The sequence below is a fragment of the Tachypleus tridentatus genome, chromosome 10 (assembly GCF_004210375.1).
Source record: "Tachypleus tridentatus isolate NWPU-2018 chromosome 10, ASM421037v1, whole genome shotgun sequence".
Lineage (NCBI taxonomy): Eukaryota > Metazoa > Arthropoda > Merostomata > Xiphosura > Limulidae > Tachypleus > Tachypleus tridentatus.
Window position 1 is genome coordinate 172,876,184 of NC_134834.1, and position 144,179 is coordinate 173,020,362.

At 33.5% G+C, this 144,179-nt stretch overlaps 2 protein-coding genes and 1 long non-coding RNA gene across 6 annotated transcripts; 2 read left to right on the forward strand and 1 right to left on the reverse strand.

The window, feature by feature from the left end:
• Nucleotides 1-1,457: 1,457 nt before the first annotated feature.
• LOC143230926 (pyruvate dehydrogenase phosphatase regulatory subunit, mitochondrial-like) lies at nucleotides 1,458-104,341 on the reverse strand. 4 transcript variants are annotated; one of them, XM_076465251.1, is made up of 17 exons: nucleotides 103,907-104,327; nucleotides 94,559-94,686; nucleotides 92,930-93,011; nucleotides 89,716-89,797; nucleotides 88,248-88,329; nucleotides 86,938-87,059; nucleotides 84,305-84,419; nucleotides 74,591-74,743; nucleotides 74,041-74,165; nucleotides 70,383-70,575; nucleotides 64,997-65,155; nucleotides 53,331-53,455; nucleotides 35,340-35,488; nucleotides 23,029-23,215; nucleotides 19,140-19,229; nucleotides 8,151-8,324; nucleotides 1,460-1,961 (listed from the first exon to the last, which is right to left on the reverse strand). In XM_076465251.1, the coding sequence occupies exons 1-17, from the start codon at nucleotides 104,140-104,142 to the stop codon at nucleotides 1,656-1,658; spliced, it is 2,508 nt and encodes an 835-aa protein (XP_076321366.1). In that variant the 5' UTR covers nucleotides 104,143-104,327; the 3' UTR covers nucleotides 1,460-1,655. The 4 variants fall into 4 exon arrangements, with proteins under 4 accessions (XP_076321368.1, XP_076321366.1, XP_076321367.1 ...); XM_076465252.1 differs by lacking the exon at nucleotides 74,591-74,743; XM_076465253.1 differs by lacking the exons at nucleotides 8,151-8,324; nucleotides 19,140-19,229 and having other exon boundaries at nucleotides 1,458-1,961; nucleotides 103,907-104,339.
• Nucleotides 104,342-107,886: 3,545 nt separating this feature from the next.
• Nucleotides 107,887-110,961, forward strand: LOC143230928 (uncharacterized). The gene is made up of 2 exons (XR_013016696.1): nucleotides 107,887-108,312; nucleotides 109,472-110,961. It is a non-coding gene; the product is annotated as an uncharacterized LOC143230928 (long non-coding RNA).
• Nucleotides 110,962-113,583: 2,622 nt separating this feature from the next.
• Nucleotides 113,584-115,534, forward strand: LOC143230927 (uncharacterized). The gene has a single exon (XM_076465255.1). It carries the CDS (start codon nucleotides 113,962-113,964, stop codon nucleotides 114,970-114,972), a length of 1,011 nt encoding a protein of 336 aa, XP_076321370.1. The 5' UTR covers nucleotides 113,584-113,961; the 3' UTR covers nucleotides 114,973-115,534.
• The last annotated feature ends 28,645 nt before the right edge of the window (nucleotides 115,535-144,179 follow it).

Here is a 144,179-nt window from a genome sequence, read left to right on the forward strand (position 1 = left end):
TTTATAAATTATATGAGAAACAGGAAAATGAAACTATATTAACAGATACAGCATACTGTCATGCTATGGCTAAGTAGTAAGTATTAGAAAGTGTAATGTCTCTGAAAACATATTTTCAACATCATCAAGTATTTATGATTTCCCAGGTTTTATTATAAAGATAATTACTATGTCATGAAGATTACAGTGGGGGTACACTTGAATGGACATTTTAACTGAAACAGCTATAAAGTGGGATGAACATTCACTACTCTAGTGAATTTTCATCAACTCTGTGGATCTGTTAGATTTTTACTGGTGTTTCATGGCTGTGGAACCTGGGAAAATGGAGACTAGTGAAGTCTACTGACTGCTAATTTTTATATCTTTGTCTCTTTTAAGAGATGGCACGTTTATGATGAAGAGAGCTTTCTCATATGTTCTAATTTTCTAAACTGTTTTCCAAACAGTTATTCTACAACTGGTACATAAGTTCCCCTGAGTTTGATGTATGTATCTATATAAAAACAATCATTTATTAATTTTACCTATTTAATTCTTTATCCACTTCTGCAATCTTTCATACAATTATTTGCACATTATTCAGTTGAATGTATTGACTGTTTAGCTCGCATTTTACTACTTGTAACCACGATGTATAAGACTGTACAACACTATCATCTGAAATATTTTTTTCATTGTACAGAGAACAATGTTTTTACAATTGAAATCACTGAGTAAAACTATAACAGTTAGTTAACAAGATACATTTTATGCATTTATGGTTCTTTTGTGTGTGTGTTTTCTTATAACAAAGCCACATTAAGCTATCTGCTGAGCCCACCAAGAAGAATCAAACTCCTGATTTTAGTTTTATAAATCCATAGACTTACTACTGTACTAGCAGGGAGCAAGGTTTTTGTAAACTAAATATCACAGTATACAAACCTAAATGAATAGCACCTGATGACACACAGAGCCAAATTAGATGTGTTCAAATTCCAAAAGCAATATAATTGAAACTTGTATAAAAACAAATAGTAAGCATTTAAAGCTACTTATCCTTCAGACACATCTCACAGTTATGATAAATCTTGCTTGGTAAACAGTACACTGTTTCTTATCACTATTTAATTTCTTGATGAAGTTGTTACCAACTGGAGGCTGTATGTCATAGTGGTAGTAGTATGATTAAAATGTGATACTAGTTTTTAGAAAATTTAAATTGATTTTGTAAAAATATATATCAAAGATATCATTATCTGGTAACCCATATATTTAAACAATGTATTTAGATATATAATACAAAACTATGAAAAAAACAGTTTTGACTAGCTGTATTCTGCTACACATTTCAGAACAGTATGAAATCAATATTTTTACAAGTAATTTCTGAAAACAACATTAATAGTTATATAATATATTTCATATATTATATGAAATGAAATATAATATATTTCATTATATAACTATATATATATATCTTATGTTAGAAAATGTTAAAATGTGTAAAAACTTAGAGATTAAATAATTTTTCTGTAAAACAAATGTAAAACAGCATCATTCTTTCTTAATAATAAATCTATAACAACTTACATTGATAACAATTTTACTTTTAAAGTCATGATAGAAATATAACAAACAAAAACTAAAGTCAGGAATGACATTAATGATGATTAAAATATCTTTAGGTTGTTCACCTTTAATCTTTGCCCCACATTTAGAAGTTCTAGACTTTGTTCATGTTTGAATTTTAAGGTCGAGTTTACAATTCCTAGTCCAGTATGACAATTCTTTTGATAAGAATAACCAATAGATGTCGTTCTTCCAACTTGGAAACCATCCATACACAATGGCTCTCCTCCCCAAGGCCAGACGTTTCCTTCTGTATTTATATTTATTGTGAAGTGGACTAAAAATTCTCTGTTTTCTTTACTTTCCACAGCTGACATAATAGCATTCTTTCCTAAATAATCTTTTTCCTATACAAAGTGGAGAAGTGAAACAATAACGTATTAAAAGCTCATATTACAAGAACTCACAATTTTTACCTAAGTAGAATATTAAATAAGCCATAATATTAAAAAAAACAATTATCAAGTACAGGAGTTAAATACAGGTATGTGAGTAAAAGTAGTGTTAGAAAACACGTAAATACATGAAAATACCTTTTAATGTATTTATAATTACATATATACATATTTTTTACTTTTGAAACAGTATGTGAAAACAACTTGCACTTCAATAGTAGGTGGAAACAGTTCACAACTTAAAGGTGGTAGAACATTTTTATTAAGAGGACAGGGCAGTGCTTCAACTACATAAGTGCCCATATTCAGGTACAAATAGGATAAAACTTATCAAATATGCACAGGGCTTCAATAATTATTTTTACCTTAAAGCTGATTAATTTAACATTTTACTTGATTTATATGGTTAGATCCTGTTCATTATTATTATATATTCAGTATTGGTTTGTCTGGGCAAAATTCTGTATTCTGGACTTTTGGAGTAAAAACTTAGTTTCCACATGCAACTAAGTCCCTCTCTTTTAATCGATAACTTATTCTTTACAGAGAACAAAAATGTAAGTCTATACAGATAAAATTTTATTATACTTAAAAAATAATATCTGCTATTGATTTACTTCTTATTGGTTATGAGGTATGCTAAGCTACCATAAAATTCATTGAGAAAGGTAATTCTGACCAGTGTAGAGTTGACCATATTGTTATGATTCTACTAACTACAGATATTTATGATACTAGTTTAAAAAATAATATGTTCAAATTCAAGAAGTTTGTTATCTAAAAAAATGTTATATCTATAACAAATGTTCCTTTTTTTTTCTTCCACAAGCAGTCATAAAACTATAAAACCTACCAATTTCTTTCATTACACAGTCTGTAGTTTCAAGGTGAGATAAACATACAAAGTCCTAGGGCCTAGAAAGTCCAGATTTGAGAACATGATATTGTCATGGTGTATTATTTCATTAATTAAATTTCATTTAGCACTAAAGAAAAATCTAATAATTGAATCTGTGAATTTTATAGTACATATAAAGCATGTGAAATGGTGGAAAAGAGGAAGTGGAATGGTGTGTGAATTTTTGAAGCTGAGTACTATACTGCTTGTTTTTCATGTGTATCCCTTATCTATTATTATAGAAGTAAATAAAATATAAATATTAGAAACTTATTACATTAAAATTAGGTTAAACTATTAAAAAATAAATTCTTAACAAGGCATACTTTGCAGATGCTCTTGTTTTACATAATTCAATACAGTAAAGTGAGCTACACATTCACCCAGAAGCAGATTATGTCAGCTGATACTGGGGCTTTAGGCCCATATTAAAAAAGACCTGTTACATAAAAAAAGACATCTTCAGGTTTTTAGAAACAATGATTAATAAAAACCATTTGACTGAGTTTACTTATTACTTTTTTAAGAGACAGAGAAATAAAAAAGAAAGAAAGAGTTTTCATGTGATGGCAGCCTTATCATTAATGTAGAATACAGAGATTTGATTAGCTTGCCTCTGAATAGTGTAACTAGGTGTAACCTTGCTCTAACTTAGCATATTCATATAAAATTTACAAAGCAAATATACTAGGCCTAAGCAAAGTTAGATCTAGTCATATTAATCAAGTGATAAGTCTCAGCCAATTAAAATCTTTTTGCATCAACATACTTTCATGATGCTGTGAGCCATGATCCTCCCTTGCATCTTACTCCTGACACAGAATTTCTTATCATATGATCAAACAATAAATCCACGATATGACTATACCTATGTTACTAGGCTAAACTAGACATCTATATTTTTCATTTCTTCATTCTTAAAGATAGGTTACAATATTTTAAGCTTTACGGATTAATTGTATTAATTCCTTGTGTTTCTTGAACAGAACTTGCAAACTGTTATCCCATAAATAATCATAATTACTTATGAGCTTACACTGGCCCACTTATCAGTTGAAACTAATTTTTTGACAGTTTGACAAGCATAATTAATTGGGGGGTATGAAGTACAAGTCATCAAAGTATAAAATTTGAAACTTTTAAGTTACGTATAGAAAATATGAAATTGTTTGTTACAAAACTATTAGGTAGTTCATTCTGACATCTCTCTCTTGATCTTTTTCTCACACACACAAGGGCACTTTTACATGCACACATTTATTACTGTTCAAGTGTTTATCTTATCTGTTATACAGCTGTATAAGAAAAAATAAAAAATAGAGATAGTAGTTGCTAGTACCAAAACACTGATTAACCACAATAGTGGAAAAACAAAGTAAACACTATATCTCTGGATGCTGATGACTTTCAACTTCAACATATCAAACTGAGCCCTTATTCTCAGTCAGAAAGTGACAAAAACATAACCATCAATCAAGACTGTGAAAACAACCATGTAGAGACTGCACTCTCGATGCTGACAATTGTCGACCTCCTCATCCTGAATGGAGCTCCTACCAACATGAAGAAATCAATGAGTGCAATGGTGATAAAGATACTAACCAACCCTTTACATTTGACATTATAAACACAAGTTTCTGAGGAAATGAAAGATTTTGTTTATGCATAAAAAATTACTTTTCACCAGTACCTCAATGCACATGCTGCAAGGGACTTTATATAGTATGAAACAAGCTTGCTACATCAAAGTTGTGTTACCAACTCTGCTGTTCATAAAACCAAGAGCAAATGGATAAACAACACTTTAACAGAGTAAATGGAGTCAGAGAAAAAAAATATTGGCACCAGATTTTAGAGCATATTCTCTTTGTCATAAAGTTTCTATCATCCAGAGGAAACAATGGTTCAGTGCGTAATGACAATTACATAAAAATACTGGAGTTATTAGCTGAGTGTGATATATTTCTTGCTAAACATTCAAAACTGTACAAGTAAAGTAAGGTCATATTTTATAGAAATTTTAAATCAGGAAGTTGTCACCATCATTATCCAGGAAATTAAAACGTCCAGGTATTACTCAGTGTATGGTGATTCTACTTAAGACATATTCCACATGAATCAATTAACAATAATGTTTAGACACATGATATCCCTGTAGAGAGATTACCACATTCTTACTGATAAGCAATCACACAGGAACAGAGCTTACTATAATTCATATTAATTTCCTTGAAAAATGATATAAGAATTCAAGTTAGCCATGGGCAGTCTTATGATAATACATCCAGTGTTAGTGACAAATATGTTAGCACTAAATCCTCAATCAAGAAGAACCCTCTTGCAGACTATGTTCCCTGCTGTGCTCATTCACTCAATTTTGTTGGACAATGCACTGTGGATTTTTGACTGAAGCCTATTTATTTTTGGCTTTATGCAGAAACTTCATGTATTTTCTCAGCTTCAACCAACTTGTGGATGCACCTACATGATTTGCTTCAAAAACTACGGTTCCTTATTATAGGGATGACTATCAGACTAAATGAGGTTTGCCCATAGAGTGTAAGCTTTAAAAATTAGGTGAAAGCTATAACACAAGTCCTTGCTTCCATTACAGACATCAATTCTGAAAAAATTCAAGTATGCTTATAGTCAAGAAGTCTCATGTTACAACTGGAACAACTAGAAACAGATGCAGAATTATGGAACATTATCCTGGATGTCAGTACAGCTTCTCATCCACTTAAATTTCTCAAGATGTTTGTGCAGGAATTAGAATATTAATTTCCCAAACATAAAGAAAAAGGTAAGTAACTGTTAGGATGCAAAACATATTAGGTCAAACCATCAAAGAAAAGGAAGAGGTATTAGTAATGGGGCAAATGGAATGCTGTTTTTAATAACAACTTACAAATTGTTACTTGCACTACACAATGGAACAGTGTCATATGCCATCAGTCATAAGTTTGTATTTCCATAAAACTTAGAGTTTATGTCTACTACAAATGCCACTAAGAAACTGATTAATATGTGTTCTACAGACCTGGAGAGCTGCACAAAACGAAACATTGTTATCCACACCACCTTCTGCAAGGAAGGGTTCATTGACAAACTATGAAAATACAAGGAACAGAGTATGCTGAAAATGATATATAACCAATCTCAAATATTGACTTTCCAAAATGTTCTGATAATACAACTGTGTCTTAGGTCAATCAACTGCTCAGGTGAAAGATCATTCTCAATGTTACAAAGGATAAAGAACATACTTCAATCAACAGTGTGCCAAGACAGGCTAAATGCATTGATACTTGTGTATAAAAAAACGACTTGTTAGAATTGCTTGATACCAAATATATCATAAATGCCTTTGCTACAAAAACAAATAAATATCCCTGAAGATAGTAATATAACAACGATCAGATGACATGATCTGTTACTACTGCTGAGCATACTATGTAAGTATTGTTGTGATCAAAGTATGTGTGTGTGCATGTGTGATATAGTTTAGTTTATGTGCATGTGGTTTTTTTTCTGTCCATATACTTTGTTGTTCAAATACAAATCTTATCTGTGTTTGAGCAAAACTATTCTTGTTCAAGAAATACATAATGTTGTTTGTCAATTTGTGAATGAGTCTTGTAAGTCTGAGGGTATTATTTTCCTCATTGTCTTAAAAAATAAAACATATCTTGAGGTTTAATTTTCTTTTCACCTTAATCTTTAATTATGATCATAGTAGATCCAGTAAACAAATTTAGCCTTAGTCCCATCTGACCCTTAATCCACCCCTACGTTCACCCAATGATTTACAATTTGTATGGAAGGATGATTAGTTATACATGGTTCAAAAAGCAATAAAACAATAACTTTAAGTATGGAAAGGTGTATACTGTTATCAGTCATAGTACAAAAACTCTGGTGGTTACTTTGCAACTAAAAACTCAGTCACATCAACCAAGTTTGTAGTGAAAGAGTTCATTTGTCCCATCTAGGTACTACTTTCTTTCATTCCTGTCTTCATGTGACACTGGAAAAAGTCTTCTGCTGTGCTTGGGTTAATAGATTGATTTATTCTAGACAAATGTTACCAGTTTACATATTCTGAACCCATTTTAGTATAAAAGAATAACCTACATAATTTTGTTACTCCTTTATGCGATGTGGCCTGTTTATAAAGGTAGCCATATTGGTAACTTGTCCTCTGATTTTAAACTTAAATAATATAAAATAACCTCTTTAATTATTGAAACTTCTAAATTAGAAAACAATAAATTTTGTAGTTTATACATTTCATTTATATTTTCAACACATACACTCTTAACAATATTAGGTTATACTTTTATTGTGAAGTAACATGACATAAAAGCCATTGTTGGAATGCAATGTTATTAAAATTCACTGGCTTTTCTATATATTAAAAGTTGTTATGTAATTGTGCATCCACACACACGCACAGATAAGTAATAATACTCAGGTGCACAACCTCAGGATTCACTTAGTACAAGTGCAACATTTCACGTTTCTAGTTTCTTTGCTCATAGAGCTATGTCAGTTGCATTTTGTTTCTATATGGTTTTCTTCCTTGCTTTTCTCACAGAAAAGACGTCCACACACATGGATATGTAATAATACCAAGGTGCACACTCTCAAAGCCCACTTAGTATGTGTGTAAAATTTCATAAGCCAAGCTAGCAGAAAACCACATAGAAAAAAGTATGACTGTTATAGCTCCAAGAGGAAAGAGAACCTAGAAACCTAAAAATGTGCACCTATACTAAGTGGACCATGAGAGTGTGCACCTGGGTATTACTAATCCACATGTCTGCACACATGCATCTTTTTTAATGAGGTAATCTAGTAAAAGACCAAAGAGAAAAGAAGTGCCTCCTTATATAACAATTTCTAATATGTAGAAAAGCCAATTTTGGTAACAATGCATTCCAACAATGTTTTTTATGTCACGTTTATGTCTATGTAGGTAATAATTTAATGCAAAAAAATGGGTCCAGAATACATTTAGTGTGTGTATGTGTCTAAAATAAATTAAATGACACAAATTGAATCAAACAAGTATTTAGCATACTTACATGAACTTATACTAACTTACAAACATTTCTTCAGTGTTCAAAAAATACACAGCTTAAGTGATGAAATAACCACATCAAGTAGTGTATGAGCAAAATTTAAACAAAAGATTTCTTCCATGTCAGTTATAGTATGCATCACAAAACATAAACTCTTACACAAGACAGTGCAGAAATGTCCCCTAGAAATGGTATTTTCCCTGTGTCATATTCGTATCCCCAAGCAGGGATTCCTTCTTCAACTCTCAACCAATTAAGTACTTGAGTTCCAACCTCTGCCACTCTTATTTTACTCCCAACATCCAGTAACACCTGTCTCATACCTATAACAAACTAAAGGCATATCATTTTATAGAAAGAGTATCTTTTTTCATGAAAATATAAGAACAAAAAATATGATAGGATGCAAATATATTAAAACAGCTCACTACTGAATGAGCTTTATGTATAAAATCTCACTGACTGACTATATAAATTATCTTGCAATTATTGCAAATTAATATTACAAAAAACATTGCAAAATTAATACACAAATGACACCTTTAATTTACTCATAATTAGTATGGCCACATTCAGCAACGATAACAGCTTATCATTTTATGTTATTATGTCTAACTAATTTCTCCAATTCCGTGGTGTAATTTGATTCCATTTTTCTTGTACTGTGTCCAGAGACTATTTACAATAGTCAGTACTTTTACCAAACATGGAGTCCAGCAACTACCAGGTTTGTTCTGTGGGATTAAGGTCCAGATTTTATGGAAGCTATTCCATCACTGGAGATTTTCCAAGATTTCTCTCTTTGTCAAATAAGCTCACACTTTTTTGGAAGTGCCTTTGAGATCATTACCTTCTTGTAATATTAAATAGTTTCCAATCTGCTCCTTTGTAGAGAGTATAGCATGAGGGACTAATATATGCAGTATTTATATTGATCCATCATGATTCCACTAATTTTGTAAACATTGTCATTATGAGTCACAGATATTGCCCTCAAAATCATCACAAAGACTCCTGCATGAACATGAACAGCTGTGGTCTTTGCAACTTTATTTAAACTCTAAACAGCATTATGTAAATATTTGACACTGTTTCTGTCTAAGATTGTTAAATCTCTCTGCTTTAGCATCTAAATGGCAACAGCATAATATATTAACTGTATTGTAAATTGTTTTTTGGAAAAAAAAACACATAGAAGAATCTTACTGAAAATAGGAATAATCTCACATTTCACAGTTGATTTACAATTCAATTTGAACTGATACATTAGAACTTTCACTATGTGGAATCAGTAATTATATAGTGTTTATGAACAAATGCCACATATGCAACAAAAGCAAATACATATGCATAACGAAATACTGCAGTAATGAAAACAGATTGTAAAAGCAATAAAAAAGTATTTTCTTACTTTTTTATCTCAACTTAACATCAATATATTAGTTGTATTTCTTTACGTTTCTGAAGTCCAAGCTTATTCAACGGTTATCAAGCCTAGAAATAAGTGACTGGTAACAGCTGTCAATGGCAATTCACATGCATGTATATGAAACTAAACCAATAATTATCTCATTAAAAAATACCATATGGCATTTTTATGTAAGTTGAGACACTTCTGAATGAAAATATAAGTATTACTACTGAGATTAAAAATATCACAATAACTTATGAATAATTATGATTGATCTCAATCTTCTTAACTGGCTATTAGTCAATATTTTCTATTTTTTATATATTTATTGTGAAATCAGTACATACTTATCTACACCTCTACTAAAGGTATTTTCCTATATTGAAAATATATTTCTGATGGATACTTACCTCTCTCACATGTATAGCTGTTCTCATTCAGTGAGGCCCTCTATATGCAAAATATTTTTCACATGCCACAAACCTTGAACTTCCATGTACCCCACAGTCAACATGGTTCAATTGCTTCTCCCATGTAAATCATCATGTAACAATCCTCCACCAACAGAAATGGGACACCCACTCTCCTGATGCATACAACTCACTCTATTTGATTTTACTGGCTTAATCACTTCAAGATTAGGCAGTCAAGAAAAGTTTTCAGTTGGGTAAAAGGGTGGGAGTGTGCAATACACATTTAACAGTGTGAGTTACATGCATTTTTAAATATATATTTAACTAAAACAAACATTAATATTAAAATAAATATATAATAGTACATCTATCACATGAGAATACCATATTGAATAAATTTATGGACTAGTGCAAAGAATAGAAAATAAATATCAATGAAAAGTGTCTGAAGAATACTCATGAAGTGTGATCTCTGATGGGAAAGGAACATACGTAGAAGACTGTACCATTCCTGTACAAGGTATACTTTTTACCCAGTGTGGAAATAGATGTTACATACATGGGCAAAAAGTGGAAGGGCCACAACCACAAAAGTAGAGACAAGTGGTTTGGTCAGAATCCAAATCATAATATATCAGAAACTCAATCTCATAGAAGAAAAAAGACTGTAGAAGAACCATCTACAGACAAGAATGTAAGAAAAGCTAAAATGGAAGTGCTCCAAGGTATAAAGTGGCTAGGGTTTGATGGGCAACATGTGGCCAGTTAATAACAGTCTAAAACCAACTGATACTGGTACAGAACAATACAATTTGAACCCTTGATAGAAGAGTCCACTCCATCTTAAGTGAAATGGAATGATATCTGATCTACAAAATGAGTACACATATGGAAATCCACAATCAACCATACATCTGGAAACCCAACATAAGAATTATGACAGGAAGAGATGTACCCATGTGATATGTCAGGCCAAGTTTAAATTCAATCTGTTCAATATGGGCTTCAGGCAGCGAAAAAACTCTGAGGTGAAGCAAGAGGTGAAACACTGTTGCTCTGATCAACACCATCCTCCAGAAAGAACCTAACAGAAGCCAGAGTGTAATGCCACATTCTTGTTCCCACTGCACCTAAGTGGAATGCTTTTAGTAATATTTAGCAATCTCACTCTCCAGATAGAACTACACAGAAACTTGGTGCAACACTAATCTCTTGGTCTCACTGTATGGAAGTGGAGATCCAGAAGCAAATTCAGTGAGGAAGAGATAACACAGGAGTGAAGATTTATGTAGACTGGTCCAGCTTTAATTCAAAACCATTCACTGTGAATTGGCATTCAGATAATGGGAGGATGAGGTTTTCTAGTTAAAAGAAGAACTGCAAAGTGATGAATCTACTCCAAAGCAACAAAACCTTCCAGATAGTACTGCACAAAAGCAGACTGCAACCATAAAACATGAAGAATCTCACACTCCAGACAAATCTGCAAAGAAGCTATGTACAACATCACCTTCTGGAACCTAACACATGGAGATGGAGACATGTGCAACACCATTAGTTCTGACTGAGAAGATAAATTGCCACAATCTGAAGAAGATGAGCTAGAGGCCAAAAATAGGTAACTCGGTGTTGGAGTAAAGTATCGAGAAACATTCAGTTGAGTAGTATCCCATTGACTGCATAGCCACCTGAAAACCTGAGGGCCAAAAACACTGTTAGATAAACCTAGTTGGATCTTCTAAATGATCTGTCACAAGTTGGAAAGCATCTGAGACATGATACACAAGGAGATTTATCTGCAGTGTATAAGCCCAGTAAAACAGATCCAATGTTCAACCACAAAGGGAACAGCAATGGGTATTTCACAGTGATTAAAATAAGCCACAATGATGGAATTGTTGGAATGGGGCATAACATGTTTGTACTGTAGTGGAAAACAGTGAACCAAAGCACCTCAGACTGCCATAAGCTACAAGATGTTAAAATGTTAAAACAATACAAAGTAAAACCATTGCCCAGAAGCTTCTTGCTGATGGGCCAACTCTTTCCAATCTTGGAGAGAAACATCTGTGATTCAATGCAAATCTGAACGAGGTGGAGAAAGAGGTAGTCCCTTCATTGTGTTGTTCTCATTCACACATCAGTGTAGTTAGTCTGTAAGGGAAGGAGGTAGAATAATTGTAACTAGAGATCCAAAACATCCTGAGATCCCATGAGCCATGCAGAAACATCTGAAGATAATGCATTTGTTACTAAACTAAAGGAATAAGGATGTACATAGAAGCTCAAGTCTTTAAAAGTGAGATAATATTTTGTGCAGTCATCAAAGAAGCAGTAAATGCATGAGGAACTGAAAGCACTAGCAAATGGAAAAGGAAAGGCCTGAATGAGGGGGGTGATGAGAAATGCACCCAAATGGATAAGATATTGGATAGGTAAAAGGAAGCTTCATCAAATGTAGATTCCAATTAATGCAAGCTGCCACTATTAGCAGCAGATGTGTGTGGGGAATGTGTTTGTATGTTTTATTATATCAAAGCAACATTTAGCTATCTGCTATGTCTACTGAGGGAAGTTTAATTTGTAATTTTAGCATTGTAAATCCAAAAACCTACTGCTCTCCTACCAGGGGACATATGTTGTAAGAAGACTCCAGTTTGGAATAAGCTAGCAGGAGTCAGTCGTCCATGTAGTGGTGTAAACAAAACTCTAGAGCTTGCAGAAGTTGGGCAAAACCATGATCACCAAATAAATTACATACAATGCTAAATCAAGTCCAAACGACTAGGTGTGAAAGTGATAAATAACTCCATAGTGGACAAACTAAAAATGGTATCTGGATTGATAAGAAATTTGGAGATAGGAATTAAAGACATCTACCTTGGTCATTCAGAGTCCTAGAGAAAAAAAAACTCCTTAAACATGATAACAGACTGCATGGGAAATTTGGGAAGAACCAGAAATTGGGAAGACAACATAGATGGAAAACAGACATGAAGTAAAATCCTGAAAAATGTTGGCCAACAGCTTTGATGGCTTTCTGTGACAGAAGAGTCAGCATAACCTTAAATATATTGAGACAGGTAACTAGATCCTGAGTTAATATGAAGGAAATCAGTTGAGAAAAAACAGAGGGGAAAGAAAAAACATCCTTCTGAAAAACTTGGATAAACCAAGAATCAGAAGTAACTAATCACCACAGAGGAACAAAAATCAGTCAAACATACCCTTGTTGGACCAGAAACCACCTGATAGTCACTGAAGCCACTAGCAACAATGAATCAAACCTCGAGACACACAGCAAAATTTTAAGCCCCTAGTGGTAGAAACTAGTAAAGAATGGGAGGTTACAGGATGAGAAACAGTTTATTAGAGAGTTAATCATATTTGGATGACAAAAACGATTAACAAAATACTAAAAAGATCGAATGTGGACTACAAAACAATCTGGAAATCTCCAAATGAAAACTAATGGAGAAAGTGGCCATCCAGAAGTCATGAAGATTATAAGAAGTTAGATAAACCTACAAAAAGACAGCATTTTTTCACAATATGTTCCTTGCAGCAACAAAATCACTTTAAATGATAGGGTAAAAGGAGTCAAGAGCACCAAGAAAGAGGAAAGAGGGAAAGTTTATCCCCACTACAACCTTCAGGGATCATTGAAAAGAAGTTTATGTTGGATAAGTACAGCAAGAGAACTGTAATGGTGAGATGAAGGTGTGAAAACAGACATAGGAGAAATAGATAGAATTATAAAGGGACAGTCCCCCTCAGGGTTTTATATATATATGTGGGCTGAAGTTCTTTTTCAGTAGGTGTCTGCAACTGGTTGGCAATAAATTCAAACAATTAATGGACAACACACAATTTATTTCTTTTAAAACAATATATTCAAAACCACTCAAATGTTTATACAAAAATTATTCATATTATAGCATATAAGATATCAATTTGTATCCAACACTATAAATAATTCTCTTGTCTTGTCAAGAGTCTATACAGATTAGTCCAGTTACTTTAATGCTCAACTGACAAGTCAAATTCTTTTCTATCTTTCTTTCTCACAATAAAATTTGTGATAAAATCATTAACATTACCCTGTGGGTTACCATAGTTGTATCCAGAACTTTAAATAGTTGTCATTTTTTGTCAAAGAGGTTAGTTTGGTTACCTTAGAACCCAAATGATAAGTTATTTTTCCTATTTCTGTTATTACAATACAAATGTAAAATACATTAAAGCTAATCACTCGTATGCCAGCTAACTTCATGTTTTCTTTCACTCATTAACTTTTTCTAACTGAACTTTAATTGTGCTCATTTGGTCACTTATATTTATATTTTCCAACCAAGTCCTAAAACTTTCTACAAACTACAAGGTGCTATAATGTAACAATACTCATTGAAAGCAAAAAGAAAATAATAATAATATAATAATAAATTTATTAAGCAATAAATTAGACACAAAAAATCAAATAACAATATAAAACCATCAACAAAGAGTTAACTCGTCCTGTGATGGTTAAACACATAATAAAGTAAAATCAAAACTTACAAAATCAAAATAAAGTTCCCAGAATATTATCATCAGTATTTAAGATCCATTGTTTTAAGTATTTCTTTTGATTAACACAATTAATAGAAGATCTTATACTATAAGGAATAAAATTATGAATACAAGGTGCCAAATAAAGATATTGATGAAGTGTAACTGTTTTACGTGGTGTGGGTACATTAATTGGAAAAAAAGATTGAAGTCGTGTAAAATATGAAGTGACTTTAAAAGGCCTATTAAAAGAAACATGCATTGTAGATAAAGCTAAAAAATATAAATAAAGTTTATCATATGAAAGAGGGGAGTTAAATTTACTGAAATCGGTATCAAGCCTATGGGTAAAAAAAATAAGAGAGAAAACACTTTTTTGCAACTTAAGTACAGAAGATTCAAGTAAAGTGATATCAAATTACAACAGATGAACTAGACACACAACATATACAAATTACAAGGCACCATGATGTAACAATAATCACTTAAAGCAACAAAAAAAAAAAAAAAAGGTTTGAGTAAAGCAATGTCAACTTACAACAGTTGAACTAGACACACAATGTATAACTCTTACTGAATTAGGTAATGAAATCTGTCATAATGCTTTTAATATAATTAACTTTTTAACACTGTTGTTATGAAAACTAAATAATCATTAAATATTAGATTACTAAGTAATAACTCTTACACCAAACAGTCTTGTATATCCATCAATAAGCTCCTCTTCAAGCAAAATGTTGAGAATATTTATATTTTTTCACACCACAAACAAAGACTGTTCTCAGTTAGTACTAGCAACATGTGGTCTGCAGTAATACTCCTAGTACTTTTTCTCAGTATCTCTTCACATAAGGCCTCCAGTTGGGCTTCACTATGGCAGGATCCCTTATCTTTGTCTTGATCCTGTATCTGTATGCTGTCACAGTATATTTTTACCTCTTTCTTCTTTTTTCCAGTTACTTTTCCACTTATGCTTGTACATCTCCTCTCTGTCTTCTTGTTCTGCAGGTATGACAGCCACACCTGCCATGTCCATATGTATCTCAATAACAGACCCCCATAAGGTCTTCTTCCTTCTTGAGGTAGCTTTTCAACAGATTGGTGTGGTAGACTTTGGTCATTCTGTCCACTTTCACTGTACAATACATTCTGTTTATAAATTCCTGTGCTTCAAAATATCCTTTCCACTGTAGGATGTTTTTTTTTGTCTGTATGTTGTAGGATTAAGACTCTCTGTCTAACCTTGAAATGTTAAACCTTGACTTTTTATTATAAAAGTACTTCTTACTACTTTTGATGTGTTTAGATTTACTTGTAAAACAAGTTTTGTAGGTTTGATTCCATACTTAAAAAGCAGAAGGCCAGAAAGAAGTATCTTTTTCCCTTTTGTCTTATGCTCAATTTTCTCTCAGGCACAATCTCAATGTTTCTACAAAAAAGGGTCTTTCTTCTATGCTTCCTTCAGTTCCTGTGAACCTACATTTCAGGTATCACTTTGAGACTTTGAAGAGCTTGATATTTTACTTAATCTTCTTCTCTTGAAATGTTATAGTGGCTATACATGCCTCATCAGTCTTCTATCTGTCTCTTTATATGTCAAACTTCTACTACCTGGTATATTTCCAGCCATCAAGTTATAGACGGGTTCAAGGTCTCCAACACAGTATGAAGTATTCACCTTTATTTTTGCTATGGAAACCTTTCTGACTGTCACATCAATTAACACACACAGACATACTTTTTTTGTCATCTGGTCATTAGATACTAAACTAGTTTTTACTGCTACACCACTACACCCAGTGGGTGTCTCATGGTACTTCATTTTATTGACCCTGACAAAGCCTTCACCTATTAGTATGTTGTGATTTGTTGGCACTTCTTGGCGTTTCTCATTGCTCTATTCATTACTGATAGTGTTGAGCCATTCGCTAACGTGAGCCAACCAGCAGTCATGTGCTGATGCTATATTGTAATAATTCTCACTTAAGGCAAGGAGAAAAATACAGGTTTGAGCAAAGTGATGTCAAATTGCAACAATCAAAATAAACATACAACATACAACTCTTACCAAGTCGTGAAACAAAATTTGTCATAATTATCACTTTTAAAATAATTAACTTAACGTTCTTGTTATAAAAAATTAAACAATCATTACATATTAAATTACTAAATGAACTAAACATTAACTCTTATACTAAATAGTCTTGTATATCCAACAGCTTTCCACAATGGCAAAAGTGGCTTCAACTGTTGGAAGCCAAGAAAGGAATTTTCAGTTTGCTAATAAATTAGAGCATAACAATTAGAAGTCTATGGAGGATGAGACACACTATCGACCCTCCTCAACTGAGAAATTAAATATTCAGCATGAGCCCTGATGTAAGGGAAGAAGGAAAAACAAAAATCCTTAATGATGAGTTTCATGTAAAAAAAAAAAATAGGAGGGGGAGGAACAGTATCATATGAAAATATGGAAAGGGAGAACACATCTGAAAAAGCATACCCAAAAATGCAGAGTTAAGCCTAGTAGATGGTATAAGAGAAGCATGGGAATTCACAGCATAGGTAGGAAAAGGAGAAAAATGTCCAAATCCCCTCCATCATGAACAGAGTCAGATAACACAGGAGGAGCCTAAACATTGTTGGGACACCTCTTACCATGATCAATCTCCCAGCAAATGATAGCTGAAAAGTCCACAGTCAAGAGCCCCAATAAAAACTCAATAATGACATTTGAAGTAGCAGTAATAACATCAAAAGTTGATGCTGAGAAGAATAAATCAATAAACAAAAGTAAGTTATTGTGGTAAACTGCTACAACAACAAACAAACTATAGCAAATAAATATATCAATAAGTCACTACTTTACAAATGAACATATGAAAAGAGTACAATTTAAAAATGTCTGCATTTGATACAAAAGTGATAATTTGGAACAGTCGAATAGATGGAGTCACATGTATTAGGAAAGTGTGTCGTACTCCTACTAATAGAGGAGGAGGAACAAGAGACATATTTCAGCTTAAAATTATCTGACCCCAAGCCAGTGCTTAGGGCAGACATAACCTGTGGGCTCAGAAATTTTCTTTCTTTTTGCCCCACTCATGATTTATATTTAAGATGGGCTTTGTGAAAGAGATGGAGAGAAGAAGAATATATATATATATACACACACACACATACATGGGTATGGAATTTAAGAATTGTAGACCCAAGTTGAGGTTTTTTAAAATCTGACCAGGTGAAAAGGTCACAGAATTGAGGTTGAGGATATGAATTGAAGACAAAATTGAATGATCTGGTGCCATCAGTGGCAGGATCTGTCCAAAATACACTGGCTGAGCTCGATACTAGAGAGTTGAATTGTAGGTTGTCTTTAATGGACGAAAAGGAAGTAAGTTCTTGTAGGTAACTGGTTCATTGTGCAGCATCTGTGGTTGCAGGTTGGGATGGCAATGGAGTTTGTGTGCCTTTCTTTCTTCTTGCTGTGGTCGTTTGAGTAGACTGTTCCTGTTGATCTATTTCTGGTATGGAAGTTGTTTGTGTTTCTTACTCTTTTCTTTCTGTTTGATAGGCAATGGGTGTTAATTTAGGGCCATGGGAGGTGGTGAATGTAGAATGTGGGAGAGGTTTCCAATGAGGTTTCTTGGCTCTGAAGTGATGGTATTTGAGGGAGCATCCATTAGCAAGGATATAATTGGCAGCAGACTGTGAAGGCATAACAACCTTAACAAAGTGAGAAAGTGAACCTGTCTTCTTCAGTTATATTTGATGGACTGCATGTGTTGTTGCATTTGTGAAGCATACAAGGGCTTGATGAATTTTTTTCATAGTGAATGATGGGTGTATGTTACAGAGAAAGGCTGTAAATCAATAAGAGTTGCTTTCTGGGGTATGACAGGAGACAGGTAGGTTTGAGTTCCAGGGACGAGCAATTCAGACTGGAGGAGCAGGCCTTCCTTGTGGAGCCATTGAATTCATTCTGGGAAAACATGCTTGTGATTTGTGCATTCATATCGTTGAATGTGGCTGGCAGCATTCCATGGAGAGAAGTCGATGGACAATCCATCAATTATTACAGGCAATGTTGGGAAAACAGCTTGCTTGCTGGTGTAGAATGTGTGTTTTCATATAGCAAAGGCACATTGGGCTATCTACTGAGTCCACTAAGGAGAATCAAACCCCTGATTTTATGTAAATCCATAGACTTACCATTGTACTAGTGGGGAACTGTTAGTGTAGAACATGACAACCAATGAATGAATTAATAATGGAAGGTTGTCGCATGATAATTTAAATGTGAGACGCAATTAAACTTTGTTGAGTATGGGAACGTGAGAGTTCAAGGATTGAGGCATGTGAAATTAATTGCATATAGAGGGCATCACTTAACAAAAATAGTTATACATGAGAGAGGACATAATGTGTCCTATCAAAGCATTAATTTTAGAAAAAGACTCTCTTTTTCAGTACAGATTAGGCTCCTAAGAAAAATAAGAGTTTAACATTAACAGTGGTTAGGGTAATAATTCCTTAGTAGGACTTTTCCCTCAGCTATTAAAAAAATCAATGACTGATACATAACAATAAAGAAACACACCAAAGTTTGTGCAAAATATATTAACTTAGTTTAATTTCTTGATAAAAGAAATTTGAAGAACAAGAATAAAGCATTAATGTAACAATTATGTTAAGTTAGTAATACACAATTCATTTTTATGTAATAGTTAAGTTTCAAAAATAAATTTAATCCCCACTAGTAACAACAATACTTACTGGTGATTCAATACAAAGCAGAACACTTCCCAGAGGCATTGAAGGGCTCTGAAGAGTTAATATACCTGATGCATAGCCAATTTCTGATTTCTAAAAGTAATTTAAAGTGACTTATAAGTCATTTAAAATGATATTTGAAATAATAATAAATAATGAATAAAAGCAAGTTTCTAATAATTTCATGTATATATATGTTTATTTATTTATGAGTTTTAATATCTCATTACCTATTAACGAAATTTTAAAATAACTATTCAGACAATGAGGCCCAAAATAAGAAGCATTATATATGAAACTAGTGTACAAATTACACTAAGGAAAAGGTTAAAATGTACCTTATTAAAAGAAAATGGCATCTGTAGATAAAGGACTCACACAACACTAAAAGAACATGACATTAGCTTTTTAAGTGCCATCTAGTCACAGTCCTCAATTTTTTAGGTGTCAGAAGAGATTTCTATGGCAATAAACAAAACAAATCATCAGGAAAAGATTATAACTATATCGATTTATTTTTTCTCTTCAAATAAATTGCCGTTCACAATAAATGTCTAACATTATCACAGTCTACTTTATGTTTGTAGGCTTTCCTACATCAGGCAAGTATTACTAAAAGGCTGATTCTTAGAGTTTAGTAGTCTAAATGTAGAAAAATCTAGATTTCAGTCTTATCATTTGTGAGTATAAGTATAAACCTGAGGCCATATTTTAATGTTATTATTTATTTTAGATACAAGTCAAAACCTAGTATTTGGATTAGGTGAATTTATTGAACTATAAACTAGAGGAAAGTTGTGCTTCCACTGGAGAGTGGTATTAATTATAAATATTATATAGCTTTGACCTACAGCTTTCAAGTCTCAGTCAATATTGCTAAGACCTCTCTAGGCCTACTAATTAGCAACAGGACACCTGCAATGTTTTAATGCCACTAATATTAGTCTAGGTTTAAGCCTAGATAAGGCAAGTAATAATTATAACAATTACATATTTACACATGTAGACATTTAGCAAAATTATAAAATGATATCCGTTAATTGCCCATTGAATACACTAATAAACCAGATATAAATGCAATTTTGATCTAAGTAGGTTATAAGATAATGACTTTAATAATTAGCTAGCATTGGTTGAGGTAGGCTATTTAATATAAGAATGGTTTGTAAATTGCATTAACTTTCTATATATGATAGTGAAATTAAAATCCTTATTGAACAACTGTTTGTTTGGTACAATCAACCAAATGATCTACAAATTAACAGACTCTACAAGCAAAACAAATTTTGCATTTACAATGTTTTGGGGTCACAAAATCGTATATTTATGGTATAAAAATACAAGATCTTGATTTGCATTGACAGTATTCTCTTCTTTGGATTGGCCAAAAACGACAATGTTAAGTTATGAACTATCAGAGCTTTGCTGCTATATATATATTTTTTATTAAACATCAAGCTTTTACATACCCAAAATGATTTCTAAGGCCAAATGCATTAAGAAAGTGTTAATTTCATGACCAGAGTAAGAATGCACAATCTACCATATTTAATCAAACCTCTATTTGCAAGAAGCCTTGCATGTGGAAAGGAAAAAGAAATCAAAAAGTTTATGTAGCTGTGAGCACTTAAACCCCCAATGTGCTTTAATGTCTTATAAATTCCTTCAGTTATATTAAACCTCTTTGTTGATACAATTATTAATATGCTATTTGAATTACTTAATTTTGGAATGCTTTTAATAAAAAAATATCTAAATTGTTTATGTGTTTCTAATAATTTTATTGCTTTTAAAAATTATAAATTATGTTGAAACATTTTTGATGAACATTCAGAATTAATATTTTCAAATGACAAGATATTCTTAACCAAATAGCAACAGCTTTTCATCTTACAACAACTTAGATTTTGTATAATGTGCAACAAAGTAAAATATTTTGTTATAAATGCAGATCTTTTAGTTATACAGGATTGAACATGCTACATCAAAATGATTTTATATGCAAAACAGTAAGTTGCATGACAACACAACCAATATAAAGTTGTAGCATATTTTGATATTGTTCACCATTTTCTAGTCAGTGTATTGCCACCAAAAACTATTAGTTTTGAAAAAGGTAAATAAAAACCCTTCCCAACAAAACACTCATGTATTCATCTTTAAAGTGTATTCGTATTGAAGGTGAAAATATCTCTTGTGCTTATTGGCATTAGAAGACAAAGACAAAGACCAGAGAGAGACTTAAAACAAGTCATATCCCAGCAATAGTAAGCAAATATGACATCTTGTAATAAGCAAAACTCCATTAAAACAAAAGAAAGTGGGTAAAAAATGTTCACATGCCCCAGGAAACAGTACACAAAATAACCAAGAGATCTCAACTTGGAAATAAAACAAACATTGTATGAGTTTACCATGATAAGATTCTAGTTATACCTACCAATCATCCATAGCATTATGTAATTTGAAAATATTGGAAAAGCTCTATACAAAAGTGTCATATACTTTTACAGCAGGAAAAAAAAACTTACTTGAATTACACCATGCTTCATTTATTGTGAATCAATGTCCAAATGTTTTATGAATAACACATGGGAGTTGCTCTTTAATAATACAATACTTAAGATGGTTGGATGAGTTTATTATTAATATTTTGAAATGTAGAGAAAAAAATTAAGTTTTTTGTTCACTAAGTAGTAGTTATATTAATTTTAAACAATAAATATTTTACATTTTATTCTACTGTTGGTTCATGGACAATATAGTGCCTGAAACAGGTACTTTGGACGATAAGTTTTAGTTACCACCCACCTTTTGTTGTCCTGTTATATTTCATTGGAAACAATTACCTTCTCACAAATGACTATAAACTATGAATGGAAACTTTCAGCAAGGGACATTATTGATTTGAGCTTTTATATTTGCTTAATTTTTGAAGTTTTTTGTCAGAAATATGAAACTTGTAAAGAGAAGTTAAATCTGATAGATCACGTATCTCTATTACTATGTAAGCCTAAATCAACAGATACCTTTCTTCCTTAGGTATATTTTACTCTTCTTACAAGGTTGTTTTTACCCTTTTAGACCTCCTTTAGTGAGCAATCTTTTCAAATTGCTGTCTGAATAGTTGCATTGTATATATTTTGTTTGAATGGGTCTTCTAACTATTAAACCACAGTGCATTTTCTGTATAAGATTTGGTACAGTTGTAGAAAATTTTTATTACGATAGTTTCTTAAATAACTAAAAGGATATATAGAAACAATTTATTAATTTACAACCATAATCAGTTGACTGTGAGGATAAATACATTTTCAACAAGGGTGGTGGTGAAAAAACTTAAACATTTAAAAAATTTAACAAGCACATTGCTCAATTTGAAATTATCTGGCAATAGATTATACCATGGAAATCAGTGTAAAAATATGAAAAAAAAAATTTACATAAAACTGAAAACAACTCAATTACAAAATAAAAGAATCAGCTAGTAGAACTTGTTTTATTTTGTTGAAACTGAAAATATTTACCAATACAACCCGTGTTTTATTTAGTTTAAGATCCTGTCAAATTTATTTTCTTGTTTTCCTAAGTCAGTAAACATAAATAATGAGGAATATTAAGCAACATGCAATATCCAAAATATCATTCCCTCAAGAGCTTGATGTTTTCATCTAACACACTGATGGTGTTTTACGAGATTAGATAATACTTCAAGCAACTTTTCAAGCTTACTCAGCAAAACAGATCTGGCACCACATATGTTGCCTATTTACTTTCAAGGTTACCCTTTTGTGTATGAAACACATTATCATTAAGCTAATAGCATTGCTTTTATGTCAAACATAGTCTATGAAACAAATACATTAAAACATTATGCATGTTTATGACTTACTTTGTATTCATTCTTTTTTGGGAACTCTACGTCTAGTAAAGAGAAAATGTTTTTTGTATGAGAACCAACCAATCCCAGGAAAGTATAAGATGATGTCAGATTTGTTAGAGATACTCCTTTCACCTTCTGCTTCTTTAGCCAAAACCTTACGTATGTTTCAGCAGACAGAGGGCAGAGCATCAAGAAGCTACAGGATAAACAGAAAAAGAAATAAAAACCACCACATATGTAAAACTTAACTCTTAAATAGTTTCCTACATAGGTTCTGTATTTCTGTTATAGTAAAGATAGTATTACTAGCTGACGTACCTATCTGTTGGACAGGTGAAATAAAAACTCATTTGTAACAAAAAAATAGAAGATTGTGTTTTTTTTTTCTTTTTAACAATATAAACATTAAAAGCTCAACAGAAATACAGAAAGGCACCAATACTGAAAAGTAAGACTTATATTTTTCAAAAATTCTATCAGTATGAAATTAGATGAAGGAGAGGTCCATGTACAAAGAACAGATATGCACATATTGACATTTATTTATACAGAAGGGAAAACACATCTAAATGAGAAACTCTGGAATAAAACAGAACAATGAGACTCCTTAAACCAGCATCAATTTGTAAGAAAGATAATTATGTTAGAGAATGCACTAACCTATAAATAAACTATTTCAAAGGACTGAAAAAATTCCATCACAAATTCCAAGACTTTCATAAAATACATAAAATAAGAACTTTATAACTCATGGCATTAGCACATCTTGACAAAAATTATTATTCCATTTAGTATCAAGGGAACAAAAGTGACAGAGCACTTAAACAGTGATTTAACAGCAATTAAAAAAGTACTTTATCATGACTACTTTAAACCCATAAGCAAGAACGTATGTAGGATCAAACTCTGTAGAATGCACAGTGACAAAACTCGACAAATTTCATAGGACAACTCAGAAAGCTACGCATCAAATCCCAGGATATTATTGTCAGTTTTGATGTCACAGATCTGTTTACCAATGTTCCAACCTCAGAAAACCTTCACATTAAAAGACAGTGATTGCTGAATGACAACTCTCTACCACACAGAAGAGATATGAAAATAGACGCCATAATGGAACTAGCAACCATTTGTATACAATCAACCTATTTCCAATACAACAAGGAATTCTACAAACAAACAGATGGTCTAGCCATGGGATCACCACTCTCTCCAATCCTAGCAGACATTTTCATGGAAGACTTTGAAGAAAGAGCCCTTTCATCCACACTGATAAAACCAAGTTTCTACAGACGTTATGTCAATGACACCTTTATTATTTGGCCCCACAGTCATGAAAACTTGCTAGCCTTCTTAGAACATCTCAATTCCACAGACAAAAGAATCCACTTCACTATGGAAATAGAGGAACAAAACAGTCTATCGTTTCTTGACATACTCATCAGCAAACAAGCAAGACAAATAACCACAACAATATACAGAAAACCCACCCACACGAACAGATGCCTACATTTCCAGTCCTATCATCCAACCTCGATAAAATGTGGTATAATCCAATGCCCAAACGAAAGAGCAGAAAACATTTTTGATAAGATTTCCATTGAAGCAGAATGCAAAAAGGACATAGAGAGTTTCAAACAGAATGGTTACACCTCATCATTTATCAAAAACCCCTTGAAGAAAACCAGAACAGAAAAAAAAGATAAAAAGTTACCACCACTTACCTACCAAACCTACAAAATTTCAGTGAAAAACTCAAATGCATAGTCAAAATATTCAACATAGAAGTCCAGTAGAAATCCTACAATACTTTATGGTCCATTCTGGTAAAAAACAAACAGCGGCCTACCAAAGAGAAACTCAAAAATGTCATCTATGAAATTCCGTGTTCCTGCAATGATACATACATTGGAGAAATGGGAAGAAAGCTCACAACAAGAGTAAAAGAACATAAAGATAGTACAAGACTCATAAAAACACAAAATTCAGCCATTGCAGAGCATGCCACGTCAATTGGATACAAAATAAACTGGGAGAAAACTAAAATCATCAACACGGACAAATTCTGGAAAAGAAGAAAAATGAAAGAATCATTTCACATTAACACTATTAAACCTTCACTTAACAGAGATTGTGGATTAGAGATGAGTAACCTGTGGCTGCCATTGGTTGAATCTTCAGGAACTCTCTCCTCCAATCACAAACAGTGATAATCCAACCAATCACAACATGCTCTCCCCAATCCACCAGGACAATATAAAAGACCGTCAGCATCTACATACACACACAACCAAAACACAAGCAATCACCTTTTACAGAAAATTAAAAAGACAAATAAAAACTCTAGAAAAAGTAAAATTCTCACTCGGAAATATGCCCATTAACATGAACAAACACATCACATTCCTTGGCATCACGTTCAACACAACACTAACATGGAAAAAACATGTTAACAACATACACTCATCAATCAGAAAACACATTTCACATTTAATGACTCTAACTAGCAAGCACTCAAACTGCTCACCAAAGACCATTATTCAAATATACAATGCTTACACCCATCCGTTAATAGAGTATGGATGTCAAGTCACATATAATAAGTCAAATAACACAGTTCAGAAAATCCAAGTACAATAAAACAAACTACTAAGAGCAGCATACAGACTACCACCATACACTCCCGTAAACTATATACACCAAATCAGTAACTTACCAACTCTTAGAAAAAGACTAACAGAAATGTCATACAAATATTATTTAAAAGCAGAACACAAAAACAAACTGCATCACTATGTAAATTAACTAGTGCACCAACCAAATATATTTCACCATACAACATATTTCAGCAATTACAAATCACACAACAAAGTACATAAAGAATAAACCTTATGTATATAATATGTATTTCTTTTTTAGATCTCGAGCACAGGACAGGCAAATCTTTCAGTGCCTGTCCTGCGAAAGTGGGTTTTCTCTGGGCACTCCCGTTTCCCCTCACAGCCAAATCTCAGGCATTGGATCTTTAGATCCCAGCCAAGACAATATTATTGCCATACCCTGAATCGGGTCGTTTCGCATTTATGTTCATGTTTATATTTACTTTGACATCTGCTTTTTGGAATCTGGTCTCTCTGGTGCTATCTTCGTCTCGCTCATCAGTATTATGACCAACCTCACTCCTTCACCTAAAAAGAGTCAAAATAAAAGAAAGATAAAAACACCCTACTAATTAAGTTTCTTTCTTTCACCTTCTCCTTCTTCTCTTTTCTTTTCCCCCTCTCTCTCTCTCTCTCTCTCATCTATCGTTACTTACGCCAACAATTTCTGGAAAAATGCATGGCGTGCCTCAGTTTGGATCTCTCTGCTTCACCCAAGTAAATTCCCAGCTTACTAGGCTCTCAACATTACACTAAGTATAATTCATCCCCACCGAAACAGTCCAACTTCCATTTACTCAGCAACCCCAGTCTCTCAACTCTCTTCCTCCTCAACCTATTCCTTCAAGACAAATATCGTTGAACAAGTGTGGGGCTAAAGAGAAACAAAAGTTTCTGAGTGCCTTTGGTTTGCCTTTGAGGGTCTTTAAAACCAAAACGACTACCATGATGATGATGCACCTCACATCGCTACAAGTTGCTACATTTATTGCCCAAGCCAAGCCAGGGGCAATCATCAAACCTTCCAGGTCCTGAATCCTATGTCGGGGCGGAATTCTCATTCAGCCTGCCACTATCGCAGACCAAGTTTATCTATGCCAGCCATGGAACACTGAATTTAAAGTTAGTTGTTCCCCTACCAAACGTCCTGTCAGCCTTTACTCAGTATTCCTCAAAGAGTCGACCCATTCATACAACCTGAAGAAATCAAACTAGCCATAGAATCTCAAATTCAGTCCAAGGTATGTGCTATACATCGAATTTTCTCCAGAAACACCAATCTACTTACATACATCATGAAGATAGTGACAACATTGTGGTACAGTGCTGACTGTATTTTACGTCATGGATGTTACTACCATATATTTCACTTTAAAGCCGAACGCCCACGTCGCCGACCCTTCAACTCGTGGTGAAACAAGGTACCCAAACAATATAGACAACCAACGGACAACTTTCAATGGGAAACTACGGAAATACCGCCGAGTCCAGAATCAGCTAGAAAAAACACGAATGCAGATACAAGCAACTCGACCCTGAAAACGACAACTCCCACTGGTAACAGCATGCCAAGATTTAACAATCCAAAAAAGAATAGTGATAGATCATGCCAGACTTCAGTTCCAGTTTCACGAAGTTCAACTACCAGCCAGACTCAGACTATTCATAAGATAACTATCAACACGTCAGCTCAAACAGAAAAACAGACTACCATCACTCAGAAAACACAAACCAAAATTACAAGAAGATACAAAGCATCCCAGACCTTCGAAGAACATCCAGTTGATTCACCACCAAGACCATGTTTTTCTCTATCACCAATGGGCTTCAAGTGTAAACGCAAGTTCATCCTGTAGTTCCTACCCGATCTACAAGACGACAGCTGGCAGTTTTCCTAGTCATCTGATATCCAGCCTCAAATATACAACTGCCATAATCTATCAGTTTTTATTTTATTCCTGTGTTTTTTCCCAGCTACTTCTGGGCACAGTCTGGGTAAATTTTTCGGCTTCCAGGCCGTGAAAGTGGGTTTTCTCGGGGTACTCCCGTCTCCACCCACAGCTAAAACTCTGGAATTGGATCTGTAGATCCCAGCGAAGGCAGCATTCTTGCCTAGACCTGAAAAGAGCCGTTTTGTCAGTTCCAGTCAATTCTAAATCAAATTGCCAGCCGCCAGGTTATTCTGACCACGGGTCAAGGCCTGGCTCACTTCTTTTATGCTGTCCTTGTCCAGTTCTCCCTTCTTTCATGTCATTCTCACATACACCACTTTACTTTTTCACCTTAAAAAAGTCAACATAAAATAAAGGCAAAAACCCCATGTAAATTTCAATAATTTTTTACATGAGAGGACAAAGAGAAACCACAATGTTCCTGACTACTCCAGTTGGACAGAGAATTCTTCAGACTTCTCTCTCTCTAAACTAAACCCCTGCCACGTTCATTTACGTTTTACACACACACACACATGAGGATAATGTCAGATGATTTCCACAGCACCGATGAGATGATTAAAGACATCGTCAATCCGCTCCCCACTACTTTGGGTTCAAGCTGCATGACATTCAGGGACTTAGAGATCAGGTGTTTACAAGGATCATAGAAGACAACAAAAACATAATGTTGTTAAATAAATTAGCAGTTTACATTCAGGGCAATTTAAACCTAAAAAAGTATGAACTATTTAATTTATGTAAAAAAGAAAATATCCATGTAGTACTTATTAGTGAAACACTATTTAACAACAATAATAATTTTAGCCTGCCAAGCTACAATTGTATTTCTAAACCTAAAGGTCTCAATTGTAGAGGTATCACCGTGTTACACATCAAACAACTCAGTGTATCATTCCCAGAAACTAACCTCAACTCAATCAACGAACACATCTTAGCAATAATACAACAGCCAAATAGAACAATAATACAACAGCCAAATAGAATAAAAACGGCAATTCTCGCATTTTGTACTTCTCTTCCACCATACTAGATGTAAATTTATTTCTTCAAGTAATAAACTGGTACCCACGTACAATTATAACTGTAGAAATAACAACAGGAACGGCTATATCCTGAATAACTATTTCCCAGTATAATCTCATTTCAGGTAACAACAATACCCCAACCCATACACACCATGATGGGAGTCAGGACATCCTAGATCTTGGTCTATACACAACAATCATATTCCCCTCAATACAGAATTTCAGAGTGCATAATACCATAGGTGGTGATCACATCCCCATATCTTTATCCACCCACAGTACCTGCCCTAAACCATGATCAACCCGCCCAGAATTTTCGATTTTTCTGCCTCTAACTGGGACTCATTTCGGCAAACTATCAACGACAATTTATCAGAAATGGCAATGCAGGCTACCAACCCCAGGTCCACAGATGATTATTTATCCAGCATAGCCAACACAGTAACAAACAAAATAAACACAATAGTTCCCAAACGTTACCTCAACAATCATCCAAACTTGTGAAAACACACCAAAGCAGTCCACTCACTAATTATCAAAAGACGCAAACTCAGACGCCAATTCACTATTTCTCACGACCCCACCACTAAAACCAAAATCAAATGGATTAACAACCATATCCGGTGTCGCATTAACGAACAAAAAGAACACAACTGGTCTGAGCTATGTGCATCACCAGACAATTCACACAAAGATCCCGCAACATTCTGGAGAACATTAAAAAACATGTGCAATGACAACTCTAACAACAGTATTCGCAACCTAAAACTAGACAACAGTACAGCAATATCCTACCTCAAAAAAGCTAACTTACTAGCCGAATACTACAAACAGGTATTCACCGCTCCGAACTTGCCACTCTTCGATAACAACCATTTTTGCACAATTCAAAATTTTATCAAAGATAATGCAAAGTTATTTAACACCAACTTCCCATGCTCCCTACCATGCGAAAACAGTGAACATCTTACACACATCCAGCTGCTCACAAAACCAATTACACACGTCAAAATCAGGCTAGCAATCAAAACACTGAAAAATACTGCCCCAGGGAAAGATGGCACAAGAATATCATTCTTAAAAAAGCCTCTACTTTACTTATAAATCATCTAGCAGCCTTATTTAACCTTTCACTATACTCATGATATTACCCGTCCCAATGTAAAACTGCTATAATAAAAATCATACCTAAAACAACCCCAGCATCCAATAATCCAAAAGATTACAGGCCCATCAGCCTGATCAATAGTACAGGTAAATACTGCACGTATCACATGATATTTTGAAAGTAACACGTTACTTTCCAAAATACAAAACGCTTCCAGGAGAAATAGACAAACCGCTGATCACTTAGTAAGGTTAACTGAATCCATCATACAAGGCTTTAATAAAAACCACACCACGGTGGGCTTATTTCTGTATGTGTGACAAGCCTTCGACTCAGTATGGCATCAAGGCCTCAAGTACAAACTCCATCAGTTCAACCTCCTGTCCACCTTAACAAGATAGATATCAAGCTTTTTAGACAACAGAACAGCTAAAGTAAGAATTAACAATGCAACATCTCACACCATTCACCTATCAGCAGGCATTCCCCAAGGTTCTGTACTAAGCCCCTTTTAATATGTTAATGATATTCCGTTCCCGAAATTAACGTACACCAATGTATCTCAATATGCTGACGACAGAGCAGTATGGAGCATGTCACATGAACCCCCGTTAGCGACCTCGAAAGTTCAATCCACACTTAACAGTATAACCACCTGGTGTAACACCTGACGGGTAGCGCTCAATGCAATTAAAACTCAGGCCATAATCTTCAAATGCAAAATCTGCAGGAAAAACAAATCAATTTGAAAACTAACATGGACCGATCACTTCAAAAACATTCTCACAAAAGTCTACAAACGAATCTTCTATCTAAAGAGAATCAGTAGTTTTGTCAAGAGCTGCAGAACCAAAGCTGTTCTTATTAAATACAAGATATACATTCGCCTGAACACAGAAATACGGAAACATGATTACGGTAAATGCACCCCTTAATCATCTAAAAAACTGCAACAAGTCCAGAATCCCACCATTCGACTGGCCAATCATCTCCCTGCATACACACCGACTGCTTAACTCGAGAAAGCAAGCAACATCCCCCGCCCTCAAGACTAATCTCTCTAACATCACAATACTACAAAAAAGCATGTAATCGTACACAAATAACAAGTCAATTTCCAGAACTACCAGCCACCCCACGAACAAGGCAGTGATACCTCTCTGTACAACTTTATTCACGCCCTGAATGAAAACTCAAATATCTAATCATATATGCCATTTAACTTTCAGTGTTGGGAACTGGTAGGGTCGTTTATTCGGCGCCCTACCAGTGAAAGTGGGTTTTCTTGGGGTACTCTAGTTTCTCCCCACAGCAAAATTTCAGTTTAATTGGATCTATAGATCCCAACCCTGAAAAGAGGCCCATCTTTAAGTATCTAAATTTTCGTAAACCACAGCCACGCAAGATAACCATGTCGTCGTGCTAGCTTTTCATCTCCCTGCTAGTTCCACTTCTACCACATCCACGCCAAGATATCTTCTCGTCTGACTCTTTACATGCATTCTGGCTCGCAGACCCTTTTTTGCAGCTTCGACCGTGACTCCTCAAAGAGACAACAAATCTGTCAACATATCAAGGTAATTTGCTACCACCACTCTAGTTTAAAAAATAAGTGTTACTCTAGTTCAGTAAATAAGTTCCGAATTATGTGCTAATTTAACTCTATTGGCATGTAGGGTAAAGAGAAACAAATATTTCTGACTGCCCCAGTGGAACGAAATGATATTTTACCCAAATACCTACCAAGAAATACACACACACACACAAAGCAGAGTTCAGTTTGAGATTTTATCGAGTGCAGACGTGTCTAGTGCTAGTGAGATTTTGTGTTAATTATTTTTGTGCAGTCCTTCTCAGGACTACCTCGACTTTTTACATACTATTTATACTTGTTCACCCATGCTTGCATTCAGTAGTAATCCAGGTGATTTTAAAAAAAGACAGCAACAAGGAGGGTTTATACACCTAAAACCTCTCTACCGTAAGTCTGAAAGTAATTTCAGAACATGCCATGAAGACTCGAAATATGACTACACGATCTATAGGCAAACCTTTGTTGATCTCAAACCAGTTCAAGCTACTTCAGGAAGCCGAGGAATGTTGCTCATTCAGTGAATCTGAAACAGAAAATGCTCAGTTATCTACAGACGACAGTGACAATACCCCATGTAATTCTTCCAGGGATCGAACCACTGATGCCGAGACTACCAAACTTACCGACCAACGCAACAAATCGAAGCCAGACCAAGTCATGTCCCCTTCCAAGACTACAATGGACCCATTACCTTTCAGAACTTAACAGCTTCACCCCAAGATGCAACCAGCAGTTATTGTCAAGGGCATTCCAGTCACAACCAGAATTCCTGAATTTGCTAAAGAACTTAAAAAACTATTTCCACGAGTAACACTCAATCACCTCAGATGCCTCCCCAGAGGGGGTGTCGTTATCAAATGTGCTGATCCTCAAAGTTATGCATCCCTACTCAACCCTTGGCCAGATAATGCATTCAACAGTGCTGACATCACAGTTAGTGTCACTGGTCACCTGCTCTCCAGAAAAGAAGTAGTAATCAGGAGTGACCCCTTTGACATCACTCTGGATAAAGTCAAAGAAGAACTCGTAGCCCAAGACATTCAGAGACCAAATCAAGTCACCCAGGACTGGCCTACCAACACCACTGATAAAGATCAATATCGCTAATGTTAAAGAAGCTGAGAAAATAATGTCATCAGGTGGAATTCTTTTCTGCTCACATTACCAAGTTGAAGAAGTAAAAAAATTCAGGTCCAAAGATCGTTCAGTGTTACAAATGTCAACGTTTTTGGCACACTACAGTGGCCTGCAGATTCTCCATTCGTTGTGTTAGATATAGCAGTCCACACCAAATTATTTCATGCTCCAATGAAAGACAGGCAACTCGTTGTGATAATTCCAATGGGTCCCATGCCGCTTCTTACTGTGGCTGCCCCAAATTTAAGGCAGTTCCACAAGCACAGCAAATTACACCTCTGATCACACAACGAGCCAACACAGCCAAGAAATCTATTCGGGTTTCCTCTCAAGTGATTACAGAACCCACAATGAGTCAACCTCCCATAGAAGACACACATTCATCCAACCACACTACCAGATGCAGCAAACACCCAAAATGAATTAGAGAATCAGGCCTTACTTAAGATTGATGATCTCTTCTCCACAGTTGTTGTCATCATCGCCGATGTCCTAGCTTAACTCACAGATCATAAGTTCGGACACGACTACTTCGCACATATAGTCTGGAAAAGCACCAAGGACAACCTCCACACTGATGCAGTCTTGAATTCTGTACTCTTAAGCAGACTCCTGGAAAGAAAAACTATCACCCGGCAACAAGCAGACAAATCAATCCTGGATGACCCATAAGTTCTTTAGCTTTATTAATGACAATTATAACACACATAAACATTAGAGGTGGTCTTCACCATAAAAATATGAATTATTCCAACTACTCAAATCAATCAATACCAATATTCTATGCATAAATGAAACTTTACTAAAAGAAATAACTAATTTTGGTATCCCACGATTTAATATCAATCATATACCAGTCAGTGATGCCCGCGTGGTATTGCCACACTATACTGTAGCTCTTTGATAACCTCCTTCCCAAAACTCTTGTGCACTACTGATAACGAACTAATTATCTGCCCAATACATGCAACACAACACACTCTTGTTACTTTAATTGTTATTTGTCTCTCCCCAAGCTAAATCCAATATAAACATATTACAACATATTTACTGTACATTTCCTAGCACTATTATCATAGGCGACCTCAACAGCGAGCACATGGATTTCAATTGCCAAACCACGAATCGTAATGGAAACTTACTACATAAGTTCATAGAGAACAATAATCTTGTTACTATAAACGATAATAAAGCCACTCACATCACGTGAACCCCTACTTGAAACCTCGAAAGTTCAATCCACATTTAATAGTATAAACCGGCTGATGTAACACCTGGCAGGTAGCGCTCAATGTGACTAAAACTCAGGCCATAATCTTCAAAAGCAAAATCTCCAGGAAAAATAAATCCATATCAAAAGTCAAACTGAAAATGATAAATACTGAGCTTCAATTCTCCTCCACCATAAAATTTCTAGGCATTACATTCAACAGGAAACTAACATAGACCAACCACTTCAATTTTGCTTTTTCAAAGCATTTTTGGTCCTTTTGTCTTCAATTACATATAAGGAAAGCAACTTTAAATGTCCAAAGATAACATTTCGCTGATCATGAATATACATATCTTCCATCCAGGGGATGGATATTCCTGCTAGTATAGAATATAATCCAAATCTCACAATAATGTTTGTAGCTTGAACAAGGCACTGGATTATGTTACACATGTCTATGCTGTCTATTTTGGGTAACTCAAGAGAATGAAAACTCAAGCAAATATTGGTTCAACAGATGTATGTTTTATAACTCAAACATGACAGAACAAGTCAAGCAGAGAGAAAAAAACATAAGAAAGGAGAGGGGCATACAATGAATCTATTTATCCTACTGTGTGTCCCTTCTTTGACAACAGCATTCTAATTTAAATCTGGCAGATTCTCACTAAGTATTTCAATCACAGACAAAATAACTACAGCATAAGGACACTCTAAATAAAAAAAATATTTGAAATGTTATCTTTAATTAGAAATTACTGAAAAATCTATCTGCATAAAATGTTCAGAATGGTAATGAATACAAAAAAGTAGTGTCTATTTCAATAACTAAATACACATGTTTATTTCTTGTACTAAAACAGCTGAAACTAAACATTTATCAATAATAGAAATAAATAACAACAAAAAAGATTAACTGCAAATAAAAAATACTGCAATTATATAAAACACAAAATACATTCATATGATTAGTAATGCTAAAATCACTTTTAATTTTACTTTAGTTATTTTTCGTTTCACAGATAAAATTAATCTCAAGATTTATTAAAAGTATTATAAATTAATACTTTGTTTTAGTAAATACAGACATTCCGACAAAAAATGATACTCAAAAATTCTTCTGAATAAATGAGACCTTGGACCATTCAGTTAGCTGTCTGGTACACAGATCATTAAGTCATGGTCAGGATCAGAGAGAATAAAAAATACATATATATAAAAAAATTTAAAAGTATAGAAATACAACGAACAAACATCTACAGATGTTTATATTGTTCTTTAGTTAAAAGAGAATAATACATCTGGAAAGTTCTTACTGTAATGTTTTTCCTTGTGACTTACCATTTTTATGTAATTCTTGTATTTATGCTCTCAAGTACTCTGCCAATACTTATGATTATAGATAATGGTATCCAGCTATTTAGGACTTTAGTTACATACTTAACATCTATAAGTGTTTGATAGTAAATATGTTCATTTTTAAAGAAATCCATTACTTCACTCTCTACCATGTATTTCACAATGAACTGAAATGAGTTACTCATTTAATACGTTTTAATTATTAAATCATAATATTATGAACATGTAGTCTAGTCCATAATATGAATTACACATCCAAATTAACTAACCTGTTTGTGCTCTCTCGTAGAAGGTAACATTCAAGAACATAGCATCCAAATTTATCTAGCATTCCTGTTTGAACAAATGTGCCTACTGGAATATCAATGTTCGAAAAACACAAGTGCTGTAGTTCTCTAACAACTTCAGACTGCATAGACTGGTAAAGCATTAATAAAGAAAAGAAAGAAATAATTAGGAAATTTGAACTACTAAAATACATTCAATTGATAAGTAAGTAAACACAACATTACAGATAAAATTAACCAGTTAAATACCTGATACATTTATTTAACCCATTTATACTCATATTTCGTTTGGTCATGTTTTGTGCTTACAACCGCCAACAGTATTTATCTATAACTAAGAACACTTTATAACCTTACATGTAAAATATGTTTCTTTAAATTTCAAACTCAACTGTAAATACTTAACAAGAAATCCAGGTCAAAAGTCCTAATGAAAAAGATAACAATGCAATATGCTTTCAAAAATTCAAAGAGATGAATTTAATGTCAAATACAAATATGAATCCAATCATACAAAACTGTAAAACAGCATAAAGCTACATATCTATGCTGTGCCCATCAAGGGCACTGTAACCCAGTTTTTAGTGTTACAAGTCTTTAGATATACTGTTGAGGCACTGAGGATAGCTATGAAACAATTATACAAACAATGATTGAATTAAAAAATCTATATTTATGTGAAAACAGTGATTTACACTAAAAAATGTTAAAAACATTAAGTTTCTTTTCAAAACAGGCTTGCTCATGACTAATTATTTTTTTCTAATACTGATTAAAATTGGCTCAGGTTAAAACAATTGTTTGTTTGGTTTTTGAATTTCACAAAAAGCTACACAAGGGCTATCAGTGTTAGCTGTCCTTAATTTAGCAGTGCAAAACTAGAGGGAAGGCAGTTAGTCATCACCAACTCTTGGGTTACTCTTTTACCACTGAATAGTGGGATTGATCATTACATTATAGCACCAACAAGGCTGAAAGAGTGAGCATATTTGGTGTGATGGGGATTTGAGCCTGCAAATCTCAGATTATGAGTCAAGCACAATAACCACTTGGCCATGTCAAGCCCCAAGATGATGATTAAAACTGCCATACTATTCACTTACCACACTAAAATACTTTCTCTTCTCTTTTAAGTTTAATAACATATGCTTTTAAAAATGTAAAAATTAAAGTTTGCACACAAACACAAAGGACATATTACTAATAACTGAGTATATTTTACATATTTATGATCTTTATAAAAAAACAAAATCAAATTTATTAGTAGTGTTATTATTACTCTATCTTAATGAGATTTTCAGTTAATCAATATGTTATATACACACAGTGGCTACAGTATGTTTCAGATTATACTGTTCCTGCATACGATGTGAAAACTTTTACCAATCAGTTGATGAGCAAGTTGTAATATCTATCCAAAACAGATCAGACAGACACAGCACTCAATACTTACCAAATATCTGTTACAATCTCAACAGGAATGCAGTATATTTATATTTATTATACAATTTTCCACAATTTATTTAGGTTTTGAACTGCAAAGAAGCAAAAAATATTCCACATTATGTTAGAAATTCCTGCAGTTAACTAACTCATGAACTTCCTCAAGCTGCAAACTATCACTTCAAGGTCTAGTACAAAATGGAAGCACCAGTTTTTAATGAGGAAGAAGGGTGAGAAATATGAAAAGAGGTAAGTACCTATCAGAAATACATTTCCAGTATTGTAAAATTTTAACTTCCACTTATAGGTAGAATCATATATTGAAAAGGTGGAGGAACTGGTGCAAGGGAAAGAAAGAAGCATCCTTCAAAGACATCAAAAGAACACCCTACAAGGATGATTCTTGCAGTAGAGGATCATACCTGATAGATCAAACCACGTTTGTACCAGGTACACCCCATGGCTTGTGTGGAAAGATGTCATGCAAACATGGTCAGAGAAAAGGAGGAACACATCAAAAAGAAGAAACTACTGATTGAACAGAGATTTCAACCACTCAGTATCTGAATCTCAATTGCACAGATGACAGAAATGTGGATGAGAGTGAAAAGGATGTGCCTCAAGATGCAGAGATGCTAAAGCATGACTGACTATACACACCAAGTCAAATGCATCAGAAACCCAGCCACTAACCTGGGTTAGTGAACCAACATCCATGCAGGGATAGGATGAGGGTCATACCATTGATAAGATAACTACAATCCAAAATCTAGCTACCAAGAATCAACATTCATGTGGGAGTAGGGTAGAAACTCATAATACTAGCAAGTCCACCACAATATAAAACCAGCCACTGAGAGTGGCATCAACTTTGGGGTACAAAAAAGGATCATACTGTCTTCACCTCAAGTTCTGCAGAATGGAAAGAAATATCATACCCATTTATCTGTGAGAAGGATATTATGATAACAAAGTGATAAAATGTTTGACTTTCATCTAAATTATTGGAATAATAAAGATATTCCTGAACTGTGATACCTCCTGCTCATAACCAATTAAACAGGAACCACCCCCAGCACAGTATTATCTTCAGTATATAAAAATATTCAAGGGATAATGCAAGAGGAAGAACCATAGCAATCTGCATGTTAATCCACTGTGACACACAACATATTAGCAATGAACAAGAGGCCAATTGACTGAGGAAACAGTGTCACCAGTAACAAGTGTGTGAGGACTTATGTTGATTACTCCTGCTCTAAATACAAAATCCAGCCACAAGGAACCAAGATTTATGTGGGGGTAGAATAAGGGATTCCAACAAAAGAGGTGAATGGCATTTTTAATGACTACCCCCAAAGCTACAATGTCCCTTTGAGTAGATACATTCAGAGATGGAGCAGGAGAGCATCTTATCATCTACACTAGCAGTACACCACTGCTCTTCTCTCAATTGAATGGATTCATAACTTTTTGTATCATGTCACTACCACATTCAGAAGTATACCTTTGTGGTCAAACACCCATGCAGAATAAAACTGGAAAATGATAAGGATTCCCATACTCCACTGGAATAAGATGTGAGGAAAAAATATGGTGCAGTGCTCGGAAAAACATCAACACCAGAAATGGTGCAATAGGTGACTATGAAAATCTTGTTTTTAAAAGCAGACCACACAAAGGAATGGCAGAAATGGACACATATCCCTCCCCTTCTTCTATACCCATGAAGTCCAAGCATCAGTACAGTTCAGAAAAGGTATATTAATGAAGCAAATACATTGTAAGAAAAAGACAACAAGCAATCTTGTGGAATCTCCCTTCTTAACAGTGTGTAATTAATTACCAACGAAATTATAACTGTTAAGCCATTATGATTTTACAGTATGGATTTGACTAATTCAAGTATACCCAGAAGGCACCACTCACCACAGAGCACAATCCACATAAAACAAAATCAAAGGAACATGCCCCTGAAAAATAAGAGGCATATATACAAAAAGGTAACTTACCAATTCACAGGATGGCAAAAGATGAAAGATGGTATCATGATGAGGTAGAAACAGCTGTACATAGAAGAGAATGGGTGATAAACATATCAGGTGTAGTCTCAATGCCTGATGGAAGAAGTACCTCCAACATACAAATGGGCATGATATGCACTTAAAAGAAAAGTTGTACAATTGGAGTAAAGATACAAGGAACTGATTATCAGAAAAAGGAACAAGAAAGAAACAAAATTGCAAACAGAAAAGTGGTGACAAGGAATGAAACAGCAGGAAAAGGAAAAAATGAAAAGAATCCTTGAAAGCAATGAAAAGTCCAGAGTATACAATTTAGTTCTAACTAGAATAAAGGTGGGAAATGAATGGAAATGAAAACAAAAAATTAAAGAACATGATATATAAGCCACCAATGTATAGGGTAAAAAAATCAATCCAGAAAAAACAAAATAAAAATACAGGTCAAGCTGATGCATCCAAAAACAAACAAACAGATCTGTATTGGCCAGGAAGGTGCAATCAGAAAGAACTGACATATAGTGGCAAGGATGAATGAAATCACCCAGGGAAGATGACAAATAGAATGAGAAAATAAAGGCATAAATTGATCCCAATCCTAACTGATGAGGAACTGGAAGCAAAGGCATGAAGATCCAGAATAAGCTTAAAGGGCAAGGTACAAAACTGGTACATAAACCCATGGTAAACAAACCTAAGAAAGCACAACAGTGGATGAAAATAGGAACTAGATGTAATAATGTGAAACGTTATCCTTGGACATCCTCAGTCATGAAGAAATGGCCTATCAAAGTGTGAAAAAAAAGCCAACATAGCAAGAAAGGTTGGTTGATTGGTTGATTTGGTATTTTATGGCACAAAGCAGCCAGGCTATTTACACCAAACATCCAGTAAAAAGTTAAAATTAAAGTAAATTTAGTAAAATTCATAAAAGGAAATTAAGGCAAAATGAAACAAAGTTTAACAAAAAAAACCCCATAAAAACCAATGTTTACATCTAGTCTACAACATTAAGAAAAAAACTACAGTAATACAAATTGTAAAGTGTTTTCTGTAGCATAATTGTAATTATCATAACTCACCAGGAAGACTAACAGGTATGTACAAAAACCACCATCAGTCACCTGAGGTTAGCATTTCCAGTCCTGGTTCCAAGTTATTTGACATTATGGCCATTTTCAAAAAGTAAAGTAATAAAAGTTTTAAAAGACTTGTAACAAAATTTTAATAATAACTCACCAAAATGACTAACAGGTAGTTTAAACATCAGTGTTAGTCACCTGAAGTTGACCTTTCCAGTCCTGGTTTTAAGGTATTTGATGTTATGGCCATTTTCTAATTTCAAATCAAACTAGATGGAATGTGATTCTTAAAAGGGAATCACATTAAAAAAGGTAAAAATTAAAAAATAAATGGCACTAAAAATATGAATGGCCTTTAAAAACCTAAATCATTAACAAAGTGGACAATGTCTAACGTTATAGATAAGCCTTGAGACAGAACATGTTTAAAATGGTGTCATTGTTGAGAGTCATAACAATGGCAAGAGTAAAATGTGGCTTACTGTGACCTGAGTGTTACACAGACAACACATTGGTGTAGCAGTTCCACATAAAAGAAAACAACAAGTTAAAAAACTGTGACCAACGCGTAGTCTAGTTAGAAAAACTTCCTGTTTCCGATCCTTATGGAAACAAGACAGCCAAATTCCAATATAGGGTTTTATTTGGAAAATCTTGTTTTCACATTGCTCACTCCAAGTCGACTGCCAACTGGCATGGAGCCAAGCCTTACAAATAGGACCAAAGTCCATGTATGAGACAGGCACATCAGTCATAGTGCCAAAGCAAACAGATTTAGCTGCGGTTTTGGCGAGCACATTCCCGCAAATACCAATGTAGCCTGGTATCCAGAAAAACTGGATAGAAGTAGATGTTAAAGAGAAATGGGTCAGTCGGTTTTGAATATCAATGAGAACATGGTGTGACTAACGTGAAGGGATTCCAGGACCAGTAGAGAACTAAGCGAGCATGTATAAATAGTGCAATTTGAGTACTGTTTAGCTTCTATGTGATCCAGAGCAAGAGAAATGGTGTACAGTTCAACAGTGAACACACAAGCTGTAGAGGGGATTCTACACACAACCACTAAACCACAACAAGCCATGGCAGAGCCCACAGAGTCACCTAATTTCAAATCATCTATATAAATAAGAATGGAAGGATGGTTCAAAAGATGTTCAGCAAATAACAGACAGGAATGTTTGCTTTCCTCAGATGAGTTAAAGATATGCCACATTTGGGGACTGTAAGAAGCCATGGTGGAATGGGTTGACCAGTGGATACAGCAATGGTATCTAAGGACAGACCCAATTCATCCAACTGTGCCTGAATACGAAAGCCAAAAGGAGCAATGGCAGAGCATCTGTTCTGAAAAAGTATGGCCCACCGAGAAAGGAAAACACAACCCAAGGTGGGATGCTTTGGTAAGGAGTGAAGTTTCGAAGCATATAATAAAGATAGTTGCAAATGGCAGAGGTGCAAAAAAAGGTTCACGAGTCTCTGTATATAAGCTCTGAACTGGGGAAGTGCAGAAAGCCCTAGTGCAGAAGTGAAGTCCTTAATGATAAATAAGGTCCTGCATCTTTAAGGCTGAGGTTCTGGTAGAGCCATAGACCAGTGATCCATAGCCGAGTTTCAAACAAATAAGAGCACGATGTATCTTCAGTATAGCACATCAATCTGCTCCACAAATGGAAGAAAGGACACAGAGGATGTTTAGTGTTCTTGCACATTTGACCTATAGCTGCTTGATGTGTGGTATAAAGGACAGCTTTCAATCAAAGATAAGCCCCAAGAACTTTGTCTCAGAAACCACAGGCTCTGACCACAGTAACTTCACCGATAGTTCAGGTTTAGGGTGAATACCCCTTTGGCAGCAAAATGCATGCAAATGGTTTTAGAGAGAAACAGAACTTAAAGCCATTTGCCGTGGTCCACTTCAGTAAACGATTGAGGGCAGTCAGTAGATGCAGATCAATATACCTCATGTTCGATGACTGACATGAGATCTGAAAGTCGTCGACATAGAGCCCATTTGCAACAATAAGAGGGAGTTGTTCAGTGATGGCATTAATCTTTATACTAAAAAGTGTGACACTAGAAACACAGCCCTGAGGGACTCCAAGTTCCTGCAGAAATGAATGGAAAATGTTGAACCCATACAAACTTGGAATTTTGTGTCCAATAAAAATTTTTAATAAAAATGGGCAAATGGCCACGTAACCCATATATATGGAGGTCTCGCAAAATGCCATACCTCTATGTTGTATCATAAGCCTTTTCAATGTCAAAGAATATTGATACAAAATGTTGTCATTGGAGAAAGGCTTCTCTGATTGACGTTTCAAGTCAAATCAGGTGGTCCATCATGGAGTACTGTCGTCGGAACCCACACTGGGTAGGCAAGAAGAGGTTGTTTGATTAAAGGAACCAAACACATTGAGTATTAACCATCCTCTCTAAGGTCTTACAGAGACAACTCATCAAAGCAACTGAACGGTAGTTTGAAAGAATCTTGGTATCTTTCCCAGGCTTAGCAAAAGGTAGGACAATAGTCTGGTGCCAGGCATCAGGAAAAACATTCTCCAGCCAGATCCAGTTAAAAACAATTAGAAGGATAGCAAGAGAAGCGAGAGATAGATGGCATAGCATTTCATAGTGTACATCATCAGGTTCAACTGGTGTATTGCCAGTTTGAGTTCCACCAATGTAAAGGGACGATTATAGTCATAGAGACAATCAGCTCGAAAGGAAAGAGGTGATCACTATGCCCAACTCTTGATGGCTAAAAAGGTGGAGGAAGAAGCAGACATGCTAGTTACCTAACAAAAGCTTTCATCCAGAGTAACAGTGATGCTCTAGATATGAGCTACTTCCCGGCCATCAGAGAGAAAGATCGAGAGAGGGATAGAATTATTTTACCCACTGACCTTTTGAATCTTGTCCCATATGATTTTGGAACTGGTGGAAGGAGATATGCTGGTTGTGCACTTAATCCAAGATTCCTTCTGGCTTTGATGTATTACCCACCGAGCATGTGCACGAGTCTGTTGGAAAGCTATACAGTTTGAGAGTATGGGATATCTACAGAAAGTATCCCAGACCTGTTTTTGAGACTTTTGTGCCATGTGGCAAGCAGGATTCCACCATGGAAAAGAACACTGTGGAAAACGTGTCGAGGTTTTAAGAATACATTGAGCAGCTGATTGTATAAGACAGTCAGTTATTGTTGCCACACAGTCATCTATTGATGGCTTACAGACGATGGCAGGATCAAGTTCTGCAAGTGCAGCGAAAAGGTCCAGTTTAATTGATTCATCTTCTACCAGGGCACGCTTGTTAGGTGGCATCGACCACAGTCAGTCTCTCTCAAGATTATAGGAAAATGATCACTGCCTCATGGATTATTGTCAACCCTCCATAAAAAATGGGAGAATAACGAAGGGAAGTAAATTGAGAGATGAATAGTAGTAAAGAACTGACTAGGTGCATGGAAATAAGTAGAAGAACCAGTGTTTAAAAGAGAAAGGTTGTGATCAGAGAGCATATACTCTATGAAGCGACGCCTCCTATCAAAATCAGCACTTCCCCAGAGAGGATGATGTCCACTGACGTCCCCCAGGATGAAAATTGGAGACAGCAACTGTCCAATGAGAGCATCAAAGTCTGATTGATCATATGTCTCTCCATGCAACAGGTAGAAATAACAAACAGTGATGGTATGACCCAAGGAAACACGGATGGCTATGGCCTCCAAGGGTATGTCGAATGGCAAAGACAGGGTGGACACATGCCGATCAACCAACAGTGTCACCCCTTCATACACTCGTCCATCACACAGCCTGTCATTTCTGTACAAAGAAAATTGCCAAAAGGTGACTGTATCAAAAGATTTCAAAAATCTTTCCTGTAAGGAAAGACATACAGGATGGTAGGAAACAATCAGTGTTTTGATGTCATCCAGATTAGAACGTAAATCTTGACAGTTCCATTGTATCAAGGTGGCCATTTTTATTTACGTACAGGCGAATTGGGTGAAGAACCTTTCTGTTTATGACCATGTCTTTTTTCTTCACTGTGTTTATTCAAGGGAGGTCTATTGACCTCCATGGATCCTTTTCTGGGTCAAATACTGTTGGAAGAGGATTCCAGTGACTGAGGACGTGAACGAATGATCGTTTTGCATTTTGAGATAGAAGATGTATCCAAGAAAATGCCTGTATCCAGAACTAAAGAGAGTGGATCTTGGGATTTGTTGAAATGTACGTAAAGGAAAGAGATGAGTGTTGAAGTTGATTCATCAACTTTTTTAACTATGGAGGTCAATATACTTTTCATTTGTTTTCAGAACGATTCTTTTGGAGGCACAGAGAGATCTGTCTGCATTCCCATTATAGTAGTGGAATGAAGTGCAGCAGCATACATACGAGATGAAGTGGTGAACAGCAACTTTCGAGTCTCAAGATAAGTAATGTTATGAATCGTTTTCAAACACTTCACCTCTTTTCTTTCCAACCATTTAGAGCAAGAACAAAAGTAGGACAGGCATTATGGTCTTTGCCACCACAACAAGCATATGTCAGGGAACCATGACATGATGTCTGTGAGTGACTGAACCTCTGACACTGAATACGTTGGAGAGGGTTTGGAATGTATGGTTATACCCTGCAATTAAGATAACCTGCCTTGATGATGGCAGGTGGAAGTAGTGATGTAATTGTCAAAATGGAGATATTCGTCAACATCATAATTCCATCTTTGCAAGTGAAGATACGCCTCACTGCAGAAACTCCGTGAGTGGAGAAACCAGTGAGAATCTCTGACTCAGGGATGTTCTTCAAATCTCTCTCAACAATAATTCCTCATGATGAATTCAAAGTAGCGTGAGGTGTAACCTTAATAGGTATATCCCCAATTGCTTTTGAATGCAAGAGGAGGTCGCTGTGTTGAGATGTTGAGGTTTCCACCAAAATGTCACCAGACCAAAGCTTCTTTACTGACTTTGGAGAGCCAAAACGTCCCTCTAGACCCTTCTAAATGAAAAAGGGAGATATTTGCCCTAAAGGTTTGTCTAAAAGAGAATGTAGGATAACAAAACGAGGTACAACAGGTGTTAGAAATGTTAAAGATTGCTGCTACGTAGTCGTTTACCTGTGGACTGTTTTTCACTATTTTATTTAAGTTTTCATTTGGAGGATCCATAATAAAAAAAGGAAATTTTCGTGCTCTCTGAACCCCCACCATGGAGCCCTATGAGAGGATGCTCTACAATGTTAAACAAGAACACTGCAGCAATGCCAGGGTTCGTGAGCACTATACTTAAACACCAGCATCAGATGCAATGTCCACAACACCTGTTGAGAACATCCAACACTGGCACTTGGTTGACCCTTGCCTAAGCGAACCAGCCAATTGACCTAAGGGGGCCACCTCAAGGCTGCCTGTCTACAGGAATTCAAGGCCAAAATGGTGTGTTAGGATCGGACCCCTCAACCACCAGAATCCTTTTCTCCCCTTCACAGGTCACCATGCATAGGAAACACATGGGTGGAAGTTTAGATCCCAGAAGAGGTAACCTGAAAGAACAGAACCTTCCATGGGAGGTCCCCTCACCATGTACATTGTAAAAAGGAAAAGAATTAAAAGGTGATTCAAGCAGGACAGATTGAACACAGAACTTTAATCTGTATCAAAAATACATGACTAGTGAAGAGACTCTACGATGTAGGATAGGTAAATGATGATAAGGTGCCAGACATGGAACATAAATAAATAATGCAATGATTAACAAAATAGCAACTAAAAAGAAAAATATAATGTGTAGCAATACAGATACCTCACAAAGTACTAAAAAAATCACAAAAGTAACACACAAAAAGGACTGATAGATGTCCAAATCAGAAGTGGAAGAGAAACAAATTTGGTACAGGACAGTGTCCTTCTGCAAAAGATCCCAAAAGCTGCTACATATGTATGGAAAGAGCCAAAAATGGAGGTAAGGAGGAGGAAAGTATCCCATGAAAGTCTCAAAGATATAGGTGGAACATCTCAGAAAGAAGATGTATGGCAGACAATGCAAGTATGAGAAACATTAGAGGAAAATTAAGGCTGAAAAATCCTGGGTGGGATTACAGGAATAGGATAAACAGGGTTTGCTTCCCATACAGGCAACAGAGATTGAATTTAATGTGATGAGCTACATTCATACCATCCACACCATGAAACTGTAACAATCAAGAATTAACAAGTGCAGCGACATCACCAAAGTTCATATAAGCAAATACATATACATTCGAATTATAGGCACATAGAAGACAACCGGACACAAAAGCCATATTCTTACTGGTATGAACATGAAATTACAGTTCAACAGATATATCAATTCAACACAGGATAGAAACAATGAATTAAGACTTATACTAAATATCTTATACATTCCAACTCTTACGTTATCAAAATCAAGACAATCTTTCAAAGTTTCCAAAAGATAAACAAATTAGTACCGCGTTCGACCAGCAGGAACATGGGAAGTCCCTAATTCAAATTCCAAAGCCTCCAGTGTCTATTGTAAGAAATCCCATATGGTTGAGACCACACTAACCTCAGAGTGAATCTATTTATAGGTATTCTTAGTCAGGCATTCTTACACACTTGATTGACAAAGATGGCATAATTATAACGTAACAAAATTGTGAAGACATATAACATATAAAGGCAATATAACAAAACACACAAATATACGGATGCATGCATTATCTAAATGGTAAATATAAATTTTCATATATTCAAGTACTGGGCATGAGAGAACTAATTGTCTATGGGGATGAACATGGATGTGATTGGGTTTCTTGAGTGATCTCCAATCCAGATTCGTTTGGAAGGGCATAAAACTCAGATATTGTTAGGATTTAGGTTAAAAAAATTAAATTGAGCTAGCTGTGGCTACACTTCCACCTAAATCACTCGGTTTACTAAATTACATATTATTCATAATTATTGTCCAACAGCAGGATGAGATTATGCACAGGTCTTTCCAAATAGCTGGCTTTCTTAGTTGGAAGTACTAGGTTGTTGAGTCTTGAGTCTCCAACCAGCATCTTCACTTTCTTCACTAGACCATCCTTGCTTGGCATAGTGTCTGCAACTTTTGTCAGTTTCCAGTGTCCTCTTGGGTGTTCTTCCTCTTTGAGTAGATCTATATCACTGGACTTTGTTTCTATGCTTGGTTCTCTACTTTTGATGCATCTGAAGATTTTGCAGATACTCTTTGTGCCACTGCTACCAGAATCTTTCTACAAGATACTGTACTTTCTTCCACCTTTTTCTGGCTTACAGATCTTCATGAACAAACTCTCCCAGGGGAGGAATCACTGTCTCAGTCTCAAGAGTGAGCAGATGATTTGGGGTGATGGAAACTGGACTTGGTGGATGGTTGAGATTCTCCACTGACAAGGGGTGAATGTTTACAATTGCCACTGTCTCGTAGAAAAATCTTTGCAGTGACAAGCTGTCAGGTCTTCCAGCAGCATTGTGAAGTAAACCTGTAAGGATGCTTGGAATCGATTGGATCTGTCTCTCCCAAATGCCACCCATATGGCTGGATTGGGGAACATGCTGGACAAATTCACATCCGTGGTTGGTCAGAATGTTCTTAAGTTTAGCTCCCTCACATTACTCCAAGAGTTTGGCAAATTCTCTGTGGGGTCCAGTGAAATTGCTTCCTTGGTCAGAGTGCAGTCGATGCACTTTCCCCCTCAATGCAATGAAGCACCACAAACTATTGATGAATGCATTGGTGCTCATGTCCTCCAGCATATCCACGTAAAAAGTGCGTGATGCCATGCATGTGAAGATCAGAGCTTGCTTCATGACTTCCTTCACAATGAATGGGCCAAAGCAGTCAAACCTGGTGAACTGGAAAGAAGGAGTTGATCCTGTTTCTTCATCTGGCAGATATGCCATCTTCTGCATTTGGCACTCTCCTCATAAGTGATGGCAGTTCATGCATTTATATATCATGGAGGAAATGGCAGCTGTATAGCCTACAATCCAAAACCCATTGAAATGGAGCTCATTGACTGTGAATCCTCGACCCGGCTGGCCAACCCATTCAAGGTGGTGTCGGATAATGAATTCTGTTAACATGACTGCATCTGGGGAGGATCTCTGGATCCTTCATTCCAAAGTCAAGATCTGCCCTGTGGAGGCAGCCCCCAATCTGAATTAATCCATCTTGAATAATAAATGGAACAAGTATGTGGAGAGGATTAATTCATTTCAGTGTCCTTTTGGGGTCCTACAAGGTTTGCAGCTCCTCATAGAAGTAGTCTTCTTGTACCATATGCAGTATCGCATGTTCTGCTGTTTACTTCCTTATGGAAGTGTCTACTATTGAGGCAGTCTATTTCCAATGGATGACTTTCAGGAGTGCTGATACTGATATTACCAATTCTGATCATCTAAAAAACCTCTCAAACTATGCCCTTAATCAATTTGGGGTCATCTGGTGCTAGATTGTGAGCCTCTGGAGTTGCCTTGACATCACCCTTTTCCCATAAAAAGGAAGGTCCCTTGAGCCAGTTACCACCACATAGATCATGTATAGTTTGACTGGATTCTGATCTGTTTGAGCATCGTCCCATTGCTGAGGGACTGAAGCTTCTCTGACGGCTTTGACTCGGTTCACCATGAACCTATATAAGAAATGCTTGCCATTGTTGATGTAGCTAAGCACGACTTTTGAACAAGTCCAAAAGTACTCTTCTACATTTTCCCAGGTGAGCTCATGCTTCACGAGTTTGCTGACTCTTGTGGACACCACAGCTGCTTGGAGCTCTAGTCTAGGGATGGTGATGACCTTCAGTGGTGCTGCTCTCGCCTTTCCCATCAGAAATAAACAGGGCACATTTCCATGTTCATCAATGAGCCTTAGGTACAAGTACTGACCATACCTGGAAGTGCTGGCATCTGAGAGGAGATGTATCTCACAACTTGTGACTTTGGCAAAGATTTCTGGCTTGAAGTAGCAGTTTATTTTATCCTGGATTAGATGATAGAGTTTGGATCTCCACTGCTCCCAACTTGGATACAAGTTGTCACTGAGAAGGTCATCCCATCTGGCAGCATCTCTGCACATTCGTTGCAGGATATGTTTCCCGATCAAAATGAATGGGGCGAGAAACCCCAGTGGGTCATATTCAGAGACTACTGTAGAGACAATGCCTTGTTGTGTCAAGGGTTGACCCATGAGGATCACTCGGACTTGAAACAGATCAGACTCTACACAACACTGTATGCCCAACACTCTCTCCAATGGGATCACCTCCTCTGGCAGATCAAGGTTTTCCGTTTTTGGTGCCCTGCCTGTCGGGCAAATTGAGTCCAGAACTTCTTGTTTGTTAGATAAGAACTTGTGCAGATTGTTTGGGTCTCCTTTATGAGATGGATGGCTTTGCTGACAGTTTTCACACCCTTTAGGCCATTGTCCACATAAAAGCCTTTTGAAACAAGCAGCTTGGGGCTTTCTACTGTGTTGTCATATGCTCCAAAGAGGTGCACCTTCATTCCATAGTCTACCACATACCCAGACGAGTCTTCAATCCACAGGCTGCATGTCCAGGAGTGCATAAACAAGATATTCCCTGGTTGAGCCATATACATAAGCAAAAAAGACAGGCACAATCGTTGAGCATATGACAGATCCATTCCTGAACATCAAAACTTTATGGCACACCACAGTCTGAGTTCCTTCCATGACTTAACTTCTGCCACTGTCTCATGTGTCTTCACCCAAGGTGTCTCTTGTCTCACTGGATGTTTTCTCATGGTGAAGTCTTGTTGGGTGTTTCTTGTTGCATTTTTGGCAAATGCACTTCTGGGGCATTTTTGTGCTAAGTGTCCTGCTGTGAGGCATCCATAATATAGGCCATTTTTATGTGGTCCTCTTTTTTTTGGACAAGGCTTTGTTGGAGAAAGTTTTGCATTCTGCCATAAAGTGGTCTTCACTGTCACAGTAAAGGAAGGTTTCATTCTGCATTGTCTTTTTGGATGTGTGAGTTGTTAATACAAAAATCTTGGCAGCTGTAGTGTCTTTCCCTCTTTGGTTTGATGACTTATCTTCACTGGTCCTCAAATATCCTAGTGAGGCAATAAGATTACAAGCCATCTCTGCTTCACTCATCATGAATTTTCCAAACTGATGAAATGAGGGATATTCATGATCAGTGAATTTTTTTTGTGTACATAACCTTCAGCCATCTCATTATGACCCAATCTGGTAGTTTTCTGAGGAGCTTCTGGTTCTCCCTGCTGTCATTCACGATGTACAGACTTATCACTTCAGCCATGGCTGCTTTGCACTGATTCAAGAAATCTGAGAACTTCCTGAGTCCTTCTCCATTTTCTCCTGTGATCTTGGACCAGCAGACAGCTGCACTGGCTGCTGCCTCTATCATCTTCATGGTGATTGAGGTTCTTATTGAGCTCCTTGGTGATGTGGATAAAACTGATTTCTGAGAATGAGGAGATTTGGGGCACTTTTCATTATGGGAGAGAAGTCCCATCAGGATTATCCCATGTAGAAGATCTCTATCAGCTTGCAATTGGTCAATACTTCTTCTAAAATTAGGATCTGGGTTATCAGTCAGTTTTCTAACATTGTCATAGACATTTTCCAACTCTGAAAACCCTGTTTCCAGTTCAGTTCTCATCTGTTGCATGGTAGTTATTTTACACATACTTTCCAGCTTGGTTTCACATCCTTTTAACAACTTTACATAGTTGTTATGTAGCTTCCAAAACTTCTTTCTTCTTTGTGTGCTCTTGTTCTTTAAGTGCTCTCATTTTCAAGGTTAGATTGCAATCTCTCTTGCACATGCTTGAGACCTCTGGCTCGAGTGTTGTGATGTGTATTTCCACACTTTCAACAGTCTTTTCTTGATTTTCTGCGACTTGTTCTGGCTCCTCCATCACATCTGTTGTGGACTCTACGTGGAGTTGTCTTGGTTCTTGTACATCTGTCACTTGTGTAGGATTCACATCAGTCGACATGATGGCCAAACTCATACAGTTCTTATTTTTCTGTATCTGAAGAGTGTCTCAGTTACCACAAGTCGTGATGAATCCTAAAGGTGTCAGAGTTTTACTGTTGTCCCATATGAACCCACATGACGATCACTGATGTTTAAATTGAATTTAATGTGATGAACTACATTCATAACATCTACACCATAAAACTGTAACAAGTTTAGTGACATCGCCAAAGTTCATATATGGAAATACACACACGTATTCGAATTACAGGCACACAGAAGACAATTGTACACAAAAGCCATACTGTTACTGGTACAAGCACGAAATTATAGCTTAGCAGACATATCAATTCAACACAGAATCGCAGCAAGATAGAAACAATGAATTAAGACCTATACTAAATATCTTATACATTCTGACTCTTACATTATCAAAATCAAGGCAATCTTTGAAAGTTTCCAAAAAGATAAACAAATCAATACCTTGTTCGACCAGCAAGAACATGGAAAGTTCCTAATTCATATTCCAAAGCCTCCAGTGTCTATTGTAAGAAATCCCATATGGTTGAGACCACACTAACCTCAAAGTGAATCTATTTATAGGTATTCTTACCTGCTTAGTTGACAAAGATGGCATAATTATAACGTAATAAAATTGTGAAAGCAATATAACAAAACACTCAAATATACAAATGCATGCATTATTTCAAGGGTAAATATCAATTTTCATATATTCAACTACTGTGCATGAGAGAACTAATGGTCTATGGGGATAAACATGTGTGTGATTGGATTTCCAATCGTTCCCCAATCCAGATCAATCTAGGTCAAACCAGATTCGTTTGGAAGAGTACAAAACTCAGATATTGTTGTGGTTTAGATTAAAAAATGAAATTGGGCTAACTGTGGCTACATTCAGTTATTTTGTCTAAGTAAACAAACCAGTTCCTTCTCATGATGCAAGTACAAATAAGAATTCAAACTACCATTACTGACATCTTCCATGGATTTCAAATGGGCAGTTAGAAACTGTCATCTTCAAATAGTTGATAAACTTGGGGAAGTATGAGAAGAAAAAGGATAAGAAGGGAACACTGACATTGGTGTATTGTAAAAAAAAGAAAATCTTACGTACTGAAAACTGTGATATAGAGCAAAATTCTGCATCTCATCTATCACATATTATATGATTACTGGAAGAAAGAGTAGTTGTAATATTTAGGGAATCATCCTTATATCATTACTATTCATTGCAAACATCCATCTATGCAGTGGAAAACAACTGCTATTTAGTGTTATATAGAAGGTAGGTACTTATAATCTAAAAATTATTCTGTTGCATATTGCAGAGGAATGCAAATCAAAACTTAGGTTTCTATCAATCATCAGACTTTTGTCAGAAAAACAACACAATACAGGCAAATTGTATCTGGCATAAGGCAACTAATGATAGAATATTAAATTCAAGAAAATGAATAATATAATATCTTGAGAGGAAAAATGGGCACCATTCAAGCCAAACAGCATTATTGCAAATTAAAAATAAATTGTGTATGAAAAGGATTCTACAATACAGAAAATAGTATAAAAGTGAAAACACCATAAATATGACAATAAATATATATTAGTTGAGGTCACCATAACACGATATGTGGAAAAAAAAGATGTTATAATTTCTCATTCTCCAGGGTGGCAGATGTATCTCCGATTCCTATAAAAATATTTATTTGAATATAATGATCATTAAATAAAACCGGAACTGGTTTTATATAAAACTTTCAGTTAGTTTCTGACAGTAACAGAGACCTCCAGTACTTCTGTGACACTATTTTATTACTCTTGAATAATTACTATCAATCCTTGATTAATCCAGAAATTGCCTCCTAATTTCTTATACTATGTTAATCCATTATTCTGTTTCTTTGATACTAAGGAAGGAAGCTAGTTGAAATATTTCATTCTTTTTGCAGAGGTTTTAACTTTTTTTACACATTTTGTATAGTGCAACTTTACATTAATTTATTGCATAGTAAATATGTTATATGCTACTAATTAATTTTTACACAAATGTATTAACTCCATTGTGAAATTGGAAAGAATGATACAGCAAGGTTTTTTAAATTTCAATAATGAAGTTTACTTGCAACATTAAAAGCTTAGCTACTTTAATAATGAATGTTTAAGTAAAGATGCATGGGAAAAAGAAAACAAAGATGAAAACTGCATGTAAAAACTTCCATAAATTATGTTTACAGTGAGGAAAAACCTATTACTTGATTTCCAAATGTGCTTAAACACATAGTACATGTGTGCATAAATATTACAGTAAAGGGAAGAATCAAATAAGAAATTTGAAAAACTCAAAAAGTTCAAGCACAGGTAATGGAAGATATATATATATATATAAAAGTCACTAACCTCTAGTTTCCACAATGACCACTGACTTGTCAGGTCAATGACACCGACACCATTCTTACAGATATTATATTCCTTTCCAACATCATCAAAGAAAGAAGGCTTTTCAAATGTGTATTTTTGTGTTGCTATAAGAAACGAGATATTAATTAAGAAAAACCATCTATCACCAAAAGCTACAGAGTATATATTACAGTATTTTTCAATATAATAGGCAAAATATTAAATGATAAGATGTGCAACACTGAATAATTTATATAGTTTTTCTAATAGAAATATTGTTTGTTGATTTTTGTGCAATGTTACTCCAAAACATCCACACAATTCACTATTATTCTGCTAGTAATACAACATAAAAAAAATGACATACAGCATGTTGTGAAAGTCCAGTATTCTATTGTCACTGTGATCTGTTTGGCATTCCCAGTAGAACTGCCTTGATAGACACCTATTTACAGCAATACCCTACTACCATCTCATAGGCTACTCTAGTATAACAAAAGGATTTTACCAACATTATTACAATGCACTGGAGATCTGAAGTACACAATAATTATTTTTTTAGCAGTAACAGAATTTTGGATCCATAATCTAGTATGCTAAACAATGGGCTGCACTCAGCCCATAGCTCTCTTGACATTGGCTGGGAATTAAACCGATTACACTGCACAACAAAGTTTTTGTTTCTTGAACACTGTTGGGTGTTCCTTATAGATTTCTGGCTGCTGATCACGAAAATCACATCCAAATTTGCCCATCACGTACCGTTTCATCTAAATCTTCCATTTTGTCATGTTTTTCTTATATTTGTGTCCAATAATTTTCGTTTCTGTAAGAGACCTGTGAACAATGTTTTGTGCAGTCTGGGCATGTCCAGGCATGAAATCAGGCCAGGTTAGAAGCTGTTCTATGGAAGTATGCAGCCCGGGCATGCCTGGGCAGGCCGGAGCCAGCTTGACACTATCTCAGCAGGCTATAAAAATGGCTTCCATACACAGATGCTGCTCACTGGATTAATATAGACCTTATAGTGTGTACGTATTTTTCAGAATATAGCATTGCCTCAGTAGCACTGTAACAAGTAAGTTAGATGTTATAGACGTTTTACAGAATGGCTGGTGTCAGTCAACATGTTTTGTCAACATCGTAACAGCTGTGATACATTCTGCTACATTTGTGGCGATTATACGCTTGTTCATCGGAGATGCTAAATGACTGTTCTTGTGAAGAAAGCATATCATCTGTACTTCGGCTGTAAAATTGGTGATCAAGACCAGAAATGGGCCGCTTCACATTTGTTGTGCAACATGTGCTGTCTGTCTGAGAGCTTGGCTCAGAGGCACTCAAAAGATAATGCTGTTTGCTGTCCCGATGATATGGCGAGAACAGAAAGACTATGTGATGGACTGTTACTTCTGTTTTACTAATGTGTCTGGTTTCTCTACCAAAAACAAAAAGAAGTCAGTTGAATACCCTAATCTGCCTTCAGCAATGAGACCCGTGCCACATGACGACAGTATTCCAATTCCGAAACCACCAGAGGAATGGATCCTAGACAAACCAGATGAAGAAACTGCAATGCATGGAACTGGCAGTGACATTGATCCGAATTTTAAACCGTGCTCCTCAGGTGATCCACATCTCCTATCACAGTCAGAATTAAACGATCTGGTCAGAGATTTGGGTCTGTCTAAAGCAAAAGCCGGATTGCAGGGTTCAAGACTGCAGGAATGGTGACCAGATATGAAAATTACTGTTTTTCAAAGCCACCAAGATGATATAACCAAATTCTTTGCACAAGTTGATAGTCTCTGTTTCTGTGTTGACATCGAAGGATTTTTCTCTGCTTTGGGTTGTGACCATGACTTGCAAGAGTGGCATCTCTTTATTGATTCATCAATGTTTAGCCTCAAAGTTGTTCTGTTACACAATGACAACGTTCATTCTTCAATACCTGTTGGCTATGCAGCACACATGAAAGAAACCTACGAGAACATGGAAATGTTGCTGAAGCACATCAAGTACAGCAAGTACAACTGGAAAATCTGTGGAGATCTGAAAGTCGTTGCTTTGTTACTGGGATTGCAGCTCAGCTGTACAAAGCACTGTTGTTTCATCTGTGAATGGGGCAGTCTTGCCAAAGAGTCACATTTTTCTAGACAGAGCTGGCCATTCCGTAAAAAGTTAGTTCCAGGACAGAAAAATGTGGTGCATGAACCGCTTGTCGACCCGGCAAAGATTTTTTGCCTCTTCACATAAAATTGGGACTTATGAAGAATTTCGTGAAAGAAATGAACAAAGAAGGCAAAGGTTTTCGTTATTTAAGACAGATGTTCCCAAGAATAACCGAGACTAAGATCAAAGAGGGCATTTTTGTTAGCCCTCAAATCAGACATGTTATGAGTGACAAGTGGTTCAAAGATCTGTTAGTTGGGCTGGAAAAGATTGCCTGGAAAGCCTTCAAAGACGTTGTTGACAATGTGCTTGGCAATAACAGAGCCCCACATTACATTCAGCTGGTAGACAAACTTCTCAAAGCATACAAAACAATGAAGTGCAACATGTCACTCAAGATTCATTTCCTCCACTCACACTTGGACTTCTTTCCCGCAAATCTCCGTGCTGTCAGTGACGAACATGGTGAAATATTTCATCAGGACATAGCTACAATGGAAAAACGATGTCAGGGCAACTGGAATCTGTCAATGCTTGCTGACTACTGTTGGACACTGCAATGTGATGCACTGGACACTGAATACAAACGAAAATCAGGAGCAAAACACTTTTGATTATGTTGAACTTAATAGCATATTAGAAACATAAATGCAATTAAATACGTTATTGCTGGTAAACAGTTAACTGTCTATTTCTCAGAGTTCCTATGTGATGAAGCAAAACCAAAACTATATTTTGCATACCCACAAAGTACCTGTCACAATCAGCAAAAACTTTTCAGAAAGCAAAACTTTTCAAAACAATTGTTGTTCAGTGTTATCTGACTACTTTGTATCCAGTTAAAGTTGTTATAATTTTGATACTACTAACATTTAATATTATACAATATGTTCTTCTTAACAAAATTTAGCAGAATTTCGATAAACATTATAAGTTTTTCACATACAAAAATGTAGATTATTTTAGTGAAGTATTTTTAATAAACTAAAAAAAAAAATTTGTCCATGACTATATTGTGTTCTATCTTCATCTCAAAAATCTAAAATTTCATTTAAGTAAAGTCTCAAATCTCCTAAACACATTTCAAACATTTGTTTTCAGTAAAACTTTATATTTTATCTGTTATTTACTCTACCCTAACTCGATACAAGGTTGTTAAAAATGAAATAAATCTAAACTCCCCTTTTTTTTCTTTCTAGAATGACTTTATCCTAGTTTTAAACTTGTAACAGTATACATCTATTAATATTTAAATTTTATTGTTTTATTGGCCTTTCAACCATGTCTAACTTGCATTCATGCCAATATAAGTTATAAATCATTTGGGAAACGTGGAACTCATGTTACACTATCAAATTACATTACCCATGAGCTACTACAAGCTGCTCACATGCATGCCTAGTGCAATATTTTTATTATATTGTTATTTAACCTAATATAACTGAAACTAATTTAAAGATATACCTATTTTTACATTTTAATTACTTTTACAATAATAAATAGAGAATGCACATGAAAAATAAGAAATAAATTATTTACCCGATTCTTCTTTTTTATGATGTTGACTGTTGATGACACCTAACTTTTATACTAATGGTAGTAATGCACTAAATAATTTTTTATTTAACTAAATAATATACCACAGAACATAGAATAATAACATGTATAAAGCAGACAATATTCCATAAGTATCACAATTCCTTTGGCTTTCTAACTATGTGATAAATACATTAAAGATTTTTCTCATCTAGTTGATACGTTACTTGAGGGAATAAAGCTTGTACTAAAAAAAGGAATTGCCAATCCATTATTCAGAAAACAATGTTATATAATACATTATTTGATAGACGAAAAACTTGGCTTTCTATTAATCATAAATATTGCTAAATGTAAGAGTAAATTATTCATAAATCCTGAAAAAAAGAATGTGACAAGTAAGTGTGGCAAGAGGAGTACGATTTTTTATTTGATGGCTCTGTAACCAAAAAAGATGAAGACCTAAAACTTTGGTTTCTTTGAGCAATGACGATTTTATAATGAGTGATTTCCATCAAATTTTGTACTTACTGGAGGGGTGGTGAATAAACTAGAGAAGAGACAATGCCTAGAGAAATAATGTCACATTTATCAGACTAGGGGAAATTAAAGGTTTAAAAAATTATTGCCCTACAAAATTAAGAATGTAAAACTTGTATACTCTTCCAATATGGATTATTAGCTACAGTAAAACCTGTCTAAGGCAGAATCACACAAGACTAAGTAAAATTTCTGGCTTAAGCAGCTTTTCCAGCTGAGACACAGTAAACATGCATTTCCTAAATTATTTATAATTTTTGAGTGGAATGTTATACTTCCTTGACTCAAGGAAAGTAAGACGTTTGTGAATAAAGTTATTATACTGTTTATGCTATATTTATTAGAATAAGACAAAAACAGAATTCAAATTATACATAAGTACACAAAATCTTAATCAAATTTATTTGAAGAAAGTGTCCAATTTCAACTGTTTCATTTTTTTAATGGACTTTCTCATGCAGTTAAGAGAGAATGCCAATTCTACATCCTTTTTAGGAAATTCATTTAGCCCCTTCATTTTTGCATACAATTTCATGGCGTTAATATAACTTAACACTTGCAATGAAGTAAGAATTTCTATTTACTCAGTATCTTTTCTATTTTGTTCATCTTCTGAGTCTCTCACACTGTCACCATTTTGCAAAATTCTATTATAGATTTTAAATCAATTTCATCACTTTCTGTTGAAACATTCTTGTCAACGTTCACAAAACTTTCTGTGTTCACAGAATTATCTGCATCCATCTTCTCAATCAGAGTTGGGATTTCACTAGAATCATCATAACAAACAACTTCTCCACAATCTCCACTATTATCAAGAATAAATCCACAGTTTTGAAAGCATTTTATTACATATTTGATTGAAGAATTTAAAAATGCAATTGCATCTAATATGTCACTTTACATGGGCAATTCAGATGCTCTCATACAGTCATACATGTTTGCAATAATATGCTGAAGCATCAAATTTCTGTATTTCAGTTTTATACACTGTATAATTCCAATATACAGAAAGACTAAATGAACATTTGAAAGTTAAACTTTTGGGTAGCAAGTTGCATTATCTAAGGAAAGTGGAATATTTCTATTTTCTTGTTCCATTCTTGTGTTTAATTTGCTCAAAAACTCCTAGCACTTGCCATCCATGCTTTATTTTTCACTTTCCATTCCACAGAAAGTTGATTCTTTCTTAAATTTTTGAAACAGCACAGATTTTCACTTTTACCTATTACCCATGGTAAATTTTCCCTAAATTTTAAAATAAGTGATGATAGGAATTTATTTTTTTCGTGAGAATTATTGAAAGAGTAGAATTTTGCACTGAAAAGACAAATATATTTCAACAAATCATGAGTCTAATTTAACTGCAAAAATAATGATGGCAAAAAAAAGAACAGAATATATTTAACCAATACTTACTGTAACAAAATGTCTGACGATTTATTAATATTTAAATAAATTATTAATTAAATAAGAAATTAATATTTAATCAAAAACATTTTTTCCACCTGTCTCAAGTTCTAATCCTAATTGTTGATAGATGAGGTAGGTTAAAGATAGTTCTCTGTCTGTATTATGCAGGTTCCACCATATAGAGGGCCTTTTACAAGAGTTGTTGTTGTTGTTTTGAATTAAGCACAAAGCTACACAATGGGCTAACTTTGTTTTGCCCACCACGGGTATCAAAACCCAGTTTTTAGTGTTGTAAGTCCTCAGAAATACTGCTGAGCCACTGGGGGGGGCTCTTTTATAAAAGAAATCTTAAGTAACGCTGCAAAATTTTGATATTTCCAGCTTTTACAGGTTTTTGCCCTACGAAATTTCCAGCTTAGACAGGTTTTACTGTAGGATTTTAAGCTGTACCAGTTGTTATAATGTAAAGAAAAAATAATTTAATACAACTTTGAATGTAAATTATTAAAAATCTCATGATATGCATAGTAAATGATGCCTGTGCAGAAAGGGTTAATAGAAAGAAGATGTCAATAACAAATTATAAACCTCATAAATAGTTATAAACTACCACATATTTATGCTTCTGTTCCTCTGCAGTACCATGTTCTGTAAAATCTTGGTATCATTGTTATTGTGCAATGACAAACACCAGTTTGCACACAATCTTCTATTATGTGTACATTGGAGATTTCTTTATTAGTTTAATGCACATCACTTATATGTAATATGCTTTTATAAGTTAATTACATTTAATATTTTTATCAGAACAAAGCACCTTCGTGAGACACTGTGTGTGCATTATAAATGTAACTAACTTATTTGCTGATTTGTCATCAGTTTCTAAGATCTAACACAAACTGGTACATATTCCTCACTTCTTTTTTCTGTCCACATTTCTTTTAATATCTGCATCGGACCTTGTATTATTCTTCCATACAGTAACTTGAAAGGTGAGAATCCTGTAATCTCTTACAAGACTTCTCAGTAACCAAATAATACACTTTGCAGGTACCTGTCCCAGTCAAATGTTTTTTATGGAACATCTTCTTTAGCATGCTATTTAAAACTCCACTGATTCTCCCATAATGTCCATTGTACCCGTGATTGTACAGGGTAGCAACGAGCTGTATAGTGCTGATAAGTATGCACACCTCTTGCATGAGTTCTGAGGTGAGCTAGGTCCCTCAGTAATTCAAGACTTTTTTTGAAAAACCTAGTTTGCAGAATGCTTCCAGAAAGGCTTCTGTACTCTCTCCATCTTCAGCAATTCTATGGCTTTTAGGTAAAATGTCCCATACACCATTTACCCTTGCCAGATACAGGTGCTAGTGGTCTGATGATGGCCACGGCTGTTCTACTGAAAAGTTCTTCCATAAAGGCATCTCAACCAGTAGTACCTTATTCATCTTCCTTTTAGATAATGTCTTTGGCAAATGACATGTGACATGAAGAATCTGGTTATGTCTCCAATGATTCCTTGTCAACAAAAGTTGCTGGTGATTCCATGTGCCATCTTCTTTGCTCCTAGGTGTCCTCCCACAATTGGCTTATAAGCCAAATTCTTCACTTGAGACTGGTCATAATTTTTGCACTCTGATCTGTTAAATTTCCCCAAGTAATTATCTTGATAGATCTAGTAAAACATTGTGTAACAGTCCTCTGTTCTATAAATCTCTTTCACATTTGTCTTTTGCTCAATTTTCTCTCAGGCACTGTCCTGATGTTTATGGAGTAAATAGTCTTACTTCTGTGCTTCCTTCAGTTCCTGTAAATCTACATTTGGAATATCACCTTTTAAGGCTTGCAGGGGCTTGAAGTCTTGCTTGTTTTTCTTTTATTGAGCTCTTATGGTGATTAAATATACTATATAGGTCTTCTTTCTGTATAGTTCCTACAAACATTTATTGCCTAGTATATTGCTAATAACCAAGTAGTAGATGTGTGCCTTCATGGCTAGAAGGTCTCCACAAACAGTATGAAATTTCCACTTTTATTTTTGCTATGAGAAATTCTTTCATAAATATGAACAAGCACACACACACCTTGCCCATTATCTAACCATCACATACTAGACTGATTTTTACTGCTGCACCCAATGTTTCTGACAACTTCCACTTTCATGTCCCTGACATAGCTTTCATCTACTGCATGTTGTGGTTTCTAGCATTTTTCAATGTCTGTTACATGCTATGATCATTGCTGGCACTAACTTCAGCAGACCATCAATTATCCAATATTTATTTATTGTGATAGCACTTCTATCGTGTGGTGATTCTGATGTTTTGTTTCCATTGTGTTTCTTCTGGTAGTAACATCCATGGTTTTATTGTTTCTTACCAGCACAATCTCTGTAGGTAGCTCTACAAACTTCATATTGATATTTCTACTGCTGCTTGTTCATGACAGACTTTCACTCATTCGTGATGTTCTTCACTTTATAAAAGGAATAGCATTTCTTCTTCCTTTTGTTGATTGATCTCTTGTCACCTTTGAGGGTATTCTGCTTCTGGACAGCCACCACTGGTTTCAACTTTGATTGGTTACTATTGGATATGTCAGTTATACTTGCTCTATGGGCTTCCATATACTGATCTGCTGGTTTGGTAATCTCATCCATATATTTTGGTGCTTTCTCCTTCATAAATAGTGACATGTAAATAGAGCACATTATCATGAACTGATCATATATTAGCAGATCTTCCAGTCCTTCAATAATACCTTCACACTTGGCCATGTTGGTCTACCTAGTAAAATATAGCCATAGACATACTGAAATTTGAAATACAGCTTCTCCAGTATTAGGTTTGGCTTCTCTGAACTTCCAGCAAAAACTTATTTTGGTAAGTTAATAGTGCTTCAGCAAAACCATTTTTAACTTGTCATAGACCATGAAATCTCCTAATATCATATCCATATACACTTGTAGGCCTTTTCCTGCAGGAAAGGAACTGAAACAGACTGCCCAGTCACCTTCCAATTCTGACTTAAAGCAAATCTTTCATATTTCTCCAGGAAAGAATTCATGTAACCATTCTGTTCATCAAATTTTGGGCAGCTTGGGTCAGCTGGACTTGATGCTATTTTAATTTGTGGGTCCTTCACTTTTCTGTTAGATGAACTTTGAAATCTCAATTTGTGTTCTTAATATCGATTTCTAATCTCTCCTATCTCTCCTTTTTGTCCTTCTCCTTTTGGGCTGGTATTTCATGTTTATGCTCTCCTTTTAGTATTTCTCTTTCTCTGTCTCTCATCCTCTCTTTCTCTAGGTCTTGTTTTTGTTGAACAAACTCTCATAGTTTGCTGTATTTTAAGCCCAAGGTGCTTTTCCCTCTTTACCCACTTATCAAAGTCAGTTGACATGGTCATATAGCATGTTTGTAGCCTCTACATATATAAGCTGTGCTTATATAAGTCTGTTGTTTACATCTTCTACTGATGTTTACAACTGTAGATACTGACCAGCTCCCCACTTTCAGGCTTTCTGGGACAAACTTCCATACATTAGGTGTCTGTAATTTGTTTGCAATAAATTGCAACTATAAAAAAAACAGCAACATAGCCTGCCTTTTTTTAAAATAAAAATTAAAAACAAATCAAGTGTAATTATTTTAGAGCATATTTTGCTGGGATATCAAGAGTAACAACTGCAAAAAACGACATTTTTTGGCACAATAATGAGTATAACTTAAATATAATTTACAGATAATTAGTTTTGGTAAACATATTACATAAAAAATTTTGCCATGGTGATGGTAATATGTTTGCTAAAACTAATTGGCTGTAATTTATATTAAATAATTATACTTATTATTGTGCCAAAAAACAATTTTTTGCAGTTGTTACTCTTAAGTCAAATATATATACAAATCTTTGTTACACTTAATTATCACAGTTGTATCTACAGCAATGAATAATTAGTCTCTTTTTCATCAAAATCCACATAGTCTGGTTCAGATACTTTAAACAAGACAAATTATTCTTCACTTATCTGTTATTACAACACAGCCTGTGATGCTTTTAATTTAAAAATCGTCACTATACACTTTTTATCAATAAACTCACAATTACACAGTCTAGAATGTTTCATATAATACTAGTTATTCTGATGCAATAATACTCAATTACATTAATGAGAAAAACTTGGAAAATTCTAGCAAGACAAGGCAATAATCTCATTGTTAGATATATGAGACTGTTTAGATTAAGAGTTATTGTTTAGTTTATTTAATGATTTAAACTGTAGTAATAGTTGGTTTAACAAAAAATTATTAAGATTAATTATTTTAAAAGGGATAGTTATGACAAGCTTTGTAATGTAACTCTGTATGAGTCACATTGCATATTGAGTTAAATTATTGTACTAAGCTTTTGTAATATAGTTGAAGATTCTGTGTTTCTTTCATTGTATGAATATTGTTGCCAAAAAAGAGCTAAATAATTCTAGATTTTTCTGTCATGTGTTATAAATGCATGCAGATACAGTGAGAAGGAAGGAAGTCAGTGAAAGTGAGACAAAATTAGTGAGAGATATAGATCTAAACCGTGTTTGTAAATTTAGGCATAAAGAGTGTATACTGATAATGTTAGGAAAACATGCAGGTTGAAGAATTTTTAATAGAAATGAAACAGAAACCCTATAACCCAAGCATTATCAAAAGGCAAACTATTTGCTCCTAAAGAAGAAAGGTCCATCTTCCAAAAGCACTTGGATTCTAGGATTTCTATATCATTTCTATGAAGACTATATAGTGGTAATTTTTAGTGTTATAATCATAGATTGTATTGTAAAAAACAGAGGTAGAGGAGATTAATTCATCTTGTCAACTGGGCTCTAATGCAATTCAACCAACCTGCGTATACTTTAGACAAAAAAGAAAATTATTTAAATTTCTGGTTACAACAGTTGTAGTGAATTCATCACTGGCTGTATTGCAACAAAAGAAGAGAGCAGAAACAAGTTGTCATATTAAATGGATGCTAAAATAGCTGAACCAACCTCTGTGAATGATAGTGTAATGAATATTTGTACATACACTTGACTTGTTTTCAATATTTATTATTTTAAAAGAAGTGAATTGTGTGTTATCTATTTATTGTTGAGATTTATTGTTAACAAATTATAAAAATGAAACCTACTATAAAGACTCCTGCTCCTGTATAAAACCTGACACTAACTATTCTAAACAATTGCTAATTCACAACAACTGAACAATACAATGTATAATTTATAAACAGTTAATTAAATAAAAATATCACATAAAAATAAATAAAATTGATTCCCTTACTCTATAAACTATCTAAATTATAATATTTGCATTAAACTTAAACAGTTATATATATATGTATCTAAAAGCAATTACATTAAAAAGTGGTGGCAAACCTTTTCAACAGTTGTACTAACTTTACGTTCTGAATTTTGAGTAAAGAGCTACTGACTCAAACTATAAATAACAAGCTAAAAACAGCAGAAAAAGAGAAGAAAATTCAAGCAGTCAAACAAAGTGAAATAATCACAATATTATATATATCACATTTCAAATGTGTGTAAATTCAAGAAAGAATTGTGCTTGTGTCATGACGTGATTTTTTTTTTATATATAACAATCATACCATAAGTTTTCACTTTATGTGCCATTTTTGGGAAACTAGTTATGGATTGATCACTTTTACAATAATACAACTAAAATATTATGTTCAAAATGGTAGCTGTTGTTGTATTGTATTGCTTAAATACTGCTGAGCATGCAATGAAAGAGAAATAAAGAAATGACACAGTTACTCCTGGCAGAGGTTTAATGAAAAATAACACTGATGTACTTTACCTATACTTGAATCAATATGATCAGTAATTTCTTTTTCAAATTACTTTTATTCATAACAATAATGTAAAAACAAACCAGGTACATATGTATGCCTAATACAGTGATTTCTAAAACTAATGTCAAAAGTTGTCACAAGTTTACCTGTTCCTTTACTGCTGAACCAAAGTGGAAACTCCACTTCATTCTTCACTCCAAAAATGGCTCCATTTGTTTTGTGAAAAGGATAGAGATTAGAAGTTTTCATTGGGCGTGCCAATTCAGGAAAACTTTGATTTGGAAAGGATATGGAATAATGGATTCCTTCACAAGAAAATCAAAATTATTAGAGCACTACAACATAAATCTCTCTTAAACTCCACATCATAATATGTTACAAATGATAGAAGAGCTTACTATGTTAAATATAATAATGAAGTATGCATATTAATATGTATGTATTGTTTTTAAAACTTACAAAATCTCAATTGTACATGTGTTACCCAAACTGGAAGATCATGAAAACAAAAAAAATAGAAGAAAACTCAGCAAATGGTACTTAATACTATACAAGCTTTTAGATATAATACATTATTTATTTATTGTTATTTTCATTAATAGTGTTAGCCATATTATTTAGTACACTGAATATCATTACCTATTTATTTTTGTTATTCTTTTATTACAAAGATTATTACATAATGTTAGATATGCAAGACAGCTTCCTTTAAATTTAATATAAGAGTTATGATTTAGATAGTTATAAAGAATAGTGTTAAAGTAAATTATTATAAAAACAATTATTATAGCAAGTTTGCTTATGTAACATTTTACGAAAAATTAGTTGTATGCAATTCAATTTCTGTAAATTGGTATCATGTTACTTGAACCTTCTGAATTTTTCTCATTGCATCAAGTGAGTATTGCTACATTATAACATCTTGTAGTTTTTAGAAAATTCTAGGCCACAGTCAGGCAATATATGTATACATATAGGTGACCAAGTGAGTGAAAGTAAAGTAGTCAATGTAACACAAACTTAGCGATAAATACAGTCAAATACATCTAGACTACATTTGTAGATTTAGCCATAATCTATGTATAGTGACAACATTTAAAGTGTGATTAACACAGACTATATTGTAATAACAGAATGTTGAATAAATATTTATTTTTTTCAATTGTGTTTTAAAGTAACTGAACTACAGAATCATGAAAACCAATGACCATAACCAAAAAACCAAAGTACATGACTTTCTTGTGAAAAGTTCTAGATATGCTGAAGTGATTAACTGTGTAACAAATATTTTCATATACATTTGACTTCTTTTGAATATATTACTTTAAACAAGTGGATTGGATCCTGCCATTGTATTATTGAAATTTATTGTAAACAAGTTATGGACATCTACTATGATGAATCCAGCCCATATAAAACCTCACACACATTGAGTTTAATATATGCATTTAGGGCTAGCCTATATTTCCTAAGCTTGCTGAACTGCACGAGATATTATTGGGATTAGTATAAAAATATTGTTAGTAGCAAGGATTTGTTTGCTTGTTGTTCTTAAATATAAAGTTATACAATGGGCTATCAGTATTGTTCTCACCACAAATGTTGAAACTATTTTTAGTATTAGAAGACTTCAGAAATATCACTTAACTACTGGAGGTGGAGAGATAATACTGAAGGATTCCCTAACGATGAAACAATGCATTCTAATTTTTATAAATGTATGAATGGTGTATTTGATAAGCTAAACTGATTGTCAGGTTAATTTTTGATTTTGCTTTAAGTACATAACTTACTCTGATCAGAGGTTAGTATTAATAACTAAACTAAAGGGTAAATGCAATTTATAAAGCTAATAACTAAACTAAGGGGTAAATACAATTTATAAAGTTCACAAAGCTTAAAAACCTTACAATAATCCTATGAATCTCAAGACACTTAGTGTTCTATCTACTATGTCAACAATGAACTAAATATTTACATGGAAATACAGATGTAGGAGCCTCACTATGTCATAATATTTCATGACATTATGTCTTATCACATTCTCTTTAATGACTGCACATCTTGACAGTATCAGCATAGTTTGGATTGCAGAAAGCTCTATTGTTAAGCTGCCATGGACATCACTTCTCCAAGCAGGTTTTCCTGACTCCACCTAGCATATAAGAACATCTATCTTCCAGTATCTGATTCAACAATTTGATTGCACAGAAATCCATAGCCATTATGTGCAATGACTTAACAGCTTAGTCTTCTCTAGTTGCTTGACGTGAACAACAGTTGAACAGAAAGGATAAATGGAAGCCTTATTTTGGTGAACCAGTTGGCCTTGTTTTCAGATGGGAAGTCTTCTCAATTATTTTACATACTATTGTCTGGGGCATGTGAATAGTTTTTGCACTGACCTTTTTCATTAATTCTGAGCTGTTATAGGATATTTCACTTTGCTTACCAAGGTTTAAATATTACTTATTGCAAATTTATTTCTAGCTACCCCAAGTTAAATGTTATTTCATTTCCAGTGGGATTTAAGTATTAGTGATATCCACATGTTAAAAATTCTACATTCCTGGTTTTAACATACATGTATAATCTCACTATTTGAATATTTTGTGTCAGAAGGGAGTATTACACTCTTCCTAAAAGCAATAAATTTTAAAGGTACCATACTGTCTACAAAATTCCAAACAACATAAAAATGTTAGTTTGATAGATGCCATATGTAATATTTCAAATAGTAATTTGAATATAGTTAGTAATGAAGGTTGAAATATATATTAAAACAAAGGTTTAATAACCATTTTACTAGATTTAGAATAATGATGAGTTACTAATAATGTTAAAATTACAGCAACTTAAAACTGAGCAAGCTCTATGAAAATGTACCAGATCAAAACACACAAAATGATCACCTTTCAAGGTATGATAAGTGAAAGGTTATTAATCAAGCTGTACAACAGTTCAAGTACCAGCTAATAACAGAACAGCATAATTAGAACTGTAGTACGTGAGTAGTCTTATAAGATAGAGAATTTCTACTCATACAGTATATTAGTATAAGAAGCAAATAATAAAAAAGCATCTTTTGTGTTTTTTCACCAGTAATAATTTATTTATATACAGCTATTTTCAAATTTAAATTTTAAGTTACGTATAAAACTAAAAATAATTGATTTGAGGGGGGTAATATTATGTATTAATAAAATAAATATATAAAATCATTGTAGCAAGCATCTGCATGTAAGCCTAGCACTCTAGTCATTCTCATGTTTAAAAACTTATATATGAGGTAAATATTTAGCACCATAAACCACATAAATAAAAAGACATGGTGGGCTAAAGCACTCAGGTTCTATGATATGTTTAGCTGTTTTCTGTGACTAGTTTTTCATCTGAATGAAAGATAACTAGAGGGGTAGGGTATCCTTAAGGCTGTTTAGGTGCTGAAAGTTATCATTTATGGTGTTCTACAATGAATATAATGGTCCCAATGTAGATATGGTGTACTGCACAAATTTAAGTGTGTGTCTATACCTTAAAATGTAATCCAAAAATGGCAAAGATAAGACAGGCTGAAAATATGTCAAAAACCCATTTAGTCATGAGCTTTGTATTAATAGCATTCATATAGCATGAAAATAGTCCATCCCTTAAATTAAACATCAACACAAGTAAAATTCTGCTGTGCAATAAATCTGAAATAAATAAATGTGATAATATCCTCAAACAACTTATATATTCACTCTCTCCAGCAAGCCAAGGGAAGATAGTTGCTTATTATTAAAACTAAATAAAGAATACACAACTCAATTACAAAAAAAACAACACAAAGTAATTCAGAATTCCAATAACAAAGAAAAATGTATAAGATATTAAAAAGTAAAATAAATAAAAAAAACAGGAATAAATAAATAACATTATATTCCTTAACCAAACACAATCAAAAGCAATTCTTCCTTCCCAAGTTAATGTGAAATGAAAATAAAGATGTAAAAAAAATATACCATATAAAATTTCATAGGAAGGACATTAATTAATGCAGTATGTATCTAATAAAAGTTTAGCAGATACGAATAGATTAAAGTAGCCTTCAGGCACCTAAACATTGTTTTACCTGTAATTTTACTTGATTTAAGAAGCAGAATAAATTAATTAATTTAAAACAAAAATAAAATTACACCTACTTTAATGGTTATAGAACTGAAATAATTAAATGAAAAAGAAATCATAAACTAGTAAATATAATCCAAACCATCCTTGAATGTGACCAATTATAGTTAAAGTGACAGAAGGTTAACAAGCTAAAGAGCAGAACAAATTGATTCTACAGGTGAAAATCATATTGTTTAAAAAAACAGAATTAGTACTGTATTTATTTAAGGTAAAGTTGTATTTATTGAAGAATAATCTACATATTGTTCTTATAATAGGAAAGCCATAGCCATTTAATTTGCATTTTTCAGTTAATGCCTAAAATCACTCACTGACAAGTCTTAAGCCTTAAAATACTAAAATTCAGGTGAGCAAAGTACAGAAAGCCCATAGTGTATCTTTGTTCTTAACAACAACAACTACAATTTTCAGTTAACAATCTGACATAGAATAAAAAAATATTCACGTTTATTACAATCAAATATAAAACTTTCTAGATCAGGCATAATTACACCTTTATCAGAAGAAAGATAGTCTTAACAGCAGTCACAGTTTTATTATCTGCTTATATCTATATTGTGGCTAATTAGTAATTATACAAAGGTGATTCTACAGGTTATTAGCCATAAAACTTGATATCTGATTACCACTCCCTTATTGTAAGTACTTAACCTCACCTCTAGTGTGTACCTATTAAATACCAATTTATGATAATTATACAAGTTTTGATAAATTTGAGTAAGACTAAAATATTAAATTATTGGACATACCTGATTTAAAAATGGTTAAAAACACTGTTTAAAGAACTAAAACAAGGTTTGCAAATAAATATTATAAACTGAAGCCTGATGTTTCAAACACCATTGATGTCATTTTTTAATGGATACTAACGTTTTAGCAAGAGACAATGCTTGTCTGTGTTAACATTGCTTTTCATGTGCAAATTATCTATAAAAATACAATATGGTTCATGAAATGTATGTTCAAAGTTGTTTTTATACTTTGCAATAATTTAAAAATTCTTCCAATCAAAATGGTGTTTATGTTCTAAAACACCTATAACTAATGCATTCATTTTTTATAATATGCTTGTGTTCTTTTAATCTTTTAGAAACGATAAGCTTGATTCTCTGTAGTATAGTTAATCAGTGTGTATTATAACGAAATCAAGTAACACAACCTGTGTATTTTTCAAGGAAACATAATAGTCTTGTATTTGTAACTTCAATTTTTATCTTTAAGTTACACAAATATTATTTTTCACACTTTTTAATCTATTAAATTTATATTGTAGTTATAAAAATTTGTAAGAAACTAATATGTAAAAAAAAAATTATAAGAATGTTTGAATTTCAAAACATTTGTTTTAATATGCCATACCAAGTAATTCAACTGTTCTATCGTTCAGGAACTTGTTGTTTCCTTGGTGGCCTAAACATCGTTTAATATCCAGCTTTGTAAGATTAACAAATGGCTTCTCTCCATTCATAAGTTCAGCTAAAATTCGACCATTTCCACCTGCTGTTACTATACCACTGGAATTCATCCCAGCACCAATAAACAAATTTTCTACCTACAAGTTAATGAATAAACCACTGTATTGAAAATTCCTGTAATTAACACATATGGAGTTTAAATCTAACATTTCTACTGATATAAATACAACCAAAAGAAACTACTAGTACAGTGTTAGCTACTTAAATGTAAAAATATTATTTCTATACTTTTATGAAACAAAAGAATGAAAATAGTATGTACAACTTTGCTCTCTTAGATTTTCTAGCTATTTTGACTGTAAGACACATACAATTGTTTTATGTTATTGTATAAAGTTCTTGGATTTGTATCTTTGTTTAGGCATTTTCTATAATTGGATTTAAAACAGCTTTGCAAGTGGGTTTCTCAACACACTACAAGCTCAATCCTTTTATTGGAAATGTGTAAGCAGTCCTATTAAATGCTAGAAAGTCTCTTCTATTTTAGCATCCACAGATGAAAAACAGTTGTGCCCAAAATATCAGTAACATAAACAAAAGGTGTCAAATAAAAAGGCCAAATTGACAGTTTCTGGCATCTTCATTTCTGAATAATTTCATCACCTTACACTTTCAACTAAAATATATACACCAAGCTAATCTGTAATTACGTTTTAAGAGAGGTTGTCACCTGATATATACTCTGAAAATATTTCTTTTTTTTTTGCAAGAGTTGGTATAAAAATGAAACTTAACTGTAGATTTTTTTTATCTGTGTTACTTCTCAAACATCTATTTCATTATTAAAACAAATATTTAGTATTCACAACATTGAAGTAAATGATAAACTGGCTTACAGTGTTTCAAACTTGATCAAATATCTTACTACTTCAGATATTATGCATTATCTATATCATTCTAAAATTTTATGTGATTAAGCCATGGGCTCATGATGTAGCATCAAATGTCCCTTGGGCAAACAACAGCAGAAACATCTAAATTAAAAACACTGCCTACAATACGTTTAGCAAAGTGAGCATAAAAAATAATCTACAAAACGTTTGGTGATAAAATGCTATTCCTTTAATGTTTTCAAAGAAATGCAAGTGTCACATAAATGCATTACAATGGCATTCTGCACACTGAAAGGTTCTGCTTTGTAAGTATTACCAAATAAGGTATTAAAGTAATTAAAAAAAAAAGCTTATGCATCTTTTGCAAGATAACCAGTCAGTAAGCTTCTTCCATATATTAGACCTTCAACTTCTTAAAATTATTACTTCAAATTTGAAAATATATTTTCAAAGGCCTTATAGGAAATATTTGCTACATTTAAAATGTACATGAACAGTAATTGTTTCACAATACTAATTTCTATGAAATACTTATTATATAATAAATGAGTAAGATATCAGACATCAAGTGACTGACTACCTGATACTGACTTAAAGTAACCCTCTCTTAACAAGCTTGGTCACTTTGACCAATCTTGCAACCACCACATGACCATGAAATTATACATACTATAGCTTTTAATCTAGTAAATATATATTCACAAAATTTGGCAAGTTTTTAGTAAATATCACAACTCTTTTGTAAACAAAAAAATCAAATTTCTTGTGGGTTTTTTTAAGTAAGAATCTGACTCAGACTTTGACTAGTCTGAATTTGAGGTGCTTTTCATGTTAAGATTAAAAATACTTTTTCACTTTACAGTTTTCACATTTCATTTACCTGACTTCTAGAACCTCTTAAATTAATATCAAGATATTTTCAATGAAACTTCATATTTAATCTGTTACAAATAAAAGTGCTCTTCTCCAGTGACTGGAAAAGTTTAAATTTATAAATGAAGTTAAACTCAACAATAATGTTTGGTAAATCTATGTTTGTATTCTTTATGTTACATCACACGAAGAAATGTGAATGATAGAGTAATTAATCCCCATGTCCTGCATGTGAAATAAAATTTAGCATCAACATTATTCATGTCTATCCTTCCATCATTACAAAAGTGAATATTGAGCTTTGCTTGTATGCACAGCAGCTTTTCAAATGGTGGATAGAACTCTTGGATAGACACCACAGTTAATAACATTATATAAGTGCTTGGTTCATTTGACTGACTTTGTAATCACCACAAAAAATATGAAATAATTCTAAATTATTCTTTTTTATTTCTACAACAACTCCAGATTGTAATAGTAAACTACAATTATTTATCCTGAACAACAAGTTGATAACAGGTTACTTATAATTTATTATTATTGTTTTATTGCTCATTGAACACTGTCTAACTACTGAACTAACTTAACAAACAAGAAATCACCCAGCAAATTCTTAAGTTACAGTATTGAATTACATAATGCATGAGCTTCTTATGTTTATAATTTTGTGAAGAAATATTTTTATTTAGTGCTTCATCGTTTATTTATCCTTGTTTAATATAACAAGTTTTTAACTTTTACATTATAGTTACTTTTATAGTAATACATAAAAATATACTTAAAAAAAAACTGGTACTTTGTGTGGGTTTTGTACTTTTCTGCAGTTAAAGTTAACAAAAGTCAACCATAAGTTTTACTTGAACTGTTGTTACTATCTTGATGAGTTTTTATTTATTTTAAAATTTAATTTATAACATAAAATAATTGCATGCTTAAAGCATCATATGAACTCTAACTATTATAATTCAACTGGCTTTTTAACTAAGCTATAAGTTCATTAAACTGATTCTGTCACTTAGTTGAGCTCAACTCAGCAGTAGCAAATTTGAGCGTATATATTGAATAATTCTAAAGCTCATGTGAGAATGAGGTAGCATTATATGTAAATCAGCAAGTAATACAATATTCTTTTTCTATTAGTTATAAATAACATTTAAGAAATACCACAGAGACTTACTGATATTTTTAAATGCAATGTGTGCAAGGTTACCTACCCATATCCATAGGATTAAACAAAATACCAATTATATGAAATTTCACAATAACTGTAGGATGCGCTTAAATCAAGAATCTAAGATTTATTTCTCAAACAAAAAAATACAAATTTTCAATAAGTTGAATAAGTGGTTCTTTTAACTTTCTTTACTGCATACCTATAAAAATACCGTAACTAAGGGTTCTTTTCTCATTCATGATATATTCCATATTATAAGTTTAGAAACTTTTATATTTTTAATAGTTCTAAATCAGTTGTGGGTTTTACCCATTTCTATTCAAACTACTACTGACACTACAACACTAGCTGATAAATATGTTGTTAATTCGTTAATTAATAATAAAAAGCTATAATGTTATTTTTTTCAATAAATGCACTTTTTACTTACTTTTACATTTCAAGGCATATAAATTTACTTGAAGCACTACCAACAGAAATCAAAAACAAGCAATTGGTAAACTTTGAAAAGTATAAAATAAAGTGACAATTATATTAACAAGTATTTGCATAAATAATTTACTAGCATCAGTTTCAAAATTTCAATCAAACACTGTTTAAAACAGAAACAGCATAAATTTATGTAAAGAACATAATTGAACATAACAGGAAGGTTACCATACCTCAGGAGACTCTCCTAGAAAATGTAACCCATCAGGAGTAAAGCTTTCAGGGCCATTAAACATTTCACGAATCTCAGCCTTTTTCAAGAAAGGGAATCGATGCATAATAGGTTTATAGTGTCCATCTCAAAATAAAATAACAGTTAAAAACACTATTATAGTTAAGAACACTAGAAGCAGCAAAACTAACAAGTATTTTTAAATTAAGAAAAAATTATTAAATACGTTTAGGTAATTTTTGTCATGAAACTTATCTTCACAACAATTAAAATAATAATTAGAAGAAACCAATTTAAATTCTTTTAACACAATATCTTCATTTTTCGACTTCTATTTAATAAAATAGTTCTAAAAACTCAAACTGTACTTCAGATTTGTGAAACAGAAGCTTACTGCCTTCAAACGATTAACTTTAGTGACTGACGACAATACTTAAATTTCTTTTTGATCTTTTTTGTTTGTTTGTTTGGTAAACTACTATTTTTAAGTTTAATATTTCATGCAGAAAAAAAATTTAAAGCCTTCAACATGTACTGAACAACAGACTAACAATAACGATCCCAATTATCAGGAAACATATGGAATTCAGAATCCCTAGGTGGTCCACTATGGAAAACAGGTTGGGCTTTTCCTTCAAATATTCCAGCCAAGAATCCACCTCCCCATTCTCGCACATATGAGCCAATATTCTGGTCTCTCATAACTATAATATAATAAAACATTGAGATATACATCACAACGTGGTAAGTCTTTAAAACTTTATATTATACTGATTTTATTAATCAACAGATCAACATGTCACTTCAGATCATGCTTTAACAAATACAAATTCAACATAAAAAAATCTTAAAATTCATTTATAATCTGAAAACAGATTGAAATCTTAATCTAAACTTCAGTCTTTTCAAATAATACATAATATTATATTCTGTAATAACAATCATTGTAATCTGTAAAAAAAAAAAGTCAGTTTGAGCAGAAATTTAATTATTATAAAATATGAATACTTAGGAGAAACAGCAACTTTTTAACTGTCTCTCGCTCTTCACTGTTTTGTCAAGTTTTAATGTCTAGTCAACCAGCCTTGGTAAAATAGAGGATCCCTATGCCTGAACAGACCTGTTAATCTAATGTCCTGTAGCTTCAACATTTTCCTAGGCTGAGATGGAGAGAAGAGGTTATGCCTGCCAAACATTTTTAGTAGTTTTCACACAAAGAATCTAGGCAAAAGTGCATAAATCTTCCCTAAATATTTTCTAAATATTTAGCTTCAATCTCCATCTCCACACAGCATCACAATATTTGTAGTTGGCACCAGCAAGAGGTAACCACTTAGTAAAACTGAGACAAAATTACCATAACAATACTTATCATTCAATAGTTTAAAGCACTTAATTTTAGCATTTTTTCACACTGTAAATCTTCAGTTTGTTGCATGGTTAGTTATTTAATATAGAAAGAAGTTACAGATTATTGTTAAGAGCAAAACACTACAGATGAAGACACAGAACCTTCAAAAAGAAAAATAGTCATCTAAACATCAGCAATTCTCAAAAACTTCATTTACTTAAACAACTTTGGATTGAATGAAAGGTGTAGAAACAGTGGAAAATACGTATTACATATCCAACGAGATTGTAAGGGTACCTTAAAAAATCATTGGCATCCACTTTCATAACTTTTCAGTTTGAAAAGGTAAAAAACAATTCTAAAAAAAAATCAATAGCACTTTCTGGAGCCTGTGAATCAGTATTAAAGCACAACAAAAAAGGTACTGAAACATTATTGCAGTAGTATACAGGCCCACTCATCTTGCAACTGCAGAAATGGAAATATTGGCCAGTATAGAAACTCCTGTTATTTTTCAAACACAGCAAGAAAAAAATATTTAAAATGGTTTACTCTAGCTATTACAGACTTATTCAGTTAGCTTTCACTTTACCCAATTATTTATTCTACATTAAATTGAGTATCATATATCTATACAATATAAAACTATCTGATTGTTTGTTTTTTTTTCTCTACAGTTAAACAAAACTAATCAATTATATACACAGTTTGCCCTCACATTATGGGCATTTAGGTTATGGGATTTTGCCCATATGAGAATTATAAAGCATGAATAATAAATCTGAGTATGAACTCCAAAAGAAATCGTATTTTTTAATGCAGAATACATTTCCAAGCATCAGTGATGTAAGTGACATTCTTTGTTCTCATCAGCAAACACTTCTGTAATGATTAACACAGAGTAGCTTAGTTGTTACTTACATTGTTTTTCAAGATTCTGCAGTTTATTATCCTAATTACAGAGGGTGATAAGGCATCATTGTATTATATTACAGATAATAAGGCCTGCAAAATGACCATCAGGTTTCAATGAAAGTGCTACATCCAAGAGAGCATGGAAAGGAATTACTATGGATGTAAAATGAAATGTTTTAAAGAGATTTGACGCTAGAGAGGCTAAAACTTTAGGGTTACTACCTTTATAGTGGGGACAACATGTGATAGTAAAGAAAAAATCAAAACAATTCTAAAACCACTACATCTCTAAGTGCTCATAAAATTTAATATAAGTGATGTGAGGCTTAATATGGAAGTTACCATTTTCTTATATGTACTTATGTCTCTCACAAGATTATCTATTGTCATTCATTTCTGCCCTCTATATGTGAACTTTTTCTTTACACATGCCACAATCCTTCTATTTCAAGATTCCAACATGTCTGTCATGCAAATAATCATATGTCACTTCCTAATCAACAGGAGCATGACATGTTCACATGATGCATGTAGCTCCTTCTACACTCCTCTAGCAAAATACCAGTTTGAAGTTTGGCAGAAGATGTCAGAATTGGAGATTGAGAATCACTCTAATTCCTGGAAATGAGACAATGACTAGTTTTTAGCTGTCTCTCCTGGAACTTGACATCTGGTATCAAAAGAATGTCTATTACATGTAATCATCCATAAAACAGGTCAGAACCATTCAAATGGCAATAACATCCCTGTAAAAGAGAGGACAAGGGAAAGCCAAGATCAGAACTGGAACAATCCCACATATCACCATTGCAACCCACAACACAGTCAGAGAAAATCAAGGAAAGATAGACAACCTGAAATCTCCATGAGAACTTATGTTGACTAATTCACACTAAATCCTAAACTTGCCTGCAAGTGAACCAACCTATATGTGAGGGTAAGATGAGAGCTCCCAATCAAAGTGGTGAACTTCATTTTGATGTCTCACTTCATTGCCTTTGGTTATTGTAAATATTAAGATATTGCACCATTTATACCTACATCACATTACACCCTACTATGTAACTTAATGTTTATTGTGCACAACTCATTCACCAGGGTGCCTTTATGGTCAACCACCCCAGAAGCTTGGAATTGAAAAAAATAGCAAGGACTCGCATACTCCAAACAAATAAAGAAGGATGACAGTGTGTTGGAGAGTCCATAGAAACATTATCACCAGAGACTGTGCAAAGGATGACCACAAAATTATATTTTAAAAAGCCCACCATACTGAGTTATTTACTCTGGGCATGGCAAGGATAGGCAATAATTCTCTTCTGCTTTACCTTTCTTGTCAATGGGTGATGCACTCTGAGAGGTGCATGTTTATAAACTAAACTATCAGGAGGTTATTCACCTTCAAATGAACTTGTGGAATGTTCCATCTCTACAATAAGCATCTGAAGCCATGGAAGGTAAAGCATAGGTCAATGTGGCTGTACAGTGTGGATTTAGAATTAAAGAATACCTGGTGAGGCACCACTCATCAAACACTGAAATCCATGTGATGAAAAGTAGATAACGGCTCCTGAAAGAAAGTACGAATAAAAACTTACCAGTAAGAGCTGCACTGAGGTCAGAATAATGGCCACAGGTGGTAGATGAAACCCCAACAAATGGGAAACCATGATTTGATGGAGATAGTGTGAAATGAACAGAGTGGGAATGGTACACATGTTGGATTGCAGAATCTCCTCTACTGAACAATGAAGACAAGAATAAAAGGTAAAAGTGATGTGATGAATTCGATGAGAGAATAACTAGAACAAAGTCTGGAAGGAAGAAGGTTGGGAAGAATAGGCCTATCTATTAGGCAGACCCAATTAGTAAGGATAGAAGGCAAAATAACATGAATGGAGGAAGATTGCCATGTGATAATAAATTGGTAACATGTGCCTTGGATGGTAGCAGTATGGACAAAATAAGAATGAATAATCCTAATCAGACACAAAAGCATATCTGAAACCAGCTAAGTGTAAAGAAGAGAAATAGGAGAAAAGGAGGAACAGCACTCCCAAACTGTGAAGGTCTTCATGAGAAAGAAACAATCTTGATAAAGAAGATAGGTAGGGTAATAAAGGACACATGAAATGTCAATGGCAAATAAATCTGATCTTTGACATCTGCAGGCTAAGAGAAAAATGAAAGAAATTTTAAGGGAAAAACAAAACATGACTTATGAAGAAAGTGATTCAAATGGAGGTAAACTAAGTGTATGTCAGCCTACATTCATATTACAATCTGAAAAGGTTGGATGCTTAGAAGGACAATGAATCTGGAAGGAATGCATGAGCATGATAAGAAACTCTATAATAATGAAGAGAAACAAAAGTCAAAAGGTATGGGATAAAGGCTGCCCGATATCCAGAAAGCAAGGAGATTGAAAACTGTTGAAGAGCCAGATAAGAATTTCCACTACATGAGCCATGGTAGACTTGTTAGTGGGAAACCACCTATTAGTAAATCAACTGTAGAATACTTTCCACTTCCATTGGTACATCTCCATGAAAGATGGATAGATGGATCTAGCTAACAAGGAACCAACTCACTGTATAACTATATCATCTCACCAAGAACCAGACAAAAGCAAGATGTAAAAATGCATAATGGGAAGGTTGGGATATAGGACATGTGATCAAGGTTGATGAAGAAGGGAGGGAGAAGAGCAGTTGTTGTCACCTTGGAAACCAAGGCTGATCTGGTCAATAGGGAGCAATCAGAAAGACTGTATTTCAAGATGGCTGGTATGGGTGTTAAAACTTTTATTAAAATAAAGTAGAGAACAATGTTTCGACCTTGTTAGGTCATCTTCAGATTAACAAAGAGAGTTTGCAAATTGAAGATGAAGGTTGAAATGTTGTTCCCTACTTTATTTTAATAAAAGTTTTAATACCCATACCAGCCGTCTTAAGATACATTTCTACTTCAAGTGGGTTTCTTGTCATCAGGAATCAGGAGGACTCAACAGGGAGTGGAATGGAGAAGATAAATTACCCAAAGAAGTAATCAGATGAATGGGTCTACATGAAAATAATTGTGAAACTAATCCAAGATGAGGGCATCAACTGCTAGAGCCTGTGGATGAGGTACAAGTGACCAAAAGAGTGGTAGCTTGGTGGTGAGGCCTGTACCAAGGTGTCCTTGTGGGGAGAATTCCACAAATGGCAAAGATCCCAGAAAATTATGTGATCTAATTCCCACTCTGTGGGATATATCACATTGGTACATAAAATATAATCAGCAACCAAATTGAAAGTACTCAGTTCCTTATATGCAATAAGACAAATATGGTGTATGTGGCCACAGTATAAGAAATCAAATGTACAAAAATATAGTTCTTTGAACCACATGTCATTTTAGTGAGTGATATGTGCTACCTCCATAGAATTGTCCAAAGGAACTATCCCTAGAAAGTGTTAGGCAAGAAGAAGGAAATGATGTAATCATTGAGGTATGGAAAGAAGTTGAAGAACAGTGATATGCAAAGTCTTCTCATCTGCAGACTATTGGCTCAAGGCTTCCTTGTGATTGGTCCATACTCCCTATCCCTGAAAGAATGTAGGTTGGGATGTAGATAAGGAAGAGGCACATCTGTCCAAACATTAACTTTGTCCAGCACCAATGCAGATTGTCTTGCAGAGAAAGAGAAAGGGAATTGGGGTGGAAAGATTATCCCAATCAAGATTCCATCATTCATGAAATGTCCACTCAAGGGATTTTATATGAGCATGACAGAGAGGGACCAGTGGCACAAGGAGTAATTGACTGAGACAAAAGATATTACTTATGGAGAACTCTGAAGAAATATATCATTATGGATGCAATAAACAACATTAGAAAGTCATGGGATGATGTGAAGAATTCAACTATGAATGGTGAGTAGAAATACATATGGTCAGAGTATACCAATGACTTCACAGGATTCTTCCAATCAGAAAGTGCTGAGAAAGTTCACCAAAATATTGTTCAGTTATTAGAGTCCTGTAAGGATCTGATAATGTTGGAACAAGAGGAAGCTGCAGAAAAGGGGGCATTACTGAAACACCACCAACTGAACTTCATTTGACTACCAACCATTTAGACTAATCCACTGCTCTCATAGAAGAAGTAATACAAATCCTTAGTGCTAATTATTCCAGCCATGAATGTAGTCTAAAATTTACTTGAGGACAACATGATATCATGCATTGCTGCAAGAAGATGCAGCAGAAATAGAAAGTAAGTCTTGACATAGTCGTCTTCAAAAGAGTTATGCCAACGCCAGATCAAGATTATGACGATGATTTACAGAGTGAGGCAGATGCCAGTACCTGTACAGTCTTTATCTCCCCTCCCTGTGTAAAATGTGATTATTTTTGGTGAGTAAAACTATCAAACTATGCCAGTTCTATTTAATGTTTTTAAAAATATTTTCTTACATTCATATATGTGTTTTTATTGCTTTCTGAATCAAAAACGTATTTATATTTATAACACAGCAATCAATGGAAAATAAGATTTCAGTTACAGAAGGCATGCTACAGAAGACTATCAAAACAAGACCAAGAGAGGTATAAGAGATTGCATAAAAATGTCAAAAATAAATTCAAAGAAGCAAAAGAAATATAGTTGCATCAACAATGCCAAGAAGTAATGATAATTAGAATACAAATACAAACTACATCTATGAAAAGGTTAAGGATGCAACTGGGAAAATATTATATTCCAATAGCAGATGCATAAAAGCAAAATTTGGCATCATCTTAATGGAGCAAGAAGGCATTCTAAATACATGAATGATTATAGTGAAGAGTTTTTTTAACATAACTGAGGTAACAAAACAGAAGTAAAAAAGAATATTGATAAATCATCCTTCATAAAAGGTAAAGTAAGACATGGAATTAGAAAAATGAGAAATTAAAAAGCAAGATTGAATATCTGTTAAAATGATCCAAGCTTTGGATGGATTTGGAATAGATATGACAATCACTTTGATAAATAATATTTACAACAGCAGTGACATTCTCATAAACTTTAGTAGATCAAATTCATTGTTTTACCAAAGAAACCTGGAGTAAATTAATGTGAACTATATTTCATGATCAGCCTAATGGATTATAGAGCAAGATTCTTCTCCAAATCCTCATAATGATAGCAAGAAATAAGATGAGATTAAAAACAAATGTTGAATGATATGACTTTGCTGAACACAAAGGAATGCCATATTTATTCAATAAATTATCATCAAAAGAGCAAATGATGTTAAAAGAGACCTATACTTCTGTTTTCTTCACTGTACAAAATCTTTTAATAAAGTGAAACATAATGAAATGTTTTATTTATTTGAGAATTTAGAAACTGATAGTAAAGATCTTTGTGAGATCAGAAACCTATACTGAGATCAAACAGTAGTAATGAGAAAATGATGCACTGAGTGACATAATAAAAATACAACGACGTGTTTTATGACTTGATTTACTTAAAATCCACAGTGAAAATATCTTGACACAATTTGAATAACCTCCAATATGCAGAAGACACTGTTTAGATAGCAGGACAATAATAAATCTGCAACATATCTTGAACATAGCATTTATTGAAAGTGAGATCAAACGTTTATACTTCAATATTAAAAACATTGAATGCATGGTCATGTCAAAGAAAAGAATCATATCTTGACACAATTTGAATAACCTCCAATATGCAGAAGACACTGTTTAGATAGCAGGACTATAATAAATCTGCAACATATCTTGGACATAGCATTTATTGAAAGTGAGATCAAACGTTTATACCTCAATATTAAAAACATTGAATGCATGGTCATGTCAAAGAAAAGAATCATATCTTGACACAATTTGAATAACCTCCAATATGCAGAAGACACTGTTTTGATAGCAGGACTATAATAAATCTGCAACATATCTTGGACATAGCATTTATTGAAAGTAAGATCAAACGTTTATACCTCAATATTAAAAACATTGAATGCATGGTCATGTTAGAGAAAAGAATCATATCGCTCTGTAAACTACAAAGGAGATAAAACAAATGAACAAGTTTAAACATCTGGGTTTTTATCCTAACATCAGGTGAATGATGCAAAGAAGAGATAAAGAAAACAATAAGAATGTTATAAAATGCTTTCTAAAAAGTAAGCCCAGTACTAAAGAACATTTCTATGACTAATAAAATTTGAGTTCTCAAATATTATGTTTGGTCCATCCAATTGTATGGATGCAAGTGTTGGATAGTAAATAAAGAAGTTATGAAGAAATTACAGGCTAATGAAATATGTTTTTGGAGAAGAATGCTCAAGATATCATAGACTAAAAAAGTACTATAATGATAAAAAAGCAAAAAAAAATCTTATGTAAAAACCATAAAAAAGACATTTAAAATTCCTAAGACATGTCACCTGTGAAGAAGGCTTTGAATATCTAATTCTGAGAGAAGGGATGAAGAAGAACGAAGGAGATAGAAATACAGAACAAAGTACATCATAACTTGAGGAAGTGGATTGACAACTCAGGACTGAAACACAATGACATCATCTTTTAGCTAAAGAGAAAGAAAGATGTTGAGTCATGATGACCAATGTCTGCTCACAGACAAGGCACAAGAGAAAAAGAAATTAACCCCTCAAATATGAAAGTCATACATTAATCAAGATTTCTTTTAAACTTACTCAAATTTACTGCTTCCACAATGTCCAGAGGATTTTAAGAAGGCATTTTTCTTTTATTATAATTTAAACATGAAATGAAAGGTTTGACAGAATTTCCTAACTATAATATATTTGCAAGTTTAAATTAAAATCCACTATTCTATTAATAATTGTACATTTAGTAATTCAGTAATTATTTGAGGATATACTTAATCAACTGAAGAATAAAACTAGTTTTATACACTAAATCAGTTTAACATCACTGCACACAAAAAGCTATGCTTTGAATTTAATTCACATCAAGTGCAGATTAATTAATATAAAACACAATACAGTGTAATCCCTTAACTAATTAACCTTTATTTTATCAGAATTAAATTCAAGCTTTGAAGAACCTAATGATTACATAGTGTAAACTGTTCATGTTTTACATTTCAAGTTTTACAATATCCTTTCTTTTATAAATTCCTTACATTATTAAAGAATTTACTCACTTCAACACATCTTTATTTACTGTGCTGTCATTGCTATTGAAGGTACACAATGGAATTTGGTGAATAACACAACATATATAATAATTATAACAACAACAAAAAAGAAAATAATGCTCTGGTATGCAAACTATGTTAGAAATGACCAAACTCAAATGAACTGACATCCTGGTTAAAAGACACTCCTTATTCATTCTGCATAATTCACCAAAGTCATATATCGAGAGTTATAACACAGAAGTTATTTGGGTGTCATAAGTGACTGTGAGATAACTAAGTTCCAAGAAATACTTTTAAGAATATTATAAATGACCTGACTAAATCAGCACGTCCATTTTAAACTAAGCACCAAAATATACTACAAATTAAAAGTGAACATTTTTTAATAAATCATTTCAATATTGCAGTATAAAATCTTAGTATAATACAATTTTGATTGCCTTTTCAAAGTCATCTCTCTCTCCATTCATTTAAAATTTGTGTTTAACTTGCCAAGACTGTTTACATTTAAACATTAAATACAATATTTAAACATTAACCCTTTCGGCGTGGTTGGCGACCGCAGTCGACTTGTAGGCTCAGAGTGGCAGGCGACCTTCCTTTATTCCTGTTATTCTTATGTATTGAATTTAACATATATAGTATTGGGTACAATCACTGAATATTTCAGGGACTTTTGTTGAGTTATTGCAGAGATATCATGCTTTTAGTACTGATACCGTAATTACTATAAGTATCAAACATATATATTCAGTGCCATGCCAAACATTAAAAGTTGTTATTCAGCACCGAAAGGGTTAAATACAATAAATTTTAATACCTGGATGCATCGTATCAACTCCTTCTATTGGTTTAGTAATCAAATAGAAATGTTCTGCAGAATGGAGTGGAATATTAAGTGAAGGTTGGATTTGGGTTCCTAAGTCTCTTGTCCACTATTGACAATATAGAAGCACATGAATAAAAATATCAAGCTTTGTTTTGACTGAAACAGTTTCACAAGTAAAAAAATTGTTATGTTATCTCACTGATACAATCAAGAAACAAAATAATCATAACACAGTACACTCATTTATAACTAATATAAAACTACGGACATGTTGTAACTATAAAAATGAGATTGAATACAATTATAATTTATGTTACACAGAAGAAGAATTCTAGTGAAAACATTGAACAATCAAGAAATGGATCAAATCATCATAAAATACAGACATTCAAACAAACATTTTTATTTACCAGTAAAAATGATGAAATCAATAATTTAATGTAATAAGTTTAAATGACTGACAAATCAATATTGCAATATAATATCTTGGTATAGTACAATTTTGTTCTCTTTTTCAACCATTTCCCAAAATTCAGAATTTCCCAAAAATAAATTAGAGTTAACAACCAAAAAAGTATGAAATAAAAAAAAATTATAATTAGTAAACAAAACAATTGACTTACTAAGGTTATGTAAATGATCATATACTTTACTAACTATAACAAAGATTGATATCCAGTATGACAAAGAGTATGACCTTGTAAAAATTTAAACATTTGGATTATTAAAACAATTAAAAACTCAATATGGAATAAAATATAAAACTACCTATTTTCTTTAGATTGAAAGTAAATGTTCTTTATCCTATTTTACATACATATGAGACATACACATTACATCCCACAGGCAGTGTGTGATACAACCTAAATGTCCCACTTGCAAATACATTGATTCTAGAACTCAACAACTGGTCCTAAATCAACATTTCATATACAGCATAAATTCTTATGTATTTTTTCTCCTCATGTAACAAGTTATACATTGGTAAAACTTCATGCAGATTAAGAAAATGATTCTGTGAAAATTTATGACAAAATCGTAACCATGCATGGATTTACTGCCTCTAGACATTTCAGTACTAATTAACATTTCTTACCCAACTTGCTAGCACTTATACTCAGACATGCACCACTAGAGAATATGAATAGAGACTGGGTGAGATTGGGCATAGTAAAACTGCTGTTGCAAATTTCTTAAAAGACCCCGAGGGATACAAAATGAGAATTTCAAGTGGTCAGCCCAAGAAAATTTTGACAGCATTGAGCAGGAGGATTCGATGGGTTTCCTGGCAAGACACCAGCCAATCATCAAATCAGATTAAGGCCCTTACTGACGCAGAATGCAGCTCAAGAACAATAAGACAGCATCTGTGAGAGAAAGGCTTTAAAAACTGTAAATGTCTTCAAATGACACGCCTCCTTCCACACCACAAAACAGCTCAGTTAAACTTTGCTGAAAAACACAAAACATGGGACATGGAAAAGTGGAAGAAGGTTTTGTTCTCTGATGGGAAAAAAATTTAACCTGGATGGTCCAGATGGCTTCCAATGTTACATGTTTACCAATTAACGCTTCATTTCAGTATGGTCTTAAACTTTTGACCAGCTAGTATTTAGGCCATTTTCAAGGTGTTCACATTTTCCCTATTAAATACTAAAAAGCTTTTTATTTTTATTTTCCCTTTTCTTATTTTAATCTTTCAAAGCTCTACTCAAATAAGTGGTTGAGTCTAACAACATAAAATGTATATTTTTTCTTTATATTCATTGGCCTTAAGATTTTGGTCAGCAGTGTATATATCACACACACTACATGTTTATTCCATTTAACAAATGCAAAATTGCAAATATTTTTGTGCACACATGTATAATATTAAAATACAATTTTTTAATTGAAAACAAGAAGATGTTTCTTCACTGAGATTGTAATGTTCATCACACTTCATCTAGATTGACACCACCTTTCACATGTTCCAGTAGCTTCCTATAAATTTCAAATAACTTAGGGATTTCCCATAACATTTAAAAATAGACCAAATATTCCAAATAAATCTAAATAAACAATTTTGTAGATTGAAGTGAAGAAGATATTTTTATGAGTTAAAACCAAAATTATGGTATTTTGAAATAAAGTACAGAAACATATGTTTGATGACAAGCTAAAATAAAAAAAACTTAAAATTCTAATTGTCCAGTTATTTTTTGTGCTATTCTAGTCAGTTAATGAGCCTTCTAGCTGATCAGGGTAAAATAAATTATGTAAATTTCAGATGTTATTGTGAATAACTAAAGCCAAATATCTTAATATTTTTTGTACTGCATACATACAAAATTGATTAACAGTTTACTCACAAAAATCTATCCACCTTATAGTTCATCAACAGCAAATGTAAAGGGATATGTTTCAACTAACATTACATACTCAAAACATCAGATATATTAAATTTTAGAAAAAAATTCAAATTTCACATTTAGTTCCTTCCTCAAATATGTGCTGAAAATCTTTATAAATAATGAATTTGGCATTCCAAAAATTAAAGAAAAATAACATAAAATATATATATTCTACAAGTTTCATAGCTTGTACTTGTAATTCCTGAGAGAGTAAAAAATAAGGGCGCATACCAAACCTCCACATAATACCACATATTCACAATTGATTTTTCCTAAGTTTGTATATACACTCTTCACTCTGCCACCACTAGTTTCAATCCTTTCTACATTGCAACGTTCTACAGCATGAGCACCTAAATAGAGAAACAGAAAAAGTTATGCAAGGTCAATCATATTCTGAAGATTTTGTGCCGTGTGAATAATTATACCAGATGATTCTCCTTTTAGTTTAGAAAGGTGAATGATTGTCAGTCATCAACATTTTGCATGCTTACACACATTTGGTTCACATATAGTACAAAGTTTTGACATGTAGATGATCAGTTTTATAATATAATGGTTTTATTTTGAAGTTAGTCATTCCACTTTTGGTATTTCTCAACTTCTCAATGAATGGTGATGATGGGAAACCCTTATGTTAATTTATTTGTAATGTTATGGTACTTACACATCATATATTTTCATGTTCAATAGTTTATATAAGAAATAAAGTTTTACTTATTAATTATTTACTTAAAAGAAGTCTTCCTCACCTACTATCTAATAACTTATTAATTGATTTCATCCTAATGGGGGAGACTCTAAATGAGTGAATAACATACCAGTCTTCCTATCAAAAATACTTATTCCACCCTGGCCATTATCACAACAAATAGCTGCAAATTAACAGTCACAACATAGGATGGTCAGTACATATCAAATCGTATTAAGGAAAGAGATTGAGGTATACTGATCTTAGAAAGATCAGAGAAATCATAAACTAACCACAATTAGTGATGAAAAAAAAAGAGATATATAGTTATAAAGTCTTCACAGTATATTATCATAATTGTTTTCAAAAAGTGCTCCACCATTGTCTGCATTTCAAATGGAATGAGTACTATGACAAATTATTTCAGTCACTAAAGCTGGCTTTGGTTGAGGTTCTGATGTTAGCACATATTTTAAATCACAGAAACTACAATCATCTCACATTTAAAAGACAATAACCTAAAACATACATAAACCATTAACAATGACTCCATACTACAATTTCTTGTCTTAACATTCATCCAAGTAATAATGCAAATAAGTCTGAAAAAACAAATGGTAGAGAAGTTATACCATTTAGTCCTATAGATCAAATGTATCTACTGAATGATAAAACTGAATGTCCATTAATAATATTATTAATAATAATGTTATGGTGTTATTAGTCCTATAGATCAAATGTATCTACTGAATGATAAAACTGAATGTCCATTAATAAAAGGTACAAACTCTACTGTTTCTTTTTATTGCCTTAATTTAATAATAAAATGATATATGAAAATGCTTTCTACCTTTATCTTTGGCAAGTTTAATTAAGGAGTTACAAATATCCACAGGACTTCCAACAGCATCATCAGGAACTACAATAGCTCCCTAGAGATAGAAATACTCCTTAATATTTACAGTCACATCACTTTCTGAAAGCTCATTCATTACAGAAAATAAAAAAATTAAGAATTTAAAAACTTCCAAAATGAAATGATAAAGAAGTAAGCAAACAAGGTTAGAGATAGTGTAGACATTATTTACTCAAACTAAATTATTTATTTTACCATTTGGTGTATATTTTGCTCAAATGTTCTATTGCAGTTTTAAGCATGTATCCTGCAATCTTTTTCAAGAACTATGTCATTGGTTCATAATATTGTTAAATTTTTAAAAAGAAAAAATCTTCAACTTGCTCCAAAAGTTGGTTGCCATAGTAAATGTAAGAAAATTAACATTGTTTTTAATGTTCTTTGGAAGATTCTTTATATAATGGCATTGAGTAAGGATGAATATGTGGAGTAAGAATCACTGAAAGTCTTCATTTCTATATCCGTTTTGAAAACGTATATTTTGAGTATATTCTATTAATCTGTAAATATATTCAGCCAACAACAAATGCCTTTTGGGACACCCTGCATTATGTGTACATCAATGAACTTCTCTTATGGTAATTTTAAATTTAAACTAATAAAAATATTTTGAAAACAAAAATAAATATTAAACCTAATCTGTCATTTGATTCAATACTATTCACTTGTCAGAAAACCTTACATACAACATAACCAAAAAGTAAAGACAGAAAACAAATCTGACATAACGTTTTAAAAGTTAAGCTTAAAGTTATACATTAAATTTTCACACACATATCGGAAAGAGCTACAGTGTGATATAATGAACAACATTTGAGTGAAAAACCACTGACTATATTATATGTTTACATTTACGAAACAGTCAGGTCATTATAATATGCACAAAAAAACAACACTACACACAATTCCATCAGGCACTGCAACAGATAGAGAGTTTATTAAAGATATATTTTACAATAGGACAAGCATAACATCTTTACTAACAAAAACGTGTGGTATCTCAATTATAAATCCAAGTTTTTATATTTTTTTGTGACTGTCACATTCAAATGTTTTATTATGAAATGCTAAGATGATTCATATGGTACTTTCTTTAAAACATATGCATATATCAATCCTTTTTATAATTATTAATTTTAATATAAAAGTGTAAACAAAGTTACTTATTTTTATTAAATTGAAAGTACATACATAAAGCTGTATACTTATGGCATCAGAAACGTTTATCTAAATTTAATACCATATTTTGCCATTGTAGGTGAAAGGAACAGTCAGCTGAAAAATCATACACAATGGAGAAAAGCAATCCTATAAGATATCCCATAATACTTGCAATAGCCATTTATTCCTAATACTTTTAATGATACTTCTTTGAAGCAGGTACAAAAAAAAAAAGAGATACCTTTAATCCTTCTGTATTCACCCAAGGACTATGTCTAGCAATGTCATTTACACTCAGCTCCTCACTTTGTATTCCTCTAAGTCTGCAATCCACACATAAACTTATAAATTTTTTATATTAAGTTCATATCAACATTTACAAAATGTAATTGAAAATAAATTTACTGCTTCAACCCAATTTCTCCCAATTTTCATAACTTTTGAAAAGCTGAGTTTAGATTTTTTTTTAATTACAAAAACAAAATGATCTCACATTTGAAAGTCAATAACCTAAAATAACATATATATATATCAATAAAAATAGTCCCTTTCTACAATTTTATGACTTAACTTTCATCCAAGTAATACTGTAAAAATGAATAAATAAATAAATTGCCTTTAGAATGCAATCTTCAACCTACTCTTCATATGCATCTTAAAATTGACAAGGACTTGTCAAATATAATTTCAAAATTCACATATCTTGAAATGTTTTATCGTTACTTTGATATATTTTAAATATCAAAAATGTATGGTGTAAATTCTGAGTGTGAGAAAGAAATGGAAAAATATATAATCAGTAAAAAATTAATCTCTAGTTTATTTTCTGTGATATTATAACCTTTTTTCTATAATTTTTTGATGCAAAATCATCATAATAGATCCAAATACACTGTCATTTGCATAGTTAATTAAATCCTTTTTATTACTTTAATGCTGTATTCACCATTATTGTTATTCTCTGTTTAAGCTGATTAATACTGTAATATTTCTTGTATTTTCTTATCACTCCTACATTTCAGCTTCTTACCTTCAGATTTACCTGTAAATTGGATATCTGAAAAAAGGATGGTTAGACAAATTAACTGTGTTTATATGCAACTCATATGTTTAGTAAGTAATATTTTTATCAGACAGAGTTTGTTTTTGAGGTTAAGCACAAAGCTATATGTTATTATCATTGTTGTTTGTCATTAAACACAAATCTACCCAAAGGATTATCTGTACTCTGCCCACCACGAGTATCAAAACTTAGTTTCTAGCAGTATAAATCTGCAGACATACCACTATGCCATTGGGGAACAGATGTAATTAGAGAACTAATTTTGTTATTTATTGTACAAATTTATTATTCATTTCATGTTATTTCTCACCTACATAAGCATTAGTTTTTGTTGCACTATCTATATTGTCCTGCTATCTAGCTCTATAGTTAAACAGTAACATGTTTTATAATAATGAATTGCTGATATCAAACGACTGTAAAAGTTACACTGTTGGAGCCGTATAATAAGATTTCAAAAGTCATTGATGTTGTTAGCAAAAAATATACAAAATTTTGAATATACTGATAATGCGTTTCAACAGAACAATTAATGACAGTGCATGAATAAAATAAATTGTTTTTATGTACTTTTGTAATTAAATTATATCCTTTCTTTTCTACACAAGTGTCAGAGCATAATTGATCAAACTGTTTAAGATGTGTATATATATATATATATTTTTCATTTTCCATTTTTTTACTATGAAAATTTACATCTCCTAATTTGGCTAAACCTTATAATATAGGGATTACAGCTTAAAAATACTGACAATAGTGAGGGCACCAAATTTCTGAAACAGTGTATTTTAATCATTATAAGTGAGAATTTTGTAAAAAATTAGTAATATTCATCACTGGATTATTTTTTTAGTTCTGATTACTGTAGGGAAATTTTTCTGATGAAAAGTTAATAACAACCAGGTCATTTCAGTATACATGTGTTAGCACAAATTGATTTTATGCCTCAGTCACCACAAGTGTCCACTTCATAACATAGCCAGAAACAGTTATTTATTATGTTTTAAACACATTATGATATAGTTCATAATATTTGATGCAAAGCATATTTAGTTTAGTAAGATAAATGTTTCATGTTTACCAAAAATTTTAAAACATTTCTTTCCACAAATACATGTTTCTAGCTCTGTGTGTAGTTTTAAGAATAGGACATTGGCCAAAGAATGTGGCTAACTTCTTTTAACTCTAGCTACCAATTACTATAGTTCACTGCTCTCTCATCATACATGCCTTTCCTTGAAAGATTGCTGTATAGTACAACTTGGCAGATCAAGTGATACCTTGAAGTGATATCTTCCCATACATTTATATCATAATGACATTCAATGATATTTGTAGTTCATGCATATCCAAGGGAGACGAGATTACAAAATTTTCTATAAATTTTATTTTATTTTAGTCTGAAACAAATAAAGTTACAAGCTATAGTCTGTACAAATCTTAATCTCAAACAATATAAATATTATCAATTATTTAAGTGCACTCCATAATACTGATTTATGTTGCTCACAAATAAAGATTTGCTTATTACCTTGCTTGTGTATTGTGTTTTGGTATCTTTCTTTAATTTAACCAGAATTAGCTAATTCATATTTAATTCTATAGCACATTTCCTTAGGTACCTAAAATTATTGTGGCACTATTCTTAACTTTGCAGTTATCAGTTCACCTGACAGTACCACAATAATAGGAACTTCTGATTGTAGCCTTTGTTAAATTCCTAACAAATGTGTGAGAATATCTAAACAATTATATATGTACTCTTAACTTTTCCTTAGTTCAGCAAATACAAATAAATAACAACTTTCAAAGCTGGGATAAAATTATTAGTCTGCAGACTCGTATTTTTATTTTCTTAAATCATGTCTATCTATATATTTATTTTTACCTTTAATACAAACTACTCTTTTTTTTTACTTATTTGCCTAAAAAAAAAGTTTATTTTAGCATAATTTATTAAATCAAATATCTAATTCAGAAGAGGTACTATTTATGACAGCAAACATAAGTTCTAGCCTCATTTCCTACAAGTATATAGAAACATTAATGATTATTGTGAATTTTGTTAAAAGTGAAAACTGAGAATAAAATGGAAACAAATATGTAAATCTACTTTAATAAATTAAATTGTTATAACTCAACTGCTGAAAATTATGGCTTTGAATTCACTGGGTAAATGCAGAGATTTTGAGCTAAGAATTCTTGCCAAATCTCGTTCATCTTTAATAATGAAGTGAAAAATTACAAAGCATGGCACTTGAAACATGTAGTTTAATTGGCTTAAACATCTGTCCAGTTCAGAGTTTAAAATCATTGTTCTTGGTTATCACTTCTTTGGATAATTCTTTATTGTTATGATTGTTCATTATGTAACCATAGAAATATAACTTACCTACAACTGTCAGCAATCCGCTTTAAGTATATCAATCGTTCTGAACTTGATGCTAACATAAGGCTTCCACACTTTTTGAATCCTTCATGTTGTATGTTGGAAAAAAGAAATTATCAACCATCTTTAAAAGAGTATTTAATAAGCAAAATTTAAAGTAAAACAAATATAAAACTACATTTACAGGATTTTATTAAAATATACAGGATTTCAAGTTCTTTCAGATGATCAATACTTGTTAATAACTTTATTTCAAAATTATAATATTATAACAAAGTTTCTTCATAAACAACATTTGCAGTTTGCTTTCCATCTACCAACAAATAAATATTTTGAAGTGACCCCACTTTTGAATACCTTACATCTGATTAACCATGATAAAAAAATGATTGTTTGAAAAACAGTCCAGTAACTTTCATAATTTCACCTTGAATCTCTTTAGAATATTCAACATTGTCTAAAACATGAACCTGTAAAAATGGTTCAAAATTGATTCAACAGACTGTGAGTAATTAACCAACAAGTTTTACAATTTTTTACAAGTTTCTATTTGGAATTCAACATATGGCAAAGTGATTGAAAAAAATCTCCCTAAAATTACAGGTTTATTTCACTATTTGACCCCATAAAATGAATAGAAATGGGAATATCCAAAACTTCTGTATAAAAATGTATGCGTTTTGAAAAAAAGGTATCTTTGTACCAAATTCCATTCAATATGGACAAAATACAGCTGAATAATTGTCAAACAAACCCTAAAGTTATGCGTTCTGTAGAATCTTGACTTCTCTATAATTAGACAAAAAGTGGGTATACCATCATTCCCAGTGTGTGAGACATGTAAAAGGTACCTTTGTACCAAATCCCAAGTAAATTGGTTAACATAATATTAAGTGATTGGCGAAAAACCCCCAAACCATGCCTTTTTTTGTGAACTCCGACCACATTAAAAAAAACAACTCAAAATGGTCAAATCCAAACTTTTTTAACATTAATGTGTTGAGTGTATAAAAATTTTTATTTATGGTAATTGTCATCCTGACTGCTGCAAAAATGAATATATTTTTGGATTGTTTGACTTTGAACATATAAAATGAAAAAGACGGCAGTGTGTATTTTACCAAAGTATAACCAAATTTCAAGTTAATCTGCCAAGAAATGTTGGGTGATTGAAAACATTTGGAAAAAAAAGAAAGAAAGAAGGAGAAACAATAGAAAAAATAGTATGCCTCTTCATAAAGACATAATAACAAAGCTGCAAAAATAATATTACTGATTGTAAATTGAAAATCTATACCACAGTATTTCAGTCATCAAAGTAGTTCAAAACATACAACAAAAAATGGTTAAGTAATATGTTAATGAAAATAACACTTCAAGTGTTTATGTAATAGATATATGCTAAGTAAGGACTGTTCACTATTTATACAACAAGGTATACCAGACTAATAAAGAAAAAGGTTTCAATAATTTGCAGTTTTTGATATCATTATACCACATTAATAATATTATTTTAAATATTCTTTATGATTAATTGCATCTTAACTTGCATAAAATTACTTTTAAACATAGCCTTTAAAGCCTAATTTAGATGCATGAAATCAAGCTAATATTTAAATGTTTTATTTGTACCTGTTGGATATCCATTTTCTTCCATCCATTCATAGAGATCTTTGGAGTAGCTACATAATTCCACATATACATCAGATCGAAAGTTGCTAATAAGGCCTGCTGCGTGCCAGGTAGTGCCAGAAGTAAACCTTTAACAGGAAAAAAAAACACACACACATATATGAATACAGATCAGTACAGCAGATATACACCAGTAACTACAGACCAATTAAAACACTGCACATACCTACCCGTACAACATGTAAAGAAAAGAGTAAGCTGTTGAAAATGGTAACAGAATTTAATGAAGAACTTAAGCTTTTGCATGTAAAGGATATGGTAGTTAATAACAACTATCATAAAGTTAAAACATTACTAACAGAGCTATTATTACTGGATTTAATTATGATGAGCAGGTTCTATTAAGTATCACATTACAGCCTTTAGCTTATGCAGATGGGGGATTAGAGGTGGGAAAGACAAAAAAAAAGAGGCATATAAGGATGGGAATAAAAAAACATGAAATTTTTGTGATAGCAGATTGTTCTGAACAACACATGAATAGCATAGCCTGTGGGATAAACAAGGAGAAAAGAATTAGCTTATGCTATTTAGAAGCAGAGCTAGAGGAATTAACATAGTAAAAGGTGCTAGAAGTTGTGCAGTTTTTTTTACTAAACATAGGGGTTAATAATGTAGTATATCATTGGAACTAACTATTAAGTACAGTCATTGATCAAACATTCAAAGAAAATGGCCAGTATCAGTATATCACTAAGACTAAATGTTAGGCTTAATTTAATGTGCAAAGGCAAGCACTTATGTCTAGTTTACTGGGAAGAGAGGGATGTTTGGAATGGATGTTTACATTTAAACAGGATAGGAGCTGACTTGATTATAAGGGCTATTAAGTCAACTGTAAAGGCAGCTTTATACTGGACTAGACAGTGGTGAGAGCCAAAATAATGAAGCAAAAATAACATTTAGAAAAAGTATAATGTAGAAATAAAGTAAAATAGTAGTTTTAATGTTAAACTGAAATGTTATTAATGTAAATTTAGAAATACAAGAAATAAAATGAATTACTTAAGAGCACTGGTCAAACAGAGAATTTTTATATAATCAGAATAACAGAAATTTAGACATTTAAAATGAAAGTTATTTCTTTAAAATACAAGGTTATAGGTTATTTTAAAAAGAAAGACTACTAAAAAGGGGAGAATTATAGTTTTATGTATAAGAAGTAACTTACAACCTGTTCAAGGTGTGAATACTAAAACTAATAACAATGAGATTGAATCCATTTGAGTTTCTGTTAGTGGTTATACGTTGGAAAGGCTTTTAGTTAAAATCTGTTGTAGACCACCAGATAAAAACTAATGAAATCAATGTTTATAAACATACAATTTTGAAAACCTTTAATTTTAGGCTATAAAATTGGATATATTAGAGTTAGAAAATGAGAAAGACAAAATTTTTAGATTGTTCAGAACAGATTTGTTTCACAATTTTTGATATAGTAAATTCTAATATTGAAATAGTGTACATTGTAGATTGAGTAACATCTTGACTGAAGTAAGCAATGCTCAATTAGATTTGATATTTTGCTATATGTAGAAATAAGAAATAGGGATTTTGTTTTCAAATTTTGAAAGAAAAATTTGTATGGATGAGACAAGAATTATCTACTATGAACCAGAAAACTAAAGTAATTGAAGATACTGATCAAATGTTGAAAATTGTTAAAATTAGTTTTTAATATTCAACGTAGGAATGTTTATTACAGAAAAAAAATAAAAAGAGGTGGCTGCAAGTCAAAAATCAGGCTGGTATATAAAAGGTATAAACATTAAAATTAAAGGCAAGCATCATAACTGTAAGTTTACATTGACTAAAATTATTGGAAGCTTTGAGGATTATAAAAGATCAAGAGAGGTGATTAAATAGAAAATGAGGAAATCAAAAAGCTATATAAAAAAGGTTGATTGAAAATATAAAAAATTAACAGTAAGAACTTTTTAAAATACATTAAGGGTAAGCAAAATATTAGGATGGGAGTAAGGGCCTTTGAGGGATGATATAGAAAGGCTAGTATCTGATGATTATGGGATGACTAATTTATTTAATTTTACTTTTTCTTCAATTTTTATAGATGAATATTTAAACAACATTCCTTATCTTTCATATTTGCTCCACGGAAACAGGGTTACACAAGATGATCACATGACTTTTGAGATTCTTAAAAATTGGAAAGTTTAAAAGAACAATAATATTTAATCAAAGATTTTGAATGAAGTGAAACATTTAATATTCAAATCACTTGCTACTGTTTTTCTCTATGTTCTTGAATAGTGATGGCAGGATAAGGAACATACCATCTTCACCTCAAACCCAAAAACCATGGGAATGAGAACCATTCCGATTCCTGGGTATGACACAAAGATTAGTTCTGAGCTATCAGTATGGGAACTTGACATCAGATATCAAAAGGATGTGTATTACATGCAATCAATGTCCCCAATCATGAAACAGGCCAGGACCATTCTAATGGCAATAACATACCTGTAAGAAGAGAGAACAAGGCATAGCCAAGGTCAGAATCAGAACAATCCTATAAATCATAACACAAACAGAGGAAGTGGAGGAAAGAAGATAGATAACCCCAAACCTGTACAAAGACTTATGTTGATTGGTTCACTCTAAATACAAAACTGGCTCACAGGGACAGGATAAGAGCTCCCAATCAAAGGGGTGAACTGCATTCTTATGTCTTACTCCATTGTCATTATTTATTGCAAATAAGAGAATACTGCACCATATACACCCACAAAACACCACCACCCTACTCTGCTGAATGGTAATTGTGCAGAACATGTTCAGAAGAGTACCTCTATGGTCAACGTAACCCCCATAGATTTAAATTAGAAAGTAGTAATAACTCCCATACGCCACTCAAAGAAAAGAAGGTGGCAATGAGGTGGAGAGTCCAAAGGAATGTCACCACCTGAGGCAGTGCAGTGGGTGACCATAAAACCTTATATTGAAAAGAAGGCCACACAGAGTTATTCACTCCAGGTAAAGAAGGGATGGGTAGCAATCACCTACTGCTTTGCCCAAGTAATACTGTGATGGTACAGTTTGGAACAGGCATGTTTATGAAGCAAAAATCATGAGGTCATGAACCTACAAGCTATCTTGCAGAACACCCCATCTCAGTTGTAAGTGTACAAAGTCATGGAAGATAAAGCATAATATAAAACATCACATTGCCACAATATCAATGATGCCACAGCAGGTATCCCCTAATGGTATAGCATTCCTGAGGATAAACACACATTAGTGTTTTCAGAAGAAAATGAGGGCCATCTTGAAATGCACACAGCCACAAAGCATTCACTTGTAGAACAGTATAGTAGAAGGTAACTATCTACACAATCATTTAATTAAGGTGACAATGCAAAACAGTTAAATCTGTCAGTATTTAAGGGAAAGATAAAAAATAAGAAACTATGGAGTAATTCAGTGAAGCACACAATTTTGCCACACAGAATCAATCATATTTAGGTTTCAAAGAATATTAAAAGGTGCCCATATATCCATTCTTATGAACAGACATAGAACAGTTTTGGCAAGACAATGAAGAATAATATTCAACCTACATCTGCCATGTTTCATGAAAATCTGATGATTTTTGACTGACTTGTAGAACAAAAATATAGTGAAAAATTATTACCCATGTTAACAGATGGGGATTTTTTTATGATCTTGCTGTGATCTTGACCCTCCAATAAACTAATCATTTCTGAGTTGTATCATAGTCCAAATATATACTAATCTTTTGTTTAGATTCCAATTAACCATTTTAACCTTGCAGACAAACAAACAAAACAAATACTCACAAACACAGGAAAGAAAACATAACTTACATTTACCTTCAGTGGTGTAGGTAACTAGTATGGTTAATTAATTGAAGAAGCAATAACTGAAAAGCAGAAGAATTCCTTGCTTTAAGAATTACAAGTGATGTTCTTCATGCATTATGTTTTACTATTGCCACATGGTTATTTTACAGTTAGGATAGTCTATTAATTAAATAATCACTAACTAATAGAAAGTAGTATTCTTTGTTTTCTGTGCTATCAAATGTTTCACAATAGTATGTGCATGCAGTATATCTTGTGATAGGTATTTGATCATTTTGCAGTTAGCACAGTTGGTTTGTTGAAAAACATCTGAAAGAGCATTGTGCTATTTACTTTCCAAACAACTGAGCAACATCTCGTAATGATATATTGGTCAAATCAGTGATGTCGAGAAACCCACTTGTTGAGAAATTTATATGCAAAAACATATAAATGTTTTTGCATATAAATATTGGTCAAATGTTTTGCAATAACTATTTTGGTGTATATAGTGAGTTGTAGTGGAACTTCCATGCAGGAGACCCTGCAACATTTGCTAGATACGTAGCTTGAGCAATTGATATTATCAAATGAAAATCCTACGGAATGTTGAAGTTTGTTTCAATTGTTAATGATAATTTTAATTAATAACCCAAAAGGACTTTGCAATTTTTGGTTTTAGAGAATTCTGAGGTTATATTTTGTAGTAAATACTGCTAGATGTTTGCCAATAAAAATTTCCTGAATAAATCTGCAATCTTGTTTTAATTCACAAATCTTTGCATTACCATGGAAGATTGTGCCTTTCTGTCTAGTTGATATACACCAGTCTTCCTAAAATACGTAAAGGGAACTGTGTGATAGCATAACAAAAGAGATTAACATGGATTGAATAAATTTGGTGGTAAAATGTGTACCATTTTGTTACATTTTTGTCTCCAAGTTCTTTTTCATACTTTTTTAATAAACTGAAATTTTCTTACTCCTAAAATGCAGTACACTCTGGAGAAGCTTAGCAAACTGGGTTTGATTGCTATGTTATGATGCTAAAAGTAACTTTAGTGTTAGCCCATATAGACCTACTGTAATATTCTCATGTTCCAAGGCTCACGCTGTTGCTCGCCATATTCGCCAATGGCTATTATTTTTGCTTTTTGGTCAAGAAAAATTGTAATTGGCAAATATACCGGCAAAACACTGTTTGTTTACAAAATGCTAGACTGGTTCACTACATCAACGTTTTTTTAATGCATGTATGTGGTAAGCAGATAAAAATTTTGCAGCAAAGCATGACCTACCAAGTTCCCTAATTCCAGATCTAAACAGACTACGTATGATGCAGGTAAGTTATTATGTATACAATACAGTTTTTCTGTTCTTGTCGCAAGTGGATTTTATTTGTTGTTCTTAATGAAAAATTTGTTATAGTTACTGATTTACGTATTCATGTTCCACAATTACTAATCTCACAAATTATTTATTATGTATATAATACAGTTTTTATGTTCTTAAATTGTTGAAGGATTATCAGCTAATGTTTTACAAGTGAAATTTCTCCGTTGTTCTTGATAAAATTTGTTACTGATTTATGTATTCATGTTCTAGAGTTACTACTCCCACAAATTATTTATTTATGTATTTATTCTTTTTGTTTTAATTCCAGGGTGCAACACAGCTCCAGCATCTGGTAGTAGACCAACATACTACCTATGAACACAACACTAGTATTAGTGACTTCCAAGATTGTATGGCAGAAGTGTTGAGAGAAAATTTAAAAAACAAACTAGTCAAAAATGGAAAATTAAGCATCATGATTGATGAAAGTACAGACATTTCAGTAAAGAAGAACCTTGTCAGCTACATCCGTGTACTAGAGATGGATCAGTTCGGTACAGTCACACCACAGACCTATTTCCTTGGAATCTATGAACTTTACAAAGCTAATGCTGAGAACATTTTTACAAAAGTCATTAGTATGTTATCAGAGAAGGGTATTGAAGTGAAAAATTTATGTAGTGTCAGCTCTGATGGTGCTGCTGTGATGATTGAGTCAAAGTCTGGGATAGTTACTAGACCAAAGCAATTTGTACCAGGTGTCCAAGCCACACACTGTATCGCACACAGACTAGCTTTGAGTTGTGCCACAGGAGCTGACAGCATACCATATCTTGTCAAGTACCAGGATATTATGAATTCCATCTTTAAGTTTTTTAAGTACTCGCCAAAAAATATGGCAACTCTGACTGCAGTGCAGAGCATTATCAATGCAGAAGAAAAGAGGTTTAAATAGATCTTTCACGCCATGTGGTTAAGTTTTGAAGGTGCAGTAGATGCACTGCTTTCCAACTACTCCAGCCTTGTGTCTGTATTTATGGAAGAGACCTCTGGTAAAGCTCTTAGCTTGTATAAACTCACCACTTCATTCAAATTTCTCTATGTGTCACATTACTTAGCTGATTTTTTGAAGCCATTAGCCATTTTGTCAAAAACATTTCAGAGGAAAAATCTTAATTTCTCTGAAGTTCACCCACTGCTTGCTTTAACTATTGAGTGTCTGGAGGAAATGAAACAAAAGAAATCTGGTGAAATGCTGTCAAAATTTCTGAACGAGGTGCCAGCTAAGCCTTAGTTAGATTCAGATGGACTGTACACTTTTCAGTTTGGTGGGCATACCATAAGAGATGGTGCAGTTCAAAGGTCGGAGGCAGAAAACATATGTGATAAGTTCACAGAAAATATGATAAGAAGTCTGAATGACAGGTTTTCAGATAATGATGATGCAGCTATTTTGACTTCCCTCACAAATTTGTTCAACCCACTGCTCAAAGACACAGACATTTCAGAAGACATTGACACAATCAATGATTATTTGTCAACCTTTGGCCACGAGGGAACAAAACAAGAATTGAAATCATTTTCAAAATTTGCTAGATCTACTTTTGAAAGTGGAAGCAAGTCTGTAACAGACATTAAAAGTTTCTACAGTAAAATACAGAGAGTCCTTTCCTGCAAGTACAGAACTGGCAGAGAGACTGCTGGTAGCTCCAGTTTCAACAGCTGATTGTGAGAGAGGTTTTAGTAAGCAGAATTTGATAAAAACGTGTCTGAGGAATTCAATGAGTACTACAAACCTGGAAAATATCATGTGTCTGTCAATAGATGGTCCAGACACTGGAAATTTTGATTTTAAACAAAATGACATGCTTCAAGGCATATATATATTTTTTCATTTTGTCATGAATTTGTGTTCAGATTTCCAGCATGAATGTTACTGAAACTTGTCAAGTTTAGTTTGGTTATGTTTGAGTGATGATATATATTTTATTAAGCAGGGCTCTCACTAGAGAGACTTGGGAGAAATGGTCTCCCAAAACAGACCAAACCTCACCCTTCGTAAGCTCAAGGAAAAGTCATCTTATACAGATTATATTATAGAAGAAAAGAATGCTATTGACTGTAAACTTTTCCATAATTTTGCCAAATTAGAGCAAAACTTCTCCCTGGTTTGAAAGTCTAGAGAGACCCCTGTTTAGCAGCATGTAAACCTCGACAGTTCCATTGTATCAAGGTGGCCATTTTTAAGAACGGGTAGGTGAAGTGGCTGGAGAACCCTTCGGTTTACGACCACGTCTTTTTTCTTTACTGTCTTTAGTCGGAGGAGGTCTATCAACCTCCATGGATCCTGCTCTGTGTCGGGTGGGCAGGTTTTTGTTATTGGAAGGGGAATCCAGTGACTGAGGACGCGAACGAATAATTGTTTTGTCTCTAGTGGTGGGAGAAAAAGATGTATCAGAAGAAATGCCTGTATTTGAAACTGAAGGACGTGGATCTTGAGGTTTGTTGGAAGGTATGGGAGGAACAGAGATAGGTGTGGAAGTCGATTCATCAACCTTTTTAACCACGAAGGTCAAAAGGCTTTTCATTTGTTTTGAAAACGATTCTCTTGGAGGCACAGAGAGATCTGTCTGCACTCCCACTGTAGTTGTGGAATGAAGTGCAGCAGCATATGTCCGAGATGGAGTTGTGGACAGCAATTTCCGAGCCTCAGGATAACTAATGTTATGTGTCGTTTTCAAATGCTGCACCTCTTTTTCCTCCAACCATTTTGGGCAAGAATGAAAGTAAGAGGGGTGAGAACCATTGCAGTTTATGCAATGTGGGTTCATGTCACAGTCATAGGCATCATGGTCCTTGCCTCCACAACGAGCACATGTCAGGGAACCACGACAGGATGTCTTTGAGTGGCCGAATCTCTGACATTGGAAACATCAAGAGGGTTTGGTATGTATGGCGAACCCTGCAAGTGAGATAACCTGCCTTGATGGTGGCAGGTGCACGTGGTAAATGTTAAAACAAGGGTATTTGTTGGCAGTGTAATTCCATCTTTGCGAGTGGAGATGCGCCTCACTGCAGAAACTCCTTGAGTGGAGAGACCAGCGAGATAGAATCTCTGACTCTGGAATGTTCTTCAAATCCCTCTCAACAATAACTCCTCGTGAAGAATTCAAGGTAGCATGGGGTGTAACCTCAATAGGTATATCCCCAATTGCCTTTGAATTCAAGAGGAGTTCACTGTGTTGGGATGTGGATTTTCAACCAATATGTCACCAGATCGAAGTTTCTTTAGTGATTTTGGAGAGCCAGCAAGTCCCTCTAGTCCCTTTTGAATAAAAAAAGGGGACATTTGCCCTAAAGGTTTTTCCGAAAGAGAATGTAATATAAAAAAATGAGGTACGTGTGTTACTGATGTTGAAGATTGCTGTTCTGAGTATTCAAAACGTGGTCGCTTACCCATTGACTGTTTTTTTTACAATTTTATTTAAATTTTTTAGAGGATCCATAGGAAAAAGAAAAAATTTCGGTATCCACTGACCCCACCCACCATGGAGCCCTACAAGGGGACGCACTACAAAGTCACGCAAGGACAATGCAGCAACGCCAGTGTTTCGTGAGCACTATACCCAAACACCAGCATCAGGCACAATGTCCACAACACCCGTTGAGAACTTCCAACACTGGTACTTGGTTGACTCTAGCCCAAGTGGACCAGCCGATTGACCCAAGGGGGGCCACCCAAAGGCCGCCCGTCTACAGGAATTCGAGGCCAAAGTGGTGTGTTAGGGTTGGACCCCTCAACCACCAGGATCCTCTCCTCCCCTTCACGGGTCGCCACGCACGGCAAACACGTGGGTGGATGTTTAGATCCCAGAGAAGGTAACCAGATAGAACAGAACCTTCCCTGGGAGGTCCCCTCACCACGTACAAAGAAATAGAGAAATTCTTTGGAACAATTATATATCAACAAGAACAATGAAAGGAAACAGTACAGTACAAGTCAAACAACATAGTAGGGAATGAAATAGACAAAAAGAGATTATCCAAATCTTAATGGAAATATAGGTGGGGAAAAGAAAGGAAATAGAAAAAGTAATATGTAAGACATAGAAAAGGAATAAATATAACTCACTTCCCTTTCTCTAGCAGTATACTGTCTGTCCACCCACGTTCTGCCAGATGATACAAGACTGAAGCGCCAGTTACTCCACCACCGCAAACAACAACCTGCTTTTCATTCGGAAATTTTTTACCACCTGTATCTGGTCGATTAACTTTAAATACGGTTGTGTACCGATGAATAGCCCGCCATAGCGAATAATGCATACTTAGTAGTCGTTTAGTGTCGAAAATGCATTTTCGCATCATTATGGCGTATACTCCTAGTTTATATAAAAAGATTTAAAAAACATGCACTACATCAACAGTTCTCACTTTTGTAAGCTCTGAAAAATTTTGCACTACCAATCAAATTGCTATGAACCTCCTTTCTCATTTGATAACAACAGTGTCACATGACACAAGCTATTTTAGTTCTAATGAAAAGGGCACTGAAGATCAGTTTATGTAATATTAAATGGCTTCAATCTTCGTTTAGCGCTCCTTTTTGGTAATGCATTATAATTTTCATATTTACTTTTCAACAATTATATCCTTTCTTTCAGACATTTTTAACATTATAAATAACATCTAAACGTTCTACATGTGTATAAAAATATTATAAAAAATGTAATTTCTAATGTAAATACAATTGTTGTCAGTTAATTTATAGCAATCTTTACCGAAACTTCTCAACACCCTTTATATACAAGTTTGTATATAAACATTAATGTAGGTCAGGGATGGGCAACATATTTTTCATAGTGGCCTCAACTGTGACTAATGAAAACAACATTGGCCACACTATCCAAAAACAAAAAGAAAGAAAGGTGTTAGTTTCATCAAAATAATAGCCTTCAATGTGAAAATTGATGGGGTTTTCATCAGCAAGTTTCGTGACATTTGGCTTAATATTTATGCTCAATAATTTTGTTTGTTTGGAAATTTCGCACAAAGCTACTCGAGGGCTATCTGTGCTAGCCGTCCCTAATTTAGCAGTGTAAGACTAGAGGGAAGGCAGGTAGTCTGCACCACCCACCGCCAACTCTTGGGCTACTCTTTACCAACGAATATTGGGATTGACCGTCACATTATACACCCCCACGGCTGGGAGGGCGAGCATGTTTAGGCCCATGCCGGGCCTATGCTCAATAAGCATCTTAGCTCTTCCTCTAAATTTATGTCAGTAAGCCAAGATCTGTATTTTGGCTTGAGGAAATCTAGCGAAGAAATGTTCACTCACACATCCATGTGGATGGATCCAAACATGGAAAATAATTTTGAAATTGCTATCTTTCAATTTGGAAGACTCTCATTTATCAGAATAGTGAGCTATATCTCTCTGATAGAACATTTTTTGCTTATCTTTTACGTGCTCTACACTTTGCGCAAGGTAAGCATCTTGTCTTGAAATCCATACTTATCCAAATACAAAAAAGATGTAATTTCCTTACTGAACTATCATAGGTTAAATTGAAATGGATCATGCAAATATTCAAATATAAATTTCAAAATTTTAAGCTGGAGAAACGCCCCCCAGTGGCTCAGCGGCATGTCTACGGACTTACAACGCTAAAAACCGGGTTTCGATACCCGTGGTGGGCAAAGCACAGATAGCCCATTGTGTAGCTTTGTGCTTAATTCAAAAAACAAAAAAACAGCTAGAGAAACTTAATTTAAATTTTTGAGATATATTTTGACTGTGGACTTAGTTGCAAATTATTTACCTTTTGAAGAATATCATGTTTTATTTTTGAATCATAATTCTCCAACAGAGTTTCAATGACCCCAATCATTATTTCTTTTACTGGTTCAACATCAGAAAATGATTTCTTTTTTGAGCTAGAATCCAAACTACTATAATGTAGTCACATTATAACGCCCCCACGGCTGAAAGGGCGAGCATGTTTGGTGCGACCGGGATTCGAACCCACGACCCTGGGATTACGAGTCGAACGCCTTAACACGCTTGCCCATGCCGGGCCAAAACGTTGCACAATAAAAATATGTTTGCAAGCATGTGCAAAACAACGCACACTCGATAACAAACATTTAGACTGACGTTAAAAAATTGGGTGAGTCTGCGGCAGTGAGAAAGCGTGCGACATTAGTGATGACGTGAGGCAGTGCGGTTGCTGATTGCCAAATTTGCGATAAAAAATAAATGATGGAAAAAGTTGATTCCTAAACTCGAGTTGGCCACAACTGTGCTATCCACTGGCAACATGTGGCCATGGAGTTGCCCACCCCTGTTGTTGGTACTACTACGTTCTCACAAGTCAAGGTCGTAGAGCCTCATTCACGAGCGCTGCAGTAAACTTCCACTTGAGAACGCGTATCAGTTAGGCAGCACTCGCTACCTATGTATAAATGACTCGAATTGTTTATCAAAATGATATTTTAAATATCTTCTCAATACTACAGAGGGCTTCCTTTTTTAACAATATCAATGTAACGACTGAGTCACGAGCTTGAAAGCATCTGTAAATACCACAAAAACACACAGCCTCATTGTATTCAGAACTTTATTATAAATAAAACCTTCCTATATCTATATCAATGCCAACGAGTTAGTAGGTATGGTATTTGCATCATCCCTACATAAAAGCAGAGACAATAACGTTATAACAATATAACTGTTGAATCACAACTGAGTTTATCCTATCTTTGTCTATTAACATTCTACTACACCGTATATCTGTGCTATTATGTTAGATGATGCAAAGCCATCCTCACTATCTTGTTTGCATTATTTTTGAAGGATTGATACCAGACATCCCTAAATTCACTTCTTTCTTTTGGAAAAGTTTTTCTTTACTTTTATAATACACGAGCTGACACTTTTCCCCACAGTTCATGGTTTATAAACTCAAAATGCATACATTGATACAGCAACTTTGAATTAAAATTTAAAACATTTATCACACAAAAATGCCCGAATTTTATATCATAGCAAACAATCAACAAGTGCTTGGTTCTTCGAAAAGCTATTCTCGAGAAGTGTAACCGTTTAAACCAAACCTTGATTTTTCAAGAAGTAACTCATATCTCACCCCATATGCAATTGTAAAACGCTGCACGAAACTACTACATAAAGATAATTGACGAATCTCATTTCATAACAAAAGCCAATATAGATAGTTATCAACAGACGTCACACCAATGCCCATAATATCTTTCGCCACTATCTTGAAGGTTAAAGTTTGTCAGAAAAACGGATAGGTGGAGCGTGAAGAGAAGTTTAATATTATAGAATAATCACTAATCATATATATGTGTAAAAACGGCTCGTTTGGGTTGAGAAAATTTTTTACGCAGAGGAGCGAACAACGTTTCGACCTTGACGATGACCAAAAAAGGTCGAAACGTTAATATTTCAAATAAAAGTGATTAAATTATCACAAATCTTAATCCATAAATACACCGTTTTTCATAATTAGTGACACTTCCGTTATAAACCAATACATTGTTGTTTTGAATTAAGCACAAAGCTAAACAATGGGCTATCTGTGCTCTGCCCACCACGGGTATCGAAACCCGGATTTTTGCGTGTAAGTCACAGACATACCGCTGAGCCACTGGGGGGGGCAAACCAATACAGAATAGTTTATACAGCACCGTCTTCTATGCTCTTTAATACCTCAAAAGATGTATTTGAATATTGATTTTTCCAGCATAACTGCGGGACAGCAGTAAGCCTTCGGATTTACAACGCTAAAATCAGGGGTTCGATTTCCCTCAATGTATGTTATAATAAAATACGAACACTCTTTCATATCCATTTTAGGATGTGTATTATTATATCGAAGTCAGTGAAGGAAACTGATTGGCTGTAGCAGATATCAAAGACATATAATATAAAATTCACATGTGTGAATATTTATATTTAACAGTGTTTTAATTATAATAAATAAACACCTAGCGTTTTCTAAAAAAAATCATAATAAAAAATTAATTCATATTGAGGGAGGGCCTTTAAATCGGTGGGAGGGGTATGTCTTCATCTGGCACAGGACATTCGTAAAATAATAAATAATTCACCAATGAGAGAAAAGCTATATTGATCGTGACTGACTTGCATTTTGGTTATCCCAGATTAACCATTATAGTTTGTTCCAGATCCAAACAAACATTGCTGCCATGCAGTAGTACAGCGGTACGTCTGCGGCCTTGCAGTGGTAGAAAACAGGTTTCGATACGTGTGATGGGCAGGGTGCATATAGCCCATTGTGTAGCTTTGTACTTAACTTCAAACAAACGTTACAGTAAAGTTTACTCTCGCCGTTTTGCCACTGGTAACTACGTTTTACGAATTTTTGAGTTATGCGCTTGTGAATATGACCTTACGAAACTATACGCACGCCTATCATGATTCAAGTTGGATATATAGTCATGTCAACAGTGTTAATAGGAAGAGTACCTAACTGACGAAACACGAGAGTAAGAAAGTATTTAAAATTAACTTCTACTGATTACCATGTTGATTACACATACACAAAGTGGGAAATGTTTGACCTAACTCTGTATTTTGTAATAGAAAAATAATTATGCTTATGTACTTACACTGCAGCTACTTTAGGAATTATAATGTTTTCTATATAGGCTGCATTAGCATTTTGTGGCTTGAAATTGTCACATGTCCCAAGAACCCCCTATATCATTAGCATGCTTCTGCATGGTGACTTCATACAATATATATTGGTTTCTGATGTCACAAGTTATACCCCTTCCTTCAAACATCCTATTGCATGAAGTTGTTACAAATTAAATGGTCTTAATGACCTTCTGAAACCAGTGTGATACACAATAAAACTTTCATATATCATTAATAACTTACCCAGAATGCCCCTCTTCAATGGCTCTTTACTATCACTGGGCCAATAATGCTAAAAATAAGGTTTCAATACTAATGGTGGCCAGAACATAGTCAATTTTGTATCTTTGTGTTTAATATCTCAAACCAAATTAATTACCCAACATACTTCACTAAAATAATGTTAATAGAGACTAGTCTAGAAATAAATAAATATTAACAGTATGTGCATGAGATTAGTCAATGGATTGATCTCATAATGGAGAAATAATTTTGGCTATAATATATGAATTGTGCCCTCATGAATTTTAGCAAGCTTTTACCAAACAGTAAAATTCTGTTGTACATAAAAAAATCAAATGTGTTCATAATGTTCTTGTACAAGAGAAATGTCTGTGAATTGACAAATCAGCTTGATTTAGACTGTGACATGATGGTGTTTATTTGAAGAATAAAATATGTTTATCTATTCTACAGTATGCATGTTGTATCTATGTATCCTCTACAACCTCCTAAATATGTATCTAAAGTTTCTTTCAGCTTCCCTGTACACTACATTTGATAATTTCTTTATTCTAGCACCAACTGTTGTGAAATCATTAACGTAGGGTAACATGAAACATTGATAACTCTGACACCAAATTTATAATAACATGTTGAATGGTACTGTGTACAGGGTAGAGGCATACACACTTTCATCCCAACCTGTACATCTAAGGTTAAAACACATTATTTTAGTGAACTGCATTGCATATTCTACTTTTCAAATACTATTTTCTTCAACAGAAAAGAAAGCAAACCTCTGATTTAATCAACCCTGACTGGACCCCATCTCATGCTTAAAGAAGGGACAAAAAGAAAGAAAATAAAACTGTGCTGCAGAGGCATTACTAGAACATTTTCAAGATGGTGAAAATATAAGAAAAATCCTTGGTCTTTAGAAAATACAGAAGTGATCTGAAAATGTGGCAAAATACATACAGGAGTCTAGTGACTTACAATAGAAAATATGGAATTGAGAGAAATGGTGTTGAGAATAGAATCCATCCTAGAACCATTCAAAGAAAATGGGGAAAAGTTAAACATTAAATAGGAATGGCCTATTCAATATTAATGTAAATATTTCAGTCTTTATCACAACATATCTTAGAAACCAGTAAAAGTGCCTTGCTATAATACCAGAAATATTCTGATGAAATTGAAGTTGAATCGATGTTTACAGAAACTAGGATATTGGTTCAATGTTTCTACCAGTTATGTATAAAAAAAACTTAACAGGGTAATATATGTTATGATTTTAAGTTAAGAAGATTCATATTATAGTCTTCCCCTCGTGGGATTTAGCAGATAGCTCGATGTGAGAAAACACACATTCATATTATAGTCAGAATGTGAAGAGTTACACACATCTTTGCCCATGGAATTCAAGAACTATTGTGGATTAAAAACGTAAATTATTATTATTACCTGCTTTCAAATTTTATAGGCAGATCATTAAATCTATTAGCATGAGCCAAAACATAGAATAATTATAAACACCACAATACAATTAAATTTGTATTTGGAATAACACTACATAAAAATATCATTTCTTTCAAAAAATAGGAAAGAAAAAGCTATTGATAATATTATGACTGAAAATTGTGGACTTTGAAATCTTTTGCCAGGATATATTACTCTGGCTGGCAGAGAATTTGATATTAAAGAAAGTGTTGGAATGATATGTGCAGAATGTGAAATTATACAATTTCACAAAACTTAAAATAACACCTATAACCATTGGAATTAGAATCTACAAGAAAAACTGCTCAGAGTAAAATTCATGTTAATGTTGTAACTGATCTCTTAGAAAAAAGTACACTATACTTAAAAGCACACTGCCAACTGATTATTCTTACTGCAATCCTGATGAAGTTCTAATCATTGATCAAATTGTTGCTGTGTGTTGTGCATCATCAAACTTGTGTGATTCAGTAGTGCCATTTTATTGAGAAAGATCCAACTGTATGCAAATATTCGAGACAAAACTGCACATATATTTATAGTAAACTGTGTTATAAAATATTAAAATAACTATTGTCTTCAAAACAGTCTAATGAACTCTTACAAGGTAAAATTTATAGCTTTTACAAGCTTGAAGAACTGAGGTTTTGGCAGAAATATTTCTTGATGGAAGATAAAATTCCTGAAAATGATAAAATGTATACCTCTAACTATGTGCAGCATGTATGTAATGTTCAAACTGACATTGTAATAAATTTGAATAATCACTTTTATTATTATTGAATGAAGTGCTGCAGTAACTGTATCTCTCATTCTTGGAAGTTTTCAACATTCATAGCATTACCACAGTTTCTTTAATACACTCTTGAATTTAATACAATAAAAGTATAGCCATTTATATGAACAGTTTTGGTAGCTATGTCCAACTACATACAAAGTATCCTTGTACAGTTAGCAACAAATGCATATCAAATGTTCAGTTTCTGTTGATGTATTACAAGAAACAGCTGACATCAAATCTGAAACTTGACTTCATTATGTGTATGCTTCAGGTAATAATTGTGAATAAATTTTACCTATCAAATTCAACACCATATCCTTACAGAAATCATTGCCAATGTTAATGTACTATAGTTTGTAGTTAAGCACAAAACTGCACAAAGAGTTATCTGTACCATATTCACCACAGGTATCAAAATGCAGTTTCTAACATTGTAAGTCTGCAGACATATTTGCAATTGGATGGCAATGTGCTATGAAACTATAAATTTGTACATAATACAAGATCACAAAATTATACTTGTGATAAGATATTATTATCTCGTGAGTTGGATAATTCACGAGAAATACTTGGAAGTGGAAACCCAATCTGCTGAGGATCCTGGAATTGTGTTAAGACTACTTCCAGAGGACAGTAATACTGGAGCCATCAGTGAATTCACTCAATGATGTGTGTAGAAAGAACATGCACAGTGAGGGGTTGGCCAGTTACAAGAGACAAGAGAGCATTCCATCTGTACACAAGAGGTATCAAAAATGAAAACCACCAAAAACAGTTTAGTATAGGTTTTTTCTTTCTCGTTTGTATTAAGATTGATCAAGGAACTTCACAATACAGGAAGAGAGTAGTTTTGTATGATATATTTTAATATTGTAACTTGATGGTTAGTTAGGAGGCATATGATGTTACGATAAGCCTAGAAAATTCTAAGCTGACATCAAATTCTTCCTTTGTATTCAGAGCAAGATTATAACTGCACAATAGTTGTAAAGATTGTATAGCTATTTTCAAGATAGAGTTAAATTACTCATGCAATGTTTTCTTAAAGTTTGGACCTGTGTTTGTTAATGCATTTATGGAGTTGTAATGTACAAGCAAGTTGATCTCATATTAATCCCAGTATCGTTGGTGAGTTCTGAACATTATTTGTAACATAGCCATACAACAATTTATGACAGCGTATAAGTGTTCAATCTTATATAAATATTTGAGGAGGAAAAAAAACCCAACTAATTTGTGATGATTACAGTGACTGAACATTAAACTATTTCCATAATATAATTTAACAGAGTTCACCAATGAAAGAGCATTACAGTACTACTATGTGAAAACAATAATCTTTTCCACAGGTAAGTCATGTGATTCTTTGAGAAACCACCCAAAATGGCCAACAATCACGCGAGAAATGCACGTGTGGTGCCAAGAGGAAAATACTATTATTTTGCTAATGTATTGCTACGTTTTATCAGTGAGACACTACTCCTACTTATATACTGAGTTTTTAAGCTTTAATTACAGGAGCTGCCTTAAATCTAAAAATAATACTCATTTTTCACCATCAGGTACGGAGCTTTCACAAAACATCACATGTACTTTTACATAGATGAACCATTTTCACTAAAATTTTCACACTACTGGTTATTGATTTCTCTAGACCAGGGATTCTTAACCAGGGGTGCCCGCACCCCTAGGGGGTGCGAAGATGATTCCCAAGGGGTGCGAAGATGCCCATGAATAATTAAAGCAAATCTATATTTTTACATAAGAGTATGCTTTATATTTCTCCAGGGGGTGCGAGAAATGATTACTGATTTGAAAGGGGTGCAAACACTGAAAAAGGTTAAGAACCGCTGCTCTAGACGAACCGCAACGTGAGTGTCTTATCGATCGTTCTAGAATCCAACCATGACAAACATATTAATAAAAAATATATTCACTGTGGTAAAATAAATAATAATATGAAGTAACTAAAAGTATTTCTTCTTCTTCTTCCCCATCTATATAAGATCCTTATATGACAGAAAAAAATTTAACATTATTTTTGAAATCTTCGTGGGCTGAATTATGGGAAATCCGTTATTCAAACCAAAACAACTTTGAAGAAATTTAAATTCACAAGCCTGTGTAATTAAATAATATAAAATAAAATAGAAATTTGACACTTTCCATGGGTTGTTAGGTGGATATTACTTAACTTGTTAAAATTATTTAACACGTTTGAATCTGTTTATGTTTCAGATAATAACAACCAATAACGAAAACTATCAACAGGATATGTTTACGTTCAAAACATGTTTGTATATTTTTTTCTTATTGACGCATTAAAGAGGACCTACTTTACGTCATTCTACGTCAGAATCACGAGTGAAGTTTCGAATGGGTTTACAGTTTCAGATCTGAATTTATTGTCCAATCTATACGAACGTTAAAACCTGTTTTTCCTGACTTCCCGAACGGTTAGAACTTTCCAGAGAAGTGTGACGTTAATAGCAGTAGGAAAGACGTTGTCGCTTTCAGCCAATTAATTACTTGGAAAATGACGTATTCAATACATTTAGGTTTACGCCAAAGAAACAAGTATTTTGTCGATGTAGAAAATAGTTTCGAAATTTTGAAAAGTACGTAACAATGCTAGTATATATGGTTAAAATCATATTAGGTAAATTACTAAGCACTAAACCCATACATGGGCAAAAAAGAAAACATAAGTGGTACTTATTTGTTAATATTAGTTTTACTACAAATAACACCATTTGGGTGCATTGATACATTAAAGCGGTAGATACTTTGTGCCTTGCATTTTCATCGCAGTTGTGATTTTGATTTGAAGAGAAAGGGTAGTCAGTGGTGTGGTTGTATTAGTTGCTGGTTATACAAGGTTTATTCCCAGTTTGGTTTGAAAAACGATTTTACTACCACAACGGCTTCAATTCAAGATTTCGGAGATTTGGACGGTCTGGATCTTGCACCATGTCCGTCTTGGCTTGTAGATATGGAGCCTGTACAATGTGATGACGGTTTACGTTCAGAGCTTGATGACGTCTCCTTTGACCTGCCATACAGTAAGTCTATTTGTCCTCTCGAATTAACACAAGACCATGTACCTGAACTGGCTGAACTCAGTACGCCAGAACTGTCCTTTAATTTGCAAGAGTTAATTAATGTGAACAATAGTCAAGTTGACGAATTAAGTGACTCAGTATCTCTACTTTCATATATTCCGAAAGGTGCAAAACCTGCTGAATTTCAAGACAGTTCCAGCTGTCAGGTAGATCTTTCCGAACTCCTCAGCGCTGACCAGTTAACAAGTGAGTCGCAGCTTTCTAGCAACAACTTGTCCAGTTTACTGGGTATGCCTCAACAGAACGATTTATATAGAGTTGAAGCGAGCCTCGTAAATTCCACTGAGGATCAGTTTTTCAGTCAACAACCTCTTAACGTTGAAAGCAATATCCTGTCTAATTCTAAGCATCTTTCTATTAAAGAGCAAGAATTAAAAACAACTATCCCGACAGTCGTAAAACTAAAAGAGGAGCGGGTAGACAACACTACTAACTGCTATCGTAACGGCACGTTTTCCGAAAAGCAGCAACTTGATCAAGACGGTGATACTAATAGTAGTTTTGGCTTATCTACCGAATTTAGTACATTAGCAGAAGACGTTGAGATCAGGAGACAGAAGTCATGTGGTATTAGTATAAAATCAACATTCAAGAACAAAGGCAAGAAAAATATTGATAAAAGCAGTGAAGAGTACAGAAAACGTAGAGAACGGAATAACATTGCAGTCCGAAAGTCTCGAGAGAAGGCGAAACGCCGGGCAAACTTGACCAACCAGAGAGTAAATGAACTCTTACGAGAAAACGAGGCTTTGTGGAGTCGTATAGATCTTTTATCAAAGGAGTTGAGTGTTCTTAAGACATTGTTGAAAAATGTGGGATTAAGTGTAGATAACTTAGACCCAGAATTAAGACGTAAATTGGAGGTAGATAAATATTTATAACTAATACAGCATTTACCGTCTTCATATGTGGTGTTACTAGTTGTAAATAGCTATATATAATATATATGATTATTGAACAAGCCTTAGGAACATTAGTGATCATGAGCATTGCAATTCTTTTCAAATGCGTCCAAAAATACTACTGTTTGTCTTGTAGATATTTGTATATTGCTTCTGGTTTACAAAAATATTTTAGAAATCAAAGTACTCTCCAATTTTATTATAGAGTCGATAGAAATGTATTATATAACTATCAGAAGTATTGTAATAAATACAATTTCCTTTACAATGTCCATTTGATTTTGGTTACTGCAGAGACCAGGAAAAAATACCTTTGCAAAACAATAGTACAGTGGCCTAGTATTATCCTCAAAATATGCAATATAATTGAAATTTGTTTTCAGAAACTAATGTTAAAACGTGCAGTTTGTACTGGTTATTCAACAAGAATACCGACTGTATTTCCTGATATCTGTTAACAGTATTGAGCAAAATGCCTTCTATTTGTGACAGAAGAATGCCACAAATGTACTGTTAATAAAATAAATGTTATTAATATGCACTTCTTACTGTCACATGTTATTTCTAAAATTTAGATGTTTCATTTTAACGTAGTTAATTTAAGATCAGATATAGACAAGAACATTAAATGTTTTTTTTTTAAAGTTGTGTATCAAATTGTGATTTGGTTTCAGATAGTGGGCTTCTGAACAGTACATTTATAAGTAATATAACATTTCTCTCTATGTTTTCTTGAGTTATAGTAATAGTTTAATGAATCAAGTGTCATGTAATGGGAAATTTTTGTCCCATCAGTCTTTCCTACATGTTGTCAGGTTGAATGTGACAAATTACATTTTGTTACAGATTTCAACTGAAGTATACATTCAGTTCATTATTAAAATGATGCAATATGAGTACTTACTCCACAGAAATCATCATTAATAGCTTTGAATGTGTGTTTTAATAGTTATAGTAATAGTTAAATAATATGGACTTTCTTCATAGGTAGGTCCATTAATCTTGTTCAGTATTTCTATATTAAGCTCAAAGAAAATACACTGAAGAGCTACAATGTTGGCAGTTTAGTTACTACTTTAATAAAACCAAAGATACAAGTATATATTATAATGGTGACTTTCAACTAATCAAAATCAATGAAGAATTGTAAAAAAAAAACCAACCAGTACTGTACAACTCACTACAAGTTGTAACTTGATTTTGAAAACAGGAATTTTAAACAGTAAATAAAATTATAAAGCAATTTTCATATTTTCACCACTATTTCATTGAAATAATCATATAAAGTTTTCAAGCTCACACAATAAAGTAAAAAACAAACAAACCGTAACTTGACTGAAAAACAATTTCAACCTTATTGATGTATATATTTTGTACATATATCAATGGTCCCCAGTTAATCTTATTGTGCCGTTTGTTACAAACAAAAGATATTTTGCTTAAAAAGTGTTGCAGGTGAAACATGGCCAGTTAATTATCACCAATTATTTTTAAGAGTAATATGAGAATAGAATGGAAGGAAAAAGAGTAAAGGCAGTGTTAGGTTTAATGATTTATCATAACATGAAACAGTATTAGTTAACCTAAAAGTTCTCCAATGTTACCTAGATGAATTGTTAATAAGTAGTTTAATGCAGTGTATGAGGTTACAGGCATTACCTAGAACAGTTGTTTACAATATGTTATTTGCTGGCTTGCTACAGATCTTTATGGAAAGGTTGCATAAATATAGAAACTTTGAAAATAAGCAGAAACATACAGATTAAAAATAAGATTTAGGTGGTGTGTGAATAAAAATTTTGAAAATCACTGAATCATGCTCTTGATATATAATATATTAAATATATATATAAAATAGGTTAGAATAAATATGCTCATTATGTGATAGACTGTGATTAATTTAAAGGAAAATACATATCCTGGAACTTAAAATTACCATCAAATTACTTCATATTTACATATGTTTAAAAATAAGGAAGTACTGAAAGTTAACATAAAAACTTGCACCAGAAACGTTTTATATTTGCTTATAACAATGTGGCTTCATTCTCTCTTAGTGCATAATCACTTTGTTTAAATTCTTCCTTTAGATCTTAACAGAATTTCATATTAAGTGTGAAATGAAAATTACTAAGATTTATATCTGATGACCTTAATATGCTAAATCTGAACCATTACCTGATATCTGTCAAAATTAACAAACATTGACAATATTTTTTACAGACATGCATAAAAAAAAAGTACAAAAATACTTCTTGAATACAAACTGCCACACAAAAAAATTTCAGCATATAAACTTACCTAAATGGTAAATGAGACATAAGATCTATGGACATAGTTACTGGACAATGAAAAAAAACTTTTGTCCACTTTCAAGTTTGATTAGACCATGGTTGATTCCCACCTTTTTCAAGCTTGAGAGATGTGTCCATCTAAGAAACGAGTTAAATACAGTAACCAAATTGTAGCTCCAATAAAAGTGCAAATTTTGTGTAGAGAACACTTAACGTGGAATATAAATATATGTAAAAAAAACCAACTGTTTCTCAACATAAGTGTCAATGAACTGTTTATGTTTAACTGGACTTACATTTACATCAGGAATTTTAAAACTTATGTATTACTATAAAAAAAATCAAGTTATATAATAATGTAATAATATATTTTACTTTTACAATATATACAAGTAATAAAAATAATTGTAAAATGATGTAGGGATGACACTGCCAAAACTTACACAAGAATAGAGGAACGATACAGCTACACATAGATCATTTCTACAAGATTTTCAGTATTGAAGTGGTTATGGCATCTGTCAGTTGATCAGCCTTGTAGTGAGAGAGTTGTGGTCCAGATATTTTCAGTCAACCTGGTTTTCCTTGAATGAAAGTCCTAGGATCTTAGTTACACTACATTGATGCAGTCAGGAATACATAATTTCCAACTGCAGGAATACTGTATATCATAGTGTAACATCAAATTTTGATATTGAAATTCATGTGGGGTTGGTCAATGTGTAGCTCAATCATCCCTATATTTTTGTTTGTACTATTTTTGGTGCTATAATTCCTTCATCATTTTATATTTACAAAACGATTTTTCTCCTGACTGAAAGTTATTGTATTCTATGAATCTGTTTAATAAAATTTAATATTATATGTATTGATATTTTTTACAGACATGATACAGAGTTGGCTCCCTAAAGACACCAACTCCATATTTTTCAAAGCATTGAGTATTCTCCATGTTGCAGCCATTTAATGGATGGTGATTACTGTTTTACACTGTACTTAAGTTTTTTAAAGGAATGCCATATTTATTTTAGAATACTAACTTCAAGAGGGTAATGATAACACAGAATAAATTAGAATTATGACTAGGTGCTGACAACATGCACTGCTCAGAAACACTTAGAGTGGATTTGAGTTTCAATGAAGTTTGTGATAAAGTAGTTGTAGAGTTATCTTGACTGAAACAAGAAAAAGAAACGTGAACAATTTGTGGGTTGGCCAATTTTTGTTTTGGTATCTTACCTTGTTCCTGGGCATGTTGGGTAGATATAAAACGAAAAAGAGTGGCAGTTATCTTTTAAAGTAAATCTCTGTCATTGTTGATTCTGTAGTTTTCATTTTTGTGTTATGCCTATTGAATGCCTTGGCCATACCTACATATAGTCTACTGATTATATGATACAAATAACACTTTCAAGCATCGTATAAGTTCAGAAAGGTACATTATTATATTATCATAAGTTATACACTAAACATAAGTGCCCTAGAATATTTTTGTTGTCTAAATGAAGATAATTAAGTTACATTCTAATAAAAAATCACCAAACATGCATTTTATCAAAGAACATAATCCATAATCATAATTATTTTTCATTGTGTAAAGTTCATTGTACTAATATAGCAACCAAATTCTATATACCTTATTATACCAGACATGTAAACTTGTATTTTTACTTTAAACTTTTCAGTTTAATACCATTTTATTTCTAGCTTTTACAACATAAGTAGGTAAATGTTTTTAATATTTACATACTGTGATTAAATCAGAAACTTTGAACTGAAATAGAAGAAACTGGAAAAATATTTTTTCACAATTTTAACATTAAACACACAGTGGTAAATATTAAGGTTTGGGTTTGATATGAAAGGGTAGTGAAGAAAACATACTAACAAATGACATTTTGAAAAGGTTTAGTTATCATCAATATGTTGTGCATTTGTTACCATGTTAAACTAGTAATAAAGTTTTCCTTGTTATACACTCAAGCCATTTCCAAACTGTTGTTTAAAAGTGGGATCCTTATCATCAAATATATTCATATTATTATATAAATCCATTTAGATAAGATGCCTGTGGGACAAGGAGATTTATAGCGATGTCAGCAGACCTTTTACCATTGTTGAGTAATTCTAATCATTAGCAAACAACTTGTTGAGGAGGGAGATTTCAATTGCTGAAACTTCTATGCACGTTTTAATTCATAAAGATGGCTTATTTCTTGGTTTGCTACTTTTTTTTTGTAGCCTAAAAGAAGCAATGGTGTTACCACCTTGTTAAGTTACAATCAGATGTGATGAAAGGGAAATTGATAGAGATGGTTTCTGGTAGTAAACAGATTGCCAGTCCCATACATTTCTACAGGGTGGCTTGTAAGTCCCTACCCATCCATATATCTTATGTATCTGTGTGCTGTCCCTCATTTTGGCTGCATAATATTATGTGATGCCATGTTCTGTGAGACATTTTCCTACACATAGCAGGGGTTATTGTTCCAAATGCCACAGTAAAAGCTGCCTTCAACTCATCATTAGTATTATAACGTTGTTTAGACACAATATATGGATGGGTAGGGACTTACGGGCCACCCTGTATACTGATTTTAAAATGTTCTGATCATTCTAGAGGTGGTATGAACTATTCTTCATTTGGTTGTACTTTAAAGCACAGTTCCACTGGGATGGAAGACAATTTAGGTTTTATAGTATGTTCTTCTTGGAATTTGTACGAGTCCTATGTAGTGCTTATCAAGTTGGACCTTGAGTATTGGCTGCACCACTACAAGAGTCATGTTTGGATTTTTCTTATGTATGGGTGAAATGGCCATATCCATATGTTGAAGCTGTTTCTGTACTGTCAACTTCTAGAAGTGATAGGTAACAAAGAATCATCAAACACCAACTACCTGATAGAGAAAAAATCACTTCAACTATGGCAGTTAGACAGGACCAAGTTAATATCATTTATATAAACAGCAAAATGGTCAAATTGATAAACACAAAGTTTTATTTTACATTGTATAAATGTTAATTAACAAAATAGAATTAAATGTTATATTAAATCTGACTGGTAACAATAAAATCCTTCTTAAAAAAATTCTTAACAAGAAGTAGACATTTGTTTTCTATCAATCATTCATCATTGCTAGTGCATATACCCTGATCTAAAGGCTGTAGTTGACCTGGCATTTGTAAATGTATAAATGTGCCAGTCCATTAAGGCTTCTAAAGGCCACTATGTTGAGATTATTGTACATAGAATGTGTTGTTATTTGCACTGATGCAACTTTAACTGGCTACTTGGTTGGCATCTTAAGCACACAGAATTTTTCGTTAGTGGTTGCCATGGCAGAGCCCTAGGTTCACTTAATAAAAGGGGGAGAGGAGTAACTGTAATTCAAAGTTCCATAAGGTTATATGTAAACATGGTTGATGTCTTTACAAGTACCAGTTTGTAACTTTGATCCTAGGTGTTTGTACAGACTTAACTTTGAATTAACATTGTCTTGTTAATGCAACAACTAAGAGCAACTTGAAATAATTAAGTAATTATAGGTCTGGACCCCTCACATGCTTCAAACTATGTAACAGTCCATACTGGATGTATATACAAACTAATATTCGTTTATTAAAGATTCAGATCCTTTCAGTAAAAATTAGTGGTTAATTGTGGTACATTTCTCTGTGGCATGATGTAAGTTAGAACACTAACTGTATTTTATTAATAAAAAACTGTACTCTCAAACCCTAATTAACTTATTTGTCTGAGGTTGTATCCTCTGCAAACATACATTTATATATAGAAACTGATACTTACAACAACATATGTGTCAGTATGATAGAGATATTCATATAGTTTCCATAAATATTTATTTTAACAGCACATTTGACCAGTGTGTACGTGTACCAGTAGCACAGAACAGATTAAAACATGGCATATAAAATGGCAACTATGAATCCACACTCAGCTTTTCCAGCAACCAAGGATACAGTTAACTACACAATTTCACCATAGCATTGCCATCTATGACTTAAGAATGTTCACTTATATGTCACAAAGCATAGTCTTTCTAGTTTAAATACAGAAAAAACAATTGTTTCACTGTAGTTCATTTATCCAAAATTATTCATTTTATCAACTATAGTATATATACAAAGACAAATGGTGGCCAACATTGCAGTAAGTGATGAAAAACATTTATTTCATAATTAAATTTCTGGTTGTCACAGCTGTAATGTTTGCTATTTATGGATCAAAAAACCTACTCCTGTTCATAAGAAAATACAATAAATATAGGTAACATCTAGTGAAGCAAGGGCTTTTCCACTGTAATTCAGGACCATCCAGATTAGGTTGCCAGATGGTTGGGGAGTTTTATAGACAAATTAATGGTTCAAAAAGGCCAACTCATAAACTCCACACAAAATACTACCATAAAACAAAAATTGGACTTAAAAATATCATATTTTATTAAATATATTATAATATATAATAAAAATTAAAATACACTTAAGAATCAAAATAACTTGCCTCAAATTACAAAAAAATAAGTCTTTTTCTTCTTCTTCATGTAAGGCAAGTTGCTCCTTTTGTTTTGGAGTAGCAAAACTACTATTGGAAATGCAAGTTTTATAATCGTACACCACATGCTTTACACTTGCTTAGCATACTATAGCAACAAAGTCCTTATAACATATTTGATTTTCCAAAAGATGTGGCCTAATTCTAATGAATGTATCTGGGAGATTAATTTGAATTCTATTTCTTGGTTTTGTTTTGACAGCAATCACCAAAGAAAAGATCATTTCAACAATAGCATTACTTACTGGTGTGACCAGACAAATAATGCATATGTTGCTAGCTGCTTAAAATTGCAGTGCTTAGAGGCACCCATCAAACATTCTACAGTATTGTTCTCAAAAATAATTTCTTGTTGCCAGTCAATTAGATTAATTTTCTTGTATTACTGTTAAATATAACTTTTTAGCAGCTAACTGCAACATAGCTAGATCATTGAAATTACCTTTTGCTGTTTGACTCAATATGATGAGGGGGCTAAGCAATGTAAGATTTCAGCTGAGTCAAGTAACTGCTTATTTACTTGATCTGTTGATTCAATAACTAATATTCTACATCTTATATTTACCTCAACAACTTAACATTTTCCTTCACATTCATATGGGCCATCTTTTAGTTTATTTAGATAAGTTCCAACTTATTGATTAACTTTGGCACCATAATAATTTTATTCTAAACCATTTCCATTTCCATCAAAATTGTAAAGTCTGTTTAACAGTGCTTTTTTGAGTAACACCAACTCATTAGAGTATGAGGATTCTTATTAGTGGCTTCAAACATTGCATTTACGGTTTCAAATTATTTTACAATTGGTGTAGCAAATACAAAATAAAAACAGTTCATATAGTCATACAGCGTTTCTCTCAAAATTCTGGCATTGTACTTTGTATCAGGGCAGCCACAGTATTTTGATGCTAAAAAACAAGCCTTAAGTTCATACCAGTTAAGTAAAATATTAAGCATGACTTTCCCTCTGACGAACCATTTAGTCTTAGAAGCCTTTTGAAATGGCAGGGGTGCTTGTTAACTATTTTCGGATTAAGTGCTTGAAATATAGATTTGTACTCTTCTCTATATAAATCACTATTGGAAAACCAGAGTGGAATCTCAGTTTTGAGGAATCCAATACTGGATGAAACTTTTGTAAAGGCGTGTTGAATGCATTGTGCCAATGAATGGCAAAGACACTTCATTTGCAAACAGTTTTGTTTTTTTTTTTTTCCAAAATATGAAAAAAAAAAGGCCAAACCTAAATTTTCATGACAAACCATGGTAGAAAAAGTTCAACTCTCTGGAATTTGGCTATAAAAAGGCCAACATGGCAACCGTGATCCAGATATTTCTTGTGTTACTAAGAGCAAATATAGGTGGCGTGCAAGTGTTTTGTTTGGGTAAAATAGTGTATAGCAGATACTGTACATTTTTAAGCGGTTCAAAAAAGTGTTCTGTAATGGACATTTTATTTGGAAAATCTGTTTGTCACGATAGGTATTCAATGGAGCTTGCTCCTTGGACTGTAAGAGATGAATTATCTCAAATCAAACATATGAGGAGGCTAATTTTCCGAAATCATTTCATACATATCGCTCCTGGGGCATAACAATGGGAGCTACACATTTGGAAAATGTGCAGGTCATTGATACCTAAAAGCATTTTCTTTCTTGTAAATAAAAATTTGTACGTCTATAAATGTTAAAGATATGGTGGTACAGCGATATGATACGATTCGATTTATGTTTCTTCACAAAGTTTAGCAAACTTTCAGTAAACATTATAAGTCTTTTATACAAACAAATCAGAATTTATAATAAAGTATTTTTGCTAAAAGTTAATGTTTAAATAAAGAAATATAAGTATTGAGTACTACACGATGTCTTCATTTATTTTATTAAAAGTATTGCATGCAAAGTAACATTACAAAATATACAAATATGAACTTTTTATATTTTTCTTCTCTTACCAGTTGCTGTTTAGTTGATTAAGCCTGAACATTTGAAAAAGCAATGTAAAGTGTAAAGTACTTAACTAAGACAATGTTAATAATATAGATAATAAATTTCAGTCAAGACTGTCAAACTTTGTTACAAATCGCTCGTAAAATTTCTGTACTGTATACATATCATATCATGGCATCAATATCTAGATACATGATAATATCGACCGCTGTAATAAAATGCGTACTCATAATAAAGATATACGTAAAGATTTGCAGATTACATTCAAGTAAATTATTAGTGTCATATAGGCCCGGCATGGCCAAGCGTGTTAAGGCGTGCGACTCGTAATCCGAGGGTAGTGGGTTCGTAACTCCGTCGCGCCAAACATGCTCGCCCTTTCAGCCGTGGGACGTTGTAATGTTACAGTCAACCCCACTGTTCGTTGGTAAAAGATTAGCCCAAGAGTTGGCGATAGATGGTGATGATTAGCTGCCTTCCCTCTAGTCTTACACTGCTAAATTAGGGACGGACAGCGCAGATAGCCCTCGAGTAGCTTTACACGAAATTAAAAAAACAAACAATATACAGGATGGGTCTAACAATATAGAGAATATTCTCTGCACTAAATACCTCTTACAACTCTCTCTAAGACTACCTTGGCATAGATAGTTATTCTCTTGAATCGCGTAACACAATTTCTTATTTACAACACTTAACGAGAAAAGTGTACAGAAAAATTCTACATATCGGTGTTAATGCATGACACTTTTTAAAATCATTAATGCCATCGTAGATTAAGCATTACATTTTCATGATGAAGTACATCATCTTGAGCTCTCAACTGTTCATGCAAGCACAAGATCTTATCTGTATTCTTGCGTTGTTTTTGATCTGTGAATGCCATACCTGCTTTATTGTACTGAAAACTGTACCCAAACTATATGAGGGTTTTACCTGATCCTTCCAAAGTTCTTAATCCATACCGTTCAGTGTTATTATAGATATCTTTACTTCCAAAATGGTTTGTGATCATTGTTGTTGTAACAGTTTTCACAGCACTATTCTGTCCTGAATTGGATAGTCAACAAATGGACAAGGTTTACAATGGGAACGTAATTCATCCGCACTATACGCTGCTGCTAACCTGTTCAATGATGTACCATTAGCTAGACTTCTGCAAAATTGTAATTAATATGTAGTCATACCTCTCGGTTTTTGAAGTTAATGAGCCATTGTAATAATGCATGGTTCTTTAAATTAATAAACTTCCTTCTACACAAGAAATTTCAAAATTGCTTGACAAATACTATAATTGCGTGCAGTTTCTTCTTTGTTATGCATTAGCAAGTTTTGGACAGGTGTTCATATGTTATGCATACATAATTACATGCTCCGTACCTTCCTGAGTAGCATAACGGATTTACTATTATGTATTTATTTTACTATCTATGCTTGTTTCGGTTTAATATATAATTAGAAATGCATGTAACATATATTGTTAAATGTGTGTTGCAGAAATCCTGCCTGTAGAAGATTATCGAGCCTAAGAAACAACGTGTGTTTGTAAAATACCATTGTTGTTGCTTTAGCTGAAATATCTAGAAAAACCTCCTCTCAAGCTTATAAAAGGTAACCAACACAACACGCGGGAAGACTGCTTAATATATTGTTGAGTCACTACAGTATACACCTCGGAAACTATAATTGTGATAAACGACTATCAATCGGCAAACTACAGATATTTTACCAGAAACTTTTATATATTTTGAACATTACAAACTGTTTAATTTTGATGAATTAACTTCGAACGTTAAAATTTCTACGAGGACATTAAGTGAGACCAAACAAGAATATAGTTGGCTAAAATTTCAGCCAAGTGAAGTGTACTTATGAATTAACATGGACTTGACTTGCGCTTCCTTAACCGTTTTTACAATATTCAGTTCCAGACCAGATATAAAACTCAGTATTGTTTGTAGTTTTGTGAAATTCTTGTATATAAATCACTATTTGTAATGACTAGTTGTAATATCCGTTATTATAAACTGTATTATTGTTCATATAGGAATCACGCGAAATGTAGAATTTTCAGTAATGTTCTAACGCATTTTCGTAAAAGAAATATTGTTGATTTTCACTTTCGATAGTCATCTACAAATTCCTAGAACAGGTGGGACTTGCGCAACACACATCCAACAACATACGTCACAGGCAAAAAAAAAATTGTAGAGAAACAAGCGTAATGCCTGTGTTTAACTATGATGTTATATATAAAAATATATTCCATTCAATATATTAAATGTTATACATTTTCAAAGAATTATACAATTTCAAAAATCACGACAATATATAAAACACAATACAAATAACCTTATGATAATAAAATTGCACAGCGCGTGAAAGTGCATCAGCACGGATGTTATCAACCCGATTGAGGTGGATTATCTTCAAGTCATGTTCTTGTAATATTAAACTCCAATTTAACACCACTCCGTTCTTGCCCTTCATTTGGTTCAAAAACATCAGTGAGTTATGATCAGTGTAAATGGCATATGTTGTTAAAATGCAGATACATACACATTGAAATGTTCCAAAGCTAATACTAAACCCAATGTTTCTTTTTCTACAATTGAGTAGTTCTTTCGACAAGAGTTAGAACTTTAGAAAAATAACAAACAGGGTGTTGAATACCTCTACCGTCTGATTGCAATAGAATGGCATCAACACCACAATCGCTGTCACCGACAGCTAATGTGAAATTCTTATCAATGTCAGGTGCCGTCAATACAGAGTGAATGCACATTAAAGATTTGATAGTTCCATAAACAGATTGACATGTTTTCGACCATTTGCTTTTTTAATTTCTTTTCAATAGGTTTATTAATGGTACAGTGATATCAGCAAAATTGTTTACAAAACTTTCTGTAATAACCAACCATTCTCAACAATTTCATTAAACTTTTCTTGTTTTTAGGGGTTGGATAGTTCACAGTGCAATTAACTTTTTCTAGAATTGGAGCAACTTGACCATGATCTAAGTAAACAACTTTGGCCTAAAAAAAATCAGTTTTTGGCAAATTTACAATGAGATTGGCTTTCTTAAGCCTCTCAAAAACACCACGTAATAAACATAAGTGTTCTTCCGAGATGTCACTGTAAATTATAATATCACCAACATAAATTTCAACATCTGACAGATTGTTGAGACATTGATTCAGCATTCACTGAAAAGTTACCTGAGAATTTTTCACCCATTGTGCTGGTATAATGCATCAGGGGTAACAAAAGCAGAGATTTCTTTTGCTCTGTCAGTTAGAGGAGCAGTCCAGTATACCTTCAACAGGTCACATTTTACTATATATCTGGCCTTTCAAATTTTGTTAATATAATTCTCCAGTGGTAGAATGGGGTAAAAATCTGTCTTTGTGAATGTTTGTACATAATCTAACCAAACCTTCATATTTAGGATGGAGTACACAAGGTAAAGACCAGTCACTTTTACTAGGTTCTGTAAAGCCATTTTCAGGCACATAAGCTATTTCTTATGCATTTTATCAGCCTTGATTAGATTCACGTGATAAGAATGTAGTTTCGCAGGAGAAGCATCACTTACATCAACTTCATGAACAGCAATGTTGGTTTGATCAGGAACGTCTGGAAATATACATCATATTCAATCAATAAACTAGAAAGTTGTTTTTTCTCTTCAGAAGACAAATGATTGTGTTTCTGCAAGCTCACGTACTGTTGTGCTAGAGTTTGTCTCAACTGATTCCCTTAATGTGTTTTCATCTAAGGATGGCTTCCTTCCACGACCATTGTGGTCTTTAAGACGTTTATCTCCATGTCGAAACCTGTAAGTGCAGTAACACATCCATGGCCAACTTCCTGGTTGATGTTCTGTGTAGTTTTGGTAGCTTTTCGTCCAAGTTTGAGTGTGTTTGTGTTTTTCTTATAGCAAAGCTACAGCAGGTTATCTGCACAGTCCAACGAGGGGAATCAAACCCCTGATTTTAGAGTTGTAACTCCGTAGACTAAACCTGGGGGACTCGTCCAAGCCTGAAGTTGTAGAGGAAAAATCAGACTAAAGTCCTTTTAGTACATGCTGCCTTGGGGATTGCGAAACTTACTGCGAGTATAGTTGAAACATCAGACAACTAAGACACCTTATAAACGACAAACGTTGGAATAAACCAACCAACGATAATCTCCTCAATATTCAGCTTCTAAATGTCATCTTGAGAATTCTGACATTTATTTCTGGACAACCTAATATTAATATTATATTGCTTGAGCGAATTATTATTAGTTTTGCTTTCAGATGTATCATGAATAAAATTATTGAAAACTAGTTCGTGAATTAATTTTTAATTATTATGATGGCTGACAAACATAATATTACTCTGGTTTGACAATAATTAAAATTAAACAAAGCAGTTACTGTTTTAAATATCGTTTAAACGCAAACATATGTTATTCCACAATGAAACTTACATGGCGAACAGCAATTTGAACATAAAGGTTTTATTCAGCCATTAGGTTTGCAGTTCTTTTACAATGTTTTCGTGAGGTGGAATTGTAACAGGAGAATGGGAAAAAATTTAAAAATAATTGAATTTAAATACGGGGTTTCCCAAAATACCGATATAAAAAAGAAAGTTCAATAACATTTGTGTTATTTCATATAACAACGAAGTTAAAAAAAAAGTATTTTTCGAAATCTTGTAATTTTTATTTAATTTAGACAACAGACGTTTACATTTGTTTCATATAATTCTGTGCTTAAATTCCAACAAAGCAAGAGAGATGGATAAGACAGCTTCAAGTTTCAGTTCATCATAATTTTTTGTTGTTTTTTATGATAGAGTTTTGTTTCCTTAGAACATAACTGTCTCAATCTATAGGAATGGCAGACTTGGTTTTATGTGGGTGGAAAGAACGATAGTTTAGGTAAGCGTGCCTATCAGTATTTTTTTAGTGTATGGTGGTTTTACAAGAGTAGGATGAAGCTTAAGTGTTGATGTCGAGAAATGAGATACTGGTCTCGGAAATTTGTTAAATGTTAGATGGAGTTGTTGGACAAACTTCTGGTACGTGTGTTACGTATTACAATTTATCTCGGACGATCATCCAGTTTATTATGTTAAGTACTACAATTTAAAAGAGCCTGAAACTAAGTTAAATGATAATTTAAATTTAGAAGTTAATTAAATGCTGATATGTATAAAGTTATGATACTTGCTAACAAGATTGATACACACAGTTTTCTTTCATATTACAAATATATTTTAATACACAAACAATAATACAATTTATAATAATGGTTATTACAAATAAGGATTTATATTAAAACGTTTTACAGATTTAACAAACAATGTTGAGTCTTCTATCTGATCAGATCTTCCTTGATAATCCTGTCAATGGTTCACGATGAGTAAACTAATTTTGAGTTCATATTATTACAATTCATTTAAGAGAGAGCGAGTTAGATTTTCGCTCATCACACGAGTTTTCCACAGCTTATATAATAATATAATAATGTCTTCGCAAAAATACCAATGTCACTTGTTAATCTTCTGAAGTTAAACACTTTGTAATGTTCAAAATCTATAAACGTCCATGGTTGATATTTGAAGTTCCCAATTAATAAGCATTAATCACAATTATAACTTTTGAGGTTTATGGTATTCCAACTATAGCACACTAATAATATATACTGTCCCTTGGTTTCGTTGAATAATTTTTATAGGCGTGAGGCGAGTTCCTAGAAATTGTAGCCTGCACAACAATACTGGCATTTACATACACATATATGTTGTTGATTCTTATCGTCAAGAATCTTTTTCAACTTCAGTGAATAGGCGTTAATTTCACAATACAGATTTAACAGTATAAGTTGCGTACATTTCTAAATATAAATTTAATTTACACAAATATCGATATTAAAATAAATATACAATTATAGGTCTTTTAAACATGAAAAATACCTAAAATATCATCAATATTATATTTTTATGTAAGAATGAGCCGGATTCTTTACAGTAGGTGTCTGTGATTTTACAATAAATTTTAAGAATAAACGGACAGTCCAAAGTCACTTGTTTTAAAATAATATATTCAAAACAAGTCAAACGTATGTACAGAAATTCGTTACACTATTGGTTATTACGGCTGTCTCCAGAGGTCTGAAAAATTGTATTTTTTTCGCCAAAGTCCGCACAGCCTGGTTCAATTGCTTTATAGCACACTTTGACAATATAAATTTTTCTTCTCTGTCTCTGGTATTACAATATGAGCTGTGGAACGCACTCTAGAAATCACCTGTTATTTCTTTCCTTTAACCCTTTTTGTAGACTAGTTTTCTTTTACTTTTACTCATGGTTAAATTTCCTTCTTCAACCATACTTATTTATAGGAAAGTATTTTCCTTTCCATAATTATTTCCTTGGCTTATTAAATTATTTCACAGGGCTACTATATAAGTTCATCGGCGAGTCAGCAATACGTTTACAGGCTTTAAAAACTAAAACACGGTGTTTGATCCCTGCAGTGTACAAAGTTGATAGATCAATGTGGCTTTGTTCTAAAAATAGAAAAACCGTTTATTATTTTTCTTGTTTATTTTACAAAATCAAATTTTTATTATTTTAATTACTTTTTTCATATTCTTGCTGATTTAATATTTACGTAAAAAATTTAAAATGTTTTCTCGGTATTTTTAACCACGATCAATGTTGAAGGTACGTAATTAGCACTTTTATATTTTCTTACCTTTCAACTTTTACTACTGAACTCAGTTCCACAATAACATGGTAAATACTTCCTGGCCAAGGGCGTTTGCTCCAAACTCCACACCAAATAAACTAGAAAAATTTTTCATTTAGAATGTCAGTATATTCTTTATTATAACTTATCCAAGTGAATATGATTTTTCAGCAATGTGTATTCATTAAGAATCAATTATAACTGTTTGTTTAGTTTTTGCTTGAATTAGTGCCTCATTTTCTATAACTGAGGTACTTGTCAGAGTATTACAGGAAAGTGTATATTCAGTTTGTTTGTTGTTTTTAATTTCGCGGAAAGCTACGCGAGGGCTATCTGTGCTAGCCGTCCCTAATTTAGCAGTGTGAGACTAGAGGGAAGGCAGTTAGTCATCACCACCAACCGCCAACACTTGAGCTACTCTTTTACCAACGTATAGTGGGATTGATAGAAACATTACAACACCCCTACAGCTGAAAGGGCGAGCATGTTTTATTTGACGGGAATTCGAACCCACGACCCTCAGATTAGGAGTCGGGCCCCCTAACCACCTGGCCATGCAGGGCCGGCATATTCAGTCAAGAATGACTGTATAGCAATACAGCCAAATACGTGCCACAACACCCGTATAATAATTACTGTGCACGATACAGAAAATATACGATGCTGTTTGTTATTAAGTACAAAATTGCGTACAGATACATCTGTGATCTGCCCACGTCTAGTATGAAACCCGGTTTCTAGAAGGATAAGAATATATAGAAGGAAAAAGATATAATTAAATAATTTTATTTTTTTACAATTAAATGAAATACAACGTTAAAATTTTTGCATAATAAATAGTTTGTTATAAACAAGGCCTAGCTCTCAAAATAGGCAATATGTTTTTTTGACGTAGAAAATCAAAACGTGTATTGGTATTAGACCTGACAACTTGGTCCTGGAGTTTTTCTCTTATTTAGATTTTAAAACAATGCTTCCTCTTATTGAACCTTTATAACCAGTTGCTTTTTCTTCGTTAGTTTGTGAATTTCAATTTTAAGATAATTTTAAAATTTAATTACCAAATCAGGTCGAATAATGGGATACGTAGAACTAATATCAATTATATGCTGCAAGGTTTTCCAGAAATACTTCTGTTGTCTTACTAAACTGATTTCTTTCAAATATCTCACTTTTCATCGTAACTAGGAAAGGTGGAGTTATTTATAAGCAACTTTAAATTACTTTGTTTCCATCGCCTTTGACCAACTCAGGATGGAAATAATTTTTCCCACATCCACATGATGTATAAAATGGCAGATCCGTTGTGTGTAGTTCTATTCTTTTGATTTTTTTTCAATCTGATACCAATGTGTGTTGATCTCAAATACACAATAATTAAACTATTTTGGTAGCTTTGGAGATTTTATACGGAAGATGGTACATATGGATTATTATTTCGATAAAGTTTTCCTGACAAGTTACTCCTAAAGTTTTGTTAGCATCCTATGTCTGAAATTAAGGAAGAAAAGACATTCGAATACTATAGTCATGATGGGTTTTGTCTTCAGGTAGGGTATTTAAACTTAAGAAACATATTCTTAGATTTTTTTACTAATTTAATTAACGTTGTTGTTTTTTGTAACTGTGAGAAACTGACAAGAAACCCATCACTGTCTGATAAAAACCCTGATGGCTTAGCGATAAATCTGAGAGAGTTCATAACACTAAAAATGAAGTTTTAATACTGGCAATAGGCAGAGCATACGTAGCTTATTGTGCAATTCTGTGCTTAACAAGAAACAAACAAACTATTGGAAAGCTGCTTAAATTTGTTTAAGTGAGTTGTTAAAAAAGGCAGTAAGATAGATAAATAAATACTTCAATTCAACTTGCATTTCGCACAGTTTATAACACGTTTCACACGTTACCTTTCAATCACAGTCTGTTGGTTTCTCAATCCTTGTCGAACTGTCCCGCTTAATTCTGTAACTTGATGAGACAGTGTTGCAACTGGAATAGTCTAGAAAGAATGAGTGATATAAAAGTAATGGTAACAAATGGATTTTCGTTCTTTATACTGCATAGAGATTTATAACTGCGTACAGCGGCAAGTCTCCGGATTTACAACGCTAAAATCAGGGGTTCGATTCCCCTCAGTGGGCTCAGCAGATAGCCTGATGTGGCTTTGCTATTCAAAACACAAAAGAATATTAACGCTCGATTAAAACACCTAGAAACTGATGTATGCAGTTATGTGTGTGTGTTTTACAGAAAAAAATGAAAAGAAAGAAATGTGATTAAATACATGATAGAGGAAGCCATGAAAATTTTCTGAAAATATTATGTGTCATTATGTAAATATTATGTGTCATTATGTAAATATTATGTGTCATTATGTAAATATTACATGTCATTATGTAAATATTATGTGTCATTATGTAAATATTACATGTCATTATGTAAATATTATGTCATTATGTAAATATTACATGTCATTATGTAAATATTATGTCATTATGTAAATATTACGTGTCATTATGTAAATATTACATGTCATTATGTAAATATTATGTGTCATTATATTAATATTATGTGTCATTATGTAAATATTATGTGTCATTCTTCTACTTCTGTTTCTTCTTCATCTTCTTTTCATTGTTTTATCATTTTTAACTGTATAATCTCGCTTCAAGCACACTTTAACATCTTGAGGTTGAGTGTATTGAACTTAATTCAGGTTTCAATACTCCTATAAAACCAAATATAAAACTTACAGAGTTTGTACTATTGGTTTGTGCTAGACATCTTCAGTTCCTTTTAATTTGAAGTTGTGTTCAAAATTTCTTCTTCTTATTCATACTTCCCAAGTTTGAAACATAGCACTGCTCAAACAAGCTTACAGGTGTCCCCAGGGACTAATTGTTTCTGATGAAGGTGCCTAACCTTCCTGTCTGAATTCCTTGCAGGAATGACTGTTTTTTTTTTAAATTAACCCTCGAAGTTATTATTGTAGTCAAAACTTGGCAGCAGTTGTGGGTGGACCCCACTTACTTACTACTTACTGCCAACTAATATAACAGATGTCAATTACTGTTTTCACGTAGGAGAAACTTGATAGTCTATTGCTATATTCGAAACAGTGTTGGGTAGGAGAGAGAGCATATTTTCCATTGACTTTATGCAGATATACCCCGAGAATGTACCTAGATTTTATCACATTTTAGGAGATTTTCGTCTGTGTTAAACTTTAAAAGAATTTAAGTAGAATAATAGAGATAGTTTTACTTTGGACTGAAAATGTTCATGTTATTTTAACATTTACTTCAGAACTCAAACTTTTCACTTTTGGTTACTGGTAACAGATGTATGTATTTGTATATATTTTTTATTTTAAAGAACTTTCAAGTTTTTTTGCAACATGAAGGTTAACTATCATTTTTGTCTGTGCGCGTGCAAACTGGCTTTCATCTGTGATTTAATTAAGCAATTATAGATGTTGGGAATGCATTGTATATAAGATGTTTCATAGAATAGTGAAACATGGATTTTTATTCAACATATGCAGTATTATCAATTCTTAGTAAAGTCAAAACGAGAGTTACGTTATTATGTAACAATTTATCTTGGGGGTCGTCTCTGTTTGTGATCCTTTTTCTTATGTGATAGCCAGGGTGAAGGGGGAAGAAAACAAACTAATAAGGACATATTATCTAGTAGTCTCAATCACCCTAGCTAGTCTCACATTTTTTGTTACACATATAAAAATATGATCACATGCCTTGTATAATAGTGCATTGCTGTTTTTAAATTCTGATGTCTCATTCTTTGTGACCTAATAATCATACCCATCGAGAAACATATCCAAATACGAAATCCAAAAATATTCTGTTGTTGAAGACCCAGAAATGTATGAGACCCTACAGAGTAAAAAAGGAAGGTATGAAAATTTGGTGCTATGATCAGGAGCACGTTACTGTAAACTGTGAAGTGCAGAAGAAAGGAAAACCTCGTAAGCAAATAAGAACTCTGGAAGTACATCAGTCAAGTTGTACAAATGACAATATATGCAACAGAGGAGGTTATTATCTGGTGAATAGCCAGCTACTGGTTGTGGCAACTGAGTTATTGGATAGGTTGGTTAGATTTTGATGGAAGGTCTCTCCTGGTACTAAGCATTTTACTAACATTGTAAAGGTCTTGACGTGCTATTTTCCTTCAACCTACTGCTCAGGAAACTGAGGAACAAAGGCTATATGAAGTAACCATAGGGTCTGAGGAAATTATTCTCGAGAGACTAAGCCATAATAGTGAATCCTATGTGAAGGAAAGTCACAGATAAAATTGTAGTTAAGTGAGAGATTGTGAGACCCAGTGAGATGGTTTCTTAAAGCCCATCAATCAATGATAGTCAGAGAAGCAACACCCATCCCTGGTGACTGCCTCGCTCTTTCTTGGAGGTAAGATGAAATGCACCAGCGATAGATGAGTTCCATCACCATGAACTGTTTCATCAGAAGATGATACAGCCAGCATTTTCTCAAACTGAAATCTGCAGTCAGTGGGCTAGCAAACCATTTCAAGAGAGGAAAGTAATGGCTGAATTGATAATTGAGAATTCAAGCCTTAGTGACAATTGGTGGTCACGAAAGCTTTCTCGAGAAGAGGAGTACCTTACCTCTACTGAGAGCCGACAGTGATGAAGATAAACAGTACGGGATTAATGGTATTTATCTCTTCTCTCTTCTAGAAGAGAGACAACTAGTTGCAGAACTCGAAACCACAAGTGTGAAGCTATTATTTGGCGAAAGCTACAAACAAGTTCGAAAACAGTCGGCAGATAATCTGTAAAGTCCTGAAAAGATAACAGTGATAAATGGGTGAAATAAGAACCTTTCTAGTAAGATAACTGGGTTTCAGAAAACACCAAGAAATGTTTTGGAGTGATCAAATGTTCAGTCAGACCCTAAAAAGAGATGTCATGCCACTCAGTAGCCCCAGGGACCCAAGTCAGTAATCATCCAAGTGTAGGGTAGTAAACCCTTAAATCTTATCCTGTCATTACCACGTGCACTTGTACTGATACATGTTTAAGAGAGCTGTAATGGAGGACCTGGATATCTTCCTACACAGAATCTGGAAAGTGTCTGGAACTGCTAGATGCAGGAACGGTCAATGTAATATTTATTATTGTGGCTGGATGGTCCAGTCCTTCGTGATACCGAGCACTTATAAGAGAAACGTTTGGCTGGCTAGGGCCCACTTGTGGCTCAGTTGTGCCGACAGTTTGGCCTAAATTTAAGACACACAAATGAGGACATATAGAGAACTTGTATGTATTCACTAATGATCTGTACCACATCTGTTGGAATGCAGATGCAGATACTGAAAACACTTTAGTAAACAAGTTTATCACGGTGTTATTAAGTGAAGCAGTGAGACATAACTTAGGCCCACGTAACATCTGCACATTATTGTCTTAGTAGTAATGAAATCAAAGTGGCCACAGAAGAAGTCAACATCAGTAGCTATGAGTCATTCAATAAATGGCGATGTAAAATGTCACCATCTGTTGAGGACAGAGCAATGCTGGAGTACAAACAGTCTTGTAGCCAGTTACAGGTCCTAGTTATTAAGACCCACACAGGACATATATATCACCACAACTGGAGCAGTCATTCTCACCCCTAAACAGACATCTTGGATAGAGGAACAAAATAATCTGCTGTGGTTGAAGGAAGCAAAGGCGCATTCGTGTGACGTGTCTCAACTAACTGCATATAAAGTGTTTAAATCCTGACGGTGAATACTAGTAGCATGAATGGAGCTCCTGAAAACTAATAGAGTTTAAGTCAAATCTGATCAGCAACTGTGGTAGACCTAAGACTATATATATATGTGGACAGTCTGAACATGTGCATGATAGAGCTATCAAGTTTTGATAAACACAGAAGTTTCAACAGCCCTGATAGACGCCATTGTGTATGAGGTACTTTGAGTAAAGCCAAAACTCTGGCTAGTAGACATGCACTTTGTTTCAGTGAATGACGGCCAATTGGATGCAGAAGGCGAGGCATATCTGCAACTCTTTTGGACATTGTTAGCCAAAGCACAAAAATAGCAGTTAACGTAATATAACGTTTTGGGATAACATGGGACATATTAATCCATGATGAATATTCTATACTTTAAATTAACTTGGAATAATTTTAAAATATTAAAGCCAGTTCTTATCATTCATATACATAGCAAACTTCTTCTTAAACTCATTTAAGTCTACTGCTGCTGCTGCTACAACATCCGAAGACAACTCATTCCAAAGGTCAACCATCCTATTAGAAAAATTGAACAGTCTTAGCAGAAGATAACTCATACCCTGCCAAAATGTATATTTCTGTCCTCTAGTTCTACTTTTCTCACTGTTAAATATAAAAAAGATAATGCATTAAAAGTATCAGTTCCATTTACAATTTTAAGTACCTCAATCAGATTCATCCTAACTCTTCTCTTTTCAAGAGAAAACAATTTGAGAAAATATTTTAAAATTTGTCTTTAGAAATTTTCTACATTTCGCCAGTGTCTCCAATTCACAAAAGATAATTTTTGTTATATTTCTTCAAAATTTGCTTTTCTGAGATTTTTAACCAAAATATCATTATTCCTTATTTATACAGCAAAACATCTAACCTAATAAAGAAATGATCACATGCTCCAAGATGTTCCCAAATTTCTATCCTCTTGATCATTTCTATATGTGAAGTTATCAATAAATATAAAACAGTATTTTAGTAGATTTCTTAATTAATTAGTGCAGAAAGTAATCTTGAACATTTTCCAAAAACCTTTCTCCCTTATGGTTTGACTCTAGCATTTCCCAATCTATACGCCTAAACTTAAAATTACCAATAATTATGACTTAATTAACACCTGAAATCTTAATATCATTTTAAAATTTACCATTAATTTTATCAATATCATTTGGTGGTCTTAAAGAAATTCCTAGTTAAAGCTTTTACCCTTATTTCTTCTAAAATAAACCCAAATGGACTCAATGCCCTTGCTGCTTTCTTTGATATTCTCAATTCCAATAGGATATAACTGACTTTGTACATATAAAGTCACCCTCCTTTTTAATACTTTAGCTGTATTAAATAGACTGGAACCCTGTATTTCAAAGAAATTTCTATAATCAAAATTATCTATATTTAACTATGTGTCAGATACTCCAATTATTTCTAAAATCTTCCATTTCTATCAGTGCTCTAAAATAATCTACTTTATTTTTCTCACTTCTAGCATCATAATAGCAACAATGAAACCTACTTTTATAATTATTTCTATATTCATTTTATTATGCTAAACTCTTCTCTCAGTGATGAAGAGAAAACCCACTTGTATAGAAAAATATTTATGTATAAACGGCTGGTTTGGGTTGAGAAAATTTTTATATAGAGGAGCAAACAACGTTTCGACCTTATTCGGTTATAGTCAGCCATTTTTACACATATATTAAATACTTCTTTGACTCTTATTCTTTATGCGTTTAGTTTTCTGTCCCTAATCACTGTCTTGTCCTGGCTTAAAAATTCCTTTACAGCTGAGTTAATAGCCTCAGCAAACAAGCTATCTCCTACCGTATTTAAATGCAAACTAATCATTCTAAAACGTTCCCTTCTTCCACTGAATTGATCTCACAAGTCGAACCAGCCAATCTGCTCATTCTTACATAATAATCTAAGCTTAAAATTTAGCCCTAGTGACCTACTAATTACTTCATTCTCACAATTAATTCTGGAAGTATCATTGAGAAAATTAACTTATGGCCTTTTCCTTAAAAAAGCCTTTATCAACCCCTTATTAATTAGATCATCAGAACTACCTTTTCATACACCATTAGACCATACATGCACTATGGATGTACTTGGAGGTTTCAGCTACTTTTGTTTTTGCTACAGATGAAATTGGTTTGATGAAGATTCTGTCTAATGTTAATTTGCACCTAATGGTCATGTCCACATCTAGCCGGTGGTATTGCAGTATTGCTAAACATACAGGTAGTGTATTGTGGTTTACTGAAGACACAACTGCATGTCTCTGCACCTTGTAATCCATATGTTAAACCAGTATGTGAGGCTCACCCACCCTAACTCTGGTAAACAAGCGCTTCTAGTTTGGATTACAAACTACATTCAATGATGGGTGTGATATCTCCATGTTGTTTTGGAATTAAAGTGGGTATAAGATGGGGTGGAATAAGTTATTGTGTACATAAGCCAAAAAATTAACTTCTTACAAGTACTGATGTTGAACCACAAAGAAATACATTTTCACACTTGTGGTGGTTGAATCATTTCTAGCACAAAAATATATATATGAATATATATGCTAAACTTCACTTTTTGCACATTGGCTGACACTTCTCCAGTCCAAACTATTTATTTCAATATTTCCTGTTACACTCTAAGGTATTGTAACTTCCGTGAAATTTTGCACGTACATTATATATATATACTCTTCAAAACAAGAAACGCAAAAGGGATAATTTTTTTATTTTAAAGAAAAATATATGTAATAACGTTACAAGCTCAGAGTATGTGATGTTACACGTGTTAAGGCACTGATTGTCAGACCAAAATGACAATAAAAGTTGTGCACTTTGAAAACGGAGGAAAACATCGGATTTTTCGCCAAAACGCATGCGTGTCCAATAAATTTGTTTGAGAGATCTGCATGTTTTGCAAGTGCAACATGTGCAAAGTCCCTATAAAAGTGACGGGTTCTCGGTTTCCATAGCTCAGTGTTAAGCCACCGACACGCAATACAGTTACGCCAAGACTGACTGAAGCACAACGCAACAACGCCATTGGTCGCTTGGAAGCAGGCGAATCTCGATCAGATGTTGCCAGAGCTGTGAATGTCCATCCAAGCACCATCGCAAGGCTATGGAATCGTCACCAACAACATGGATCAACTCGTGACCGTCCACGATCTAACAGACCTCGTGTGACCACACCCGCACAAGATCGCTACATCCGGTTATGTCACCTTCGGGATAGGACCACCACTGCGACGTCTACTGCCTCAACCATACCAGGGCTGCGTAGAATTTCCGATCAGACCGTACGCAACCGTCTACGAGATGCAGGAATCCGACCTCGACGTCCAGTCAGAGGCGTCATCCTCACCCAGCAACATCGTCAAGCACGGCTGCAGTGGACTCGGGCACATCGGGTATGGCCTCATCGACGATGGAGGCATGTTTGGTTCAGCGATGAATTACGTTTTATGCTTCGTAGGCAGGATGGAAGGACCCGTGTTTACCGTCGCCGAGGTGAACGTTTTGCAGCAAACTGTGTGCAGGATGTTGACAGATATGGTGGTGGCAGCGTCATGATGTGGGCTGCCATCGCCTACAATGCCAAAACAGACCTTTTGCACATTCGAGGGGATCTTACGGCTCAACGATACGTCGACGAGATTCTTAGGCCCCATGTGCAACCCATCATGGTGAACGTCAACGACGTTTTTCAACATGACAATGCCCGTCCTCACACAGCCCGGCTCACCACTGTCTTCTTGAGACACCACAACATCAACGTTCTTCCCTAGCCCTCCAGATCACCAGCTTTAAGCCCCATCGAACATCTTTGGGACGAGTTGGACCGACGTCTGCGACGGCGACAACCTCAACCGCAGACTCTACCTCAGCTTGCAGCAGCTTTGCAGGCTGAGTGGACAGCCATTCCACAGGATGTGATTCGTCATCTCATCGCTTCCATGGGCAGGAGATGCCAAGCAATTATTGATGCTCACGGGGGGCATACTCGTTATTGACGTTGAGTGACGTTAAACTTCACCTAATGAGCGTGGACTTCGCCTTTGCAGACTTTGGATGTTCAGCAGTGAATGTGCATAGTTTCACACATGTCATACAGAACTACCCGGAATAAACTTGTTAACAATTTGTCTCATATTTTGCCTTTTGCGTTTCTTTTTTTGAAGAATATATATATATATATACTCGAGTTAAACTCTGAATCTTTAGAGTGAATTTACCACCAATAAAGCTTTTGCTTTATAGAGATATCATCATTACTTGTCAAATGGTATGTCTTACACTGAGCTTTCAAAACATGTCATAAATTTTCTCTGACAAATGCTGTTCTGCTACACTATATATAAAAAAATTTTGTTCCTGGATAGTATGTGTTATTTTTTAATTCGTTATGTTGTAAAAGTACAGTAAATGGTTATTATTCTCTTCAAACTTTGCTTTTGTGACTTGGATAACGAAATTTAAAAATTAACCTATTTTCTATGTAAAAACGGGCAAATTTGCATATTTTCGTTTATATGAGGTCTGAATAAAACAACATACAAATCAAGATTTACATATATTTATACTAAAGTTATACAAAAGTGAACAAAAATGTTAAGAAGTGAGTAGTTTTTTCGAGATTTGCGACTGTAATGTAAATCACTTTCACATATCAGCCCCAAATATAGTCTCTCATCATATTTTCGTTATACGCTCTTTGGAAGCGGCGCTAAATGTCCAGTATATCTTGGTGGAAGTGCTCGCCTTGCTCCTCTGAGTATGCTCCAATGTTCTCTTTGAATTTATCAAGATGAGAGTCAAGGATATGGAATTTCACGGACATCCTGCAGTCCATTTTGCCGTAGTTATTTACCAGATCCTCAACCAGTTCCACATAATTTTCGGCCTTGTGATTGCTCAAGAAGCCCCGAACCACTGCAAGAAAGCTGCCACAAGCTTCTTTTTTTTTTTCCTTTCTACTGAGCTTCTTGAGAAATTTTGTGCACTCCAGGATCTTCTTTATTTGTGGTCCAACGAAGACACCAGCTTTGACCTTTGTCTCAGACAGCTTAGAGAAGAAGTTTCGAAGGTACTTAAAGGCTGCAGACTCCTTATCAAGAGCTGTGACAAATTGTTTCATAAGACCCAATTTTATGTGTGATGGTAGGATAGGAACAACACCTTCTGGAAGTTAACTAGTGGCTTACACTTGACATTGTACCTCCTCACAGAGAATCCGGTCCGTTGTGGCCAGTGCTTCCTGTTGTAGTGCGCCGCGGTGTCTATGTTGTCCCACAGGCAAAGATAACATGGAAACTTAGTAAAGCCTCCTTGGATAGGTCTATGCTTTCACCTGGGTACTTAGAACTAAACTGAAATGGTGAGTGGTAAATCCCTGTATATATATTACTATGGAAAGTTTTAGAAAACTCTTGTAAGTTCTACAACATTCTAGAAAGTTCTTGAAAATTCTTGTGAGTTCGAAAAAATTCTCTATCAGTTACTCAGCACAGAATCTACCTGGAATGTTCTGGAAAATGGGTAAATTTGAAAATTTCATTACCCAGGTCACAGAAGCAAAGTCTGAAGAGAAAAATAAGTCTTTTTTGTTTACCTTATGCATAAACAATAGAAAAATAACACTTTCTGTCTAGGAACAAGAAAAATTAAATATTTTTACATAGTGTTATTTATAACTGATAAAAGGTGAAAATTTCACGGAACTAAGAGCTATTGGGTCTAAAAGTCTGTGACAGTGGAATAATAATTTTGACATCTGAGCATCATTTTCTCCAATCTCGCTGTTGGGGCTCTGCTTGACTAGATATTAGAGTAATTTTAAGTCATTTTTACTTTATTTATTTGTTCGTTTGTAGTTAGGTACAAAGTTATACAATGAGCTGTCTGTGATATGTCCACTGTATGTATCGAAACTCGCTCGCTTGTAGTATAAGTCCGCAGACAAACAGTTCTGTCACTGAGGGATCTGTGTTAGTTAGAAAGCTAGATAAACTATGTAAGTTTTAGAGCATCTGTTTTATGTGTGTGAGAATATTTTGCATTTTATTTTGAATAATTGAATAAACAAAAGTTCTAAGAGCACATTATTATAAGTAATTGTAATTTTTTGTGATAATCTGCAACCGTTCTGGAAAGAAAAATGGAGTAAATGAAGTTTATTTCATATATTTTGTGGTGAATACAATGCCAATAAAAATGAGTCTTTATATATAGAGTTAATAAAACACAAATAATATATTTCGTCTTTAATATAATTCTATCAAAATATTGAAACAAAATAAGTTTGAAGATGTTTAATGCAATTGTTCGTATTAAGACTCCCCCATTATTTAATGGAAAATATTTTATTGCTTCAAAATCTACGTTGAACTGTTTTACATAAGATACTAATTTAAACGAAAATGATTGATAGAATGAATTATTATTTTTTGGCCTAATTCTGTGGTATTTTGTGAAACGCAATACGAATCTAGTATAAATAAAAATGGTACATCTAAGCAAACTATTTCTATACAGAAAATATGCATATTTTAGAAAGTTGTTGTATGCATTCGTGTGTACATTATAATGGATTTATTGTTGTATATTTGTTTTAGTGCCTGCACTTGTCTCTGTATAGTTTCCTTATTCACATGTGACAGATATTATTGACTATATATTGCACAAGACCCGTCTGTTCTTGAAGTTTGTAGAAAATTCTTGAAAGTGAGAATCAACAATATTTGTTTATGAGAACTCACTAGATCATTGTTAAAACTCGAGTGATTAGCTTATAAAAACTGAAGCGCCGAGAGACAATTATTATTATTGGTCAGCTACAGTCATTGTGCTACAGAGCTAAGAGTGTGTTTTTGTGTGTTCTTCTCGTAGCAAAGCCACATCGGGGCTATCTGCTGAGCCTACCGAGGGGAATCGAACTCCTGATTTTAGCGTTGTAAATCCGTAGATTTACCGCTGTACTAGCGGGGCCAAGCTTAAGAAACTATAATTGTGATTAACGTCTACTAATAGGAAAACTACAGAATTGGACCAGCAAAGTTTCTAGATTTCGAACATTATAAACTGTACAACTTCAGTGAGTTACTTCGGACTTCATTATTTCTACGAGGACATTAAATATCTTCCTCGGTAAGAAGTGAACTTGTAAGCGGTGTGAGGCTAAACAAGAAACGACAGCTAGCTAGCTTAACCAAGGTGTGACAATATCAACTTGAATTAATTTGTCGTCGTGGACTTGAATCGTCGATACAATATTCAGTTCTACACCGGATATACGACCAGTATTGTTTGTAAGTTTCTAAGACTCTTACTTATAAACCATAATTTATTATTGCTATTAGTAATAAACGTTATTATAAATTGTATTTTTTTGTATATTGAAATTTATTTATGTTAAAAAAAGAAAATTGTGTATGTTAATCTTGTTGGTATATACCATAAATTTTATATGTTTTAACATTTAATTAACTTTTAAATTAAAATTTCCGGTTATTTGAAGAAGTAGTACTAACATACTTAATATAATAAATCAGAGTCGTCCAAAATAAATTATAATGTATAACAACGTGTTTTTTGTATGTGATAAACTCAATCAAACACATTTTAAGTTTGGAAAAAGTGCAACTAAAAACAGGAAATTTGAAAATGTATTGTATTTAATAAATTGCTAACAGTGTGTATGTGTGTGTCTATATATATATATTGTTAACAGTGTGTATGTGTGTGTCTATATATATATATATATATTTATTGTTAACAGTGTGTATGTATGTCTCTCTATATATATATATTTATTGTCC

What these genes read in the sequence shown, in the direction of transcription:
- LOC143230926 (XM_076465251.1), bottom strand. Translation starts at nt 104,142, where the DNA reads ATGATGCGAAAATGCATTTTCGACACTAAACGACTACTAAGTATGCAT. An exon ending in TAAACTTGCCAAAGATAAAG is followed by an intron (nt 87,060 to 88,247) that starts GTAGAAAGCATT and finishes TTCTCTATTTAG; the next exon opens with GTGCTCATGCTGTAGAACGT. An exon ending in GTTCAGCAGTAAAGGAACAG is followed by an intron (nt 53,456 to 64,996) that starts GTAAACTTGTGA and finishes CGTTTCTTATAG; the next exon opens with CAACACAAAAATACACATTT.
- LOC143230927 (XM_076465255.1), top strand. Translation starts at nt 113,962, where the DNA reads ATGGAGCCTGTACAATGTGATGACGGTTTACGTTCAGAGCTTGATGAC.